The sequence below is a fragment of the Pempheris klunzingeri genome, chromosome 3 (genome assembly GCF_042242105.1).
Source record: "Pempheris klunzingeri isolate RE-2024b chromosome 3, fPemKlu1.hap1, whole genome shotgun sequence".
Classification (NCBI taxonomy): Eukaryota; Metazoa; Chordata; class Actinopteri; order Acropomatiformes; family Pempheridae; genus Pempheris; species Pempheris klunzingeri.
Window position 1 is genome coordinate 22,362,016 of NC_092014.1, and position 144,179 is coordinate 22,506,194.

At 42.5% G+C, this 144,179-nt stretch overlaps 5 protein-coding genes across 5 annotated transcripts; 3 read left to right on the forward strand and 2 right to left on the reverse strand.

The window, feature by feature from the left end:
- Positions 1–13,136: 13,136 nt before the first annotated feature.
- Positions 13,137–34,576, reverse strand: ccdc85al (coiled-coil domain containing 85A, like). Its single transcript, XM_070827866.1, has 4 exons — positions 33,903–34,576; positions 31,801–32,884; positions 16,500–16,557; positions 13,137–14,207 (listed from the first exon to the last, which is right to left on the reverse strand). Exons 1-4 carry the CDS (start codon positions 34,146–34,148, stop codon positions 14,189–14,191), a joined length of 1,407 nt encoding a protein of 468 aa, XP_070683967.1. The 5' UTR covers positions 34,149–34,576; the 3' UTR covers positions 13,137–14,188.
- Positions 34,577–36,608: 2,032 nt separating this feature from the next.
- sec23b (SEC23 homolog B, coat complex II component) lies at positions 36,609–46,458 on the forward strand. Its single transcript, XM_070856515.1, has 19 exons — positions 36,609–36,754; positions 38,137–38,364; positions 38,767–38,824; positions 38,971–39,057; positions 39,791–40,027; positions 40,252–40,334; positions 40,498–40,642; positions 41,704–41,862; positions 41,989–42,104; positions 42,196–42,319; positions 42,489–42,569; positions 42,681–42,770; positions 43,027–43,133; positions 43,510–43,663; positions 43,876–43,953; positions 44,182–44,343; positions 44,472–44,558; positions 44,712–44,933; positions 45,418–46,458. Exons 2-19 carry the CDS (start codon positions 38,144–38,146, stop codon positions 45,505–45,507), a joined length of 2,301 nt encoding a protein of 766 aa, XP_070712616.1. The 5' UTR covers positions 36,609–36,754; positions 38,137–38,143; the 3' UTR covers positions 45,508–46,458.
- Positions 43,381–57,502, forward strand: LOC139225687 (germ cell-specific gene 1-like protein). Its single transcript, XM_070856517.1, has 6 exons — positions 43,381–43,403; positions 52,693–52,991; positions 54,945–54,992; positions 55,797–55,949; positions 56,483–56,594; positions 57,208–57,502. The coding sequence occupies exons 2-6, from the start codon at positions 52,703–52,705 to the stop codon at positions 57,500–57,502; spliced, it is 897 nt and encodes a 298-aa protein (XP_070712618.1). The 5' UTR covers positions 43,381–43,403; positions 52,693–52,702.
- Positions 57,503–59,517: 2,015 nt separating this feature from the next.
- On the reverse strand, positions 59,518–70,937 carry tmc5 (transmembrane channel like 5). The gene is made up of 21 exons (XM_070827464.1): positions 70,790–70,937; positions 70,139–70,328; positions 69,306–69,535; positions 69,091–69,160; positions 67,308–67,426; positions 67,076–67,178; positions 66,654–66,735; positions 66,267–66,527; positions 65,324–65,466; positions 65,055–65,199; positions 64,549–64,701; positions 63,980–64,146; positions 63,741–63,816; positions 62,940–63,037; positions 62,753–62,848; positions 62,546–62,621; positions 61,879–62,012; positions 61,520–61,693; positions 60,765–60,843; positions 60,574–60,666; positions 59,518–60,480 (listed from the first exon to the last, which is right to left on the reverse strand). Exons 2-21 carry the CDS (start codon positions 70,210–70,212, stop codon positions 59,878–59,880), a joined length of 2,976 nt encoding a protein of 991 aa, XP_070683565.1. The 5' UTR covers positions 70,213–70,328; positions 70,790–70,937; the 3' UTR covers positions 59,518–59,877.
- Positions 70,938–71,860: 923 nt separating this feature from the next.
- Positions 71,861–95,595, forward strand: nomo (nodal modulator). Its single transcript, XM_070856058.1, is given in 47 exon segments — positions 71,861–71,960; positions 73,005–73,269; positions 73,354–73,502; positions 73,619–73,938; positions 74,023–74,168; positions 74,256–74,403; positions 74,638–74,820; positions 75,216–75,361; positions 75,574–75,688; positions 75,848–75,945; positions 76,212–76,395; positions 76,485–76,615; positions 76,859–77,014; positions 77,114–77,192; positions 77,298–77,486; positions 79,348–79,413; positions 79,415–79,579; positions 80,285–80,374; positions 80,463–80,508; positions 80,651–80,751; positions 80,967–81,073; positions 81,183–81,255; positions 82,037–82,189; positions 82,384–82,521; positions 83,380–83,469; positions 83,586–83,691; positions 83,819–83,969; positions 84,138–84,315; positions 84,772–84,913; positions 85,041–85,172; positions 85,808–85,944; positions 86,043–86,130; positions 86,327–86,390; positions 86,488–86,583; positions 86,711–86,932; positions 88,117–88,199; positions 88,460–88,619; positions 89,909–90,035; positions 90,822–90,935; positions 91,101–91,228; positions 91,368–91,509; positions 91,712–91,795; positions 92,323–92,433; positions 92,547–92,648; positions 92,789–92,908; positions 93,114–93,206; positions 93,461–95,595. Coding segments are annotated over 47 exon segments (6,066 nt in total). The 5' UTR covers positions 71,861–71,944; the 3' UTR covers positions 93,593–95,595.
- The last annotated feature ends 48,584 nt before the right edge of the window (positions 95,596–144,179 follow it).

Here is a 144,179-nt window from a genome sequence, read left to right on the forward strand (position 1 = left end):
ATAGAACGGCAATTTGTGTTTTTAAAATACTGAAAGCAAATGTAAAAAAACAACAATTTACACAATGTGTGTGGTGCAAAATAACTTGGGATGTGGTTTTGATGCGGACAGCAGCAAATGAGCACTATAGTCTCTAGTTAATTATAGAGAATGTGATGAAGCAAAGCCTTAGAGAGGACCTGTACCACAGCCACCATTGTTCAGACAGGAAGGAAAGTATGATCTCAGTGTATTTAGGAAGAAAAAGAAGAGTCTACAGATACAGTGGAAGTTGTACAATAGGCCTGATGTGAGCAAGTGTATACACACTGTATATCAGGGTATCAGAGGTTCAAAGGCCAAGTGAGAGGGAAACAGAGAAAGAGACGAGGCAAGCAAAAAGCCTCAGTCAGACAGAGATAACGGACTCTATTGGGGGAGTTTGAGTGTGAGGATGGAGCATCTGCTCCTGCCCACTGGGCCTCCCAGCTAGTGCAAGCAAACACTCACACTCTTTCTCACAAGCACACACACGAACACACTCTCCCACACACATACATACACACACAGAACCAAACTGCTGCTGATTCTAATGAGGCCGAGGCCTGCTGGGCAGCAGGACGGCTGCTCCAGCCTGTCTCTGGCTCTCTGATTCTTGTCCCAAAGCTCCTCACACGTCATCCACTGTTTCACACCACCACACTCGGCAATGTTTTCCCCCCAGCGTTGGCTCCTCAGACTAGCCCCACATTAACAGACTGGACTACAATAGAACTGGTTTGAATAGAATATAAAAGAACACCACGCACTGCTTTCCTTCAACTTCATCAGTTCTGTTCCCATATCAGAGCATCTTGGAGTAAGTGAAATATTGCACTGATATCATGACTGTTTAGAAAAAAGATAATGTTTTATAATTTTGTTTTAGCTAAAGAAGTGAATATAATCAAATATTTAATCAAATAATGAAATAACCTAGTTTAGTCGAGAAGTTGCTGTGGAGCCTTCGATCATATAACTGCAGAAATAAAATTTTGTATTGTTTTGTGAGCCTTCGGCCCTTTTTGTCCATGTGGCAAACAACCTAGTGTTATACAACGTTATCTTAAGCAGCATGGCTCTAGGAATGGCAATGTCAGCCTTTCTGTCAGTCCACCACTTTGGTCCTGAACCACTTTAGATTTTGGACACTTTGGACTGAAATAATTCAAAAACTAATGGATGGATTGCCATGAAACCTCGTGCAGTCACTCATGGTACCTAGAGAATTGGTTAAAGGTGCATACGAAAGTCCTCCAAAAAGTTATGTGTTTATTGTAATTTTGATTCAGCTTTTTAGAAGTGAATCCAAAGTTAAGAATTCATGGTATTTACTCTCTCTTTGACATATAATCCCAATGTGATGCATACTGAGTCCATATTTGAACCGAGTGTAACCACAATGTCGAAGCAGAAAAAACAACCACTGTTTTTCAGGTTGTATGGCGTAACGTTAGGTTTGAAACTACCCCATTGGATCGTGGGACATTTCCAACAGTGCCACCCATGGGAGAAGGCCTTACCAGAAACAGCCAGGCACTAAATGGCAACATAAAAGGAAACACAATAATGACATTTTTTGTATCCAAGTTTATGAAAAGTTGTTTTGCCATTTGAACCATGAACACTGGACATAGTAAGTTGTTAAAAGACACTGCAAGTAACAAACAGACAAAATTTACTGATGAGGCTTTCAGGCGGTCTCAAGCGTCTCGGACCCCCCGAGACCTTCTGTATTTTGCACCCTGCCTGCGAAACATCAACATGTTAGTAATGTTATTGTGAGCATGTTGGCACACTGACATTAGCATTTAGCTCAAAGCACCGCTGTGTCTCAGTATAGCCTCAGAGGGCTGTCGACTCTTATCCTCGTTACACTAATTTTACTAAATTAATTTATTTTATAATATATCAGATTTCTCTAGACTGCAGGATATTTTGCAAGGGTATTTGTTTGCAATTTCAGGCCACACGTTAGCAATGGACTTAGCAGCAACTCACAATGGCTGCAGTATGGGGAAAAACAACCACCAAAGTAATGAATTAAATGAATAAATCCTATGTTATTTTTCTCCCTTAGTTATCCACACTCCTTCTTGCAGGTTCACTGATGTGTTGCAACGTTTGCCTCACAGGGGCCCACCCATTGAATCTCATCCAAACTCCAAATTCAATCAGTTTCTTTGAGCCTTCTTCCTACCCACAACTCATTCATCCCAACTCTCTTTCCTCCTCTGTCTCTCCATCAACACAGGGATAAGCCCAAACAAATCTGCGTAAAGCCTTCGCCGGGCTGATGGTCTCATAGGAGTGATACCTATTCCCCCTCATTTCAAACGACACTAATGGCATATTGACGTGCATGCAGATTAACAGATTACTGTATTTGTGTGTGTGTGCTGGGTGGGGAGTGCACTCTCGTAGCAGTGCATATTTTAATCCAACTTCTGAGCACCCTTTATCATTTCAGATCACTCAGAAGAAACTTATTCTTTCGCCCTCCCACCTCAAACTGGCATACATTAGCATGAGCTGCCACACGTACGAGATAATTCATGAACATTTAGTTAAGACCTTTTGATTCATTGTGAATTGACTCAGCTTTGAGGTGCATCATAGTCCAGTATTAAAAATGCATAAGAATCCCTTTTCAAATGCATCTCTCCTTTGTCAGACAGCAGTCTGCTTTTGCAGGTGGTTGTTGGGGCTCGGCTATTTTTAAAGTGATAATAAAACCACAGAAAAAATGGGGACTTGGAATGTCAGTGTGGTAAAGAACAGGAGGGGACAAAGCCATCAAAAATATCCCCAAGGAGTCGTCTCATCCTTTATTTCAAGCCCTGTAGCTAAACTAATATAGTGAAACGGTCTAAGATGGCCCTTTGTTTCTTACCCTCATCTTCCGGGTGTACGCCTGTGTGTGACTGTGTGCGCTTGCATGTGCATGAGTGCACCCTTATACCTGATCATTGTGAGAAGAGGTGCTAAAATGGTACCCTATTGCTTTAGCATTTTGTCCACAGATTACCTTTCCACGGGAGATTACATTTTGCTAACCCTCATACAATGGTTCCCCGATGGAAACATCAGCCAGGTATGCATTACGTAACCATCAAATGCCGAATTCCTGATATCCAAAGTTAGATCATTTAAACCAATTTAAGCAGATCATTGGTCAATTCTTTCATTCAGTTTTGAGTATTGGGCAAAAAAGGAGAGAGAAAGAGACAGCCACCACCATCAGAGGCTAACCAAAGCATCTGTCGGCTCCTTGATGTGGGTGAAGAGCTGGACACATTTAGCTGCAGCTTGGTGGCCCAGTGTTGTTGTCGTACTGGGTCAAATGATAATTACATTGTGTGTGTGTGTGCGTGTGTGTGTGTGTAGTTGGGTTGACTGGCTTGTTGCTGGGATCATTGCTTTGGTAGAGGCAGTCTTGTATTCATTTGATGTTTGAAAGAGAGTGATTGAAAGTCATAATGTCACACATTTAGAAATTCCCATTTGCTAAACTGATGTGTTTTTGCTATAATATCTGAAAGATCGGCAAGCGATTAAGCAGCAAATCATCAACCAAAGTCATTCTCCTTTCATCAGAGAATACAAATTTGTTTTCTTGCCATTTGTGCATCCTATACATGGTATGCCTCCCAGCAGTGCACTGAATTCAAATCCACTTCCTGCAGTATCTTAAAGTCCAGCTGAGGCTCTCTCTGCCTGCTCTGTCCTAGTTATCGTCTTGAAAAAAAATGTTTCACACCAACAAGCAAGCTGTGGTTTGCATGTGGGTCTCCTCTGGTGCTTCAGTTTCTCTCAGATTCTATAGACAGGTGGAGTGTAGATTTTAAACTGCTCACAAGTATGAATTTGAATGTCTATTTGTGTGAAACGTGCATGTATTCTGCCTTCCTCAGTGGGACTACAAATGATGTGTTCTATGCAATATTAGGTAACTATTATCAGGCAGAACTGTACATATTAGTGTGTATATGTTCTCTAATCTGCTGTCTAAATTAAGCGTTTTAATGAACAGTATGTACCTCACATACTACGTATATATGCAATTCAGAAATTAATTTCTCCTAATAAATAGCGAGACAGCTTTGTTGCTTTAGTACCATCATTTTTCATGTTTATGTATAAAAACACGTTTGATCATTTCATTGTGAAAAATACAAATCTAAATGTGACTTGGCAGCACAGTGGTGCAGATGTTAGTACTGTTGCCTCACAGCAAGAAGGCTCCAGGTTTGAATCTGCTGGCCAGCTGGTCTGCTAGTGTGAACCTGGGGCCTTTCTGTGTGGAGTTTGCATGTTGTCTGTGTGTTTGTGTACAATCCAAAGACATGCAGGTTAGGTTAACTGAGCCTGAGTGGTTGTCTGTCTCTATGTGTCAGACCTGTGATTGACTAGCGACCAGTCCAGCATTTACCCCGCCTCTCGCCCAATGTCAGCTGGGATTGGTTCCAGCCCCCTACTGAGACCCTTAAGGATAAGCTGTATAGCTAATGGATGGATGGATGAATGTGACTGGAGGTGTGGACTACAGATCCATATTATTTAATGTGCTCTGACCAGGTTATTACAATTGGAAGGCAGAAACAACCATGGGACAGTTTTGATCTTTTATACTTGCAGAATCTCTATTATAGGGGCCACGGAATAAATCACTGGGTTCATCACTTTTTCTCTAACGCTGTTATAAAAGTACAAAGCTAATTTGGTACAGGTGGCCCGTTGAAAGATCCACAAAGTCTGATGGTGTGCTGCATGCGTGTTCCATGGCCTCATCGATATCCCTGCTCCTTTAGTGTAAAAATAATGATTATAGCAGCTTTAAGGACCACCGTTTCAACACTTTCAGCTTTTATGCATTGTAATGTATGCTCAATCATTGCTTTCTTTTACTTTTACTTTTACTACAACTCTTTGTCTTGTTGTGAGTAGTAAGTAAGGCAGCAAATAGAAGGTTTGATGTGGAAATGGCTTTCCTGGATGAAAAAATGCTCATTAGTCCAGCATTACTGAAAATGAAAAGGTTACTCTCTTTAACTTGGTCCATGTTGTAACCATTAACAACAAACACAACCGGCAGAAAGAGAAGGAGAAAACCATATTTGCATAGTTACATTAGCTACGACAGAGCTGTCATATCTACAGAGCCACCAGAGACACTTCAAGAATGGGCACAGCAACACAGAACTGAGAACCGAGTGGGTTATACCTCCTTATTCAGTTGAAAAAAAATGAATGAGTAATGATAAACTGACATATAACTTTGAAGACTCAGAGAGTTAACACTTGACTAACTCCAGAACAAACAGGAAGAAAAAACAAAAACAAAGACGCAGGAGAAGAGAGGATGCGGACAAGAGGTCGTGGAAGTCGAAGCAGTTTCACGTGAAAGCTCGCCTTAAGGGTCTGGTCTCTTGTTCTCACCCCTGTCTGGATGAGTCAGTCCTGGATCTCTCTTGGAGTTCAGCTCCTACCTCGGTCTGCCTCCACTGCTGTCACTGCACATCAGCATTGTGTTAATGCTAACATTTCACTTCACCATTCCTGACTCTGTTCACCCACTCCAGAGCCGAAAAAAAAAACATAGAAAGAAACAAGTAATGAAGGGAGAAGGACAACAAGAAGGCAAACACAGAGCCAACAGATAAACACTGATAAGCTAAGCTAATATAAGATGTGTTAGAGAATACATTATTATACATCATTTTGTGCTTAACATGCTAGAAGAAAATCATCAGAGATTCACTCAATCTGTGAGAGTCATTATGTGTGAGAAATTCTCTACCACCAAAAAGCAGGTACAGATTTTGCAGGCATATTGGTATGAATGAAAGGGAAAAAAAAGAAAGAATTAACTTTTAGTCTACACCAAAATCTCAGTGACAGCAGACAGCATGAGTGCATCACAAAAAGTCTCCAGGGAAGTTGGGAGAAAAGAGGCAGTTTTCACATCAATTCCACCGCCGAACTGCACCTTTCAAGCTCTCTTGCAGGGAGGCACCCAGAGAGCAGGCAGTACCAGTCGCTGATTGCATAATTAGCTGCTGCCTTTAGTAAATCAGATGCTAATTACACACAGATTGCGACTGCAAATAGAATGAATGCTCTCTGGCGCCGAGTCTTTGCACATCCATCAATCAAGTCATCTGTCCATCAGTCAGAATGATCGAGTCACCAAAGCCCATAACACGAGTTAATGTGTGCCTCATTGCCTCAGTATGCTTTATTGGTTGGTTAGTTTTATTAAACGCCAGACAAAATATTCCTCCTGCAGCTTCCCACTGTGAAGCACTGCCTCTACACTCTCTTTGTGTGAGACATGTGGAAGGTTCAGGACATTTTTTTTTAAGTCAGCATGAATGTTCTCTTATGCAACTTTACCCAACAACTGGTGGGAGATATTCATTACAGTTGTGTTATGTGCTCTGCAAGCTGGGTGAGCCATACAGAGCACCCCTACTCTATGGTGGAGTGGAATTTTGTATATATATTTCTTATTTTTCTCCTTCTGTCTTTCCATGTTTTTACTTTGTTCTGTGTAATGTCTTGAATGCAGACCATTCAAGACATTGCGTTCAGTCCAGGTATGTTTGTTTGTTCATATTTATGTTTATAGGATATCTGAAACAAATATGAAAGGACACATTTATGTATGAAGCATGACACATTGAAGCAACATACATCTATTTCACTTTTTCTCCAAATTTCATTCGATTTTCACCTAATTTGGCGCATCACAAAAATTATTCATTTCTGTGGTGATACTCAATGCAGTTCAAAAAACATTTTCTAGGTGGTAAAGTAACGTAAACTAGCATTTCTTGTAATAGCATTGTGTAATTGCAACCAAATGAAGTTGACAGGTGAACACATCTAATCATCCAGCAGTCATGTAAAATATGTACCCATACTGTAGATGGTGCTACAGCAACATGATAAATGTAAATGGCCATAAGCGGTCATGACAGACATTATACTTGTTTGACCTTGTGCAGAATTCACCCTTGTACAAAGTGCTAATATTACCAGATACTGTAGGTTATATTTATCCCTCAGCAAATGTGACTGTCATCAGTAAATGCAGCACGAATGTTTGTTACCTTGAGGATTTTGGTGCATTCGAAGACCTAAATTCACATAAAAATTTTTAAGCATTTCTATTGATAAATAAATAAATTATAATTCATCAAATATAAATAAAGAAATATGGCTATTTACACCCAGGTGTATGTCAGAAAGACTGCCTTTTACTGCCCTTTATATTGTTGTTTGTCTTATTATTTTAACCCAAACCATGATCTTTTCCTAAATCTAAGCAAGTTTTGGTGTTGGTGCCTAAACCTAACCAAACTGTGACTGAAAACTGATAATAATAAAACTGACATATATAAGTGTATAGTTGCTGTTACTGTTGGTCTCACACAGATTTCAAGCCTCATTCGCCTGTGTGAAAGTCCTGTAACCACACCATTCAACCAACACACCCACATTAAATTGAATGGGAATTCATTGTTCTTTATACTGGTGTAAATAGTCTCATAGCTGCCGTATGGCTAATTATACTCAGGTGCAAATAGACTATCAGTTTAAATTATTTCGTTCCTAGTTTGATAAATTTGCTGCATTTTTTCATCTTCTTTGATATCATTACCTTCAGTATGGATTCAAATAATTAGCTGACTTTCTAAGCCAATTTTCTGACTGTCTCACCATGTAAACACTATTGCAGCGCTGGTCACATTATCATAAAGCGCCACTAGTGAAATGTGTGTTTTAATGGCAGCAGCACTGAACACGACAGATTATGATAAATTAGTGTCCCTTTTCAGCAGGACCCATATACAGTAAGTGTCCCCACAATGAAGTGCACACAGTTTGTTTAATACGTCCTCCATTCCAGCCAAGATATGGGAAGGGTGGTAATGAGAGATCTGTTATCTCTGTTGGCCATTAGCCTAAGTGTGTGAAGTCATTAGAGGACGTAATTAACTCCCATTGTACTAGAGATGGGTCATTATCAAACGAGTCTAAGACACATGTAGCATAGAAGTTTCCCTGCTTATGATGGTGACCTACATGGCGTGAGAAGTGCTTTGTTGCAGGACTGTGACAATGTTTACAGCGTTTAAAGCATTTGGCTGTGATCACAAAGGAGTTTTCTTCTTATGATCAAAATGCAGATGAAGCACATTGCCTCCTCACTTCAGACGCAGGCGCAGTATTTGTACAGAGAAAAATGTTCTTTGGGCACGGAAAACATGGAAAAATTAAATGCCTGTCCACATCTGATGCATGCTCCATTCAAATCAGTCTAGCTCGAGGATGATCTGCATTTCTTTCTGCCTCCAGAGAACCAACAAGTCAGAATGCAGAGAGAAGATCATGAGTGATGGGTGATACTTTTTTCTCTTCCTGTCCCGGTACTATCCTGTCTGACGGGGTTTACATTTCACACCAGGATGCTCACTGAGATGCCATCCATTTACATAAATAAACAAGGCTCAGTCACATGAGGGAAATTTGAGACTTTGCTGTGTTACAGTAAATTATTGGGGGTAATGTATTTGTTTGTTTCCATTGTATCTAGTTGATAAATCATTGATAGCACCATTGAAATCCTCCTGCTGCGAGAATGTAATGAAACCCTGAACATCCTGGCAGATGAGCTGAGGCGGAGTATTTGTACAACAAGCCACTCCTTGTCAAGCAGCTCCCTGAATTCACATCAGACAGGAGAGATAGTCAGAAGGCAAGTCAGTCAGCTGTCACAAACTGCATTTCCCAAGGTGCCTCATTTGATTTATGCTCAAATTATCACATTCGTCAGTCATAGAATAAAACAAAGAACTGGCAAAATCTGTTTGTGATAGCATTTTTTTTTTTACTTTCGTTGGAGTTATGACAGGTGTTCTATGATGACGATGTGTGATAGGGGTATTAAATTTACTTTGAGACTTTGGGATTATGAATCTGACCTACAGTAAACCCAGTCTCAGGTTTGCTTGGGTTCAGGAATACAGGTGGACAAAGTCAGGGTTACTTTCCAATAACTTTATCATCAAGTTTAGTTCAACTTAGGCCGTATTGTCATGGTTTTGGCCATCAGTCCTTTGCTCATCAATTGCTGAGACCTCTGTGATGCATCACTACAGGCAACACCTTTGACAGCGTCACATTGATTTCACATTGTCATTTGATACATTGTACATACTGTTTGTCAAGTAAAATATTGATTATAGACGCTTTGATCAATGTCTGTTTTGTTACACGTGCACTATTTTGAATAGCAAAACATTGCTGTCCTCATATCCTGCTTCTCAAACAAAATATACTATTTTAGTTGAAAAGGTAGTTCTTTCATTTTATCAAGTATGGTGACGAAAAGAGGCAGCAGACAATGCAGACCAGTGATGAACTGTATTTTCTCTGAGGGTAAAGATGCCCAGAAAGACATTGAGTCCAAAGAGATCCCCTCAAAACTGGAATGGAGTTGCAAGGCCCTGAGGTTTTCTCTCTGGAAAAGAACACCGGGTTCTTAGAAAGCTTTTGTGAGAGTGCTAAGCCTGAGGCGTGGAGGTGAGAAGATGGAGAATATAAGGGAGTTGTTTGTAAGGATCCAACATAAGGCTTCTGAAATGGAGCCAAAAATACTTAGGACTGCTTCAGCGACTGAAAGTGAAGCATACAGCAAAATTAACAGGCTACTTTCCAGCAAGATCGCTAGAAGTCTGGGTGAATGGAACAAGCTCCATGGCCAGCCAAACAGACGAGGGTGATGGCATGGTCATTGGCTGAATATTGAGTACTGGGTAAGGAATGACACCATCAGCGCTGGGAATGTGCAAGCTGAGAGAGGATGATAAGATAATTTGCCTGTTTACTCTCTCTGCTGCAGTATTTCTGCCTGGTGACGTGTACTGAGCTGATGTGGAGGACTGGGGAAGACTGTCGCAATGCAAAGCACAACCTGTCGTCTAGAGAACAGAGACAAACAGGACATGAGGGATTCATCAGGTATAAGCAGAGGCCTGATTAAAGGTGTGGTTTGAAGAGTGGCCCTGCTCCCAAAACTAAGTTAACTAGTTAACTCCACAAGTTGTCTGCTTTTGCAACTTTGACCAACTGTGCTTGCCGTAGTTACGTTCACACACTTTTCAATTAGGGGTTATGGCTGCCATTTCAGGTGCGCTCACTTGTGGCTTTTCCTCCAGATGAAATGTATTTGATAATCTGGCTAAACTGTTGGCCTGTTAACAAGATATCTGAGCGCCCCGGCTGCTCATTTGTTGCCCACTCAGACTTCATTGTTCTGATGTTGCTGTGTTAGCCAGATCTCAGTAATTACTCTTGTGGGCACAATATTAGCAGGACTGATAAGGATGATGGACAAATCTACAAATAATACAGCGTATTTGATTTTCATACAAACACCACTGTTGACTCGAAGACGCCTCTTTGGGGTTTTCCTCTACAAACCCTTTATGTTTTCATGAGTTCTCAAGGCTTCTCTGCTTAGATTATACAACTACTTGAGTCCATTGCATCAATGTTTTATTTGTTTGATTCTGGCCTTGAACTTAAGATTTGTCCTTTGCGGTGTGTATTTTTTTTGGAGTGAGCCTTTAATGTTAGAAACTGTGTTTATTTCCATTTTCCCAGCACATTATCTCGGTCAGTAATCTATGAAGCAATGATATACTTGTTTCACGATAAATTGAGAAAAGGGCATTTTTGCTCATAAATCCTTGGCTCCACATGCTTGTTGACTGCTCCCATAAAAGTCCTCATCTTCCAAAGATGGACAGTAAATTCCACCAGACCTAACAGCCCCCAGGCCACCGTATCTGACTTCAGCTGCATGCATTTACATGTGGAATGTGTGTGCTGCAGCAGTTCATCTTGTGTTGGTCATCTGGGTATATTACATGTCTGCTCTCTGTGTCGATAGATTATTGTGACCATGCAGCCTGAGTATGGTTATCTCCAGCTCTGGTTCTTACTGGTGTCTTGTTGCTCTAACAGCTGACAGATTTGGTGTGGTGTTTATAGATTTACCCTTGCATCGGCTGGGTATGCAGATGGGGAGGATTGACCTGCTGCGACCTTGGAAGAGTGCCCTGGCGGAGGACAACGGCGACCTCGGGATGGGCAGGACATGCTGCAATGCAGCAGAGCAGATCAGTGGCGCTGCATGCTCTCACCCACACACACACACACACATACACATACACACACACACACATAAGCTGTAGCTCCCCAAACACACTTTTCACACACACACACACACACACACACACACACACACACACACACACACACATTTACTATACATAAATGCCATTAAACAGCAAAATGCACACAGATGCACACAAATCAATATAAACACACACACACACACTCTCTTTCTCTTCCTGGATAAGCAGGCAGGGGTGTGTCTTGATCAACCAACCACTGTTTGGGTGGCTGAAATGCACACATCATCTACATGACTCTGCATATTGAACAGCACATACTGTAAACACACACATGCTCACACACATTTACTTCTACACCCCTTCATAAAGTCACACATGCACACAGAGGGAGAATGTCTATAGAAGTACACACACACACACACACATAGAGATTTGGAAGGAACTGGACAATCTGGATTTAAAGCTTCCTGACACAGCCACGAGATTAAAAGAAAACACACAGAGACATTTTCATTGCACTACATTTCTAACAACTATATGCACACATTTATGCACACTAAGAATAAAGAACTCTGTGTTCTCCTTTTTCTCTGCATTTCGGGGGGGGGGGGGGTGCAACAATACAGCTTCATTAATTCACAGTGACTTTGCAGCTTTATAGATAAGGCGATCACTCGTTTCCATCAACCACTACATCCTCCAGACACCCCAGCAGGGCATCCCATAGGAGGACAATATGTAACAGCAGTGCCAACACATCCGATTTAAATACCAGCACAGCACAGACCCTCATTAAAGAGATTTTCTGGGGCAAATAAGTAAACCCTAATCACTCTGAGAACTCAGATCAAACCAGATCAGCTTCAGTTTGCTTTCACTTGTACTGTGAGTGTACGGTAATACTTCAACCCACTGACGGACCGAATACACATTGATATTTGTGATGACCTTGCACTGACTTTCATTCATTTTCTGGGGGCATAATCTTAACCAAAAGGACTAGATGCCTTACCTCTAATATTAAAGGACAGGTATGACAAGTATACACTGTCCTGCTGCTGTAAAATCTCATAAGGGAAATAATTCCCTTGAATGCACTATTTACTGAGTAGCGCTTGCTAAAAACTACAGAACCCAGTTGTTTCAGGGAATTATTAAGTCTTTTTATTTTCAAAAATGAAGCTACATATTTGTGATCTGTTTTTACAGATTTTGATATTCAGAAGGAACAAAAAGGTTCGGGGACACAGATGGGGTAGAGGTTGGAACATATGGGTCATGGGATTTGTTGATAGTAACAAATATACAGAACATCATCAGCTTTGTCCTTTAAGGCCATCACACACACGCACACACACACACACACAATGATGTCGGAAATCCTTGGTCGTGTAGCAGATGTTATAGCACAACTGGATTGAGCCTGTTGGTCAGGACGTGAGGGACAGAGATGGGTGCAGAGGAAAGGAAGGGGAACTGTTTCAGTTCCAGTGACTTCACAGGAAATTCTTCCCCGTTTGACCCTATTGTCTCCAATCTGACAGGATGAGACGCAGCAACATGTGATGCTGTCATGTGTGCAGTCAGGATGTGTTTTTGCTAGTGCTTGGTTACCTTACTTCATCAAAATCTCTGGATTTTTTTTCATCATAATGAACAAAACTGGTTATTCTTTACCACATGTATTCAAAAACCTTCCTTGTCACTGCTGCCGAATGTGACCTATTGATTTCTTCCTAACCACACAATCAGCTCCACAATGTGTCCTCTGTGACCTTTGACCACAGGGTCAATCGTCAACACACACTCACCTCTGAGCCATTTCATCACACTGAAATAAAAGCCAAACAAGTGATGCACTTTACATAAAGAAGTCTGTTTATTATTTGATATATATCATATGCATCTTCATATAATAGTTCTAATACCAGTAAGTCAAAAATAATAATCATATTATATTTATATATATAGATATATAGAAAACTAATCCAATAATCTACTTTTTACTTGGACTTTACTTCCTTGTAAAAAACAACATGGAGAAACGTATAATCTTATCCCCAGCTTCAATATAGGCGCTTTAAGGGAGCAAAGAAGATAATACAAAAAAGAAAAATTACACCTGAACATTGTATCTTATAGAACTAGAACATCTGTCAGCAGCTAGTAATGTTGACCATGTTGGTTTAAGACACAGGAAGAGGTTGTTTTTTTTTTTCTTTGCTAGAACATCTTTGACAAATAGGTTTCTGTTTTTGTTTCTAAATGGCTGAAAAAAGTTGAAGACGATGGCAATCGATGTGATCGCCTCCATGTGAGACCGAGAGACAGAACATTAGATTACACCAGTCTCGTTACACATTTTGAAGATGACGGATATCTGACGATGAAGAAGAGGAGGGAGAGAGTGGAAGAACAGAGAGGGAAAGAAAGAGGGTAGATTGTGGGAAAGCGGTTAAGGTTTGGAACAGCAGGGCGTATAAAGTTATATTCATGTGCTTCTCCACCAGTGATCTGCATTTGTAAACAGAGGGTAGCAGCACAAACAGTGCAGAGTCCTCTCCGCTCAACTTCTCTCACCGATCCCCAGCGTCCCTCCCTTCCTCTGGGCACTCTCAGGGAGGTAGCCGTGTCACAGTTGGCAGGGAGAGATATCCACTCTAATCCATTTAGCCGTGGCAGTCTTCATAAGTTTTACCAACCGTACTAATAGCATTGGCCCGAGACTCCCCCCTGTCCCTCAAACTCTGGATATGTGGAAATGAAAACATGGAGGCAGGCTGTTTCAGGGCTTTGGACACGGAGGAGGAGGACGCCATGGACGACAGACCATCCGGCGCTGTGGAGGGTGCCGTCCAGGGACCATCACGTATATCAAGACCAGAGACGCAGGAGGGCTGCACCATTGGGACCCCCCCGCCCCATCCTCCGTTTGAGGAGCGTAGCTGGTCAAGTTGAGGTCAAGAGGAGGCATCGAAGCTGCACAGGCATAGAAAGAGAAGAAGAAGAGGAAGAGATCTCATTTTATTTCATTTCAGGTCTCATTTTCAGAAGTCACTTTTTATTTAAATTTTAGTCATTTTTTTTATTTTTATCACTAAATGACAACTAATGTCAGCTAACATTTTCCAGCACAGTTACCCTTGTGTGGGTGAGAATAAAGGTTGTTCCACATATTTTCTATGATGTCTAAGCCATTTTCTGCCAGTTTCCCACAAGAAAATGGAAAGATTTCTTGTAGATCTACTTAGTTACATATGTAAGAAAATGTGATGCCCCTTTCTAATAAGGCTAAGAATGACTAAAGCCTTGATGGTCAACACATTTTTTACTAATTCTTTATAGATAGTAGTAGTAATAGTATTTTATGAGACTTTTAATGTGCAATAACTATATCAAACGAGCTCATTATTGACTATGAACCTGTTGAACCTGACATGAATCCAGTCTCTCTGCTCGGTTAGGCTGAATGAAGTCAGGATTACTCGTCTGTTACGATAGGAAGTCTAGGCTGCAATTATTTTAGCTGAATAATTGCTTGCAAAGTAAGACACCACTACCACTCTGCATGGCAATGCATTTCTCAGAATGCATTACTTAATTTCAGGGTGATGAATAAAACTCAACCTTAATTCTCACAGCACACAGCACACATTCTGGCTGGTAGTAGCAAAAAGAACAGGTGTTGCTAATAACATAACAACGATGGCTCCCTGCTGTTCAAGTGTCCCAGTGAGTTATGACAGTGTGACAGTTACCCACATGTACAAATCCAGGACTCTGAAACTGAAGCCGCTCACTGGAATTCATTGTTAACTTTATTATTTACACCTGTGCTTTTCCTACTATGACATGGCAAAATGTCTGCTGTGAAAAATCCTGTGTTCTTTGGTAGTACAGGTCACCCGACTCACATCCCAACATAAATACTGAATTTAACCTTGAAGGCCATTTTTTTTAGGGCTCTTACAATAATTCATCAATTTTGCAGCTGTAAATAAGATGTTCTTGGTCCAGATGAATTAGCCACAGGGATCTTTCACAACCTGGCAGCACTAAAGACATTCTTGGCTGAACTTTAAAGCAAAAGATTGATTAGCCCTTAAAAAAGCCATTACTTACAACTAGTTATGTCTTATCATAGATAGATAGATAGATAGATAGATAGATAGATAGATAGATAGATAGATAGATAGATAGATAGATAGATAGATAGATAGATAGATAGATAGATAGATAGATAGATAGATAGATGTGGAAGCAGATTTGAGTTTGAATAAGATGTTCATCACTGCAGGTTTTTGTGTTGTGGCTTATCGGTGACAGATCCCTTTGTTCCGCCTGCGCCTGTCTCCACCACAGAACAGGGCTATGGGACCTTGCTACCGCCTGCATTGTTAGCACATCTTTGTTGCTTGTCTCTGAGCTTGCAAATCATCTACTGACATAAAGTACACTTTCTGCTGCTCCTCACCTGAGTCACTGATATTTTTGTTTGAGGTTAAGTGGGAGTGGGCTGAAAAGCAGAGGCATGGATGGAATGATGAGGTGAAAAGACCAATGCAAAAGAAAAGGAGGAAGACGCGGTAACCCACAGATGATGTAGAAAACGTCATCATATGACCATGAGAATGACTGTATGTGGTGGTGTGTGTGAGATAGGCTGGGGTGGGCGCGACTATCCTCTTGGGGGAGGTATGTCTTGTCTTGCAGTCATTAAATATTAACACAGCCATCTCGCCCTCCCACTGGGGCCTGATTGAAGATGTAGGATACACACGGGGACAGGATAGGGTCACCTCTAACTTTGTAGTCCCACTGTAAACCCACTGTGATTACACCTGGGCCAGACCAAGCATGCAAACACATTACTCATCTGGAGCCGGTACACTGGACTGACCCTGCAATGACACAGGATCACAACAGAACTCCCAGATATTGTGTCAATCACATAATGATTGGCAATGTGGCAATGATCACAGTGCGAAGATATTCAAATATTTCGTAAGCTCCATACTGAGAGATGTCATTCTTTTATATAAATCACAAATGCCCTCCATCCCAGCTGTTATATGTAATTAGGCTTCCAGACTCCAGCTAAATGAAGCACGCTGTATGGTAAAATAGAATAATGGGAGCTAATTAGTGGATTATGGGCCCTCGTGGAAAGAACACACAATGAACGTCGCTGGATCTTCTCCTTCTTTCAAAGACTCTAATTAACATAAGAGAGATTTGTGAAAAAGGAGCGAGGTGGAGAGGGCTTCTTACCTGTCCCATAGCTTGACATTTCTACAGTTGTTGGTGCAGCAGCCGGCTGATATCAAAGCTGTGACAAAGAGACAGAGGAAGAGAGAAGGGGGGGGCAGAGGAGGAGGTGAGTTTCAAACGTGTTGTTTTGACAAGAGAAGAGTGCCTCATTAATCTAATGATTTTGAGCTGACATCTGTCTGTTTTGACTGCCAAAACAAGGAGAAATGACTCATCAATAAAACATGGTGACGGACCAGTTTTGGAAATGTAAAAAGTGGAATTTGGAATTTGTTATTGAACATATCCCAGTTACCACTCGCACAAAAACTGACTGAACCATACATGAAGGCATACTTTGACATTCTGCAAAAATACAGTTATTTGCTTATTTGTCAAGAGTTTTATGAGAAGATTGATACCACTCTCATGTATGTACGTTAAATGTAGAGTTACAGCCAAGAGGCGATTACTTCTGTGCAGTTTGTCTGGCACCCAATATCACAGATTGTTTGAGTCACTGCTAGCAGCTGTTCATAAAGAATTAAACCACAATTTATCGTTTCTGACATTTTTCTCTGTGGACAGACAAAAACGTAAGAGACATAATGTTTTATTTACTAAGCTTTGGAGATGCTGGTTGATTTTTTTAACTTAGGACAAAGCCGGATTAGCCGTTTCCCCTTGTCTTCAGTGTTTATGCTAAGCTAGGGTAACTGCCTCCAGACTCTAGCTCCATACATCACGCACAGTTATGAGAGAATTATTAAAATCATCAAATTCTTGCAAATTCTCATCTTTTCATCTTCTTCTTCTATAAACTAAAAGCATGACATGACAAAAGATGAGCTTTTAGAATTCCCTGAAAGACAAAGTACACTCAAAAGGAGCATCAGGTCCATGGCCACCACTTTATACTATGTTATATAGAGCAGCATTTGCAACTTTTTCACATTCCCCCATCGTTTGTTTCAATCTTTGCTGCAATGGTGCAAATGACAGCTAGCAGAACGGCAACAACCTTCACAGGGAGGCTAAATGTGAATCATGTACACACACACACACACACACCTACAGGCTGACTGATATATCTAGACCTTAATCTCAGAGTGTATCAAATCTAAGACGAGAAGATAATGTGGAACAACAGCCGGAGACAAAATTGGGCAGACAGTGAAAGGATTGATCTTATTTTCAGAGTGACAAATTAAACAGTCGCTAAAAGTTGTGTCATGCTCTGTCACACTGACAAGTGTAAGACACAACACTATCGCACTCAGCGCTATTATCCTTAAGCACAAGCCAAGCTCTTGACTCTATCTCGACACCCTTGACCGATGACCGCTGCACTGCTTTATTCCTGCTTGGTAAGAAAAGTGTTGCTGTCAGACAAAGTGGTGTTCATCTGAAGCTGTTTTAAAGCACAAGACGGTATTTGCTCATACTCTCTGGCTCTGTGAGCACATCTGGTCAGAAGTTGGTTCAGTTAAGAAGTGGAATAATGCCTTTGCCTTGAGCGGTCCGAGCTTAGAAAAAAATGTTATCCCTCTTCACCTCCTTTGCCCTTCAAAACAATTCTTTTATCCTTGCTCGCCCGCTTGATATCTCTCTCTTCCCCTCTCTCTCTCCACCAAAGGTTTCCTCCCCATGAGCCCATAATCATGTTTTCAGCACATTTCCTCTCCTTGGCGCGCTAACATCTCTCATTAAAGATTCATAACGCTCTCGTGACCGCAAAAGATCTGCAAAAGATTCCAGTAGCCACCTCCACCAAGTTCCCGGCCCCTTCCCTCCACTCTGTTTATCTCCGTGGGGGGAGGAGTGTGTGAGGCAAGACGGCACAGATATAAAAAAGTCCTTTAAAGAGTTGGGGGATGCAGCGGTGGGCTGGGGGGGGGGGTATTTTCATTTGGAGGTTAGGGTGTGTGGAATTGAATTGCTTTCACGGCACAAGCAGAGCTCATACACCAGTTGCAGAGAGGTAAATACATGATCACATCCCACTTCCTCCTAACACACAAACACACATAAAAAAAAAAAAGACTCAGACAGTGCGCAGGAAGCGGAGCTGGGCTGTTTAGATGTCGTATTTGAAAGCTCCTCTAAACATGCTCTAATGGATCAATATAAAGTTATGGTGGTTTTGGAATGACTTCCGGTAGTTCCTGGTTGTGGTTTTGGATTAATGCTAGAAATAAAACTAGCACTTATGAATTCTAACAATGAACGAGACAGTCCTCACAAATCAGCTTCAAATTTATGCTGGTCACATTTATACAAAACTAATATTGGGCCAAGTACCTGCCGTTGGCTACAATGTGTTCCAGATGTGTTCAAGACTAATTTCGATGACAAATATATTTGCTTTATTCACAAAATACTTGATACTTTAACATTTATAGGCTTTCTTCAACTTCTCTAATGTTGCCTTCACTATCAACAACTTGTGCAGCATGAGAGAAAAGTTTTTTATGGTCTCCATGTTGTATTCCAATAGCGTTGATGTACATTGTTGAGTCAATGAATGCCAGCATAGCTATGAATCTAGCTTTACATGCTAACACATATGGAAAACTCGTGATAGACTGCACTGGCTGTGCAACCTATTAGCCTGCTATGTAATCTAAAAGACCACACAGACTGAGGTTGTTTTATGTATTTCTTTTACAAATATTACAATGGACACATTTCTGCAGGTTGAGCTTTCCTGCGTTTTTTTGATTCTGTAGTTTTTCACATTTTTTAGCGTGACGTTCTCTTACAGCGTTAGTAGACACACTAACAAAGCTCGCAAAAGAAGTAGCCTACTGATGCTAATGGCTTTATTGGTCTTTAGCTGTCACACGACTTTCACCTTGGAGGTTGCAGTGTTCTGTGTTAAGATCCTCCCAATAGAAACACACACGAGTCTACAGGATGTGTAGCTGACTGATTTTCAAAGCAGGACTTAACATGCTGATAGACTGATATAGATATATAACAGTCTAGCAGTCACATCCCAGCAGATTTTGAATGTGTTTTCGGATTGATGCCAGAGTGCTGAAACATGAATTTAGGTTGGTTACTTTAGTGCAAAATGAATATTATGCAGACTATGTGATTGGTTCCAGATGTGTTCCAGGTTATTCCTCATAATAAACACATGCCGGCAAGGCCTTGCCATCACCCTGCTGTACGAAGGTTGGCGCCCCTCTGTTCCAGAGCTCATTACCTTGTCTGGGACGTCCAGATCAGTTTCAGACATGCTTGATATTTTTGTCTCATTGCATTACTTTTAATGTCAGGCAGTCTGGCAGCTCTGCAGATGCAACTGTCATGCTTGCAGTTAGGTTACACTACAGTCAGGAATCAGAGCACAAAGACACCTAGGACTGCACAGTTAAGACATAAGTAAAGAAGGAGCTGCATGAAAGATTTGAAGCATCAGCCTGTGGAAACAATACAATTTCTTGTTTAACGTATAAAGCTAACTCAGTTCTGGGTCTTAGGATTCAAACCTCACATGGTCAAGCACAAGAACAATTAGCTTAAATGGATTTGCTGACTCAAGGTCAGCAGTCACAATTACACATGCAGGTCACAAGATTACAATTTGCCGTCTTGTGATGGAGCAGTCCTGTTAACACACAGCGGACATGTGCCAAAAATCCAGACAATCCCTTTACAGTGAACTTAATCAATGCCTAATGAAACTTGCTCTTTCTGAATTGCAGCCAACACCCGTGACCTCTGCAAGGAGAATTATAAAGTGAGAAAACATACAGCACACTTGGGCGGTGTTTGGTGATTTAGTTATGGGCAGAGCGTTAAAACCCAAATTGGATTTAACGGGATGTGAGAGATGTGTAGAGGGAAGAGGGTTCTGTGTGGGTCAGAGCAAGAGCATATAGATAATGTGATTACTCCAGAATAATGTGGGGCCTAAGCTCCCTTAAATTCCACCTCTGTTCACAAGAGCTCAAGTGAAAAGCTCTAAATTTCCCCACAAAGAGATCTGTGAGATTGGCTGGGGAGATGCTGCTCCCACACTGAATAAATCACTGTTCCGGATGGGGAACCCCTCTCCCTCTGCTGCCAGGCACCAATAATTAACTCCATATAACTCATAATCTTACAGTTCATGTAAGAAATTTGAGGCCACTTGGGTTTCAAGTCTTGGGTTTCATGAAAACTGGCGAAATAAGTTTAAAAAAACGAATCTGGGATGCAGGCTATCTGTATAATTTGTCAAAACTAGCATTCAAGTTATTATTGACATCTGAATCAAGCCAGTAAACCCATGAACCTGCACTCCTCAGGGCTCCTCATCCCTCGGCCCTCTTTGATCTGTCACGCCCCCTCCCTCTCCTTCTCTCAACTTACAGGATCAATGCAAGGTAATTTCACATGGCCATTCCCTCAGATCTCCTAAAAATCTGCCACATAAATTATTCAGGCTGGCTGGGCAGGAAAGCCTGTGGAGATGCATGGTAGATCAGTGACCTTCCGTTTAGCTAGCAGTCAGTCGGGCGATCAGAGAGACAGTCAGTCAGTCAGCGAGGCTGCCTGGCAGGAGAGCTGCTCGTCCTGACGTCCCTCAGGCAGCTGCGGTCGTCGCTGTTATGTGCAACTCTGGAGCAGGAGGGGAAGTTCTGAATGCATAATACAGAGGCTGTGTGTGGCCTTAGCACGAAGACCAAGAGGAAACAAAATGCAGGATATTTATGCAGTCAAGTCAGTGGGTAAAAGTGCCTCTCAGAAAGAACCAGTCTTGTGAGGCCAGACTTCAACTCGAGGTCTGGGGAATTTCATCTCTTTCTGCTGCACCACATTGCTGATTGGCTGCACTGGTTGTCAGCCATGGATGCATTAGCTGTCAGACTCTGGTGGCTTGTCTTTCTCGTTCAAATCAATACAATTACACTAAGGGTAGGGATTTCCAAAGTTCTCTTTCCAACTTCAGCTTTTTAACATTTCCTCCAGACCTTACATGTAATATAATATACTTTATATGCTATGTTTAAAGACATTACACTGTTGTGAGATTGGGCAGCTGGGTCAAGAAATCTAAGGTTGATGACAAGTGTATTAAAGGAATCATCCCACATTTTGGGAAATACACTCACTTGCTTTCTTGCCAAGAATTAGATGAGAGGGTCATTGCCACTTTCATGTCTTTGTGTCACGTATGGAGCTGGAGCTGGGAGGCTTAACTTAGCTTAGCATAAAGACTTACAGCAAGAGGAAACAGCTAGACTGGCTCCTGCATTCACCAATCTGTCCATTAGAGCCTCTAAATCTCATTAATAAACACACTGTGTCCCGTTTGCTTATTCGATACACAAACAGAAATGTAAAAAGTGTACAATTTGTGGTTGTACGGAGGAGTCTTTATGCCAAGCCAAGCTAACTGAGAGTGTTATGTTCAAGTTCTGTATCCCCCATATGCACAACAATTACAGTGAAGCAGTCAATGGCAATGAAAATCTTGAGTCTCGGCTCCCTCCAACAATGCTAGCAATCATGCTAGTAAAGTAGATAAAATATGGGAATAAAATATAATGTAGGTCTATATAACATAAAATAGAATGTAACAGAATATAATACTGTGGTAATATAGTGCTGCAGTAGCAGGTGTACACTGTAGGTAACAGTAGAGATAAAAGTAGTGCTAAACATAATATATGTGGAGATATAAACACAGGTAAAGTGTATGAGTGCAGTAGTAAAGTGTCCTAGTGATGAGCTCTAGAGTTCCACAGTCTTATGGCCTGTGGGATGCCCCTGAGTCTAGTGGTGCAGGACCAGATGCTGCAGCACCGTCTGCCGGGGGGGCAGCAGGCAGAACACTTAGTGACTGGGGGTCTTTGATCAGTCTAACTCTTGGCAAGAATGTGAATAAACATACAGGGTTCACAAAAAGTTAGGGATATTCGACTTTCAGGTGAAATTTATGGAAAATGTAAAAAGTTAATGCTACAGTGATATTATATCATGAAAGTAGGACATTTAAGTATCAGCATGCAATGGTAGTTTCTTCATCTTAAACAATTTATTGAAAGAAAATCTAACAACAGTGGGGGGTAAACGAGGGTAAACGTAAAATTCAGTCTCTGTATCTCTGTTGCAACCTCCTGATGACACTCTGTGACCCTCTAAGCTCAGTGGACACTTCTGTCTGAGGACCTGTTTGAAGCCTCCAGTGTTGAGGTGCTGCTGATGGTGTCGTCTTGGTCTCATGATGTCAGAATGTGAACAGCATGATGAGGAGGACTGTTTAAATACCAATTCTAACTGAAGCAGGAAATGTATTGGTGGTGGTTCATCCTGAAATTTCACCTGAAAGCTGAATATCCCTAACTTTTGGTGAGTAGTGTAGTTTCTAAAATGTCAAATTAAGAAACAGCTGGACTCTGAGGCTGGATTGTAACAACATTACAATGCAGGAATATTTACTTTTTGCCCATTTACACGTGTGTGTTTTCAGACTTGCTTCTTCTCTATCACTCTTCTTTTTTTTGTATGTATTTTAGCTAATATAGTTCCGTCTTCACAGAAATACTTCCTAGCGTCGCTTGAATGACATTTTAATTATTTAAGCTCCCATTTGTTTCCACATTCGTCTATGCACAGTATAAGAATACAGGGGCAAAAGCAAAAGCTGTCGTGCTGCTACAATTAATGGTAAGTGTCTTCTCGCTACTGTGTAAGAACTGTAATGAAGTGAGTGATGGCAGCAGGTAGGAACAGCAAATAACTTGAAGTCGTGCTTTCTGCAGTTTGGCTCATTGCGAGGTTGAAGTAGACTGTGGAGAGAGGAGAGCATGAAACTCACTGAAGTAGAGCTGGATAATTGGTGCCCTGTAGGCTGATCAAGCCTACAAGGGCTGTGTGTGGTTTTGTGTGTGAGCGTGTGTGTAGTTATTTTGCTTTTGTGATCTCAGGGAAAATGGGGAGACATACTCACGAAACCACGCGCAAAGTCACGCATGGAGTATAGACATCACATCATGAATTTTACCAGGAATTTGCACATTCAGCTTGTTGGATGGGTGTTAGAATTACCTTTTTTCTTTTTAATTAACCACCTCTGTAAGGTTCATATATTAACAAACGAGTTCACCAGAGCTTTCAAAAAGCAGAACACCTGAGAAGTGAGATTTTTAGTGCTGTCACGACATCAGCCCCTAACTCTCCTTTTGTCGCTTTTGTTATTCTAGTCCAAGCCCCACATTATCCGTTCACACTCAGCTGCATTGGTGTGGTATGTATTCTGCTATGACTCTCAAAAGTAAATGAAATATTTAAGCAGACATTTGCAAGATAAACTGCTGTTGTTCTATTTTAACATGTCATCGCCCATCACTGCTCCTCAGTGCTGCTGAATAATATAACAGGCCGGGCATACAGTAGCATGTAGAAGACTGTGGTGTGTGTGTGTGTGTGTGTGTGTGTGTGTGGCTCAGATGGGTGGGGATGAGATGCAATGATGGTAATTTGACCAGCTGTGAACGATGTTAGATTTTTGTTAGATTCTTTGCTGCTTCATGTAGCGCCAAGGATCTGCATTTAATGACTTGTCTTCTCTACTCCCACAAGCCTTTGGACCTCGGTGACCCATGTCCTGAGGCTGAAACTTGCTTACACTCTCTCAGACTGTTTGGCCTCTCCTCTCCCTAATGACAACCACTCACCCTTCTGTAGTTGTGTCATGTTAGGAAGCCTTTTGTATTTAGATAGAAATAATGCAATGTATTCCATCACAGCAATGCAGTCAAATACAGGATTTAGGTAACATTTCGTCACATGCTGCCATGAGCCGTCAGGGTTAAATGCAGGTGCTGACAAGAATTTACATTCTTCCGCTCTTAAAAGGCACGTTTCACGCAGCTCTTCTCACATAAAAAAGTGAAAGCGATATTTTTAGCACTTTAGTGTATGAGATATAAATCACACGATGAAAAGTAGAATATTAAGTATATCAATATAGAGTTGTATTTAGAAACCATGCAAAAGAACCTCAAAATTTATCACTGACTGTAAAAAAGTAACGTACCAGCACAAAAAATGACAATCTACTGCAGTTCAAAGCAACCCAAGAATTCCCTCAATTACTTGTTTTACCTGCAGCTAAAGCTCTCACAAAGCCAGATGAAAGAGGTAATTAAATGTACCTTTTGCTGTAACAGTGCAGGAAATGAGCCAGTCAGTCTGGAGCAGTGGGGGGTAATGAAATTGATTTCAATTCTCAGAGAGGAAACCTCACAGACCGAAAGACGTCCCTGAAAGAGAACTAGTAAGAGATAATGATATAAATATAATGACTGCGGTGCCAATCATTTCACGTTGGTAGGATGAGCCCATCCATCCCCGGTAATGGGAGCTGCACACGTGCCTTGCTGTCATCCTCATCAGGAAAAACATTACATCAAATGCACATAATGCACAATATGGGCAGGAGATAAATGTATGCCCCAGGAAATGGATAACTACATCCTGAGTGTTGTGTAAGGGAGGGATAATAATGTTGTCAGCAGCAGCAGTTTTGACATGTTATGTTCCCGATATGTTATCTCACTTTCTATCCCTGTTTTAACAGATGGCAAGGCTGTAAAAAAAAACACATCACAGCGATGGCAGCGGCGAAGAGGCTCATCACTGCTGCTTGATCAGTGATACAAACGCACAACAGGCAACCACCACGGACGAGCTAACCGACCATTACAGCAAGACTGTGCAACTTTCTGAAGAAGAAAAACACAGATTAAAAGTTGAAGTCATACGCATGAAACGCACCATTGCTTCATTCAATGTTCATTCCATCTCACCTGGTCTGGTATGCCCACTAAACTGTGGTGGCAAACTCTAATCCCTTTCCAGCCATGGAATATGTAACATTTCTCTCTTACACTACTGTCTCATCCATCTGAGACAGTAAAGACTTTGTAGTTTAGGCATATGTGTCTGTAACATAAATAATAGTTAAGCTTTATTCAGACTTGACAGGACAATGATTGTCCTGTGTGGTATTTGGTACCTGGTACGCCCCAGGAGCACAATCACATGTTTTATTAAACTGATCTTTGCGTGAAAGAAAGAAATTTGAGGACACATTTATTGCACTTATCTTATGCAGAACATGCATTCCTGGACATTACTGGGTCAATTCAATCATGACTGTTTTCAGCCTGTGCTACTTTTTCACTGTGTTTTAGTATTTCACTAGCATCCCCAAATCGTCTCATGTGGCCACAGTGGCTGCTGTTGAGCAAAGGTTACCTAGCCTTGGTCTGAGTACAAAAGCATAGAGGTAACCTGAAGAAGCTCATTTTAATTCCTCTGTTACTGTCAGAAAGTAAGACACCTGGAAGCTGCCAAACATAAAGCTCTACGACAGCTTGCACAGTGTGCATGATGCACCCGGCTACCTCTGTCCAGCTCCGCTCACCTCCTTCACTCCCACCTGATCGCCTGATACTCTCAGACTGCCAGCTCTGAGCATGACACACAGCTACAGCCGAAGTAAATGTAACACAGCTAAATGTGGTTACTGCTGGTGACTTTGGGACTGACAGAGGCTCCCTCAGGCCCAGAGCTGCCCTTATACATGGCAGCCACTCAACTTCCAGTTAATTACCTGGCCTAGCAAGCTAATTTCCTCACAGCTCAGTGGGCTGTTCCCCATTGGCGCAGTGTAAGAGGACAAAGACTGTACTCCATTCCACTGGGTTTGCGTGTCTACCGGATGACTGGGGTTACTGTGGAACATTTGTCACATACCTCTGGGGTTTGGACTGGAGCGACGCTAGTGCACACCAAGCAGGCTCCTTCATAACTCACACAGCTACTTAGGAGCTGCTGATGGGGAGGAATGTTCATCCTACAACAGCTAAGAGCTCAAATAATAACATTTGCATGCATCAAAGTGCCAAAATGCTGCACATGTTCACGCTCGTAATATTGCAAGAGTTCATATTGGTTATCTCTGCAGTACATAATAACCTTCCTTGCCTCTATAATTTACAATTTAGTTTGCCAAAAATAATGATTGTTCTCTTGTCGGCGACATTTCACACTCCGTTTCCCATTGACATTACTGTTAAAAGGAGTATTTGGCAGGAAATATGTGTACAGGACCAAAGTATCCCACAGCAGAGAGGCGGTATGTGGCCCTTTGCTCCATCAGGAAGAAGCAAGCTTTAAAGACACGGAGCTGACGCCGGCTTGATTAAAAATGACAATGATATGCACCAGAGGTAGATAAACAAAACGCCTAATCATGCACTCCTCGGTTAATGGCTGCTCTGATGGCCTATAGGCAAGGGTGTTTGGGATAATTGGTCTCAGGTGTGATTACAAATTCAAATGCCATGATAGCATTTAAAAGTAACATTTTCCCCTTCGCGGGGTAGTGATGAAGACATCCACCTTGAGAATCGCACGTCTCCAATGGCCTTAGGTCTTAACAATCTCTGGAGCTTTAACCTGATCTCATTCTTTTACTGTTTCAGATGATAAAACACACACAACATGAAAAGTGCGGTCCTTATTTGAAGAAAATGACTAAATAGAATCTTTTGCGATTGAAACACAGGATTATGTGCTAGAACAAGTCACTCTACACAACTTCATGCCACTTTAGCAAGTCGAACTGGTGATGAAAGGTAACGTGGGGATAGTTGCAGCACAGATGAGGCTATCTGGTAATAATACTAATCCATTTGAGTTACAGCAGCCTAATGTTCCCCCAAATCCTTTCATGCAGAGCAGCTGTGACAAACATTTGAGTTTCTTCATGCCGCTTTGGCAGTGGGACTTCACAATTTGTCAAGGGGTTTCTTTCCATCCATCGCCTTGGCAGATGAGCGAGGAAGGAGAGGAGAGAGTGGAGTCAGAGGATCAGGAGGAGATGCGTTGCAGAGAGGAGGACAGAAAGAGAGAGAGAAGGAGGGGAAGAAAACAGCCAGTAATCCACTCAAATACTTCCTCAACCCTCTTTCCTCGGCTCAGCCTGGCAAACTGCACATCCTCCAGCCTCCTCCAGAGAGAGGGCTTTGTAATCAGAGTTTCCTCTCCGTCCGACAGCTGGTTGTTCACACTGGCAGCCAATTAGGATGGAGGGAAAGAGAAAGACAGAGAGAGGGAGGGAGAGCCTGGCTTTCTCGGAGACAGAGGAGAGGAAGAACATTATCTGCGGCCAGAGCTTCAGTGATGATTTCCTGTTGCACTGACAGGCAGCAGCACTTCTAAACAACAGCCAGAGGAGCTGGACAGTCTGAACTGATGCTACAATTATAAAGATTAATAGAATCAATGAGACGGTGGTATGATCTTTGCTAATTCGATCAGATATTTCGTGCTCAAGAATGCGGCCAGTGTTTGTCACTTCTCATTAAATCGAAAGACACCAAGTGGAGTGAGACATGAATATGCAGTTCTTAGTGTTACTATATCAGACTACCAGGCTGACATTAGCAGTTCTGGTCATTAGCAGTTTACTCTTTCCTCAGCCAAACGTACTTTTTGCCTGTTTTGTCTGCCAAACTCGTCGCTTTATCCTCAGTCTTTTAGCATCACATCATGTATGTATCAGTTGCATGAGACAGACTTTTCAACCACCTCACACAGTTAACAGTTATTATCTAGTAAGCTACAGCTGATCAAACCTGCAAGTGACATTTCAGCAAAATCAATGGTCCCATGTTAGAAATGAGGAGCCTGCCTTTCTCACACTGTTGTATGGAATCAAGTGGCCGTTGTTTAAAGAAATAACTAAGAATTTTGGATGGTAAAGCTGCTGCAGTTATCGCTGTAAATGGTTTATGCGCCACAAAAGCTTTGCACATAGCAACAGTAACTAAGTAAGGGTGGGGCTTTGTGAATGGTCATTTGCAGACTGTGTTATACACTCTGTGTGTGTGTGTGTGTGTGTGTCTGTGGGTACATGCGTGGGTGCGTGGGGCATTCACGGGCATCACAAGGGCAGAGGTTCTCCCACACTCTGTAACGTCTTTTTTTCCCATGCGCCCTTTTTTTCTCCTCCTGATCATCTGAGCAGCTTAGGCTAATATGCAGAACTTGTGATTGCTAAAGCAGAAAACATGATTAAGTGTCTCCTCTTTTTGAAAAAGACCCTCTGCAGTGCAGAGATCCTACAGGCTTAGCGAGCAGTCACCCCTCCAGTCTGGGTCAGGAGACTACAGTGTTCATGGCTGATTATCTTTCACTAAGAGGGAATCTATCACATGGAAAGACTGTTTGTCTGGGTCACTACTGAACGGAAGGTTTCCATGTTTATTTGCATGACCCAATAACAGGCCCTTTACAGGCCTGTTATCTTATATGTGCGAGAAAATATATACAGTTATCCAGGAACTTCAGGAGTTTCCAAATTGACGTACAGTTTTTGTATCTCTAATGTATGCACTTAGTATTCCCTCAATTCTTTAAATGCCTGTTTAGTTAAAGCACTTAGTTGCTTTCTTGATCATATGTTGTTGAGATGGAAGGGAAAGCATATGCAGGCTTCTTCTCACAGAAAACTCAACATCATCATTTTACAAAGAGTGCTTCTAGTCATTTGGGGTCATGCATTTCCCCCTTCTCTAAACATAACAGAATATGTGTGATAAGCTTCCCAAAAGATGCAAAAGCAGATTGCGTTAAAAGGCTGAAGAGGTCAGAGTGTTGTTTTGCTTTCATTTTGGATTTTGTCAGGAATTTAAATGGCCTGAGCTTCAGTGCTGCCGAGTAGCACGTGAACACGAGATACTCATTTGTCTGAATAAAAACCTACAGTGCTACAGTGACCCTGGACGGGACACTGTGGCACATCCACCCAAATCACACACGCACACTCACACGCAAGTACATAAAAAATGAAATAATACTGTGCTAAGGGCTTAGAGGATAATCCAAGTGAGTGGAGTGTACTACATCGTCACAGGAATTAAATTCCCTCTTCGTCCAAAAAAGGACATGGCAGTAAGGACGGGTCAGTGGACGACACACACACGGCCACAGAGCTGCTCTCTTTACTTCTCCTAGTTCACAGATCTGTTCATTCCCCTTCTTCATCACAGACAGTGCGGTGTTTGTGCATTCTAATCTCTGAGGAAACTTTTGAAACAAGTAATTCAGTATCTGCACCTCAGCTAACCTCCAGCTGACTGTTGATTGCGTGTCTTGATCTAACCGTAAATATCATGTTGTGACACTTGAAGTTAGTGTCCTTGTCGGGTTGGTGTAGGCATGGCAGCCCTGTGGGGACACGTTCATGATAGAGATAAACAGCCGTTCTGACAGACAACTTGCCATGATATACCAACAAGACTCTATAGCAACACGCACACGCTCAGATGTCCCTCATGCTCAGGCTTAATGAAGTCTTTATGAACCTGGCTAAAGGCTCTTTGGTGCATGCATTTCACTCTGAGCTAAGTTCACAACAGTTATGCCACAGTTGGCAAACCACCAGACTCGAGGGCCAGTCAGTGCCCTGTGCACTCACAACATTTTCTAATTAAGGATTTGCGAGGCATTAATGTGGCGTGGCCTTTTGCAGACATCATATGGGTTTCAGGTTACATCCAGATTGAAATCTCTTCTAGAGCTACAGAGTGCACAGCGAGCTAAAATAGAAACAGAATGATGATCCAAATCAAAATTGTGTGTCTTTATAATAATCCGGCACAATCCGTAGAGATTGCAAACTGGCAAAAGAGAGCATGTCGACTAGCAGGCGGTCATCTCTGAGGCTACGGTGGCTATATAGTAATTCTTAAAGGGGTACTTTGGGTCAGCTTTCATAAGGTTAGGGGGACTCGCAAAAAACAGTTTACAAAAAGAACATTTACAATCAAAGCAGCAGAGGTTGAGACATCCTGATTTTCAGTGTAGGTCAAGACCCAGAAAATGCATTTCCCATAATGCAACCCAGTACGTTCTGTTTGTTAAAACACCATCCCTGTCTGGTGTTTTCCAAACTCCATATCTCCACTTTGTACCAGAGGCTTTTCAGCCTCCGAACCCAAGCTGACATAACCCTGATGACATCACAATTACATCATCGGGGTTTTTTGTTTTTTTTTCCCTCAGACTTGATAAATCTGCTGCAGGGCCACAGATGACATTTTACAACTGTTTTCACAGGCTGAGTCGTGCTCCCCATGACCACTAAACTGATCTTCATGTGTAAAATCGGCCCCTTTAAGGTCACAGCACACTCTGTAACCGCTTATTTGTGTGTTGACTTTGAAATGATCTGATCACAACAAAACATCAATCCAAAAAGAAAAATCAATGAGCAGAAATTACTCAGCATTTGGTAACAACGGCACATAACACGTAACTACTGACAACACTTCATGAGAAGTAATTGAAATCCTTCCTGTAAGTGTTGGATTTACTCCATACTGTTTAGACTGGCTGTGTCTCCCTTGTAATTTCAGCCTCATATTGCAAAGTCAGGCAGATATTTCACCTTGAGGAATTTGTCCTTTAGCTTCTGCCAGCTCTGTGCGACTCAGCACTTTTTTTCCCCAGACTCCAGAAATCATTATCAGCCACTGTGGGGTATTTAAAAGCAGCCAAGTTGGTACTTTGATATCCCTCCTTCTCTCTGACATCCTCGACTCCCACTGATCTCACCGAGATGGGCATCACTGCAGCAAAGATTTGGGGGGTAATTCGTCGTCTGAGAGGTGCATGTGTGTGTGTGTGTGTGTGTGTGTGCGCCTTTCTGCGTGCCAACAGCGACGCTGCACCACGCACTGAAATCCGAGCGTGGTTCGCTTGAGCTGAATCTGTCCAACTTAGATACAGACCATGTAAAATAAATATTTCTGAACGCTTTATTTTCTCCCTCATCCACTGAGCCAACCCACATTCCTCTTGAGACGCCAAAAAAATCAATAACGCTGTAAATTTTGCAACAGTCAGAATGGGGAAGAGTTTCTCTATTTTCTCAATCAAATGAATGCACTCCAGACACATGTAGCACAGCACATCTCCTCTTTGAACCGACCCTACTGTGTACTTCTTGTACAGAGAGAACACAGCAAAGTAGCAAAACTTTGAGATACTTTTGTGTTAACTTTTGTTAAGTGTTTGTGTGTGTGTGTGTGTGTGTGTGTGTGTGTGTGTGTGTGTGTGTGTGGTGTGAGTATATGTGAATTTGTGTGTCAAAGATGTTGTACACGGGTAAGTTCATAGATAATTTCAGTAAGTTTTGGTGGGGGCAAAAAGATCATAACACAGTATGGTCACATGCACATACACAGAAACATTGCCACGTACGTACACACACACACACACACACACACACACACACACACACACCTACCATTAACACCATTGTAGATGCTCCGATGATGTGGCGACAGCTCGTCTCCGGCTGGCCTCCTCTGCCCCTCTCTCACAGGGCTGCCAAACTTCACATGGTCAGGACTCATACTGTACTGGTGCCTATGAGTTTCTGGGCTGCCCCCCAGGACCTTTTCATGGTGCTCAGTGGTCCCTAAATGTGCCACCCGGGGCTCGGGGCTCCCACAGCCAGTACTGCTAATGCTGCTCCTGTGGTGCCTCTGATAGAGCTCCCCGCTGCCTCCCTGACCCAGGAAGTGCTGCCTCTGGCCCAGAAGGAGATCGGAGCTGTGGTGCTTGGGGTGCTGCTCCGGACTACGGCGGCCCACGTTCCTCCCGTATTTTTCCGGACTGAGGCCCCGCATGACTCGACTGTGATCAGGCACGGATATGGAGCCGCAGCGGGGCCGGCAGAGCTGGGGCAGGGTGTATGGGTACTCCAGGCTTGTACTCCGGTGGCGCCCAGCAGGGTGCTCAGGGCTGGACACCTCCTTGTCTCCTGCACTTATGCCTCCTATTCCACTGATGCTGCTGCACCTGGGTTTGTGCACAAGCTCTGGGCTCCTTTTTTCCCCACCACTACCAACTCCACCCACCCCTGGAGCCAAGTGCTTTTGGTGAGGGTGATCGGAGCTGTCAGCGCTGCCTGCGCTGGAGGTGCTGCTCCCGTCCCCCACATCCCTCATCAGGAGCCCGTGCCCAGGCACCAGCAGCAAACTATTCTGGCTGTCTATGGAGTTGCGGCAACCTCCCATCCCTACACTCATTCCCCCTCCACTTCCTCCGACGCCACCTCCCCCACCTACCACCCCCTTCTCCTCGTCCAGCAGCAGGCAGAGCTCCTTCAGCTCCAGGTTCTCCCGGATTACCTCCTCCTGTCGAAGCTCCAGCTCCTTGAGTTTCTGGAGGTAGAGGGTCACCTCTTTGCGCATGATGCTGGCACTGTAACGTCCCAAGCGCTGCCACTCCCTGGATACACGCTTGCCTTTCTGGCGGTCGTCATCCAGGAAGCAGCACAAGTCCCGCAGCTCACGGTTGTCCTCCTGCAGCTTCTGATTAATGTCCTGAGAGGAAGAGGAGGAAAAAGAGTTAGGAGATAAACTGAGGCTTGAGCACATAACGTAAATGAATGCTCTGCGGGGAATGGAGAATCCACCCACAGAAATAAGTCCGGGTTAACACAGGAAATCAGAAGGCCACGAACATTTTACACCAAGCAACATTTACTTAAACAACCCTTCTACACCTTCCCTAAAGCTCTTCCTCTCCTCCCATATCCTTCCTCTCCCTCTCTTACCCTCCAGCTCTTTCCTGTGTAATTAGGCAGCTTGGATGGGTGGAGAGGTGACGAGGTCTCAGAGAAAGCCAAATGATCCCCATGTGCTGCGTCTGAGGCTACCTCAGGCTGGGTCTCAGCTTTAAAGGTAAACACTGTGGACATTGTGCCACATTCCTCTTATTAGCAGTGCAGAAAGTGAAGGCGGTAAAGGTTACTTGCATATACTTTCAAAGCAAAGGCCATGTTGGTCTAAAGGCAACTTGCACTGCTGCAGATTTATGTGCAGGAATTTTCTAGGAATGTGAGATGTGTGTGTAGCTAAGACAGAGAGAGAGAGAGATCTGGATGTCAGATTTGAGCCCTGGCGTTTGAACAGAGCAGTAGATTTACAGACATGCCCTCCTCTTTAGTATCAGGAGAAGGAATTCCTACCTCATTGGCCTGTGCTGTAAGGATACAATTTGTCTCTGATTTTGGTCACAACTATGCCTTGATGATTAAAGTCTTCTTGGTCTTTTAAACCCCAGATTTTTCCCACTTCTCCACCAAAAGTTAGGCTAAATGAGAAACTATAAGCCCGCCTTAGGTTAAACATGCCCATGAGCAAGCCTTTGCGCACACAGGGTCTACATTCACCCACACCAGATTGTCATACAGGCCTACGCAAAGGCACAATGAACTTCACTGATGCCATCTCCCCTCACACCGTGTCTCTGAACAGCAGAACACCCCTCCTGCTATGCGCGCTCTCAGGTGCGCTCCAAACCTATGATCTCATCCTTCACAGATGCGCGCCCCCTCACCTTCAGCCCCCTGATCTCGTTCAAGTGCAGCTGAAGGCTGCGATTGACCTCTCGGATGAGATTCCCGTGGTCCAGAATCACGCTCATCTTGTCGGCCTCGGACCGCCTCAGCCGCCGCACCAGGTCCTCCTTGGTCCACTTGAGCAGCTCCTCGTCGGTCAGACCGGAGATGTCCTCCGCCGGACTTTCGGTCTTCGCTATCGACAGCTGGAGCTGGGGCTGGGGCGGCGGAGTGGCTTTCTCCATTGGCACAGCTCCTCCGGCACCGACAAAGGGCAGAAAATAGTCAAAGGCTCGTTGTCAACCTCTGCTCGCATCCGCTCCCCGGTCGACTTCAGGTGGAAAACGGTTACCGGCGGAAAGTCAGTCGCATAGTTTGGCCTTTTTTCTGTTGCTCCCGACTCTTCCACTCTCTGCTAGAGCAACAGCTGACGATGCCGGCTCAGCGCGATCCAGTGGAGAAGATGCTCTGCTGCCTTATCACTGCAACATCCCCACAGCCACCGTGCGCTACTGCAGGCAGCCCGCTCGCTCTGTGAGTTACCGCGTCCGTTTAGCATCCAGATTCGGTCCCAAACGTGGTCAAAAGTGGGCAAAGCTTCGGCGGACATACGGTGCGCGCATCTGCCGCCTGTAGGTTCAGCACATTGCGAGAGAGAGGAGAGAGTCCGCCGGACAAGGCACAAACACACCTCTCTCTCTCTCTCTCTCTCTCTCTCTCTCTCTCTCTCTCTCTCTGTCTCTCCAGGGGTTTTATGCTTCACCAAAAATACAGCTTGGTTACAGCGCCGCTTAATGTTCAGAGAGGCTCCAAACAAGCTGTGTGAGAGTTCAAAACGCAGGGATGCAACGTTGAAATGTCTTGACGCGGACAGCCGGTGCTGGGAGACATATTCAGATACTTTACTTTGATAAAAGTGACACTACTACAGTGTAAACATGCTCTGTTACAAGGAAAAGTCCTGCGTTCACAACCTTGCTTGTGTAAAAGTACAAAATATACTTCAATTACCAATAGTGAAAGTATTATGCAGAATAGTCCATTTCAGAGTAATATGCATTAAATTGCTCATAATGTATTAATTGATTTGTATTTTGTATTGATAATGTAAATAAATGTAATGTTAATCAAATACATGCAGTGGATTTTTAAAAAAGTGCATTATTTGGCTCCAAAATATGTCTTTGTGGAGGGGAAGGTCAATACTAAATGAAAAATACTAGAGTAGAATAAAGTACAAGTACCCAGAAATTGAACTTACAACACTACATAGTACACAGTACTTCAGTAAATGTGCTTAGTTCCACCACACTAAGGGCAGCAGAAATCATAGGCTGTCAGATACATACAGGTGCATGAGAGACATCCAGAATATTTCAATCAACTTTTCTAGCATATAAATGTGAGAAAATACTTATTGTCATTCACTGTAACCTATATTTCAGCTGAGCTAATATCAGCTAATATCCCATCTATTTCAAAGGGCATCACAATGTAGCATTTCAAGTTTGTAACTCACAAATATATTTCCACAGCAAATGTCCCAATATGTGAGTCCAGCCTTGAACATCAGCATGCGCAGCCTCACTTGGACTCCGGCACCATGGACAGCTTCTAATGCAGCAACAGGGCCGAAAACTATATGCAACATATGGGAGCCAGGCCACCATTACTATTAGTTATTCCAAAAGGGATGCTATTAGGCTACTGTGTGCAAAAAGGTTTGAATGAGGAAGTCAAAATACTGTCTATTTACTGTTAGAGGATTTCACTGCAAATCACAGTGTCTCCTATCATGTTGTATAAGATGGTTATAAGGGTGTAGAGATGGAGGGATGGATGAATCACAAGTTTTATATGTAAAGTCAGACAGTGCAGAGTTAGGTGCAGTGAAGCTTCATTATTAGTTATGAATAATTATTATTCATTATTCGATTATCATTATATAATTATTAAGCCAGCTTCACTGGCCCAAATATGTGTACACATGTAAGGACACATGTATAGACTTGGACTCATGGTTTTAACTTGCTCTCAGTCTCACATACAGATCCAAGTGCAATTCACAGGACAATAGAAGTAGACACACACAGTTAAAAACAAGGACAACAAAGCTCCACAAAAAGGTGTCACCAAGTGTATATACAGATATATCAGAAAACATCAATGACCAAAAACACATATTGTCTTTATACAAGTCAAGTGTTTGTGTAAATTATAAACAATAAATTGCATATTATTATCATTATGGAGATTAATTACATTTAAACAAATTATAGAGTTACGTATATTGCCACACAGCCATACAAGAGGCATAGACTACAGGAAGTTTATTTCACTTTACTGCAATTATTTATAATTCACAAAAAAGATAAAGATAAAGATAAAACTTTTTATTGATCCCTCAGTGGGGAAAGTTCACTGTTACTGCAGCTCAAAGGACAGACATGAAGCACACAGTTACAGAAATAGAAAATTAAATAAACATAATATATACACACCTTATATACACAAAAGAAATATTATATACACAAGTAATACAATAATTACAGACCTTTATTCAGTAGGCCGAAACTATAAACTCAATTTCCCATGGTTACCCTGTTCCTGTGCTTACGCAGGGTACGTCCAAGCAACGTCACGGAAAGAGGAGCCAATAGGAGACGCCTGAATGTGGAGTAACACGTCATTCTAGTGAAGTGAAGAAGCTGGCTGATAGGGAGTGATCCCCTCGCCGTCGTCTTTCTGTCCTCCACATCCGTCTGCTTCTTCCTCCAAATGCTGTAATTTGTTTTGAACACAACCGTCTCTTTAGCTCTTGTCTACACCCAAGGCCAACCTCATATAAAAGGTAAGCACTGGACTTAATTTTGCTCGAAAGTAGGCCGCCGGTTTCTGCTTTCATTCAGGAGGGGACAGGAAGTGGGTTAATGCTATATTCCGTTAGCTAACATGAACCCAACCAGCTATACAACGTAGCGTTAGCCCCTAGTGACAGTGACATTTAGCAGCAACTATTAACTATTAAATTCATTCGCTTTCAACAGCCGGTTTAGACACGTTAGTTACCGCAAAATCCCCTTGAATGTTTTCTGAGTAGCGTTAGAAATGCTGGTCACGACAGATACCAACATCCTCCAGTGGGACTCACTACTGCTGATACGTGGCCTGTCTCCTGTGTTACAGTCACTGTATACATCGCTCAACATAATCACTTTTAATGATTAAAGGGTATTTCAAGGTTTCAATTGCTTTCCCACTAGGGGCTACAGGGAACATCTCCCCAGCGCCAAATGCCCCCAACATAACCCCCACACTGCCATCGATAGATATGGCCAGGCAAAGGTCACAACTCTTAAAGAAACGCATTGGATGCAGAGCAACTTACACTTACTTTTATTATAGATTAGTCTCATCAAGGGGATGTGCTCAGATAAACAGTCTGAAATCGAAATATGTTCAGAAACAGAAAATAAATGCAAATTTTATTGTTTTAGTATTTGTTTTGAGGATCAGTCCTTTGTCTCACGTGACAGCAAATTCAATATTTTGGGTCTTTGGACTGCTGGTCAGATAAAATAGGTAATTTGACTCTGGAACAGTTGTGATGGTATTTTACTATTTTCTGACATTTTATAGACTGAACAGTGAATTCCTCAGTTAGTTGATGAAATAATTGGTAGATAAATTGATAATGAAAACACTCGGTAGCTGCAGCCCTGCCTAGCACACAGTTGTATGGCCCACTGAATCCTGAATCATATTATAACCGTACTCTGAAATCTTATCCCAGCTGTCAACACAAGCTTGCAGCTTTTGTTTTTGTTGTCTCTTTAAATGCTGCTGTGTTACTTGGGGAATATAAAGTTCCTCTGATGGCAGTGAGAAAGAGGGAAAGTATACTGCAGCAATAACAGGATCCTTGGTGGGCCTTTAGTAAAAGAGTCATTGATGTTGATGTTCCACTGACACGCCAACAAAGGTGGAGCCTAAAAATACCACTGGGATTCCTCAGCACTTTACTCTGCTTCTTCAAAACACGTTTGTCAGGTTTCCTTGACACATTAGTGCGTCATGCTCTGGAGATCTATGCCTTATTTTAGAATGGGAGAGAAAGGGACACTTGTATAAAGAGCAGGTCACAGCAGCTAGTGAGAAATAGGAGCGACTTTGGATTACCTGTCTCACTGGGACTACAGCCTCACTCACCACTGGGCTCTTTCTCTGCTGAAGTTCGGCGATGTCGACCTACCAGGAGTTCATCCAACAGAATGAGGACAGGGACGGGGTGAGGTTCAGCTGGAACCTCTGGCCCTCCAGCCGCCTGGAGGCCACCAGGCTAGTGGTCCCAGTCTCCTGCCTCTTCACGCCACTCAAGGAGAGACCTGACCTGCCACCGGTCCAGTACGAACCAGTCCTGTGCAGCCGAGCCAACTGCAAGGCAGTGCTTAACCCACTATGGTGAGTGAAATGGAAAAACAATTCCCCTGTTTACAGATGTGTGCTTCAGATTTTATTATATTCAGTACTCTGCTTTTATTTGGATCCATCGGGTGTTATTTAGCCTTCTTTCTTACATTAGAATTGTGTTTAATCTGTGCAACTGTGTAGTGCCACTATGTGCTTGACACATCTCCATTGTCATATTCTTTATGTAAAAGAAAATGGGGATGAAAGGGAGTTACAGGGATTTGAATCTGGTGCTGTGCCTGAATATTGTTTTTAACACATCAGCATTTGGAAATGCTATATATAACTACTAGGTGTGGTACAAGAGCTGCAAATACACCTTGTGTATCAGTCACAGTTACTCTCCTGCCAACTGGAGGCAAACCCTAAATTGTTTTGATCCCTCTTTTACAGTCAAGTTGACTTCAGAGCAAAAATATGGGCGTGCAACTTCTGCTTCCAGAGAAACCCGGTAAGTGCCGATGCTACCAGCATAAGTTGGCCTGATTTTAAAGGTTGCCATGACATGTATAAGTGTGCATAACTGAATGTGGACTAGTTACATTCCTTTATTAGTCTGACTGATCTGGTTCTCTTTTTCTGTCTGTGTCTCTCCAGTTCCCTCCCTCTTATGCAGGCATATCAGAAGTGAACCAACCAGCTGAACTCATGCCACAGTTTTCTACCATTGAGTACATAGTACAGGTAAATACTACACACATCTGTGCACTCTGACCTCAACCCCACGCACAGACACTTGATGTACTGAAAATGTGCTGTGCAAAGGTGAACATTGATGGTTTCCTGTAATGGCCTCCATAGATGGAAAGTTGTTATTTTTATTTTTCAGTTCAGGGTCGAATCAACATGTTCAGGGTCACTCTGCGGCTCAGACACATCAAAACACTGTAGTACTCCTGGAAAGGGATCGTTCTCCGCAGTTCAAAGCACAAGTTTATGTTAAAAGGTTCAATAGGATGTTAGGATTGATACTGTAGTACCATGCAATTAATTGTAAGGTATGGTATGTTAGTTAGAGATTTGTCATAACCATGTAGTGTTCTTATATTTTAAGTTATACAGTAGGCTATAATTTATATTTGTATAGAAATTATACAGAAACATCCATTGCTTTGCAACCCATAAGGGCCTGACTACCATTAAAGCTAACAAGTGTACCATCACTAATAATGCACATGGTTTTCAAAAGTAATATGAGCTGCCGATTAGATCATCAGTGTCTCTGCTTCAACAATGTTCAACAAATAGTAACTAAATTGAAAAATTAAATATGAATTGTGCCACTTTTCTATGCGTTTGTTCCCTAATTTCTGTATTTAACAGATAAGAATAATATAAAAGTAAGCAATGCCCGCTCCTCAGTGTATGCGATAGCGTTTGTGGAAGCAAAACTCATGAGTTCACCACCCCTTTGCAGCGTGGACCCCCAACCCCTCTGATCTTCCTGTACGTGGTGGACACATGTTTGGAAGAAGAGGACCTCCAGGCCCTCAAGGAGTCCTTGCAGATGTCCCTCAGCCTGCTGCCGCCCAACGCCCTGGTGGGCCTCATTACATTCGGACGCATGGTTCAGGTTCACGAGCTCAGCTGCGAGGGGATCGCCAAGAGCTACGTGTTCAGGGGCACCAAGGACCTCTCCTCCAAGCAGATCCAGGTGGGTGGAGGAAAAGGCACAGGCAAACTGAGGAATGAGACAGATTAAGAGATGAATGTGTAAATGTAGGAAAATAAATCACAAAGCCCGTAGCTCCAAAATTTTTCTTCCTAGTTCCTTGTTAACTTCAGATTGTCTCATTGAACTGTACTCTCCCAGGAAGTAAGATATTAAAACTCTGTCCAACTTAATAATGTTTGCTTTTCTTTTTGTGTGTGTTTCAGGAGATGCTGGGTTTAACAAAGCCAGCAGCGCCAGGACAACAAGGTCGCCCACCAGCCCCCCAGGACGCTGCAGCCTCTTGCAGGTTTGGAGGAGCATTAACACTTGCCACTTGTCTTTGCCAGTTAAATAAGTCTCTTATTTTTCTGTGTCTGTCTTATGTTTCAGAAAGTTGAAAAATACACAATCTTTGTGATTCTGTGGCATTTTGTTTTTCTTGTTTAATGTGTGCCTTTGCTCATATTCAGGTTCCTTCAGCCCGTGCACAGAGTCGACATGAATCTGACTGACTTGCTTGGTGAGCTTCAGAGGGACCCGTGGCCTGTCCCTCAGGGCAAACGGCCCCTCCGCTCCACTGGCGTTGCACTGTCTGTTGCTGTCGGCCTGCTGGAGGTACAGTACACACATGCAGAAACACCAAACCGTACGTGGGTACAAAATATTATTGCCAAAGGCACCCACACAGACATGTGTGCGTTACAGTAAACTGAACTTTAGCCTCTTCAAGATGAGTTTGCCTCATGTAAATGTTCAGAAACGTACATACCGCTTGATAACGGTCTTCTGCCAGAACAGTGCTTGTGCTTTGTCAGTTCAAAGGCTGGCACCTTGTTTGCCTTCTGTCTTCTCCCCTCACCATTATTATCCTCGCTTCTCCTACTGCTTATCTGCGTGGTTATGTAACTAATGCAGCCAATCATTCCCCCGCTGTACTCTCCTTCAGCGGATGGGAGAGGAAGCCTGATTAGAATAAATTTGGCTCTTTCAGGGACCTGATTCTCTGATTTGTCAAGAGGTATTTGACTTGATGAATGAGTCCTTTACATATAAAGTGGTTAGCATCAACTACTAGCTGGCTTATTTATGAAATTGTGCTCCGTGAAGAACTTCATAAATGAATCACCATTTCACGTAGAAGTCGTTATCAAATGGTCACATTACGGTAAAAGCTCCCTCCTGTGACTGTGTGGCCTACTGCCAAAGGTCTCAGTATCTCAGACATTCCCAGATTCTTGGACTATGGACTTTGTTCTATGTGTTGGCTGTGACGTTTGCCCTCAGCTGGAACTGATTACCTAACAGGCTTCATTCATACTTGTTATATTATTTATGTACTTTCAGTGAACATGGATTCCTGCTTTAACCATATAATGTGAAAAAACAGCATTGGTGGCCCAAGTGATTGTAATTTTCCACAACACCCTTCTTTGAAATAGCAAATTTGAGATCTAGGTCACTCATCCATTAGTGCTCACTATCGACTTTCACCGCCCAAAAACGTGCAGCACTTGTGCTGATACAGAGGTATCAGTATGAGTGCTTACTGTATATTTCAATTGGCAAAAATCAGTCTGTCAAATAGTTTTTAAAAAGTTTGTGATGTTAAATCATAGCTTTAGCAGAGGTACTGTACAAAGATTCTTGGTTATCTGAAACTCTCACTCTATCCTCAGGGTACATTCCCCAACACAGGGGCGCGTGTGATGCTGTTCATCGGAGGGCCCCCCACCCAGGGCCCTGGCATGGTGGTGGGAGACGAGCTGAAAACCCCCATCCGCTCCTGGCATGACATCCAGAAAGACAATGCCCGCCATTTGAAGAAAGCCACCAAGGTGAGCTAATGCATGAACTCTCTTCATATCTTCGCATTTACAATGGAACATTTTCACTGTCTGAGGAAAAGCAAATTTGACTTTATTGTTATAAAATGTCTTTGTCGTGTCTTTTGTGTCACACAGTACTATGAAGCCTTGGCCAACCGCTCAGCAGTGAACGGCCACTGTATCGACATCTACGCCTGTGCTCTAGACCAGACTGGACTGCTGGAGATGAAGTGCTTATCTAATCTCACCGGGTAAGGGTGTGGCGCGTGTGTTTCTTTACCCTTACATGCCCCTTTTAGGCAAAACACTGGTACTAAATGATTTTTTCTCATGTATTAACAGGGGGCACATTGTGATGGGAGACTCCTTCAATACCTCCTTGTTCAAGCAGACCTTCCAGAGAGTCTTCAGCAAAGACTACAACGGAGACTTCCGCATGGCCTTCGGAGGCGTCCTGGAGGTCAAGGTAAAGAATGAATGAATGTCATTGTTTGCTTTGCTTTTGCTCATCAGGTATCATTAACTTAAGTTCTGTGACTTTTCCTCTTTGAGTGCAGAGCACATTTCTGCTTTCTAGTCCGACATCAGTGACCGTACAAGTTGAATTCATGTTGAGTGTCCTCCTCTCTGTACAGACATCAAGGGAACTGAAGGTTTGCGGGGCCATCGGACCGTGTGTTTCTCTCAACTCCAAGGGTTCCTATGTTTCAGAGAATGTGAGTCCCTGCCCCAGATTCAGATTCCTTCCGTCCTTCACAATTGAATTGTAATCTGACATCTGTTACTGTTACTGGCACGCATCACAATGTGCTCTCTGTTGTGTGTAGGAGATGGGTGTCGGTGGCACCAGCCAGTGGAAAGTGTGCAGCCTCAATCCTTCCACCACTTTGGCCATGTATTTTGAAGTGGTGAATCAGGTAAAAACACTCACTCAAACCTTAGCTTTTTGGCTCTGACTGAGTCACTGATGGATCACTGTAGGCTGATGAAAGTCCAGTCCTAGTGACAAAACAACTGAATAAATGTGATGACTGCTTTGTTTACTAAAACTCTTTAAACAATGGCTTTTTGTGGGGGGGTTTCCTCCGTGTGTTAGGCTCATGCAATGAGAGAAGTGATTGACAACCGTGGTCTCACCATCTTGTCTATGTGTGTGTGTTTGTGTGTGTCTAGCACAATGCTCCAGTCCCCCAGGGTGGCCGAGGGGTGGTCCAGTTTGTAACCCAGTATCAACACTCCAACACACAGAGGAGGATACGGGTTTCTACCATCGCCAGGAAGTAAGAGTCTGGATTTATTGTTGGTGTGGACACTGATTAGTGACTGTACCTAAAACTGAACATCATTCCATGTCAGCATGGATTATTATTATTCTGAACACCCTAGGTTATTGTGCAAGTAAAGAGAAGAAATACTGTCTTTATGCACTCAGAAGTGTAAATTGGTGATAATAATGAGCCTGACACTTGACACTGAAGAAAGTGACAGCCAGAATCAATATTGGCCTCGCAAGAAAAGGATGTTTACATTCTTGCAATTTGTGGCGACGCCTTCAGAGACTGGTGCTCTCATTTGCATCATTTACACCAAGCCCACGCTCACCTGCGCCTCTCTGCTTCTCCTCCGTCCCTTCCTTTCTGCCCCCCCCCGCCAAAGCTGGGCAGATGCACAGACCCAAATTCAGCACATCGAGTCGTCGTTCGACCAGGAAGCGGCCGCAGTGCTCATGGCTCGCTTGGGAGTCTTCAGAGCGGAGTCGGAGGAGGGCCCAGACGTCCTGCGCTGGCTTGACAGGCAGCTCATCCGCCTGGTGAGTGACGCACACACTCAGCAGCTACACCCTACCAGCGCTTTGTGAAGAGAACAATGCATAGGTGGCATTGTTAGGATTGTGAGATAGAGAAGGAAGGGAAACGTCATTCTGTGATTGTTGACGTATTGTGCTTCTGTGTACCAGGTCATGTAAGGTTTGTTCCACGATACGGACAATGTTTGAATATTGTTTTTTCTCTCGGGTTTTAGTGTCAGAAGTTCGGCCAGTTCAACAAAGATGATCCTACATCCTTCAAACTGTCAGAGTCTCTGTCCCTGTACCCACAGGTAAACCTGCCTCCTAGTCAGAATGTGAATGTGTAAAGACATGACTTTTAATTTGATTTTCCAATCTTTAATTAATATTAAACTAATTCTAACATTGGCTCTTCTATTAGTTGATTTGCATTCGGACTGTATGCTTTTCTGAAAGCTTTGGCAGTTTTTTTAAAATTACACTTTCGACACTGATTATCACTTTTAATAACTTATTCTCCCTCTCTCCTCAATCCATAGTTTATGTTCCACCTGCGGCGGTCGCCCTTCCTGCAGGTGTTCAACAACAGCCCAGATGAGTCGTCCTATTACAGGCACCACTTTGTCAGGCAGGACCTGACCCAGTCCCTGATCATGGTCCAGCCCATCCTCTACTCATACTCCTTCTATGGACCACCAGAGGTCAGCCTCACACCCTCCACACCACTGCTATCTTTGTCAGGGGGCCTCTAGCCTCACCCAGAGGCTTCAGAGTGTCTCCATAAGTAATGTTTGGTTTTTTCTAAACTGGATGAATTTGTTCTCCGCAGCCCGTTCTCCTGGACAGCAGCAGTATCCTGCCAGATCGAATCCTGTTGATGGACACTTTCTTCCAGCTGGTTATCTACCATGGAGAGGTGAGGCACTGAAGGGGACTGCATCTATTCATTAGATTTGATTAATCCCCATTACATAAAATCTACATTCGCCATTCATCTCCAATTCCTTTCTAAAGGATTACGACTCATTTGGCATTTCTTAATGCTCTCCTGTTCCTCTTTTATTTCCAGACCATAGCTCAGTGGCGAAAGGCAGGCTACCAGGAAATGGCAGAGTACGAGAACTTCAAGCAGCTGCTGCAGGCTCCGCTCGACGACGCCCAGGAGATCCTACAGACGCGCTTCCCCATGCCGCGCTACATCGACACCGAGCACGGAGGCTCGCAGGCTCGCTTCCTGCTCTCCAAGGTCAACCCATCCCAGACCCACAATAACCTCTACGCCTGGGGACAGGTACTGTACCATAAGCTCTGTTTTTCAGCTTTTTAGATTTGAAAAAGATTCTATTAGCTAAGGCGATGCACAACCTCCGACAGATATTTTTAGAACCACATATAAGTATAGAATGAAAGGTTCAGAAGTGTCTCATTTCCTCCTTTAAAATCCCAGGATTGTCTGAGTCCAGGGTGAAAAACAATCTGTGCTGACAAAAAGGTTTAAAGTCAAACTGTCAGCAAACACAGGTCTTGGATTAGCTAACCTCTGCTTTAAAGTGTGGTAAATTGAAAGCCAAAAATAGCATTAATCTGTTCCCAAGTCAAGGAAGAGCTGAAGCGTAACCTTTGTGAAATTCTCAGAATGAGTAAAAGGACAAAAAGTTCTTCTTGCCAATGAACGTGTTCGCTTAAATGAAGCGAGTCATGGGATCAGAGTTACGTCACGAAAAGACTCGTCTGTCAAGCGAGTGCATGAACTCAACCACTCTTTTTCTTTGCAGGAGACGGGAGCCCCGATCCTCACTGATGACGTCAGCCTGCAGGTGTTCATGGACCACTTGAAGAAACTGGCCGTCTCCAGCTCCGCGTAGACGTCTGCATTCCAGCACAAAGAGAGGAGGAGTGATCCGACGTGCCCGCTCTGCGATAGGGATCCATTAACATTTCCCCAGTTTTTGTAAAGGAGCCAAACCCAGAGAGTCTGTCTGTGCTTGCTTGATTTTTACTGTGCCCTTTCCGGAGTCATGTGTGACATTGTAAAAGAAACAGACAAATGGGGAGAGGGGGGGGGGGTGGCACATTCCTAATAAGAAAACAAGTGACATTTGTACCCATTTTCATGAACTTGTTATTTATGAGAAGTGGCTCCAGAACCAGACTGTCCTCATGTAAGCAATATCAAATTTCTCTCTTTCTCTTTTCTATTTGACATTACACTCACACACATGCCGAATGATTAGACTGATCGTTTATCATTTTTGTTTTCTTTTTGTTTGTTTGTCCTAAAACGTGTATCTACTGCATCACACTGCTGTTTAATAGGACGCTTATATGTGTTTGCTTTGTCTATAGCTAAAGATGACATGCCTAGAATTTTCTCATTAATAAATTATAAAGGTACCTGTAATACTGGTTTAGAAATGCTCCCAGGCCTTCACACCGATGGCTTGTTAATCACAGTTTACTTGACAATGACTTCTAAAGATAAAATCCTACGTGGATTATGCTGAAAGTGTTTTCCAAGAAAATTCCCTCTGAATAATGAGGATTAATGTTCTGAGGAATAGAAGTCAATCACATCAACTCAACTGAGGCTGGCTCTGTTTTCAGTGACGAACATTTAGATTTATTTTTAACTTTATAGGGCACACTCTATAGTTTAGTCCTCTCATCCCATCTCGTTCACCATCTGGTATTTTGCACCCGATGACTACCCAAGTGTCTTTGTAATCAAACTTTAATATGCTGTAAGACTGTATAAAAGGGACAGTTTGAGTTAGATCCTGTCAGGATTCTTAATTCTACCCATATAAAGTCCTGTCGGCAGGAAACTGACTCTGTGTTGTCTTTACTTGCGCCACCATTTACGTCCCGGTCACAAGCCGTTTTCAGACCACCGGACTCGTGTCTCACGCTCCGGGTTCTCACACGGAAACCAGAGAGGTTGCCGGAGATGCTCAATTCATACACCAAGCATCTGTTTGGGGCTGCGCAGCAGAGGGAAAAGTCTCACTCTTACTGTCTAGCACTGCAGATTTGAACCAGAGTGTTTTGAACAGAGTGTTGCTACGAGCGTAGGTGACGTATCCTCTGTCCAGATTGGAAGCGACACTCTCCCTAAACAATTGTCTTTTTCTCATTCATTTGCTTCTTGCATATAAAGCCCGCACAGCATGCAATCCCAATCAAAAAACACTCACACGCCATCTACTGTCTGTACTACTGTAAGCTGATTTCAGAGCACCCAGACAGTATGATTTCGAGGATCAGTGAATGGCAGATTATGAAGACTAATCCTTAGGGGCTATCTGTTTAGAGGCAAATTCTACTCTTAGCAGCTTTATGCGGAAGTTGCCTCTGAAATACAAATGAAGTGTGTGTCTATCAAGAGCTTAGGCCTTACAATGTTGCACTCTGAAGCCACATATGCTCCAAAGGTATTCAAGGCCAAATGAGAGATGCGATGCAACGGCTCTTAATCTCTTTTGACATGGATACTCCTGCACAATACCAAAAGCTCCTTTTAGGTCAAGGCATTTTTCAGTTTAGAGCGGTGCAGCTGTGTGTGGTCTGATACTGTCCATGGATGGGAAATGATCTCATGGCAGGAGAATAATCATGTCTTCATGTTAATCTGCCTCTATATGTTTGGGCGTCTTTACACATGCAAGGGCTGGAGCTGTGCATGTTCAGAGGAACAAAAGATCATTAAAATTTCTCGCAGCCTACTATTTATTTATTTTTTTTTTTGTGAGAGTGATCATTCATGATGCTCATGTCCATGTGATTCCCAGGCTTAGGCAAAGCTGTTAGGAAATGTGTCGTCTTATTATCTCCTATCAAATCCTAACGGATCAGTTGTACTCCAGCAGCCAGAGAAATACATTCTGGCTTCCGTCCTGGATGACTTATGTAAGATTTCTGTATAGAATATGCCGTACCATGTTTATATAACTATGATTGACACAATACTGTAATCAGATGATGCATACCATCAAAAGTGTTGTTCTGCTCCTCAGAGATTTAGATTATAGGAGCTAAATGTGAGTTCTGAATGCGTATTAAAATGTGTGTCTGAATACGTAAAATACATAATATAAAATGTTTTAATCCCAGGAAAGTTCACAATCACAGTGTCAGCTGATGCTCATCCTCATATAAAATTAAACTCAGAAAAGACCCTCTATAATCTTAGTAATCTTTATATTGCAGATTTCATAGAATTGAATGTAGAGTAAAAAATTAACATGGAGAGAAAAGATGAGTAGAAATGTATAAATATATATATATATATATATATATATATATATATATATATAAATATATATACACTGTTGCCCATAAAGTTGGAATAATTGTTCAATACCCCCAATTTTGTTAAAGCCTGAATACACAGTTTGCAAAGGTTAATTGTGGTTTAAGTTTCACTGTGATATGTTTGGAAGAGTTTGATCAATAAAGTTGAGAAGATATACACTTTATTTATCAAGAATAAATCACATTGTCACAATCATTATATATATATATATATATATATATATATATATATATATATATATATATATATATATATATATATATATATATATATATATATATATATATGTTCCACAAAACAGGCAAAAGTAAGTTTAAAGAAAAAAACCTGCTGAGTTCCTAAAGTTCACAGAGCACACCCTCAGATCTCTGCGCAGGAACAAATTACTGCATCACAGTAGACTTTGGTCCTGGACGAAGGAACATGTGAAACACAGTGATCTGTCAGGGGCACAAACTGTGAAGAACACAGCGTGCAAAGTCAATTATTTAAAGCTATGTAACCTTTTCTGAACAGCAGCCACTGCAGCCACCGTATCTGACACCCACTGTGCTGTGTGCTGACAGCGTATGGCAAGAACATGGTGAGACATTAGAGAAGGAGCTAAAAAAGTTGAGCTGTTGAGGGACAACCTCATGATTAGATTCAGTATACCATGCTGGATCCAGCTGTCAGTGACACAGCAATAAAGAAATCTAAAGTTTGCGGATCGTAGCAGACATGAGCCGCCATAAGCTGCCGGTCAAACCAAATCAATCAGGCTGTAGAAGCAAAACTGCTGCATGTATGAAATTGAACTTTTTGTGCTTGCGTTTGTGTTTAAATGCATGTGAATTAGCATTTCCATCTGTAATCTTAGGATTGTGTTACATCTACTCATGGTCGCACTTTAAACCTGCAATAATAATTGTTTTGGCCACTTGGAGGCAGGAAGGAATCAAGGTGATGATACGTCAGTGTTTTCTATGCTGACAGGTTCAAACTTATCCACGTACAGTTGCTTATTTGCTCATCCAGCAAGCTATGGGACAACTTTAGCATTCACTTCGAGTCGTGGCCTGATGAATGTAAGGCTCGCATTTTGTTTGACCAGAGCAGAGTTTGTTCAACGTGCTGCTTGACCAAAATCAGAGGGTGTTTATAGTTGTTCTGAACAGCACACTGTAAAACCTGCTGTCACACAGAGGTTGGAGACGTGACATGGTGTAAGTATAGGGACATATGACAGTCTCTCCTGGAAGGCAGGAGTGACAGAAAAAGTTGTGATAACAATGAAAAAAAGAGAACCTGACGGTTGAAGCTTCTGCACAGCTGGCCAGTCGCAGCGTGAAATGGGTAAGACAGCCCCACCCTAATCTGATGGTGGGGGAAGACCACCCACCTAACAAGTTGTTCTGAAGAAGCAAAACGTCCTTTCAAAGTCAAACACTCACACTATACGCTCTGTTTTGGTTTCCACCAGTTCCCAAGGGACATATCTGTCTTTCTTCACCAACTAGTCACTGACTTTATCTGCTGGCCGTTTGTTGCTGGGCCTGTAGCAAATGTGGCTTTTTAGAGCTTTATCATTGAACACAGCTGCCCAAATAAGCTGAGAGAAGCTGTAAACTCTGCAGAGCTATGGGAGTTATTATAGACTGTATAAAAGAAGTGGATGTAGCCACTGTGACGTCCCCCAGTGGTTTGTGGACTGCTGTTTTGAAGCCTTGTGTTTGGCATTTTAGTCGTCGCCATTCGTCGTGACATTCATTCCGCAAAGACCCCTGCGTCTGATTGGTCAGTTTTAGGCATGACCTCTGATTGGTTAGTCACAAGGTAGTCCTCCACTAAAACATACCCTGCTTTAACGACTATTTTACGCTATATGGGACCATAATTTACAGAATGAACATCATGCTGTACTGAAGAAAACTTGAAACTAGCGACTGAGACCATAAAGTCATTAGGGAAAGTGTTTGCTGTAATGTGGTAATAAATTAAGAGGGAAATGGGTTCATTTCCTCAATACAATCAGGCTTCATTTTGCACTCGAAATGAAATTGTGACCAGATTATTTTGTATTGTTTGAATTATTCCAGAGTATAAGAGGATCTAAAGACGACAGTATTCTAAGAATTGGTCAGAACAGCTGTCATAAGTGGCCTTTACACTTAAACCCTTTCGCACTGACACAGTCTGAAATTCCCATTAAAACGATCCTCGTGTAGTGCGAGCTGTGCAGCTACATAGTGGCTCTTCTGAGATGTGTTAAAATGAACTATTCTCCTGCTACAAGCTTTGGTGGATGTGTGAACATTCATTCCCCCACTCTGCAGCGCAGGACTTACAATGTGTCAACTTGAGAGCAGGGATTAACTTGTTGTTATTGCCACAAACTCAGGAGACAGCCTATCACCATCCTCATGGACGTCATAAGCAGTGTTTACCAGACTGCGGCCAAGTATTCTGACTTCCAATATGCTGCTGATATCCAATAAGACTCTTGTCAGCTGTTGGCAACAACCACTGTGTGATTTAAGGACACGGAATACTTTCTGAAGCTTTGAGATGCGTAGAGGCGTTCGCTCACAACCTTTTCACAGCAGTTAATTAAATAACGAATTATTTTTGTGCCTATAAGCCTGTGTGATAATATTAGTGGTATCTGATGTGGGGGGTTTAATCCTGTGTAACTGCAAAAGCCTAAGTGCCCCTCACCTCTAGATCACCTCTACATACAAGACCATGCCAAGATGGCACTTACCTACAGTATCACCGGCAGCTTGTTGAACACCACTTGCTATTAGGAGCACTTTGGCAGAGAGCCTTGACCTGATTTGTCAGTTTGCAGAGTCATGTTGTCGTTAGCTCAGCCTCTGGGGCTGAACACGAAGGGATGCTGCTGAGGTAGCACAGGCGTCAGGGTTAGGGTTCGGCCCATGTGGCCTCCTTCGCTCCGGGGTTGTAATAACTGTTTGCACTGAGGCTCAAACATTTTGGTATTTTTAGCTCACTCTCACACAGAGGAATCACAGGAAGCACCAGCTTCTGAAATGCCAGCGTTTGTGTTGCGTTCAGATTAGAAGAGTCACTGCAGACTCTCAGTCTTGTGGAGTTCTCTGTACGTCCAGCTGGGTGCAGAGCTCAGCAGACCACTGTCAGAGTGGTCAGGGGGGGGGGGGCAGCAGCTCTTCATCCTCTCCGTGATCTCACTGGAAGCATGAGAGCACAGATCGGCTTCTCTGAAACCAGAAACAACTCTCAGAAGTGAAGGCAAGGACTAATGGAAAAACTCCAACTGCTGTGGAGAATTTAGCAAAGAATGATTGTAAAGTTCATTGTGATTATTTTTCATGAAATGTGATTTTATTAGGTACATCTTCAAAGGGGCGGTGATTTACTCCAGTAATCAAGCCCCCAATGTTAAAGGCCCCATATTCTGTTCATTTCCAAGTTCATGTTTGTATCAGGATTCCTCCTAGAACAGGTTTACATGGTTTAATGTTGGCATATCGTTACTTATTTAAATTGTCTTGTTTAAGTGTATATGCTTTTGCCGTTTGTGGGAGACGCTGGATTGTTTTCCCCAAAAAGGAGGCATGGTGATGAGAGCCTACTCTGGATGATGTATTGCCAAAGCAATACTCCTCCAGCCCTTCAGGTCACATGATCAACAGATTCCCCTTATGACATCATAAGGGGTGCCAAATCTAAATGGAGTGTTTCACACATTTATTAAAAGATGTTGCAGAGTTTAGCAGTCTTTTACTAAGTGCATTTTACATAATATGGAACCTTAGATTGAGCACACCACCAAGTTAGCATTGCACTCTGTAACATTACACATATTATTGTAGAGTGTAATAGCATTTACTTTTTCAAAGGGTCTAAATGGGATACAGCAGAACCTTCTTCCTTGTCAAAACTTGTTCAAAAAGCTCGCTTGTGACAACAGTTTTATAAAAATGTCTGCGGCTCTGGAAGAAGCTTCCGAAGTTTAAGAAAACAACCCCAGTGATGTCATCAGGGTTACCGGGGCCTGTGCCTCAGACTTCAGTTCTTTTAACGGAAATCCAACAAACTGGAGGTGCGTGGATTAAAAGACACTTAGGAGGCAGAGGGGGTCTATGATTAAAGCTGCTACTCAGTGGCATTATGGGAAATGTAGTATCCAGCTACACCATGATTTGTATAGGGACTATAGGTTAGAATTTGTTAACCTCTGCTGCTTCCTTTCCTTTCCCCCTTGAACTCCCTTGAGTTCCACCAACTTTAAGAAAACGTACTACACTTTTTGGAGTAGCCCTTTAATTCAATCGTCCCTATTAAGCACTTTGCGTTAATACTGAAATCATTCTGTAAAACTCTTGCAGTATGTAATTGATTTTTATTTTTGATTTAGGTTTTAACTGTAGTCTGTCATCCCATATAGCAGGCTGATAATCGCAGGGCGGGGAGGGGAGGCATGGTATTGATAGGGAGGGGGGGAGGGGGGGGAGGGCATCATGAGAAAATCCCACACTTGATGCAAGCTCGCGTCAAATCCTCTGACCACGTGACATCCTATAGGCTGGACGAGGGGGGGGGGGGAGGAAAGTGCTGGAGATGTGACACTTCGGCACTCAGAGCTCAGTGTGTCTGTGTCCCCGGGGGTGTCTGGTACCCGCAGGGCGCCTTATGGGACCTCACCAGGTGCGTTTGGACATTAGTTCGTGCATCTTGCTCCGCTCCGCACCCATGAACTTTCCGCTGCTCCCCTCTCACGGACAATGAAGACCACTCGCAGATGCAGGACCCTCCTGTCGGTCAGCCTGAACTTCTTCGCGCTGTTCTTCTCAATAACCGCGTTCATAACCACTTATTGGTGCGTGGGGACGCAGAGGGTGCCCAAGCCGAAGTGCAGCAAGCTGCGCACGCACCAGTGTATAGACTACGGAGTGAACGAGACGGACCCGAACAAGGTGGTGTACAGCTGGGAGACCGGGGACGACCGCTTCCTCTTCAGGCAGTTCCACACCGGCATCTGGTTCTCCTGCGAGGAGAACATCCACGATGAAAGTAAGAGGAGAAGGTGTGTGTGTGTGTGTGTGTGTGTGTGTGTGTGTGTGTGAGAGAGAGAGTTAGACACACTTTGATGCTCAAGGAGCCTTTTAGCTTCTTAGAATAATGCCTGAAGTGCAAAGATTTATGGTGCTTTAACTTTGAAGTGACTGCTGTTGGAGGGACTCTTGTGTCTGCTGAAGTGGAGAAGCCAGTGAGACAGTTATGATGAGGAAGAGATGATAATAATCTATAATCCTTACATACTCTTTTATTGATAAAGACCTCATTTATATCAACATCTGCTTGAATAGATATAAATCAGCCTGGGGCTATTCTTTTCACCATGTACTCCATGTACTATCTATCTATCTATCTATCTATCTATCTATCTATCGTTAGTTTTGATTGTTAAAAAAATAGATCATCATCATCATCACCATCAGCACAATGTACTAAAACAGTCAGCATACACACCCAGTGACTCGCTGTTCACAGTTTCAAACTCAATACACGATAAACACATGCTCCCCTCCAAACATCTGCCATTTTAACCCCCTCATTTGTCATAAAGCAGCACTCAGTTTAAATGGAGATTAGTCGCTCCATTTGAGTTATTCCCTGTCATGACAGTTTCAGGATAATCACCTTCCTTTAATATCTACATCCTCCACTTATCAAACCGCAGGGATCGTGTAAAATTGCTGGATGTGGTTTTATCTGGCATGGAATGGAGTGGGCACTTGGGAGCTTAAAGTTCAAAGACGGTAAAAGATGGAGAGAAGGAGGGGGTGGGGGGGTGGGGGGGCACTCGTACTTCAGATTCAGTCTTCAGGGTTTGAATTGGGTGGATGTGCAGCATTTGATAGGGGCAGAATGTGATTGCTTCACAGCTTAAGCCTAAATGAGAGGAACCAGCGTGCACATGCTTTATTTCACTGCTCGGGGCGTTTGATCACATTGTCATTTCAAATAACAAGCGGCTCAAGGGGACAAGATGAGTAGCAAAGGTAACGTGTGTCAGAGTTCAGGTCAAAGGTGTGATCGGGCCAGATTACCCAGCATCCATCTCCAACCTCAGTAAAAGAAACCCTGACATCAGCCCTTAACTGTGATGACAACGGTGTTAATAATGCATATTTTTATAATGCTCGAGACCAGAAATGACCCACACATTGAGATTATTCAAGAGGGAATTGCTAGCACATGTCCGTCTCATCAAGTGGCTGTACGATGGGGGGGGGGGGCTGAGACAGCTTGAGTTAATAAGGATTATGTAACGGGGGCCTTGATGAGTTTTTCCTCAAAACAGCTGCTGCCGCCCTCCTTCTACCTGATTAAAGCGTTGCACTTGCAACAAATCCAGCGACACACTCGGCTCGACACATGACAGAGGGAGAAGCGTCACATCTGCGGGAATGTGTCAAGGGTCGTCTTCTTTTTTTTTACGTCCCTCGTCACGTCCCACAGCGCGCCACGAGTGCCACCACAGGGCGCCTTTCCTTTCAGAGCAGCATCTGTACTCTTTTTTTCTCTTCTGTTTAGGCAATTCTGTGCGGAGGGCCTGTAATTCAACAGGACAAGAAGCAGATGTTGAGCGGAAAAAAAGCTGCATTTCTGATACACCTGCCTCTTATTTAACAATCTGTTCATTCATTTCTGAGCTCGTGAACTTTGGTGTTGCTGTGTGGTCTCTGAGCAGGAGGTCATACCCTGTCTGAGCTGCTCCAGCGAAACACACCTGGATAGAAATTGGGATTTAAACACAGATTAGGACGTGGGCAGAGGGCTGTATCTATACAGCACTAAGAGCATTTATTCAGTTTTGCCACTTAATCCTTTACCTTACCCTTCTGACCTTGCCTCTCTCCCGACATGTGTGGTGCATTCAACATAAAGTAGCGGCTAAAGATTACCCACGATGGCCTGCCGCCCTAAGTCATGACATTATGATGCTTTTTTCTGCTGTAGGTGAGAGATGCCGAAGCTTCATTGACTTGGCCCCTGCATCAGAGAAAGGTGAGCGTCATGAACATGATCAAAAGCTCCTCACCAATCCCACCAGGGACACTCAGGAGACACTTTATGTCTGTTTAGTGGAGTTTAAATGATCAAAATGCTGCTTGAAAGAGGTTTGAAATAGGACGTTTTCCCCTCGCAAAGAGAGGATCTATTGTTAAATATTCTCAGGAAACATGAAATGAGTGATGATGCTGTTTTTGCAAAGCACTTTCTAAATGTAATTCTGTCAACACCATTGCGCTTGAGGCCTGGTTTGAAGTATAGATTAGAGACACTGTGGTAGTAAATCAGCTTTATTGTATCATGACTGATCTTCCACAGGAGCATACCTCTATAACTTTATCAAATCTCCTTGACAATCTTTAACATGATTATTTAGACAGATGCAGCCACGCGTAATAATTTTTAGGGTTTCCAGCTGTGGTGACACTGTCGTTCGAGAAGCGCTCGCTTCCTGTCACCCCTTGAAGTGACTGAATAGCAAGAAAGGCTGCAATGGAGATGAAATTAGACTTGGCTTGATTCAGTGGAAAGCTGAATAATATTTGGAGTAGACTGAAATTCAGCATCCTACCAGATGGACTTGTTTTGAGCTGGTTTGAGGAACCACTGAGAATCTAAACCGTCTAAACTGCCCACTTGTCATATTAAAAGAATGAATCACAGTTCAGTGCCATTTTCACCCCATTCAATATCAGTAAACTGTGGTACATTTAAAAGGACTTAAAAGAAATATGCTCTGTACTTTATTGTGATATACAGTAAGTCCCGTCACACTGTGGTTTTGGGCCTGTTTTGCAGGCATGCTGTGGCTGTCGCTGGTGTCTGAGATGTTGTACATCGTTCTGCTGGTGGTGGGCTTCAGCCTCATGTGTTTAGAGCTGGTCCACTCCAGCAACGTCATCGACGGACTCAAGCTCAACGCCTTCGCCGCCGTCTTCACCGTGCTCTCAGGTAGCCCCCATTTTTTTATTCGTTATCCTCTGAAAGCCTGTGAGGGTTTTATTTTTATTGTCTGGGAGGCTCTTTTGTCGAGTGTTAAAGATTCTAGTTTCCGCATCTTGATAAAAAGCTCCGGCACAACACATTACACCCCATCTGATGGTAAGCTGGGCATGATAACACAGCAAAGCTCGCTTTTAGAATTCATTTAAAAGATGAAGCGAACACTTGAGGAAAAAGAGGCGCTCTCGCTGAAAACTGCGTTCTGTCACAAATCAGGGACTTTTTCCTTTGTTTTGTTTTTTTATTTCTGTAATTATCAGAAATAAATACAAATCACCGTTTCAAATCTTTGGAAGAGGAGTGTAAAAATACCAGAATGAGTCGTGACAAGAGGAAAGCACGTTCTAATGGAATTAAACAGGATATTAGTTTTTTGATCTTGTGTAGGAAAAGCTCAGGACATTTTAAAATCGCATTATTTCAGTGTGTTCACATATATGTATATATGCTGCCGGCTAACCAACCACACATATTGTTTTCAGGTCTTCTTGGCATGGTGGCTCATGTGATGTACACGCAGGTCTTCCAGGTCACTGTCAGCCTCGGCCCCCCTGACTGGAGACCCTACAACTGGGACTACGGCTGGTCCTTCTGGTACGCCTCCACAGTCACACGGCATGAGCTCAAAGATCACGTTTTTGTTCACCAATTGAAGCCCCGCTGTATAAATAAGTCAGCTCGCCCTTTAGGAGACAAGATGAGGGACTCCATTCTGCAAGCAGCAGCCCCAAATAGTCGGTTGTATCTCTGCTCTCACCTCTCCCCAGCATCACTGTCTCTAATGAAAAAAGCCCAAAGCTCTCATGTTACTGCAGGATTAGGCTTTGGTGTCCAAAGCCCCGCTACAGGCGTGATTGGAATTGCATAAGGGGATAATATTTCACTCCTTTACAATATGCACAGTATGCTGAAAATTCGTTTTAGACACTAAACAATTCTTGACCTTTTGTGGGCATTAACCAACCTGCGTGAAAAGTACATGACGCAGTGATTTGAATGTCTGATCTTGGCACGCTCGAGAGCAGCAGAAGGGCTTAAAGTGATTGACACTAATCTCAGCAAACAAAAATATTAAAGAAAAAATGTCAAAATCCAATTTAGATTGTGTCTGTACACGTTAGCTCACAGCTTTTCATCAACGGGGTTAGACCGACACGACGCATGCCCATTTACAAAGTGAGTTTGTCTTTGCTCTGTTTTCCGTCAGCATGGCCTGGGCGTCCTTCACGTGCTGCATGGGCGCGTCGGTCACCACCCTCAACTCCTACACGAAGACCGTCATCGAGTTCAGGCACAAACGCAAGACGTTCGAGCAAAGCATCCGCGAGGAGCATGCGCAGGAGGCCTTCGGACTCTTCCGGGAACGCTCCGTGCACTCCATTTCAAAATCTGTGGAGGTTTACTCCAGCCAGACCCCGAAGAACTGCAGGAAAACTCCCATACCTGCTGACTCCCTGGACCTGGGTGACATTGCAGCATCTTTGGGGGAGGAGCAGTGCTGAGTGGCATTTGTCTCAGTGAGTCTGGATTTCAGACTTCATCATTAGCTCCATCTCAAACATTTTAACTGCCTTAATTGTGGATGTGTTGTTGGCATTGGTAGTCAAGGAGCTTCAAGTCACATAGGAGCTTTAAAGAAGACATATTATACTCAATATTTTCAGGTTCATACTTGTATTTTGGGATCCTACTAGAATATGTTTACATGCTGTTTTTTCTCATACTGTGCATACTGCGTATTGCTGTTTTCACCCTGTATTTGAGAGCTCAGCTTTAGCTCCTGTCTCTTTAAAGCCCCCCCCAAAAGCTCACTCTGCTCTGATTGGTCAGCTCCCACAAGCCTGATAGGCTCTGCCCTGTCTCCGAAGGGGAGCCACATTAACAGCACAACATGCTAAGGCTAAATTAAGCTGGCCAACCTGTCAAATAAACAGCAAAACAGCTTAAAACGCGGCAAAACTTACAGCTTCAAGTCTGAAGTCGGGTCAGCATCAATCCATCCATGAGCCAGGGCCATTTACAACCCTCATTATGAAAACATTACAGAGTGATATAAGAAATAATAGAAAAAATAATGCACACAAACAAAACCACAGTTGTGTTTTGCAGTTGCTGTGAGCACATTTCCATCACAAGTTCATCCAAAACAAATGGAATCTGCTTTCATACACATTTACTGAGAGATGTAGCAGGAGACGAGGAGGGAAGATGGTCTTTTCTCACAGTTTCAAGTCTTTAGACACACCGGGGATACATATTTATGTCGAAAAGACATTAAAAAGTGCATTTTGCATAATCTGTCCCTTTTAAACCAACAGAAAGTGGACATGAAGAAATTTCATAGTGTTTTCTCTGTCTGTGTAACTCACTACGATGCACATTTAAAAGAAACTGTTAAGTATACCCATATAAATGGAGTCAGGGTCTGTCAGATGCTAATAGCCTTATTTAACATCTTTCAGTCAATCATTAAATCAATGCAAAGACAGGGTGACAGTTAAACTGTGTTCTTTTATTTTTAATTCATTGTGAAATAAAGCCACATGTACTTCCTGCAAATAACGTGCCTACAATACATAAATTGTAAATAAGTCGTGGAATGTGAATGTGCAGTATTTTTGTATATAGAATGGTTACGGAAAATTGTTGTTCTTCTTCACAATCAGTTACTTTTGTCATATCACGAAGCCCAAATCAGCATTTGTAACAACAGTGGGGAAAACTGCAGAGGCACTTATGATACAGACCTTTGTAGCATCAAAGTTCACATGGACGCTCGTAAGGGCACGATGGGAAGGATCAGTGACATCACAGGATCGTATCACACATCTGCAGTTCACTATGTAACTTTCGTTTGATGTTTCTGCTTTGATCGGAAGGCAATAAATACTCAATGCTGTGGAAATGTCTCTCTGTTTCAGATGAGTCTGCTGGATATTAAAGAGTGGGTTTTGGTTACTTTATTTCCACCATGGATGGTGTGGAGGCATGTTGATATACTAGGTTGTTTGTTCGTGATTTGTACCTGCAGCCTGAGAGAAGTACTGCTGGCAAGACTGAGGGCTGGAAAAATTCCCCCAACATAGTCACGTCTATATTTTTGCTGAATTGATCCTCATTTCGAAGATGAAACAAAAAGAACGCAAGATTTTTTTTCATGGACCATAGCAAAAATAAATGATTGTTAATAGCAAAGTATTTTCTATATGTCTTATGAAATGTGATCTTTAATGTGACTGAACAGCTGCTGGCCAAGATATTGAGAAGACAAGAAGTGATTGTGTGATAAACCCTAAATTCAAAGCCTAACCTGCAGCATTGTATACACAATCCCTACAGAGGGCAGTGTTGTCTTAACAGTCCATGTTAGCAAAATTACATCTTCATCTATTAATAGTGTTGACTCTATTTTTGCTGGATTTTATTTTTGACTTTTTTTTTTTTTATTTGCATGTGATATTCATCCACATTTCACAGAGAATATATACAGTAATAATTTATGTTTATGCTACACAAATTACATCAGAAATGGCACAAGATCAGGCCTGTTGTTTATTTGTTATAGTGCTTATTTATCTTACGACGCTTATATACTCTCATAGAAACATACTATTAAAATATATTTGTAAAAAATGTGCGTAAAGAGGTAGACCTGCACTCTGTCCTACCCTGCTACAGTAGCTCTACTCCACTATAGCTTTGCTCTTTTGCATGTACAGCAGCACTGAATATATTGCAATTCTGGAGAAATCACCCTATTTCTGGCCTTCTGCTCCTTCATTTATGGGTGATAACACAAAATAATAACCAGACACGTGTGATTTAGACAGAAAATCCATCCTGTTGATACAGGTAAGATAAAGGCAGACTCCTTTGTTCAGTAACCATCATCGTACTCATTCTGGGCCTGCTGCCGGGCCAACATGGCCTGTATGAGAGCGCTGGAGCCTGTGTGAGCTGGGTGCTGTGGAGGAGCAGGGACCCGCTGACCCCTGTCCTCTTCCTCTGCTCTCTGTCTAGCTTGCGTAACTTGCATCATAACACTCGACACAGAGGACGGCAGGTCATCTGTGTCACCCGCCCAGTACTCTTCTGCTCTTTGTCTGGCTTGCATCGCCTGTGTGATGGCACTGTGCGTGCTGGCAGGGTTTTCAGAAAAACCTTCCGCACTGTAGTGTTCACCCCTGTTTGAGACCTCAGCCCTCTGCCTGGCTTGCATGGCCTGCGTGAGGGCGCTGGATGATGGTGGGTCTTCCTCATGCAGCTGGTGGAAATCTTCATCCTGGACGTCGGCTCTCTGACGGGCCAGCATGGCCTGAATCAGGGCGCTGGAGGAGGACATGTCAGAAGGAATGGGCACTCCACCGGCGCTGCGCCTCTCCTCCTCCTCAAGCCGCTGGCGAGCCATTAAAGCCTGAACCATGGCGTTTGAGTTGGAATGACCGCCCGAGGAGTGGTCATCTGAACGCCGTTTGGTGTGCTGAAGGACAAGGAGAAAATAATGCAGTGAAGCTTATAACGAACCTTAGGGTGAAAGATGATTAGCTAGTGTGAAAGACTTCACACAGCAGACCTTTTTGGGATTCCTATGTTTGGATTTGTTATTAGGTTGAGATTTTTGGAGGTTCTGGAGCTTGTCCAACAAGAAGGACTTGTCCTTCCCTTCCTGGTGAAGGAAAAAGAAAGAGAAAAAAAAGTCAAAGCAAATAAAGACAAAAACAGACAAAAGGACATTTTTAAGTATAGTTTTTAAAACACACTCACATTAACAATCTGTTGTCTCAGTTGACTGATGAGCCGCTTGCGGCCCTGAGTGACTTGCCAGAAGATGTATATAATGATTCTGAGTAGGAAAACATGATAATACACATGAGATAATATGACAGCCGGCATTTGCACAATGGCACAATGATGCATTGTATGGAAATACATCTGCACGCTGTATGAATACATTGTTCCGGTCTCTGTGTTGTAATAGTCAAATAAATATCAATAAAAGCACTGCAACACTGTGAATGTGTGGCGCACCATGAGGTCAGAATCTTAATTTGTCCAGTACTAAAGTTTATGACCAAACACCTGCACAACTAACAGCATTTCCATCAGCCTCAGCTGTGCTTTGTGCTTAATGAACATGATGTCTGCTAAACATCCACATTATTATCATTGTGAGCATGTTAGCATGCTAACATCGGCATAAAGCACTGATTCACAGAGCTGATGCAATGTTTATAGACTATTTCAATTGTGACAGTGTGACTATGATCGAAAGCTCCAGAACAGCCACTAAATGGACCTTGAGGTGAGATTTAATTTGTTAATTGCTGTTGCCAGTTCAAAAGGTAATCTTTCAATCTCGACTTCTAAACCAACATAAGAGTTGTCCTTTAAGTTCTTAAAACGAAAAAACGAAATTTGAACTCCATGTGCAGATGAAGATCATGTGATGTGACCGAAAGCGACAGAACAGCTCCTGAATGGACCCAGATATGGTACATATCACCTGCACCTGCACTTACATGATGATGAGTGTGATGAGAAAGTAGAAGATTTCACTTCTGATGACGTTTTCGTAGATCCAGACGGCCCACTGAGAACCATGGATCTTCTTCAGATCATCTATCCAGATTCCAACCACGCTGAAGGTGTTGTTGAGCCCCCGAAAAGGCCCACAGTGCTCTGAGGGAGTCAGACTACAGAGCGGGACACAGTGAACAAAACAAGACCCAGGCTTTATTTGGGGGGGATTTGAGGTAAAGTATGCAACGTGTGTCAAACTGGTACTCTTAGTATAATTTTGTCTGGAGGGTAATTATCCTGTAAAATGATTTTCTTTGATTCCAGGCTGTTAAAGTGACATAAAAGTTTATAATGGCACCTCCAAGCAGTGTATGCAACCATGGACAGGGCTCCCACAAAGAAAGGGAAGAAGAGGAGGGCGATGAAGATGGTTTGCATCTGAGCCGCTCTGCCTGACCGCCGCGGAGGCTGGCAGTTCTGGGTCAGGCTGACCTGAGGGAAAACACGCACATGAACAAAGACAATGAGCACAATTTTCACTCATTATTCTTTCAATACCTCACATATTACTATTAAAGTTTAGAAAACCCGTGGGCTCATTTTCACTCCATCTTAGAAAACACGAAGGTCTCATCAGAGCTTGGAATAGCATTGCCTCAAAGGTTATTCAGCGTGTTCATGAAACATTCAACTTCTCCTGGGTTCAGTTACTAATCGTGTTGAATTCATTTACTCTTCTGGGATTGATTGGCCTTGTCTAGTTCAATGCAACTAAAAGGGTTAGTCCATAAATCCAAAACCCTGTCTGTCTTTTCCATAACACAAAATAAAGCACACGGTCGACTTGATGAAAGGGTTTCAATCAATTATTGAACCAGGTGCACAAATAGAGTAACATGAGCCTAAATAGTACATAGAGCAGCTCAGGCAGCGATAGCATTGTATGTGCCTATGGCAGTGTGTCATGATGGCGGTTCAGTTTACAATCCCAGAAGCCTCTAAAACCCCAATGGACCTGCGTTTACCTTCTTTAAGTAGAACAAGATGAAAAATTTGAGGATCTGGATGGCAGGCAGCAGAGGAGAGAAGTAGATTCCGATCCTGTGGAGAGAAAATAGAGGATCAGCAAACTTTTAAAGGTAAATCAGCACTGAGACCAGGAGAGAAAACACAAGTGTAGGTCCACTGAGATGTTTGATCCTGTGCTAAGTGTTGGCTATGCTGTTCTTTACCAGGCCAGAGTCTGTGCGTAGATGAGCTCCAGGACATTTCTGGCTACGTCAAACTCCGGGACCCCCAGACGTGGTAGTAATCTCGTCCCGATCACGCTATTAAAGAGAGATGATAAAATATCGATGTTAACTGTCCTCATTTCTGCGATTGGGAAGAACACAAACAAACTGAAAGTGTGTGACTCACTTGCAGAGAAACTCTCCGAAGAAGGATCCCAACATGAGAAAAAGGAAATCAACAATGACAAGACGGTAGAGAGCCTGTCCCACCATGGACTCCCAACACTGTGGAGAACACACTGAATTAATGAATGACTGCCTATAAATGATTTCTTAGTCTTTTTTATAATCCTACGCAGACTTTTGGATCCTCTGCTGCCACTTTTTCAAACACAAACTGTCACAAAAATGTACATACTGTCTCAGCTGTACGTGTTTTTTATCTCCTCCTGTCTGCTGTGACATTGTAAACTTCCCCGTCATGGGACTAATAAAGGAATATCTTATCTTCCCTTATCATATAGAAGACAATTGGCAGCACAGCCTATTTGTAACTATCCACCAAAACTGTTGAATCCCTTAGCTGAGGCAGAGCTCTCTAAACATTTTAATCATTTAATCATTTCATTTTAAACATTTAATTAAAAATTATTTATCATTTATTTGACTGTCACTCTTCCTTAGTTTTATTCCTCATCTTTTCCATATTTCATTGTTCTTATGCCTTCCTTTGTTTTATTAGTCTTTTGTTTGTTATTCATTTTATTGCTTGGCTTTATTATGCAATATCTGCACTTGATTTAACTCCCCTGTTTTTATAAATTCTCTTGTTTCTGCGTTTATTGTAAAGCACTTTGAGCTACACACCTTACATGAAAGGTGCTATACAAATAAAGCTTATCAGTATTATTAATAATCTATCTTTAATCTGCAGATTAAATAAATCTTGGTGGGTTTCAAGATGATAAATAATCCTTGTCAAACATACCGAAAACTTTGTAGCCACCACATTCATCCAGTAATAGCACAAGACAGCCAGAATGGACATCTTGAGTAACACATTTCTGTACGTGGTAAAAAAAGAAAAAAGATTTCAAGCATTATTGATGCACAACGGAAATCTTTTCATTCTAACTCTTGGCAAGAAAGCACACAAGAACTGCTCTTTTAAAAAACTCGATCTTAGGCCTCATACTTCACACACTATATGCATCCCTGCTATCTAACCTGACTACCAGAGCGTAGATCTGTTTGCGTTGGCTGGAGTAGTGCTCAAACTTGTTGAAGAGGGAGTAGAAGAGCGGCACAACCAGGTTCATCAGAGACACCAGAAAGGGGACCAGGAGAGTCTCTGCCTCCTGCAGCAGAGACCAGTTGGCAGCATCTGTCATCCGCTATAAAGATAACAGACGGAGGTCAGACCGAGATAGTGTTAGATGACGAATACTGTGTGCAGTGGAATGAATCAAACCCTGCACTGCCGGAAAATGACTCAACGCATTACTCTAAGTGAGATGCAGGTTTATGAGCAATGCTGATAAGGAATTTTAAAGACCAAATAATTTAGTGTTAGTGTTGTAATACGCGGTGTCTCTACACATGCATACATGAGGATGAGGATGCACCTTTGCAAGCAAGGAGATTTTTCTGTTTATACTGGTTTAAATGGGACAGCAAGAGGTACAGTTTCCAGATGGAGAATTAACCTTTTTTTCTGTTCTCTCTCGTCCGTGGCCAACAAAAACAATTATCCCAATTAAACAATAAGACTAATTAGTCAATCGCAACTTGTCTACCTGCTGTTCATATTGGCAGAGATAATAGATGCTAGCTCCACAGCCAACAGCCAAGCCAGTGGAGAGGAGCCAGGAACCCAGATAAACCCCAAAGTGCTTCAGCTTTTCAGAGAGGGTTAGCAGCTCCCGCTGGGCCTTCTCTGACAAAGACTCCTAAAGAGATGGCAGGAGGACAAACACACGGCAATTAAAAATAATGAGACGTGTGATGTGCCTTTAAACAGGAATTAACCTCTGAAAGCTAATTGTCTGACATTGGGTGAAAGCATATTGTGAAAATATCATCTGCAGCTAGAGCTGATTGCACACTGTAACTACAAAGCTTAGAGGAGCAAGTTGAGAAATATAAATTAGTGGGCATGTATTGTCTATATGAAACACAGGCGAAACGCATATGTACTGTCTGAATTAAACATGAACATAAACGATCCTATGATAAAACATTTCTTTCTTTCCTGGATCGGTGTCTATTGGCCAAAATGGTTGTGTAACACAGTAACAGTCACCTTGAGTTGGACACGTAGGTTGTTCTTGCGCTGTCTCACCGCTCTCTCGTTGGTAATACTGAAGTCCCAGCTGCACAGAAGCTGCCATGCACTGTTTGAAGCTGGGTCTGCTAGTACATAGTTTTTCTGGAATGAGCTGGCCATGCTGCGTGAACATAGTAACAGATTGCAGAAATAGATCATGTGCACTTAAGATTAGAAGAGGAAATTCAAGAGAAAACCCCCAATATAGCAATGCACATAGTTATTATTAAGACCAATGGACTGACCTGAAGATGAGTGCAATTCCACACAGAACCATGTAGACTGCAATGGTGAAGAAATAGGCCAACTGCATGTTGTAGTCCACCAGACCCGCCAGGGTCTCATTGCTGTAGCCACCATAGTACATGACAGTGTAGTTAAAGTAACCCTGGAGAACCCAGAACACATTCATTACGCCTTAGGAAGCATTCAGTCATGCTGCCAAAGTCCATTTATTGCAGAGGGAGGAGTTAAAGGTTAATTTAATTAATTAATTAATTAATTAAATATTAAATAACATAAATAGACGTGTGGAGCATCATGACTGTATATCTACTCTATATATTAATCAAACCTACATTAATTTGATTTGGTGGCCACTTGGGATCATCTCAACAAGCTCTAAACAGATCATATCACCTCAGAAAGTTATTATGGTTAGCAGCCGTTTGCTTATTTACACATCCAGCTGATTTGGTATTTCAATTCTGGCCACCTAACAAATGTAAGCCCAATGTTTGCTCTTCTTTTAACACTGTTTTGTCTCTGCCGACTCCTGAGGGGAATATCTGGCTCTTCAGCTACTAAATGCTCCACTATATCGACCGGCTTGTTGCTAAGCTTGTCTGCCTGTCATTTGGTGCTGGGAAAGTAGTGAACAGTGGGTTTACAGTAGGTTTATCTGAGCTGTTTTTGTTGCCTGCTGCATCTGCAAACAACACTCAGAACAATGGTGAGAGTGAACCAGTTGCAGGAAACCAAAACAATGAGCTGAAAGATGCTAAAAGCTGCAGGGAACTGCAGAGTTGGGTGATAATTCTTTGCAGGGTCATCGCCACAAGCGACTCTTTCACATTATAAGTCAATTCCATTCAAATTATTGGAAAAAAATGAATATATGAGGGATTGTTTGGATGATAGTGACTTTACAAGAAGGTTAAAGGTGGCGTGATAAGAGCCAGCACTTACAGCGCCAGTCAGTATCTCCAGCCCTCTGAAGCTCACGTTCAGAGGTATGTTGGGTGTGGGGTCGTAAACAAGCAGCGGGATGGTGATGAAGCCAAAGTTGACCAGGAAGGAGAACATGTTGAACATGAGCAGCCACTTGAGGAACAGGAAATAGGAGAGAACGCTGGTGCCAAACCTGCCGCCTATCTCTTTCATGATGCCTTGCCACAGCTCCAGGGCCTGCCTGGCTGACCTCATGCCATAGCCGCACCTGCGGAAAGACTGAGAGAACGGCGTGTGACACGTACAGCGTACAAACAGAGGTTATTATTCAGAGGGCCACTCTCAATATCAGCTGGTTAGGTGTTGTGTTGCAGCATATTATTTTATGATTGATGAAACACTTACCAGTGACACGTTCTCAGAGCAATCTGCAAAATACGTGAGCTTGCGAGACTGCTTAGCAGACTTGAATGTCAGAACTTGGCTCCTGTGGGGGTCATTTAAAACATAATTTGGTGTGATAATGACATTAGCACCTTACAAATCTGATTAATTAGATGATCTGCCACAATGACACAAAAATGCAGTCAGCAGAGAAGCCTTTGGACTTTCGTTTTAATAGTATCTTGTGTAAAGTACACTGAAACAAGAGAGCAGTGTGTTTGTGCGTGTTCGTGTGTGTGTGTTTTCTCACATATATGCAACTTAACATACCACCTTACAGAATCCTTATTTTATGACACCCAGCACAGTTTAATGGTTAACTCGGTCCCTAGAATGACACCGACACTGAACCTTATCACCTTCACCTCTCTGCCCAGACCCACCTGATGTGTTTCTTCTCTTCACAGCTCATTGGAAGGCCCCGAATGGCCCGGATTCGGTCCCGTGTTGACAAGGCAACGAATTCCTTGACCAGGTTCTGCTCCTCTGTCACACACAAGATGGCAAGACAAGCCCTCCCTGTTATCTTTACACAGGCTACCACCCGGAATGCAGATCAGGTGTCACACCGCGCACATCCACAGGAATAATCCGACACCCGTCACAGGCGCTTACCGTTCTCCATCTCGTTCCTGATGGCATCTTCTGTGAAAGCTCGATGGGCAGCATCAGCGTTGGGAAACATGCTCATCCTCCTCATTGTTATTCCCCTCCATCTCATCGTCATGTTACCTGCATGAACAAACAAGGAGAGAAGAATGGTGACTGTCATGGATTTTCCTATGAGCTTGTTCTTTAAGGGCAAATTCATGTAGCAGGTGGGAAATGCAGGAGCAGGGTGAGCAAGGTTGGCATTTTTAAATGTAACACCCGCAGCTGCTCACACATTTAAACATTTACTCTCATCACAGCTCGATAGAGATTTGCCTTCTTCTCATTATATGATCCTGATCACCTGCAGCACTTATAGAGAGAATAATTGGGGCCGATCTGCCCTCCATCCAGGACTTGTACCTGTCCAGGGTCAGGAGGAGGGCAGGTAACATCTCTGCAGACCCCTCACACCCAGCACATAAACTCTTCAAACTCCTCCCGTCTGGTAGGTGCTACAGATCACTGTACACCAAAACCACCAGACACAGAGACAGTTTCTTCCCCCAGGCCGTCACCCTGATGAACTCGCACTAGCCTCAGAGTCTCAGGATCCACTGTGCAATAGTTCCACACCCCTGCACATTTGCAACATTTTTGCACTACTTTTTTGCACTGCAATTCTGCACTACACCTACCTCTATTGTACATAGCATTGTTAAAGAGTTCTATATTGTTTATATTGTCCTCTTTTCCTATTGTTTTAGTTTATTTCTATTTTTCTCCTCACTGTACATAGAGAGTCAAGTGTCATCGAGTCAAATTCCTTGTTTGCCTGTTCAAACTTGGCCAATAAAGTTGATTCTGATTCTGATTCTGATGGTATAATGATGTTCTGCAGGCACAATGTTAACCATGTTCACGTCAACCATTTAGCTTGTTAGCTTAGCACATGTAAAGCTGTGGCAATGTCTGTACTTTTACAGGCATTTTGTCAAGGATTGGATAAATTAAAAGCTTTGATCTAATATTGACGTGGTCATCCTGAGCAATACAAGCTTGTTTGGACCTAATTTCATTATAATCAATCCAATAATTGTTGAGAAATTTCATTCAGAACCAGAATTGTGAACCTCACGTGGCGGTAGAGGAAAACGCAGAGGATCACCAAAGTTGCTGAGATTCATCCTCTGGGGACCATGAATGTTTGTACCAAATTTCACTGCAATCCATTGGGATATTTCAGTCGACTGACAGACTAACTGACTGATATTTCCACCCCTAAAGCCGTGCTGCTTGTGTGGCTGAACATGAAAAGCTGTCTTTTTAACATAAGCTGAAAGCTAAAATGTGGTCAGTGATTGTACAGGGATTTAGTTATACAACAGCACAGTGCAGCTACAAACGCATGATATCAACAAATGTCCACTCTGATTCCTTTTTCCCTTTCAGAGACACACGTACACAACCTTTAGATTATGTCCTAGATGAAGATAACATTTTCCAAACAGTCTCCGTCCCCTTGTTCTATTTTCTTAGTCAGCTTCCTTGTCTTCCCCACCATTTGCTGTTGTGTGCAGCCTCCATTAATAATTACCCAGTTGGATTCTGCTAAGTTGATTGAAAGTGTCAACGGGTCGACATGAATGTCACATTTATTTTGAATCATTGTCCCGTACTGCACTTAAAACACTGTGTGTATGTGTGAGGTTGTGTGTGTGTTTAGCAATACCATGGCAACAGTGTGAAAGCTTACTGTGAAACTTTTATCTATGACATAAGATTAGTTTAACCATTACCTGACATGGAAGAAGGAAGCTGAATAGAAGGTGATCGTTCATACTGAGAGTTGGGGGGGATCTGGAACGTGCTGTGATCTGAATAAAAAAAAGCAAAGGATAAGATAAAGACAGAGGTATTAACAGAAGTGTCGCTTAGCAACACATGGAGGCATAAACAGCACGGTGGTCAGCAACCTGATGATGCAGTACGGACGTGGTCACGCAGTGCTGGTGTACTCACTGAGGTCATGTTGCCGTGAAGGACTCCCAGGGCGCGCTGAGATGAGGCCCATGGGGATGCTCTCTCTCCCCCTCCAGCTCTCCTCCCGCCAGCCCCCCCATGGCACCCTCCCTAAGGCATTGTCAGCGTTGGTCTGACCGGTCGATGAGTAATGTGGATCTGCCCACCCACCTTGCCGGGCCGGGTCCTCCCTGGCATAGGGGTTAGTGTGGTGGGTTTTGCTGGAAGCCCTAAAGACCACAAGGAACAAAGAACGTGCAACACGATTGTCATTGAGGGCTTGTGTTTATGATCCCTGAAAGTGCTCGGATTATCAGGTCAAGCAAGGAACTGGAGTTTCAAGTCACTCCCTACAATTACAATCATAGATAGTAATTAAAGAAGCGTCATAGACATAACTGACAACTGATGTTTTTTTTTCTTGTGGGTAATTTAAAGGCTATAAAAATCCCACAAGGAAGTGCAGAAGTACATTTCAGACACCAGTGGACTAATATATGTGCCTGTTATATATTTTTTTAGAAACTTTCAGTCTTTAGACCTTAATATTCTTACCCAAAAGCTGGAAAATAGATTAAATCACTCTTACAGCCTGGAATATAGGCAGGATACATATCATATCCACAGAGCTGCCTGTTCCTTGAGGACATCCGCTTCATTCTCTCATAGCACAGCACACTCCCTCAGTAGTACAAACAACACACAGCACTCACTCAAACACGCTCCTCGACGAATTCAAACCAGGGAGGTTAGTTTTTTTCTAGAAGATAAATGATTCACTCATGCACATCTGAAGACAAAACCACATTTTATGTTATTATATTACCACAAACCTTCTATCAATTTCCAGAGTCTCGCTGTCATGGTAGGCATGGTTGAAGAATCCTCCGCTGCTGTAACTTGTCATGAGATCCTTCAAATCGACCCTTTCGCCTCTTCTTTGAAAACAACAACGATCCTTCAACTCGCCCTGAAAGCAGTTGCTCTTTTATGATGTTTACGTAGTCCAGTTCCAGTAACCCACTGTGGGAAAGATGAGAGAATGTGCCTTCATTACATGTTGTATTTGGACTTCAGCTGCCAGATAAGTCAGCTTTAATATCACTTAAAGAAGCAGCATCGCATGTTAGAGGCAAAGTGCCTTTCTGTGCTCAGAGTGACAGCTTCATTGTCGGGGGTAAACATGTGTAATTTAATCTCTTGGTCCCATCCTCTTCTGAACATCATTAATTCATAGTGTAGCTCTGGTTTCCACACATGTAGTAGCCTAACTCCATGGCTCTCACACAGAGTCACTGACAGACAGCAAAGAAGGGAAATCTGAATAAGAATTCATTGAAAACTACAATCTGACAATTCAGCAGTGGAAGTCGGAGAGAAAACCCTCATAAATTGGCACAGCAAGTAGTCATAGATCTAGAACACTGTAGATAACAACAAATCTTACTAAACTGTATCCTGCCCTTTGCTCAGTCTAGACTCACCTTGTAAATGTGTCGGTGATGGTGGCAAAAAGTACCAAAGGATGTCCTGACAAAATGCCGTAAATGCGGACAAATGACTTCTGGTCTGTCTAGCAGTCCATGCCTGAGGAGTAACCTTGGAATCAGCCTGAGAACTGGCAGCAGTGAGATAAAAAGCCGGACTGTGGTCACCAGGAAGTGTGTGCTGAACTAACTCATAAAGGTAAAAGTCCACTGCTTCTTAATAGGCTTCGCAAATCCCATGCACACATAATTAAGACTAAAACTTAAGGCGGGAGGACTGGGTACCTACTGTAGGAATGAATAGATAGATAGATAGATAGATAGACAGACAGACAGACAGATAGATAGATTCTTCAATTGTCTATAATCATCTTAGTTTTGCAGGATATTTAATGTGTTACTGCTCTTTATCCTGAGCTCTTGTTGCACAATGTCTTCTTTGGCCCTGGAGAAAAGAGTCTGACCAAACAACCCTGATGATGTCATCGGGGTTATCTCAACATGACACTACAAATTTATATGTGACAGCATGTGTTAGAAACTGAGGCAGGGAGTCTGCTGGGCGTTTAGCAGGCAGGGATGGTCCAGCAAAAGGTGGTGTTGAGTTGCATTGTGGGAAATGTAGGATGCAGTGTTTTTTGGAGTCTGACCCATTCAGCCACCCAAACTCAAACTGGAATGCATCGCTTCTGACTGTCTGTAGCAACTCCCTCACCATCGTTTAAGAGCAATACTAAACCACCGAGTATCCTTTAGTCAGTTAAGACAAACTATTACTCTGATATCTTCTCTCCTTTAAAGAAAAATAATAAAAATTGAGCACAACTTTATAACTGGGGGATTGAAAAAATGAATACAAATTCTAATAGTATAGATATGTATATATATAATATGTAATAACTTTATCGTGTATTTTAAAACCCGTGAAATAAGACAGAATCAATCATTGTGTGTGTGTGTGTGTGCGCGCGCGCGCGCGTGCGCGCGCTCTTGGATCTGTATCCACATTCAGGAAGTTGTCTGTGGGAGAATCTGCGGTCCTGACAGCGGAGGGTCAACTCCACTCCCTGTCGACGAGGACTGTCTAACTCTCAGCTAGTGGTCACACTACACAGTAAATAGCCCTTTCTCATCCCATGAGAAAAGCAAACGATGGAGGTGGACTCAGGTAAAGTCAGCGCGATACTATCTTTAAAACTTAACGCTCCTTCGGCATTAGCTCAGCGGCTAGTGATGCTAGCCTCAAAGTTGTGTGAAATAGCCGCTAACGACAGGCTAATAACTCCGAGCTGCTAGTTAGTGGTTTGGGAAGAATGGGAGCAACAACTAACAGCGTTTAGGTTGTTGTCTGTCCCTCTCTGAGTCTCTGTACCGTGTCGAAACTCCGCTGTTGGCATTTTTATTCGCTGACTCTGCTTCTTAGTTCGCCATTGTCTGCTGCTGGTTAAACACAACCAGAATTGGAGACTAGAAAATAGTTTTGGCCACAGTAGAAATCCATAACTTAACTTTTTTTGACCAGAGTGAGCTACATCGCACCGCTTGGATGTGGCAACATTGGTGGCTAGAAAATGAGTAATTCATTAAAAACACTCCTTTCCCCCAGGCTGGCTGAAAAAATTAAAAGTCACTCAAAGCTCAAAAAAAAGTCTGATTCCCGTCCGAGATTCACATGGCTTAATGCTGTGTTTAATTTGAGAATCTCTGTTGTTTTAAAAGTTGTGAAATGTCTCACAATAATTTAATCCGGCTCAGGGATTTGATCTAACTGTCCCGCATTCAATACACTGAACAGCACAGACAGACCAATATCCAGGCCCACTGAAGATAATAGGATGTGGATTAATTCTCAGATTGGTAGAGAAAAATAAATAAAATCATCAAACTACCTCTTTAATAACTCTTCTATGTTATGTCAGACAAAGATGAAACTACCTGTTGATATTTACAAAGGATGGGGGATCATTTTAAGACATTATCAATAGGCACATCCTGATTTTTACTAAATTCAGTAAAAGTGTGATGATTGTTCAACCACAGTATTAAAAACATCATATAAATATTGGGTTTGAATAGCCCTCACATTTGTTTTGCAGTGATTATTACAATAACTAACTAATACAATAGCTAAGTATTGGAAATGAAAAGTATCAAACATGTCTTTTACAGTGTAAAATATAATCATATGTCTTCATCTCTACCCCTTTTCAAGTCTTCTACACTGATCGTAGTGGAAGAGTCACCAGTAACCCTCTGCTGGACCAGCTACCCAGCTACCAGTCTCTGCTGTACCGCAGGAAGTCGTCGACTGGCGGCAGCAAGCGAAGAAACAGCTCCAGAGCGCGCCTCAGCTCCTCCGGTAGTGGGAAATGGGCCGTGAGCACGGTCGGCAGACATGAGGAGAAACAGAAGAGTCAGACGGAGCAGAGACCCATCCGGGAACTAGCCAAGCCCATGGCGGAGAAACGCAGAGACAAGTAGGAGATGCGTTGTTGTAGTAAAGTGTTCGATATATTTTCGACCGTTGGTTATGTTTACAAGGCCTGACTGTTGTTTGCTAGCACACTGCGCATAGAGGAGGCTCAAGAGCTCAGCAGTTGGAGTCAGCTGAGGCAAAACACCCACAGGCACCTGAAGAGGCTGAAGGATGAAGCCCAAGAGTGGCTGAGCTCCCTGCAGCTCTGGAGGGGAGACATCCACCTGATAGAGGGTGAGGGATTAAAACTGTATTCCCAGCATCAGAGGTATGCAGGATGGACAACATGAGTGAATATACTAATAGTCGGGTTGTAAATTTGACCTTCTCATCCCCTTCACATTGAACAGGGATGTTCGGCACAGGGATCCTGTCTTACTTCTCCTTCCTGCGCTTCCTGGTCATGCTCAACTTGATCATCTTTGTGCTAATGTTCAGCTTCGTCATGCTTCCTATCATCATTGCCCCCCATGCTTCAGGGAACATCACCTACAACCAGAATGGCGGTGAGAGGACGCTCGTTTGTTTCAACCCACTGTGAACGAAATATTCTCGAGCTTATACTTTGCTCTGTTTTACCACAGGAAGCTCGTGCAGCGTGTATCTGAGCAGCGCCCGTCAAGGTCTGGTCATCTTTCATGAGCACATTACAGACCTGCTGTCTGGTGGTGTAAGTGCTTGAGCTTCACATTCAGGGAAAAAAAAAAAAGGTTGCATTTGGTTCCCCCGCTCACCTTTTGTGCTCAATCTGCAGGGCTTTCTGGAACAAACCTATCTCTTTTACGGCCACTACAAGGTGGACAAGATACACTTTCCAAATGTCACTTACAACCTGCCGCTGGCCTACCTGCTGGTCACTGTAGCCTACCTGTTCCTCAGTCTCATTTGGATTGTTAAAAGGTACTGAAAAATCAGGAGGAGTCCAGTTTATTTAAAAGACCGGGGTTGCGGAGGTGCTGTTGACTTTGGGTATGTTCTCTGCCACAGGTCTGCCGCAGGTTTCAAACGTAACCTGGTTCAGGATGAGGATCGCTTTCAGAGTTTTTGCAACAAGATTTTTGCCGGGTGGGACTTCTGCATCACCAACGAGAACGCCTCGAGGCTGAAGAGAAGCAGTTTGCTCTATGAGCTCAGGGTTAGTCGAGCGTTTCTGTTGAACAAGACGTTCTATAGGACAGAATACGGCAAGAGCAACTAGCTGAGATGAGGCCATCAGGGGCTGTGTTTACATGCTCAGGTTTGGGATTTTTTGGTGGATATGTGGAACTTCAGCAGTATGGTATAGGAAAGTATGAAGCAATACTGCGATCTGTCCATTCAGTGTTTTCCTGCCTCATTCTCACATTTCCTTCTGTTCTCCTATCCCCAGACGGATTTAGAGGAGGAGAGGATCAAGCAGAAAATAGCAGATCGCACCCGCAAAGAGAAGTGTCGCATTTACCTCATCCGCCTCGTCCTCAACCTTTTCGTCATTGGAGTTCTGGCCGGTTGCTTCTACAGCATTTATGTAGCCACCATCTTCTCCCAGCAAGCACAGATGAATAATATAAAGGTAATGAGATGTTGGTGATGTCCTTTGACATCCACTTCTGTTTTATTATTATCTTTCTTTCCAAGCAGCTCAAACTATCCTGATGTTTTTGGTAATTATGGTCCCATTTAGAGTGAAATAGACGATAAAGCAGGGCGTGCTGTAGGGTGGGGCTACCTTGTGACTTACCTATTAGTGGCTGTGGAAAAAATAAATGTCATGCATCACTTTTTGGCTCCAAAATCTAGATTTTGCGATTTTGCAAATGCTAAACTCAAGGCTTCAGAACTTCAGTCCACTTTGGTTAAATATTCTATAGTATCATCATATTGAGCTTCTGACTCTCTAACATCCTCTATTGACGTCAAATGTCATTGATGAAACGGCTGTCGGTGACACTTTTTCCTCGTTTGCAGGAGAATTTCATTGTGGATCTCATCTATGAGTATCTGCCCTCAATCGTTATCACCTTGGCCAACTTCATGACCCCCCTCCTCTTCTCCATCATCATCAACTTCGAGGATTACTCGCCTGCCTTCGAGATCCGCTTCACTCTCATGAGGTACACTGGACTCCCATTCATTGGAAGTAGCTGCTTAGTCCAACACATTGCTTGGCGTTTTGTTTAAAGCCGCGTGGACGTGTTTTTATTGTGAAACACTTAATAACTGTATTGCCAGTGACATTAAATGGCTGGATTGCTGTCTTGATTACATGTCCTTAATACGTTTCTTTTCTTCTCTCCCTTTTCCTTCCTCCTGTCTTTCTCTGCAGGTGCGTCTTCATGAGGTTGACCAGTATTGGAGTTTTGCTTTTCTCTCTCTGGTCTCAGATCACCAAATGTAAAGGGGGGCCCTGCATCTGTGGCTATAACCATTTGCTTTACTCTGTAAGTCTCTCCAACACAGTGATTCCTTGATGCATGAAACTCACTTTTATCTCTGTCAGCATGCTTATTTGTATGCCGAATGACTTCCTGAAAGCGTCTAAGGGACTATAGAGCTATTAAGATTTAATTGTCTAAGTCTGCCTCTTTGTTGTTGTGCAGTGTTGGGAGACCCGTGTGGGTCAGGAGATGTACAAACTGACCATCTTCGACTTTATCATCATTGTTGCAGTCACCATCTTTGTGGAGTTTCCCAGAAAGTAAGTCACCATCTTACCAAAGTAAAAAACATTGTCATCTCAATGGAATCTTGCATTTCAAGAGATATAGACATTTTATGCCCATAAAAGTATTGTGTCTTTCTGTGGGTTTTTTTCGCCTTTGCTGAAGTATGATATGTATTTTATTCTGTATTATCCAAGGCTGTTTTCTTGCCTTTATTCTGTTGGTGCTTATAGGTGGAAATCTTCCTCATCCTTTGGTATGTAGTCGTGTGTAACAGTGCCCCTGTGTTTTTGCTCCTCAGGCTGATAGTGAAGTACTGTGACTGTGGCCTGGCTAAGTGGTGGGGTCAGCAGGAGTTTGCTATTCCTCAGAATGTGCTGGAGATCGTCTACGGTCAGACCATCTGTTGGATCGGCACGTTCTACAGCCCGATGCTGCCTGCCATCTGCACTATTAAATACTTCTTCATCTTCTATATCAAAAAGGTGTCTTTTTTTTTCCCTTCCATTTTTTTAACATTAATCAGAGTCAAAAGTTTCTGATGTTCTATTTCCTTTATGTTCTTCGTTCTTAGGTCTCACTGATCAACAACTGCCGTCCAGCCACGCGTCCTTTCCGAGCGTCCAGCTCCAACTTTTTCTTCCTGGGTGTGCTGCTGATCGGCCTGGCTTTGGCCTGTCTGCCTGTCTCTGTTAGTGTAGCACAGTGAGTAATGCACTGTTGATCCAGTTCAGTAGATAACATCATGCCTGCTTCTGTCTAGCTTTAATAGAACATTGAGTGGAAGTATTGACATTGGAGGTCAATATTTGTCTGGTGAATTTTATTGTTAAACGTAAATGGAGAGAGGTTATGAGTCATTTCTGTCCTCTGCCCCCCCCCCCCATCGTCTCCACTTCCATGTGTCTCTTGGCATACATACTCATTCACACATCTTTTGTTGCACAGAATAAACAGTTCCCAGGCCTGTGGACCATTTGTTAATTACAACACCTCCTGGGAGGTGCTGCCAACTTCAGTATACCAGCTACCCGATGGAGTCCAAAAACTCCTCTTCGCTATCTCATCAGAGGCCTTCGCTGTGTCCTTCTTTGTTTTTACATGGTACGTGTTTCCATCAGGTAGTCCAGCTTCAGCGATCGTAACGTTGATAACAAGTGGTCTTTTCTGTCTTATTTTAAACACTGTCATCGTCCCCTGCAGTCTGGCCATGTTTTATGTGATTGCGCTAGCTGGAGCTCACAAGAGGGTTATCAACCAGCTAAGGGAGCAGCTAGCCATGGTAGGTGTGAATGTTATCCATTTCAAGCCTATTTCACCTTTTCTCTGTTATGTCTATTCTAATAATCTTACGTTGACCACGCTCGATCGTCATGTTGTTTCCCAGGAGGGCCGTGACAAGCGTTTCCTGATCCAGAAGCTGTGCCAGGCCCAGAGGCAGTCGGCGGTCAGATCCCCAGCGTCCAAATCGCAGCCCCGCAGCAGCAGGAGCAGCCCCAGCTACCACACCAGCTTCTCCAACAACTTCAACGAAGGCGTGTTCCTGGCACACCCGCACCCCGACTCCTCCACACACGTGTGATATCACAGATACGAGACGGGACCGACGGACTGGAGCAGAAAACGTGTCTGCATTAATATCATAAAGTCTTTTTTTTATGGTGAAAACACTACAGTTTGGGAGCTTCTGTGGACCTACCTGCTCACCTTAAATGTATTCTTTTGTCAACAGTTTATTATAAAAGTATGAAGCCACAATGTTCAAGTATTTTCAGACCGAAACAAGCATTGCTGGCCAGATGTTTCTGTGGTGTGTTTCCTACTGTATGTACTGTCATCTTTTCCTTCTGAGAAGGATCTGAATTACTATAACCACTGGAGTTTCTAAAACCTCTCTGAATGTTATGCACTTTAAATGTATTAACACTAGCCTTTTCTCTCTTTTATAGCATTTGTGTTTACAGAACAGGACGTTCATTGTGCATCTGGTGTGGTTTTACATCTACCATTTGTCGTTATTAATCACTGTGAGGTTGTATAATAATGCAAAAAAACTGATACATGTCTCAATACTAAACAGCAGCCATGTTTTTTTTATTGTGTGAGTTTTTTAAGATTTTTACGTTTCCTAATACACACATTCTTCATCATAAACCAAGCAAAAAGACAGGAAAACCAAATAAAATATACAATGACAATACATGTATTATTAGTATTGCTATTATATATTCTGTACATCTACATATTGGTAATACATTTCTTTTTTTGAGCAGCAGTGTAGGAGGGTGTGTGGATTTCTAGTGTTTTTCACTGCATGTATATGTTGAAATACACATGGATGGATTAAAATTTCATTTCACTGTTCTATATCAACCCAAATCTTCTGAATTTTGCAACTGTAGCCAAAAGCGTGGATCAATGAATCAGGAAATCCACATTTAAGACTGGTCCCCTGCTGTCTTCAACGATTTCTTTCATATTCAGAAACTTTATCTTTTGTATAGTAGATTCGGTACATTATTTCATATCAGATTATGCTCGTTTCCCTTGACCATAATATCTCATGTTTAATTCTTGCATTTCCTTCTTAAATTGACTAGTGTTCTCCTTAAATCTTGTTTTCAAAACTACTGTATATGACCTCTGCAGGATTCTCTGAAGTTCACCTCATTTTTTCCAGTCTAATAAATTTGTTTGCGCTCATTCAAAGTCTCTATTCCTCCATGTAAGCCATCTTAATGATCGAGGATTGATCCTCAAAGTTTAATGTTTGGATTCAATTTAAACTCACTCAAAATACTCTCAGGTTAAGAGATTGTGAAAATAGACGTGAATTTTCAACATGAATCTGCTGTTCTTCTGTTGTGTTTCTAACTACTGCATATGGTGTAGGTAAAAAATTAACTTGTAACCTTTGAATCTCTCTCTGTTAGCGGTTCTATCACTGGAGTGAAGAGGAGTGAGTACAGTGAACAACTCTGTCTAGTCCCCTCCTCAACATAAACTCCCCAGACTAAGTAGCACTCTTAACTGTAGTATATTTATACAATAATCCCATTGAAATTTCATCAAAACCCTAAAAGCCAATTAGAAATGTAAATCATTTTTTGTACGAAAGATACCATTTGCATGGTGGGTAAATTAGGACTATAAATAATGTTTTAGTCGGATTTTGGGAAGAAATGCTATTTTACTTAAAATCATGACGCCTTTTCATAACTGTATTCAATGTCAATGTGTGTTTATATGGAAAATACATATAGACATTTATTAAATAGTCCTCCCTGTTTTTTATTTTTTTTATTTTTTACTTTATTTTCTTTTCTTTTATTTTCTCCACCTTTACTGATCTCAATAGCTGTGTGAAATTACACCTCCGGTCCAGCAGGGGCGCTGGTCCCGCCGCTCCGCTCCCTTTGCTCCGTGGTTGACAGCAGCGGCTCAGCTGGTGCGGAACCGGAGGCAGCGTGCTGGTGCTCGGCTCAACGAGAGATCAGACGGTCAGCAAAAAAAATGTTGAGAATTACGATCCGGGCAGACATGGGAGCCCTTTGGGTGTTACTCTGTATCACCTACTCTCAGTTCATGAGCGTGTCCTCTGAGGACATCGTGGTGGCGTGCGGAGGATTCGTGAAATCTGACGTTGAAATCAACTACTCTCTGATCGAGGTGAGAGTGCAAACGGCCCGGCTAGCTAACAGCTAACGGCTAGCTAACAGCTCCGCTCTAACGTAGTGAGCTAAAGGTTAGGCGGAGACTTTTGCTTCAATGACAGTTTGAATGAAATGTCCACAGCAGCAGTCTAGTTTTACTCAAATTAAGCCCTGTGCTGCTAACAGAGCCAAATTAGAGCAATACGTGTTGTTTGCAGGTTTAAATCTAGTTATTTGAGCTATCTGCTAACGTCTAACCGCTGCTAGTTTTGGTGTTTTCAGTACGCAGCCAAGGTAGAAAACCCGTTTGTTATTTATATTACATTAACACATGTTAAGGGGCTGTTTTTGTGTGCATTTGTGCTGCTGTGTCTCAAACTTAAAGCCTGTCTGTTGAGGAGGAAGCCGTTAAGTGCTGGCCATCAGTCCTAATCCCTGCTCATTCACAGCCTCCATGGGATTAGCCATTGGGCTAATTAGTGGATTTAATTACAGTACCTATAACCAAAGTTAGGATGCACCTTTTCAGTCAAACGTACTGTTGACTGGACCTGTCAGTCACAGTGTGTCTGGGCTGATTGTTGATGACAGTTAATACAAACTCCTCAGACAATCATTCATTGATTCAACTTAATGTTCAGGTCAACAGAGACTGAACCTCTGCTATTCCAGTTCAGGTGTAGTAGTTGAAACCTAACTATGGGCCTTCCTTCATGCACAGATTAAACTGTACACCAAGCAAGGCTCCTTGAAATATCAAACAGACTGTGCTCCAATCAATGGTTACTTCATGATCCCTCTCTATGATAAGGTAAGAGAATCGCTCCTATGAGTACTTTTAACTTCAGTTTTATTCCCAGATGATGGATGTGATCTATACGTTTGTCTCTTTTACACAGGGAGACTTTGTTTTGAAGATTGAGCCTCCTCTTGGATGGAGCTTTGGTAAGATTGTATGACAGCTGCATCCCCACGGGGAAATGTAAAGATGGTCTCAGGGGTTGTTTTAGCGTTAACTATATGCTTCTGTGTCCTGTGGCCTCTGTTTTTTTTTTATTCTCTTTTCTTGGGCTTTAACTCTCACCAGAGCCGACCAGCGTCGACCTCCATGTGGATGGAGTGAGTGACATCTGTACAAAAGAAGAAGACATCAACTTTGTGTTCACCGGCTTTTCAGTCTCAGGAACGGTGAGAACTGTTGAGGACTTCCTGCCTCATTAATAGAAACATTTTGCCTTGAAGATCCTAAAAGCTTACGTTTCCATTTTTTCCATTTATCAAATAATTTTTCAGGTGCTCCAGTTCTTATCTTGCATTATCTGTAAGCTTGTTCTTTGAAAAATATCAGTGTAGGAGTTAATGTCATGTTGTGTATTCTTCTTCTTCTTCTTCTTATTATTCAGGTCCTGAGTAAAGGCCATCTCCTGGGTCCGGCTGGAGTGGAAGTCGCTCTCAGCCGAGCGGGAACAGATGAGAAACTCCGGAGTGTCGTCACACAGCCTGGAGGAAAGTAAGTGGCTCACACCTTTCTGTGTGCTGCAGTGTTACGCAGGTGTTTCTACAGTAAGCATGCGTCTTAAAATGTTTACCATTCGCCTTTTCTGGTCTTCCTGACACAGGTACACCTTTTTAAAAGTGCTCCCCGGAAGTTATGACATCACAGCTTCCCATCCCTCATGGAGCCTGGAGCAGGTTGGTACCTTCGTGTCAGTTTTCATTAGGCTGCATCAGCAGCACAGACTATAGAGAAACATGAATGCAGCATATGTGACATGGCTTTTGATTCAGGTGTTCTTTTTTCTGCCTGCTTTGTCATTTACTGGAGCTGGAAAGTCCAACTTTGATCATTGGGAGCTGTGGAGAGATACGCTAGCAGACTTCAAACTTTATTCATTCATTCACTTCACCAGGTCACATGACAAGGAGACCCAAACATATTGTGGGAAATATGTATTAACTCTTCATTGTAAGAGAGAGACCCGCGAACAATATGCACATAACCAGACACTGAAATAAAGTAAAAAATGTAGAGAATGGACAGAATATAAATGAAAATGTACAGAATATTAATGGAGCACTCCACAATAATGATTCTAAAAAGATGGATTAAGGCATTTGGAGCAGAGTTGGGACAAATCATCAGGTTTGTAACTAATGATCTCAAGCATAGACATATTAGACCTGTGCTTGACACCATTTTCTTTCCCATACTCTGGTATTAACACACTATCTCACTTCTCCATCTGAGTAGCGTCATTAGCATGGTGAAGAATGCGCGATCTCAGAGGTCTTTTTTAATTCAGTATCGCTTGAGTGTAGAAAATTATTCACCACCTTGCTGAGCCGACGAGGTTCCCTGGCAGGTTAGCAGGTTCATAACTAATGAACCTGAGGTAATCACACTGCTCCTGACAGGGCCATTAGTCCGACCCTCTATGTAGCTTACGTGGTGACCTTTGCCGCCTTCCTATAGAGCGCTACCTCCGTACTCGTCTCCAACGCCAATGCCCCGGCCGCCGACCATCTGGTAGTTGGAGGCTATGACGTCTCGGGGGAGGTCCGCAGTGATGGAGAGCCCATGAAAGAGGTCACCTTCCTGCTGTACTCGGCCACAGTCAAGAGAGAGGTAAGCCATTATTTTACACCTCCAGAAGCAACGAGGAGGCAAACTGGATCATGATTTCATAGGGCATGACTGCAGTTTATTATCCTGTAGCCTTCACTTTATCAGTGCTCCTGCAGTATTCCTCGAGAATTCTGTATGGGTTATAACCACAAAGCGAAGTTAACATCGCGCCACATTTCTTTGGGTGTTTTCAGGACGTCGGCGGCTGCAACACGTCGCCAGTGGAGGGGGCGGATTCTGGGGACAGCTCCCTGGTTTACCTGTGCAGCTCTCTATCCAGGGAAGATGGGACCTTCGTGTTCCCATCACTGGCCAGCGGCGAGTACACGGTGGTAAGCTCTCTGCCATGACCAAAAGCACGCCGCCCCCATGTCAAATCTCATTCAGAGTTGCAGGCTTCACTCTTTGGCAGCGCTCGCGGTTACCATGAGGACAGCAAGTGCAGTTTAATTCCACAGCAAACACTCATCGAGCAGCAACAAGAAAGCGACAGTGTTTATGGATGAGTCAAACAAACTGTAGTTGTTTTAGTGTTTAAGTCAGTCAGTAATCACCGTTTTTCCATGCAAGCCTCGTTTCCTGTGGATCCCTCGTGCTTCGACAGGCAGTTTGTTTGCTTTTGCGATTATTTCTTGAGTTTTCACAAATACATCCACAGATGGGTGTACAACAGTTCACTCGAACATTTATTTATTTATTTATTTGTGGGATTATTTATAGGCTTGTTTAACAGGAGCAGTACACATTAATAAACACTGCTGTAAATTTGCCAGAGTTCGCCAATAGGCACAGCTATTTTTCATCTGTAGTCCCTGGACAAATGCCACAAAGTCACCTTAAAAAATGCACGTAAGATTAAACTTGCAATGTCGTACCACATCAGCATGTTGACGGACTATATTACCTCGTGCTGTAACTAAAGCTGCAGTGACCCAGTCCGTGGTTAGGAAGACGATCTGAGTCCAGCATTGGCCTGGCAGACAATATCAGCACCACTAGAAATGACTATACAGAGATGATTCCAGCATGTAAATACTTTAAGTGGGTATTTAGAGAAAGATGCTCAGCATTAATAATAATAATGAAATCAAAATAGGGTTTGATTTCATGACATACATTTAACCCACACACTACATTGCCAATAATTTTATAATTAATCTAATTCTGGTTTTGTGAAATCCTTCTTTCAGGTGCCTTTCTACAGGGGGGAGAGGATCACGTTTGATGTTGCTCCCTCTAGGATGAATTTTAAGGTGGAACACAACAGTTTGAAACTAGAGGTAAAGAGTCAAGTTGTGTCTCGGTTTTTTTGATAGTAATTGTAATATTTGTCAGTATCTTGCAAATATGAATAAACTGCCACATTTTGATTTGCATTCTGTTGCTTTGCACGCAGCCCATCTTCCGTGTCATGGGCTTCTCCGTGACAGGCCGAGTCCTCAACAGTATTGGTGGGGAGGGCGTCCCTGATGCCGCGGTGTCCCTCAACAACCACATCAAAGGTATCCATACTAGAGGAGCCCACGCTTTAGTTGAAGTGTCTTGAAAAGCAAAAACAAAAACACCCAAACAGTAGAAATGTATACACATTTTCACACGGTAGCTTTCTGTGCCGTTCTGTCCCCACAGTCATCAGCAAGGAGGATGGTTCTTTCCGGTTGGAGAACATGACAGCTGGCACCTACACCATCCGCGTCAGCAAGGAGCTCATGTTCTTTGAGCCAATCACAGTGAAGATCGCCCCCAACACACCCCAACTTCCTGACATCATCACAGCAGGGTGCGTCCGGCCTGTCCACACACTTTCGAGATATCAAACATTCAGACATTATGCACGTTCTGTCATGAATTACACAAATTCAGCCTGAGGGCTCTCTCAGCACCTGTTTTGTCATGTGGTCACATAGCTAACTAGCTTGATGGAATGTGTGATGTTGGTCCCACACAGGTTCAGTGTGTGCGGCCAGATCTCCATCAGCCGCCTGCCCGAGGGCATGAAGCAGCAGGGCCGCTACAAAGTTGTTCTGACACACCAGGACCAAGACAAGACCTCCAGCAGGACCATCGATTCCGATCCCCAGGGGGCCTTCTGCTTTCAGGCCAAACCTGGAGACTACAGTGTCCAGGTAACACTGTAGCAGCATCTATGTTTTTTTAATACTATTTTGACTTAATTTGAATTCACAAACTGTATAATTGATTCAGAATTGTAGTGCCCAGTCTAAACCAAAGAAAGTAAGCAATGATTGATCCAACATTCAAATTAATTTGACAGGATGACCAAAATGTTACTAATCCACAGTTTCACTAATTAAATTGACAAGCAGATTATCTTCTACTCTCCAATATTTGTCTATTTACACCAGAACTTATAAGATAGTCGCACCGATAGTAGGTACAGAAAGCAAATCTTTCCTTCTTGAGTATTCAGAAGTGGTCCTGCATAAGTCAATACTGTTATACTGTGCGTGTGAGAGATGAGATGTGTTGCCAGCAATGTAATTGATTTCAGGGCTCGTGCAGTACTGTGATAAAGTTTGGCTTTCTACAAGAGGACTTTGGTTGTTTTTCCACATGCTCAGGTGTCTCTCCCTGAGGCGGAGGTGAAAGCAGGCCTGGCTCTGCAGCCCCAGGCCCTGGAGGTCTCCCTCGTGGACCGGCCCCTCACAGACCTACTTTTCACCCAATTCATGGCTTCTGTCTCTGGAAAAGTCTACTGTTTAGGTACGGGCCAGTTTGTTTCTAGAATGCAGGCTGTGTTTGACTGGAACGCGGCTTCAACGCCATGTGATCGTTACATCGTGTGCATCTTGCACATAAACTGACCTTGTGTCCTCTGGGTGACCTCTAGCGTCCTGTGATGACCTCTCGGTGACCCTGCAACCAGTGAGTCGGCAGGGAGAGAGGAGGACGGTGGCTCTGTCTGGCAGCAACGACATCCTCAGCTTCTCCTTTGACAGTGTTTTACCTGGGAAATACAAAGGTCAGGACCAACACCTTACATTCTTAATAATAGTTCTAATTGTGATAGTTCATGTGGGGTCCATTAGAGGTGTTACAAATTAGAAATCAACTTTTAAGAGGAGCATAAATGCAAAGTCAGCACACACAATTCGACTGGAAGCCCTCAAGCCATTTTAGATAAACCCATTCCTCCATCCTAAGCACATCTCTGTTCAGAAATCACACTAATTATTCTTCAGCGGTTGTGGGGAAATCAATCGGTAATTACCAGCTTTCGATCATAATTGGTATTTAGCGGCAGCTTTCAGAAAGCACACATTATTCAGCCAGTGTGTGTGCAGCCTCTGGTGCTGCATCCGTCTCGCTCGCTGTTCAATACGCACAATCTGCTTTGTGTGTCTGAAAGCTATCTGCACACACAGCATCTTTGGAGGCGTGTTTGCTCGGCTTGCAGTGCTGCCAGTCCGGAGTAGTGCAAGAAGTTCACTTTCTTAAGCACGCGTTTAAAGATGAGACAATTCTGAGACGCTCTGTGGGGAAAGCCTCGGCCTTCCTCCTCGGGTAGTGCGACAGATTTAATGCAGTCAACGTTCTCATCCCTGTTTTTCTTTAGCCTGTTTGTTAATTATTATTTGCTCTCTCCCATCTTCACAGTGAGTATTTCTCACGAAGAGTGGTGCTGGAAGCATAAGTCCATGGAAGTGGAGGTTCTGGACTCCGACGTCTTGGGAGTGGAGTTCAGACAGATTGGCTACATCCTGCGATGCTCCCTGTCCCACGCCATTACGTTGGTCAGTAATCTGTAACCTGCTGTGAATTGGAGCAGATGGTGGTGCGTCACCGCACAAATATTACTCTTATTCAAACTGAATGTGTTTTTTCTGCGCAGGAGTTCTTCCAAGATGGCAGCAAACCTGAGAACGTCGGCGTGTACAACCTCTCCAAGGGAGTCAACCGCTTCTGCCTTTCCAAACCCGGTAAGGTCCTTTTTCCTGACCTCTCATTAGCTAAACATAGTATGAATTAGCATATCTGGAGAAGAAAAATCAGTGTACCAACTGTTCCCTTGTGCATAGTTAGAGTACAGTGTTATGAGCCCAAAGGTCTGTGTCAGACTTAGCTAAATATAAAACTGGAGCAAAGTGATTAATCAAGCAAAAACGCCTTGTCCAGGTGTTTACAAAGTCACCCCTCGCTCCTGCCACCAGTTTGAACAGGACTTCTACACCTACGATACGTAAGTAATGAGACGCGATGTCCATTTATTTCTGGGTTAAAAGCGTGCTCTCCATCTATACAGTGCAGCCAAGTGACTGTTAACCTGTGTCCAACAGCTCGGCCCCCAGCATCCTGACCCTCACCGCAGTGCGGCATCACATGACCGGGCTCATCACCACCGACAAGATCCTGGACGTCACAGTTACTATCAAGTAATGAAGACTACACGCGATCTCGCTCATTTTCTGAGCCCCTGCGCGTGTTAATATTAGCTGCACTGTAGGCTTCTGTGAATGTCCAGCTTCAAACATTTCCCTCCTCCCTCCCCACCCCGGTCAGATCGTCTATCGAGAGCGAGCCGGCGCTGGTGTTGGGTCCCCTGCGCAGCCTGGAGGAGCAGAGGCTGGAGCAGCAGCTGCAGGAGATTCAGCTGCGCCGTCAGGAACGAGAGCGGCGTGCTGCCGAAGAGGACGGAGGCGCCAGGGATGACAGCCCTCCTGTCCAAGAGAAGGCCGACGAACTGACGGGCCCCTTCCACTATGAGTTCTCCTACTGGGCCAGGTCAGTTGCTGTGCGTGTTCACCGCGTGAGCAGACAGTGGTTCTCTTGCACTCATGCTCAATGCTGTGAGACGCAGCATTCATACAAAGCCATGAAGCTTTGGAAAATGATGGTGTCTTCATAATTCAATCAAACACAGTAGGTTTGAGAGCAAAAGTTTCCTCGCTTCAGTGGAAAAAATGGATTTGAGAGCAACTATTGATACTGCAATAAAAATGTTTTATTACAAGTAAAATACATTTGTAATTAAAAGTGTGTTAATGCACAGTTCTGCAAGTTTTAATGAATCAAAAAGTAAGTAAGTTCTCTCATGACTGTTCTGTTTGATTCCATGATGAAGACAAAAAAAACTAACACCCTTTGATAATGCTTGATTTTACCCGTCATGTTTTCAGGGTTTAAAGAAGGCTTGAATTCGAATATACTCCTGCACCAAATCTGGTGTTTCATCATTCCCATCATTCAGTCACTCATGTAAACGATAATAAGCATTTAACAATCAAAGTATACAATCAAGGTTAATATGAACAGCTTGTAAGATTACCAGAGATTGCTGGGGGAACAAAAGAATTCTGTACTTTATTTTTTCACAATTGCATTTGTGGTAACAATGTAGAAGTGCTGGTAAAGGCTTTGATTGTCTGGAAATTTTAGGTTTGGGTAACTTGAAAATGCTTGAAAAGTGCTTACAGTTTACTCTTAAAAAGTCGTACGAACCCCGAGCGGAACCACAGCAATCTCTCAGATGTTGTAACAATCCTACAGGGACACGTTATGCCGTCAGTTTCAATCGTGTCAACTTTTATTTCTGGGTTCCATCAGGTTTGCATTGTGGATGACTCTGAATACCAACCACTCACAGTGCTCAGGAGCCTGGGGCGCATTTGCTCGTGGTAGCAACGTCTCTGTTAGCAGTCATATGTCCACAGGCTTTGAGCTTTTGGCTTTTTATTGAAGAGCTTGATATTTTCCTGCACAGAATCTCATCTTTTCAGTACTGACGAGTATAAGTTCTTGCTGTGAGTCACCTAAAAGGGATTTTAAATCCACAAGACTGGAAGCCCAGTCCTGCTCCTGTGCAACTTTATGATGGGTGGATAATAATAACCAAGTCTAAGAGTAATGCTCAGTCTTGAACCCGTGTGATGGTGCAGTGAGTTGATATATTTTGTATGACTGTGCAGGGCCGGGGAGAAGATAACAGTGACGCCGTCATCCAAGGAACTGCTGTTCTACCCTCCTGAGGTGGAGGCCACTATCACTGGAGGTAACTTCTTCACACACCCTGTAATGTATCTGTCAGACCCCCCGTGTCTATCCTCATTATAGCTTCACCCATAAGCCTTTAATTCCTTATAAAAAGTGTATGCCCAATGCTTTTATTATAGCCCCACCCTCCAACTGCAACTCATCGGTTGCGTCGAGAAAAATAAGATTCTCCAACTTCTCTAACGTGCGACACCAACAAGCTCCCCGAGACTCTAATTTCTCTAAACTCTCAACTCTTTAACGACACTCCCCCGGCAGAGACGTGTCCCGGGCGGCTGGTGGACATCGCTGGGCGCGCAGGGCTCTTCCTGGAGGGCAAGGTGTCACCAGAGCTGCAGGGTGTTGAGATCTCCATCACTGAAAGGGGAGCTGCTGCGCCGCTCATCACTGTGGCCACTAATGAGATGGGAGCATACAGGTATGAGAGCTTCACCCAGCATTCCTACGGGTCTTCAAGAAAGGCTTCTCTCCTCACGTCATGCCGAAAAGAATGTCGAGATTGGGAATCAAAATTTTAGGCAGAAGTTGATGTGCTTTTAACAGGTCGTTGATATACCAAAGAGCCGGTCTAAGCGTGTGCAAAGTGTAAGTGTACTAAACCGCAGTGATGTGTGGGTCCTGGTTAAAATTCTGGCAGTAATATAATTTGCCTTTCAAGCCCAGAGAGTTAAAAGAAAAAATCACTTTCAGTGCTGGTCATCCAAACAGACAATTAAATCACAGTCTGTGCCTGAGAGACCAACTAGTTTGTGTCTGTCTTAAAAGGACTTCTGAGTAAACACTGTTAAAACCGCCCCAGGGCTTTGAGCTTTTAGTTCACGAAGGCCTGCGTCTGTGCTGCCAGCGGCATGAAAACCATATTGTAATTTTTGACTCGCCCCGTTTTTTTTTTTAAAGCTTACTGATGCTGCAGATGAGCAGCTTTTAGTCACGCTGGCAGTCATAACTCACATGTGGACATAGTAAAATCAAAGGCATGGCACAGTTTTAGATTTTAGATCAGAGAGCGACTTACATTTTCTGCGGATATCACAATCCCTGATGTTCATATGCAAATAAATATCCATAAATCCACGTCTAAGTTGCCAGAGAATCATCACATTTTTCAAGTTTCATTCAGTATCAGAGTAAAGCCGTGCTGTTGTGCCTGGTCTGTAGCTGTCTGTACATCCATGTGTGTCTGCCAGAATAATGTAATAATGGGAGTGATACCAGTTTTTTCATGTTGCCCACATCACAGTTTGTATAGGTGCAGTTTTAGTTGTCAGAAGGGATCTTCAGTGTTGTTTCTGCCTCCCTGGAGGAGCCCCTGAGGGTCTCTCCAGGGTCCTCACCAGCAGTTGTCTCAGGCCCTGAACAGCAATAAAATAAATAAATAAATAAATAAAACATAGTTCTTCACAGGAAGCACAGAAAAACATTAGAGTCATTTTTAGTTAAAATGCCAGTGTCAAAAGTAAAGAAATCGGTTTTGCAACATTGTCCAATTAAAATGGAGTTGTGCCCTTTTTGATTAGTATGTTCTCTTGTTTGACTTGGAAGTTTAATTATTCAATAGTTATTTCTGATGTAAGTTGTATGAAATTTTGTTTTATCATCCGTCATTACACGTATGTTTTGTGTGTGGGTTAGTATTTTATTCACATGACACAAGACGTAGTATGAAAGAAACAGTCCCGAGCACCTTTTTATTCCTCTTTTCTGCAGCGTGGGTCCGCTCCACAGCGACCGGCAGTACGACATCAGCGCCGTTAAAGAAGGTTTCGTGCTGAGTCCCGTGGAGGGAACCCAGGGAGATTTCAAGGCCTTCGCTCTGGCTGGTGTCACCTTCAAGGTACACGTGACCGCCTTCAGTTGCATACGATCACATCCCAGAAATCAGCAGCCACTTTTACATCTTCTGTCATTATTATTTAATATCATTAAGATGGCACTGCATAGAATTATAGCTCTTTGTTCACATTTTCCACTGATTCTCCGGTTTAAAGTGAATATGAAGAGACATTATGAAGAGATGTTGTTAGTTCTACTGCGTGTTTTCACAGAATAGAATAAAAAGAATAGATCACTGATGATAGATGAATCAATTTTCCCTTTTGTTGTGTGCCTCCAGTGCGTCGCCTCTGTACTGCCTTTGTTAAAAGGTTCTGCAGTCATCTACAGTGACCGTGAGATCCTGGCACAAACGATCAGTGTTAGTTGCCATTTTAGACTGTGAGAGGAATTGCTTTTAAAATCTTTTGTACGGGGAGCATCAACGCAGTTTTGTGTCCTTATTTTTCCTTCTTTTGTAAATCGTCTCTGAAATGGAACATTAGAGACACTAAACTCACCCGTCGGCCTGATTTTTAGCCACAATATCACAATTTGAGCCATGACTGAGTGATTCCTCTCTGTGAGTTTGGCCACGGGTTCCCGCATTCAGAGAATTTGCCTTGGTATACTGGTGCAACAGTAAACATTAGAAATAGAAACGGACAATATAAAGAAGCGCTGCAAGTCAAAAAGTATGAAAGGAAAATGGAAAATTGACAATAAAATATGAAAGAATATCAGTGTTTTAATGTCAGTCACGAGATCTCTTACCTGAAGTGTCTCTCCTCTCTCCTCTGTGCTGTAGATCAAATCCGAGGACGGTCATCCCCTGTCAGGAGTCCTCCTGTCCCTGAGTGGAGGACAGTTTCGCTCCAACCTGCTGACCCAGGACACTGGCCTGCTCACTTTTAATAACCTGGTAGGGATCTAGCAATGTGTTCATTTGCTTTCTTGGTTGTCTGTCTGTCTGTGGTCGATTTCAGTCCACCACCATGTAATGCTGATCGTAGGGATGCTTTGACTTTGTTTTTGGTATGGTTTTCTGCTTTCTCATTTGATATAACCAGTGCTTTTCTCTCCTCAGAGTCCTGGTCAGTACTACTTCAAGCCCATGATGAAGGAGTTCCGCTTCGAGCCGGCGTCTCAGATGATCACAGTGGAGGAGGGTCAGAATCTCAGCATTGATATAACCGGCATTAAGACTGCTTACAGGTAATGGAATGCCCCCTGGACAGTAAGGCTCCGCGTAGCTTAGCATACGTACACCTACATCTCCATCATGTAACTCAGATTCACTTTTACCTTTTGATGCTCTGTGTCGAGTGTCATGGTGTCGTGCTGTTGTCCTCAGCTGCTACGGGGCGGTGCAGTCTCTAAGTGGGGATGCGGAGAGGGACGTGGCGGTGGAGGCGGTGGGGCAGGGAGATTGTAGCCTCTACAGCGAGGACACCGTCACCGACGAGGAGGGTCGCTTCAGACTCAGGGGTCTCCTGGTGAGTACACAGGGAACTAAAACCAACCTCCTCTGCAGGTCACCGTCCTGGCTGAGATCACTAGGAAAAGTGCTGACTCGATCTTATAGAACACATTGTGTTGGCTGCACCTATATGATTGACTCCTACTGCATCTTCTCCTTTATCATCTTCTTGCACAGCAATGTGTATGCGACCTAATGAATGCAATGTTTCCTTGCAGCCTAGCTGCAAATATCTCATTCAGCTGCGAGCTGAAGGCAACGACCACATAGAGAGGGCCTTACCGCAGCACAGAGCTATAGAGGTAAGAAGCACACTTACTGAAGCCTGCCTTTGGTCTACAGGGCAGCCTGGTATGGGGTATGATCACAAGCTCCAGAGCAGCTACTAAATGGGTCAAGAACGAACTAAAATGCCATTCTTGATCTTCCCGACCAAATAGTAACACATTTAAAGGTTCCTTTATGCACAGCTCTGAAAAGTAGATAGGAGAGTATGGAAAACTTGTGTAATTGAATTGTTGGAATAACTGTGGGAACCCCGTGATTACGACTAATCAGCAGCTTTATCACACGGGTCCTTTCTATACGCAGAACAAAAGCAGCGATAATCCCATTGGGAGTTTAAACCTCTCGCTTCATAATTTTGGCTCGTCTGAAAAGTGCAGGCCCCCTAATCTCCCTGGCAAGACTGGAAATGCCTTAATTCCACTTAATTCTCTGTTATCACTCCATGTGACTTGTACAAAGCCTTATCCACTGTTCGCATTTGTCGTTTTCTTTAAGATAACCTAGGTTGTATATGCGCGTTAAGCCCTGTGTTCCCTCTCAGGTCGGCAGTAGTGACATCGACGGCGTCAACATCATCGCCTTTAGGCAAATCAATCAGTTTGACCTCAGCGGAAACGTCCACACGTCCCCCGAACATCTCCCGACACTATCGGTAAGACTCTTCTTCCGCCTCTTCCGTCCCTCCACTTCGATCCTTTTTATTGAACTTGCGAACATTTCTGCAGCGCCCCGCGTTACTTTTTTTTCTCCCCTGTCTTTGTCCAGGTGAAGCTTTACAAGAGTGACAATCTCGACAACCCGATCCACAGTGTCTCTCTAGGGCAGTCCCTCTTCTTCCACTTCCCGCCCCTGGAGAGAGATGGAGAGGTATCCGCATGTAACTGTGCTTTTAGGTTTAAAAGGATCTCGTTAAGCTACTTCTTACTACTAGTTTTTACTTCCCAAAATGTATAGAAAATAATTTTAACGTAAAGTGGCCCCCCCCTCTCTCTCTCTCTCCTCTCCAGAGCTATGTGCTGATGCTCTACTCCACGCTGTCCCGCTCCCAATATGACTTCACTCTGCCTCAGGTCTCCTTCACCTCCACCGGATACCACAAGCACATCACCCTCACCTTCAACCCCACCGTAAGACACATGCTTCTTTTACCCACGGCTCAACATACAGAATAATTTGTGTCTGTGTGTAAATAATTGATTTTTTTCACCCTCCAGAATGGCAGGATTCCTGACAGATAGTGAAGCAGATTGTGGCAGGTTTTCTTGTCAGTGTTGACTGGACTGTTTCTGTTGGATTTGTCTCATATCAGGGTGTGTGTGTGCTTTCCCACAGCGTAAAGTGCCTGACCAGGATGTTGCCCAGGGCTCCTATATAGCTCTGCCCCTCACTCTGCTGCTCCTGTTAGCAGCATACAACCATGAGAAGGTACCTCACTGCCTCCATCTGCTCATGTCCTAAAGGCTTTTCTTCTACAACAGCTGCATTTCTGAATCTATGTAGTTGGAATAAACCTCACTGGAATATGGCCTTAACATGGCAAAGTGTAAAATTTGAATGCGCTGCGTCTTGTCTTCACGTTTAATGATTAATTCTTATTTATTTCAGGGATTTTCTTAATATAAGAAACTGTTCAACCAAAAAGCATTCCGTTTAATACCTTTTGCACACCTGTTTTGCAGGTAATCCCCCTCCTGCTGCAGGTTGTGAATCGCATCCAGGGAGTGAGGAGCATGGCCCAAACCAGCGGAGACAGCGCCGCTCTGGACGAAGCCAAACGCCAGGCCAAGAGACAGAAGGCCAGGCGCACATGAGGGCACAACCACGGCTCGCCTCGGACCACATCTTTGTACGCTAGAATAGCACACTGGCGCCCACGGTTACGCCCTCAGAGAGCCAGCTAGCTGCGTTAGCTCACTGAGTAGATAAACATCCTCCCGTTCGGAGTGGTCGTGGCGAATCATGGGTGCCAGTGAACTATTTAGCTCACCAAGATGTGATTTGGCCTCAAGTGAAGCTCAACACGAACCACTCAACTCTGCATTACCCACCACCTCATCAGCCAATCAGATTCCCTGGACTGATAACTGACATTTTACAGGTTATTTTCTTCTGTTTTTTTTTTATTTTTTTTTTTATTCTTTTTCTTCCAGAACACTCATCGTCTAAGGTGACTGGTAATATTTGTGATAGAATATGAGCCATTTTTTATACCTTTGTAATTTATCTAGGTCAACTAAATCTTCTGTGTGTGTTTTTAAAAGCACTTGAATGCTGTGATATCAGTGATATCAGGCACATGGGTGATCATGTGTGTCACCTACCAGCATTGGAGTCAATTCAGACAGGTTAGAATGTGGCTGGAATATGAAGATCTATTCAGAACAACTAACTTAATGTTATTTAAAATGTATAGTTTAAATTGGCTTCTATGGGATTAAATGAGGGTCAGCAAGATTTTGATCAGATGACTGTCAGACTGTGGGCAAAACAGTCTGAAGGAGAAATTAAAGTTTGTCAATATATAGAGAAGATCTGTCGTAAAAAAAAAAGGAGAACATCCAAAGGATATTTGTGCTCAATTTTTTTTTTTTTCAGTGATGTTGCACAAAGGCTCTGAGAAAAAAAGAGCTGCTTTATCAGAGCAGCGCTCAAATCTACACACACACACACACACACACACACACACACACACGAAGCTGTGTTCTCTGCTTTGAATTTGATCTTTCACAAAAGTGCTCTTTTTTTTTGTTTGAGTGTTTGTGTAACCCAATCAAGTTTTATTTAGACACTACAAATCTTTTGGTAACATCCGCAACATTTTTAACAGCTCTACAAAGAGCCATGAATCTTCTTAGCCCTCGTTTGAACCCTTAGATTTAATGTTAGCCTGAATCCGCCACAGACTGACTCCTACAATGCCGTCACACGCGTTCTGTAACTGCTAACTATGAATGAGGGACAGCCAAAGACGCTGAAGATGAGCTAATAAATGTTTTATACCATTGCCAGCCATATCGTAACACTTAAATATACAACACCCACAAGTTACTGTAATGCACTCCACACCTCTGATGGCGTTTTATAAGCTGTTAAGTGCAATGCAAGATTGACTTTTCGTCTGTTTCTCTGTTAGCTCAGGAAAATGGTCGACAGGATGCTGGAAACTTGGGTTTGAGTATTGTGTGAGGGGATTTCCTTTTTGTTTTTGGCAGGGGTGGACTAGGGTGGGAGGGAGAGAGCTATAGGGGATAACTAATAGTTGATTAATTTATTAATGTATGTCTAATCAGATGTGAATGATTACCTAGTTTGTATGCTGAGATATGTCTTTCAGACGTGTGGTTGTTTTTCGAACAATATTCTGTCAGATGAAGTGTGTGGCAAGTTATTTCCAAGAGCAACATTAAATTTAAGACACAAGTGAAAATAAAGGAGAATATCTACAAAGGGTCTATCAGGACCCTGAGGTAAATTTCAAAAAGATAAGGCAGAATTGTAATTTCATAAGCTCAGTGTCTCACCACAGAGCTGTGCAATGCACTGATGACTTCAGACCCCAATTATTTTTCTGTATTTAATTCATCTGCTCTCAGTTGTGTCTGACTTTCGCTGAGAGATGATAAGGCTACCGACTATTTAGTGAGTTGAAAGATATTTCTATTAGTCCATTTTCAGGGGGAGTTGATTAGTTTGATTAGGGTGGGAGAGGGAGGATGAGGGAGGTGGGGTGTCACATTCATTTGGTCAGAATCAGATGATTTTTTTTGTTTTGTTTTTTGAGATAATGAATAAAGTTTGAGCTTGAGGAAAGTAATTTGACTGTTTTGTGGTTTTGCCTTTAGGGGGCAGTGTAACTTTATGCATAAATATTTTCATAAAGATAGCAAGGATTATATATCTCATCCTGTGAGTGTTGAGGTGCAGAATTCATACACTATATTGGGTTTAGTTAAATCAATAACTACCAGACTCCTCTCATCATTCCTCCTCTTCCTCCATGCTCCGTGTTGTATAAAATATTTCAGGCTTCAGTACAGTGCAGCCAGGACAAGCTGAATTTTTTTTTTTTGCTCAGGAATCTTAAAATGCTCTAATAGAACAACTGACTACAAAGGGCCACTTTACAGAGTTTCAGCCTAAATCTCACTGTGCTAATGTGGAAAGGAAGTGTGTGAGTGTGAACGCTTAATTCCCTCTGCTCTCTGACCGAGCGCTCTGCCTCACTGCCTTTCTTTGCAGTCCACTACATAATGTAAAACGTGTCAGACAGCAGAGATCCTTATGAACTACAGCAGGCCCAACTCCAAGAGAAAACTTCCAAAAATCTTTGTACCACTTAGTAAGGTCAGTAGTGCCCAAAGACAAATGATACATCAGATGAATACTAGAGCTTAAAAACAAAAACAGCCCCTGTGACCAAACCTTAACAGGCAATGGCCTCTTTGCAATCAGAAAGCATTAAGCATAATTATATATACTTAATTAATTATTCTAAAAAATAATTTCCTGACTGGCTTCCATTGTCAGTTAATAATAGAACAGACAAGCCATTCATCAACAGTGTGATCCCAGGAAATTACATCGCAGCTTGGCACAAATCTGGTGTTAGGATGGTAACGTAACAGCCACACTCATGTGTTTGTGCTAGCTGGAATGTAGCTGGGGGCTGTCATGAGGCGGGCGGGATCTCAGAAGGTGGCATTTGCTATAAATACTACTGTAGTAACAGTTCCTGAGAAATTTGCTGGGTGTCTGAAAGTTTTTGCCTTCATTAAAGATTTAACTAGTTTTTTTCACAGCAGACATTTTGACGTGGTGTAGTCACTTCCTTATGGTGAAGTGCACGCTGGCCTTCTAGCATGGTTTACTGGGATTTTGGAAATGCAATGACTCTTGTCATCCCTGTCAAAAAGTCTGCTTAGAAAAGGGTTTATTCTTTACCACAAAACTGAAGGAACTTTAGCTTTCTACTATTTTGTGCTTGTAAGTTTGTGCACATTCAGCTAGTTTGACCTTGTTTGATAGCAATATTTATTTATATTATTTCATATGTTTATTTGATAGGGACAACACGTTAATGAACATCAGTATAGAAACACCAGAGTTAGCAATAATGGTAATTTCCATCTGTAGTCCCTCAGCAGGAAACAAAAATAAATAGAGAGATACACAAGTACATGCAGTACATTTTGCAGCATGTCAGATTAACAGTGATCACAGGTCTGATGTGCCTTCTGCCACTGTTTAAGATGGGTCTTAAAAGTGGTATGTGTGACACTCCCTTATTGAAATTAGTAGGTCATTCCAATATTTGCCTTTACTGACAGCAGTTTCTCCAAACGTGGTGCGCCTATGTGGCACCTCTAGTGATTGCCCCCAGCGCCAAAGCTGCTATCAGCCTTCGGTTTAATAAATTTGTTAAAAAAGGTGGAGCAAGACCATGTAAAGCTTCATTCATAAAACAGGCATACTTGAAATTTTTAAATTTCTTAAAGCTCAATGGATTATATTTTTTCAAAATGTTACAATGATGAAATGAAAGGGTTGTTTTTTTTCTTAAAAACTTTTATGGCTTTCTTGAAAAGTAGTTCTATTGGTTTAAGTATTGTCATACCTGTAAGTGACAAGTAAATAAAATAGTGCTCAATATGTGAAAAAATCACTGAGTGTAAAAACATCCACGCAGCATTAACTGTCAGAAATGGCCTGATTTGCTTTAAATTTTATACATTGAATTTTATGGTGTTTGACACCTTTTTCACTTTTTGTCTTTTAAAGGTGAATGTAGAGTCCAAGGTGACTCCAAGATACTGGAACTCATTACAAGAACACATTAGAATGTTTCACCTCTTCTGGTTGTTTTGCAAACACCATGCAGACCATTTTTAGGTGTTCAATAACAGACATAATTTAGTAAGCCAGTCCTGAACATGGGTCAATGTAGATGTTGAGGAGGCTTCAAGGATTTTTTGCATGTGTAAAAATTACTGCATCATCTGCATACAATATGACAATGTAGTTGAAAGAAGAGAGTGTGTTTTTATACTGGCTCCAAACACAGGGAATATGAGATGCAAATGCCTTAAAGCTGCATAGAAGTGTTTTGCTTGTTAGCTAACATAAAGTCTCAGTGGGGCCACCTCCTTACAGCACAGACACTTAATTTTATGTTAATGTCAAAACAGGGTGGCTAAAGCTGCTGAAGACATGACCCTCTTTCAGAGTGGCGCCTCTCTGGTCCAAATAAGTTAACATTTATGCATCACATCAAACATTATACAGTATCTCTTTGCTAGCCTCTATTCCACAGGCTTTGTCTATTCCTGGGTTTATCTATCCATTTTCTAAGCTGTTGGTTTACTGGATTGTAAAATGTGAACAATAAGAATTTCAACAAAGAACAAAAAAAACATTTTGTTAGTATTCAACACCAAAAACCTCCCATGAGACTTTGAAGGTGTGACAATAGCTAATACTGCATGTTGTCATTGTTTGGCCCACTGCTGGTGACCACTCTTGTGAGAGCAGTGAAATGTGCCAATGTGAAAGCAGTAGTAGCACAAATAGTAGCACAAGAAGATATGCTGTATCCTCTGATCAGTGTGTACACAAAAAGGATAAATGTGTGTTTTACTAAGTGTATCGTGCCAAATTCAGGAGTGGAAGCAGTGGTGAAAGGATGAAGGGAATGCAATCAAAAATGTCACTGAATGTAGCTCATGTACACATGGTATTCAAGGCTGACATATTACATGCCATATACAAAAATAATAATGAATAATTAATAATGAAATCTCATTTGAAATCACATATTTAGGTTAGTAATATTTCTTGTTAAAATAACTTCCCTTAAGATTCTTAATGAGGGAACCATGAGAAGACTTTTTAAATGCCTTTCAAGTCTTTAAATCTAGAAATCTTTTATCTTTTATGATACTCGGTCCTTCATTATTCTCATATTTGTCTTTTCTTTCCAGTTTGAGCTGGTCCTTTTTTTTTTTTGCCAATCATTCTTTCTCATCTCTCCAAGTGATTGTCAGTGTTTTCTAGTATCCTCCTCCCCCAGTGCAGACACATTTTAGACAGCGCTGTCCCGAGTAGCTTACGTGGATCTTACACTGGAAGGGCTACATCATATTCTCTGTCCACTCCTTTGACTTTGAGTGCTGTTGTCTGAGAGCTTGTCGCTCAATGCACAGCCCTTTGACAGCAGCTGAGACACTGGACTGAGCTCATCTGCTGGCATTTTTTCCTTGATAAGATGCGCCCAATTAGTGTGAGCTACTGAGCTCAGTGTCTGTCTGGAGCAACCTGAGGAATGAAAGCAGCATCTACACACACCACGGTCAGCGGTGCGATCGGATAACCTCGTAGCTCAAGTTCACAACACACGGCGGTCTCATTTTTCTCAACTTACTTCTTGAGAAAACTCTTTGGGTATTTTTCCTGTTGCAGACATTTTTTCCCCTGCAGCGATCATTATGAAACAGTTTACTGAAATTCCAGTATGATTTCTTGCAAACAGCTGTTTCACGACATATATCAGTCATTGTCATTACCAACACTTCAAAGCAAATCTTACACAGCCTCTAAGTAGCTCCAACATTGTATTTCGGGGACCCTGGAGGGCTAATAAGAAGTCCCCGTCAATGTGTGGATTAGTGGAAGCTTTTTAAACCAGCTAATGTGCAGTATTTGTTGTCTCATGAGAATACAATAAAACAGCTAAATCCTTATCACACATAAATTAAGGTTTGTTGTCATTCTGCGAGTGAATTTAAGTTTCTTAAAAGTAAATGTTTGGGAGGCCTTACCCTGAATCCATACAGCATTATGACTGGTCCTGAGTCTGCTGCATTTGTGCATCACCTAACATAACCCCTCTCTATTCATGTCACCCCGCACTCCAGTGGCTTGCTGCCCAGGCTGAGTCACCTACCAGTCATAATGCATTGGCCAGGACACAAGTCATTGTAGAGCAGGGGAGGGAGGAGGCGGAGAGGGGCTCAGCACACCGTCTGTGGCACATTAATACCAGACGTTTGATGAGAAGGCCAGAGAGGGGGAGAGGAATTGAATATTCATGGGGGATGCTGACAAGATGGGCAGCGGTGAGGATGATGTGTAACAGTATCTACTGGCTGCTTTTTGTGGGAGCTGAAGTCTGTGTGTGTGGAGACATGACCCAGGCGGACTCTAAGTGCCACTTTCTATCAGAGCAGGAGGTGTGTCATGTCACCCTTTTATGAAACCCGACGCCTACTTACTGTATGCCAGATACATAGATGATAGCTGAGGTGCCTGCATCCACATTAATGTAATCACAGAGATCAATAGTGCACGGACTGCATTAAAAGTCTCACATCATTCATTCATACTACGCCTCCGAATAAAAATATTACTGTACTCTTAGGGCTTAGTCACACCAGCCTTTACAACAGCAACATTTCAAAATCAATTACAATTATATTGCCAAGATCATTGCGTTCACTCACAGAGGCAAGGCAAGAAATTGTGCAATGCTTCGAGCCGGCGCATAGGATTCAACGTTGATCAATTGCAAATGGTCTTGAAAGAGCTGACCTTTAATGGCATGGACCACCACAGAGCCCAAAAGGAAGAAAGGTGTCATATTAACTGCGTTGCTCATTCAGGTTTTATATAACCCTGCTGCGCCAAAGGAGTGGATGGTACCAATATATTCCATTCAGTTAACTGTGCAAACCATAAACATATATATAAAGATAGACGACACGTCATCGCTTCCTCCCACTGTACAAAAATGAAGCCAAAATATTCCAGATAAGGGTGCTGCAATCTTGTGCTGGTGACATCATTTGGAGCAAGTATCTGATCAGGTCTAGTCTGTCCGAATACACCAGCCCGACTCGGACAGTCACGGTGTTAGCTGTCAATCATGCTGTGTCACCTACTTTTTCCAGCATCAGGTCACTAATTTAAACCAAGCTGATTAAAGAACACTTTCATCAGCATGATAACAACTCCCTAATCCCATCTGCTAAAACGGAGGGGGCGAGGCTTTATGACCTGTACTGCAGCCAGAGGGTGATCGAGATGTTTTAGCTTCACTTTTGAGGAGCTGTTATGTCATCAATCTGCATAGACAGTCACAGTCAGGTGCAAACTTAAAGCTGCACTCAAAAATATATTAACGGATTACTATTGCTAATGGATCCACAGACAGCTATCACTACTATCTCTACAGTCCTTCTCAGCTGTATGATGGAGCTTTATACTGTATCTTGCAGCTTTTTGCTTTGATTGTCTGGTCCGTAACTTTAATGTTTTGATTCACTCTAACAGCTCTCATCAGCGACATTTCCAGCAGCAGCCGCGGCAGGCAGCTGTTTTCAGCTAAAAAGATCTACAACGCCACTGTGTGCAACCTGCCCAGCAAATAACAGCAGACATACTTCTTGGTGAAAACATTCAGCGGCTAGAGTGACAGATAGTTCCCACAGGGGTGGGTGGAGACCAAAAACAGAGCTAAAAACAGAGTGTGTTTTGATGGTCAGAGAAACAACTTCGAATGAATGCTATTGTTGCTCTGTGCCTGCAGGATGTTAGCAACCAGACCCCAATGAGTTACCATGTTACCAAGCTACCATCCTTTTTCGTGAGGACACATGTAAAATTAATAAAAAATTCAATAATCAGTTTGCTTCACACTTTCCTGGTTGGACATCTTGATCAGGTTTTAACACTTATTTCGAACATCTTTGATTATATGTATGTAAATAGGGCAAATCTGAATATATAAGATTCAGCACTCTATGATCTTTCTTGAGATGTGTGGATGAAATACATCTGCTTCCCTGTTTGAGCCTCTTTCCCAACAGTTCACAGTGGAAGGAGAACCATGTACAAACTCTTCTTCTAATCCTCTGCCTGTCCATAAATCTCTCCTTGAACACTGCCACTGGCCGTCCTCATGCTGTCCGTTCCCCTTCCCTCCGTCCTGCGCAGAGTCACTGAGGTGAACCCTCCTCCCTTCAGCCCTTTCTGACCCTTTTTAGGTCTCACTGTGCCTCTCCTGCAATACTCAAATGCCTTGCGGATCAAATGAGCATTGAGGCCTGCTCGCCAGCAAGGTCTCCATGGCTGCCGCCCCATTGGCCATAAGAGATTTTTGTTGGCAGGCACGGTGATAAAAGCACAGACATTATGGTAATAAAAAGGCTGACAGGCTCTGGGAAGGACCGATTCTCTCTCTTTTTCTCTCTCTGTCTCTCTCTTACTCCATCCATCTCATTTTGCCTCCTATCTCCTCTCCCTTCCCTCATCGCTCTCCTCAGCTCTTGGTTCCGATACACTGGTGCCGTAGTCTATACTGTCATCTGTACGGTCAACGGAGCCTGACGAAAGGGGAGGAGGAGTGAGACAGAGGGGGCAGAGAGAGAAAGAGGGATGTCTGGTGTGTGTATACGAGGGAGAAGTTGATCAGACTGGAGTTGTAGTAAGTCCTTGAGCAAAGTCACGTTGTGGAGGAGGACAAAAGAGGTGGGCATGGCTGCTGACACCCTGGAGGAAGCCTCGACCGAAAGGCTTCCATATACTAAGACCTTCCTCAGTACATCAGTGGGATGAGCTCTGAATGTTAAATATTTAACATCAGCTTGTAGCGCTACCAGAATCGATCAATGCCCAGCCAGTCATTAAAGCTGCTCTTCCAGGCCAGGTGTGGGCCTGATTTAATTCAAGCAGCATAGCGTGAAGAGTGTGGTTTTACATCAAATTTGTGCTTAATTTATGAGTGAAATTGTTCATTATATACAACCATGTTGCAGTTCTTGCATTGGCTCCCCAAAAAAGTCCTGTGAAATGTTTGCTCTGCCTCGGTTAACTATGTTCTAGACAAGCAGCCAAGATGAAAAGCCTATACTAATGAGGTTTTTATTAGTTAGCTTCAAGGCACAGCCACGGCACATGTTAAACAAACAAACAAGACGTCGGTACTGGACTCAAAACCAGTAAATCCTGCATCTGTCAGCACCATCTGATCAAAACAAGCTATAGGATCTATTGCTGCAGCGTCAGGCTTTGGAGGATGTCATCTTTCAAGACGACTGAGGATAATAAAACAAAACCAGAATTAAAGTTTCATCGTCTCTCCGTCTCACCCTTCACGCTTTGCTGAGCAGGGGAGGATACTGATGTTGCTGCCAGATACGACACACATGTTGTGATTAGACGGATATACCTTTTCTGATTAATTGGATTAATTAAGTGGGTGAATAGTCAGCCAAGTGATAGCATAAGAGGGTTTTGTGTGCAAATTTAATTTGATAGGTGTGCGGTGCATACAATTAGGAGAGCTGTGTGGATGTGAATGTGCGGCAGAGAGGCTGTTAGAGTGAGGAAAAAAGTGGTAGATAGGGCGTGTGTGTGTTTTAGTGTGTGAGACAGTGAAATCCTCACTGACCTCCACCGTTGGTTAGCCCGAGGATGAAGAGATAACACAGTGGGAATGGGTAAGCTAGTGTGGGCGGCCTTTGGTGCAAGAGGGAAGACACATGGATGGAACACAGTCAGAATTTAAATACGCTGTGTGCAGCTTTTACCGTCAAAAAAACATTAGCACATTAATTTGGAGACATTAATACATTTAGTGTGAACAATCAAAGCTGAGACGACTGGTAGTATCTTCAAGCCACGATGCTGCATTTTGAATAATGCCCTGCAGGGCTGAAATCTGTATAAACACAGAAATAAGACTGCAAAAACTTCTAGAGTTGCAGCAGAAGAAACTGATGAAAATAACCAAGAAAGAAATAAGAACTTTTACAAAGCTTTAGGATATATAATCATACCAAAACACAATTCAGGGTTTATTGATTTTAAATGTGGGCAGCATGGTGGTTGGTGGTTGGCACTGTTGCCTCCCAGCAAGAAGGTTCCAGGTTCAAGGGTATTCTTAAGGGTTTTTCCGCAGGTGCTCCGGCTTCCTCCCACAGTCCAAAGACATGCAGGTCAGTTGATTGGTGACTGGCCGTAGGTGTGAATGTGAGCAATAATGGTTGTCTCTGTCTATATATCAGCCCTGTGATTGTGAACCCTGCCTGCCGCCCAATTGCAGCTGGGATTGGCTCCAGCCCCCCCGCGACCCTGATAAGCTGTACAGACAATAGATGAGTTAAATGAGAAGATCAGTACCACTGTGGTGTTTGAGCGCTAAATATCAAACTAGCGCTGGCACCAGGGGCCTTGATGTCACCATGACTCCAGAGAGTATTGACCCTGCCATAAACCCACAACTTGTCGATTTTACATTTCAGTTTGTCTACATTTTAAACAAATTAGATACATGCATCGAACAGAGCCGTGCTAGCTTTATCCCCAGGCTTACAGTTTTCTTGCTAGCAATAAGCTAACCGCCTCCTTATTAGCACTTTTTAGGTTGACATGGTGAACTTGGTAGCAAACAATTGCATATTGACACATTCGGCACATAGAGAGCAACAAGTGTTTCTGATTTTTACTCTCTTTTAGCTCAGTTTTTGATCTCCACCACTCCTTGAGGTAAATATTTTGGCCTTTAACTGAATATCGCACTGTTAGTTGCCAGTTAGTTGCTAGTGTTGCAGTTTGATGCCAGACTGGTGGTGCACAGGGAGTTTTTGGAGCTTTTTGTTGAAATTAGCAGCCAAAAATGACGCTATGAGAGCAAAGAGAGTGAACTACAACAGTCAAACCAAGACAGCTGAAACTCACTCTGTTGAGTTTCGGGGAGCTGCAGGTAATAATTGAGTTTAAGGCTGCCAAAAAAACACCACAATCATTGGAGCATTTCCTGCCAAGCTCAGTGGACTCTAATCCTGCGCCACTGAATGTTTACGCAGGATTTCGTTCGAGCCAAACACAAGAGCGGGTGATTTGCCTGATTAGTTCCTCCCCTCTGACTGAAGGTGTGCTAATCAGTGAAATCAAACGCTCAAGTGCTCGCTGCAGACGCATGGCTCTCGCTTGACACACAGTATGTCTAACCACCAAGCTGCCGTCACCTCGCTTTTGATGTTGTTACTCAATGTATATCTGCTCTTCCTTCAGTTTCTCTCTTTCTTTCACATTCCTGTCTCTGAAGCGCTGTCATCATCGCCTCTCTGTGCCTGCTCCTGTCCCCTCCTTCCTCTCTTTCGTCTTGCCATCCCTCATGCCGAGGTGTAGCCTACCTCTTGTCTTCCTATGTGAATAATACATGGCCTCTGAGGCTTTGAATGGGGAGAGAATAAGATCCCTGGTCTGGGCTGTTTTTCTGTCTGCTCACCTCCTGGGACCCTCACGCTCACGGTGTCTGGCCAGCTGCTGAGTGGAATACTGAGTGACCTCCTGCAACGCACACATAGTCACACCCTTATAAGCAGGGCGCCCAGGTATATGCCAACACACATAAGCAGATCTTAATGTATGCTCTGTGTGTGCGTGAGGGTGAGACCGGCATGCAAATAGAATGTATGAACTTGACGATCGGCTGTGTGGTTATGATACAGTTTTATCTTTCTCAGGATAATGGCCAATCATCACTTGTAGTCTTGTCTGGATAATTTATCGTGCGAATCCCGGAACCTTCTTTGCATCGGAAACATCTGCTCGCAACAAAACAACCCATAATGGAACACCGGCTTCTGCATCCTTTCATGAAATGGCAATTACAAATTCACAACTAGCTTCCCTTCCCCAGAAGCCCTTTGAAAACACGACATCATAACAGGGACAAATGAGAGCAAGTCTCCCCCTAATTGATAACCTCATTACCTATGTCTACCAAGCTATTAACACCCCCCCCGCTCTGCAGCGCCCGGGTCACTGGGTCAACACTGGGACTCGCATATGAGAGCAGCCAGCATTAAATTGGTACAAGCTGGCCAGACCTCTGTGTGCTACACTGGCTGTCTGCTGTCAGATGGCTTCGCTGGACGGACACACACTCAACGGGGCAGCGCCTGCCACCAGCTGCTCTTTGATGATACGAGCAGAGAGAGGGACACACATGAATGTTGGACGGAGGGATCTGGCAGTAGAGGTGTCAGGTGTCTGAGATTGTTATCACCAAAGCTGACAATGCCTCTGTACTTCCACTTTGTGAGATGTCTGGATGCGCTTCAGGAGAAGTGTTTGAAGAAAAAGACTCAATAAATCATACAACTTTGTGTCCCAGATGTCTCTGTGGGGAGCCCACTGATGCTGGATAATAACGCCTGACCTGGAGCTTTTGTGTGTTCAGTTTCTGAGCTTCGTCAGTATTTTAGTGTGAGGTTTAAACTTGTTTGTGAAACAGCTTAATGGGCTACGTGTGAGGCTGCCAATAAACAAACCTAATATCAGAGTTGGTCGGTTCACAGTACAGGTGCACACACTGTGACTCTAGAGTAGTATTTCACCTGTCAATCACGTCACATAAACAGCTTACTTATTTACATATGTCAACAATTTTTTTTTAAACGTACTTGTGATGACTCTACATTAACTGATTTATTTTCTTTGTGCAAGCAAAGTAAAACATAGAAACATTGTAAAACACTCAGTTAAAAGATGCCAAATTGCTAAGTAGAGCTGAGAACAACAGAACTGAGTGATGATTATGTGGGTTCACATTGATCACAGTTCACATTACACATTGTCATTTGATTCATTGTGTGTGTGTGTGTGTGTGTGTGTGTATATATATACATACATATATATATATATATATATACACACACACACACACACACACACATATATATATATATACACATACACATATACATATATACATATATATATATATCTCCCTGTGAATAGGCATTATTGTACAAATGTTAGACTAATGCGCTTAAAATAATGGACACTGACTGAAGATATTATTTTAGATAACTGTATATTTTTCTCGATAGTTTTAGTCTCGATAGATTTAGTTTGACTAACTACACCACCCAAACTATTTTAGCACCAGCTGCCAACCTTACCTACATTAGCCTAGCATGTCTTGCTTTCTTCATAATTCAGTTTCCATGCTAATAGCATTTACTGCATCTGGCTATGCTCTTATTTGATAGGAACTATTACTACCTACACCACACATGTAAGTCATTATGTCACTGACTGGCTTTGCTAGTTTAGCTGCAACTCAATAATGGTGATTATTTTATAACCCTCATAGACCTACAGTATGAACTCTTCTTCAGTGTGCATGAAGGCAACATCTTGTTCTTTTCTACTATTTATTTATTTGTTTGTTTGTTTGCTTGTTTGTTTTGCATTTTTCTACTCAACAAGCATAAATTATGTGCGCACACATCACAAACCACTTCATTAATCATTATTAGAGAAGTCACAAGTCAATTTAGGGAAATTGATCTAAGCCGTGGTACAAAGTCAGACTTAATGAAGCATGACTTTCATCGATAAGTCTTGGTTTTCTAAGCAGACTACTCGCATGATCCGTAAAAGGATAATGAAACATCCATCCATTCCTCCCGTTGCTGAGGCAGTCCACATCTCAAAAAGCTGTCTAAATGCTTAAAATGTTTATTTAACTCGATTTACATCTCTTTGCTGTTAGAACCAGTTTAGCAGGAGATTTCTGTCCACACCATGTCAGTGTTGTCAGTGACCACCGAACTATGTTCCTCTCACAATCAACCAACAACACTGCAGAATACCTGAATGCAGCTCTCCCTGTCTGACAGCTGTCCAATCAGACTCAATCACTAATGCTGACAGGTTCCTGGTTCTCCTCAAAGTCCTTAAGATACTAAAACTCATATGGGGATTCATCAAAGCCAGCGCTGTCATTAGTGATGAGCTGTGTCTGAGCTGAGTGTTTCTTCCATCTACACCAAAACTTTTACTCTTCTCTGGATCCAGGTGTTATTTTAACACTTGCGCTGACAGACAGCATTACGACAAAGATCAAATAAATCGTTGTTAAAAGAAAAGCTATCCTGAAAAGCTGTTGACAGGAATAGTGGGGATCTCAGTTTCAGAATGAATGTTAGAAAAAAATAGTTAACATTGATCTTTCTTCAGACATTTCAGCCTCAACAAACTTTAAAGCTGCGCGAATCAACGTTTTTATAACAACTGATCAAATGATTCGTTTCCTGTCAGCTCCACTGAGCATTTTAGTCTGCTTTGGATCATTGATTTGGATTTCTGGCTCACAACTCTGCTCTCATATACCTGCCCAGCAACAAATAGCTCAGACAACATTAACCACTATAGTAGGTGAACATAGAGGAGCACTAAGCAGTTCAACAGCCAGATATTGTTGGTGGTGGAGACTAAAACAGAGATAAAAGGAGACTAAATATAACACTTTCATTCATCAGGTGGCCAGCAAAAAGGCTCCAAATGAATGCTAATGCTAATCCATGTCAGCCTGATGTGTAAATATTATATACTTTCAACTTATTTCTCTACCCTTGCCCCCCCCCCCCCCCCCCCCCCCCAAAAAAAAATGTCTTCGTGCAGCTTTAAAAACAGCTATCTGCAGAGGCTCTGCTAGTGCAAGCCAAATAATCAGACTGAATTTCCATTTTGTTACACTAGCATTACCTAGCTTGCTAGAATGATGGCCCTGTCCTTAATCCTACTAAGCTCTGATTGGCATAATGTTGGGAAACAGCTGTCAGAGGGCATAACACCAGATCCACATCAATCACTGAACAAATTAGAGGTGTGGGCGGTGACTCAGCGGTCTGGAAGCAGGCCATGCTAATGGATCATATGGCATAAAGTTAGCCATTGGTACAGCATAAATATTCATCTGTTAACAAGTTGTCAGCGAGAAACTGGGAAGAACTTGCTATTAGAGCCAATCTTGATCGTCCCTTCGACATGCAGTCAGATTTGGATGTGAATGGCGATGTTGGGTATGTACAAATAAGATCAACAGGATGCTTAGCAAGTGTTTCCTGATGGACGCCCACAGGAAGGTGGACTTGAGTGGCAGCTTGGCAGCCAGTGGCAGAGAGATCCATCATGTCATGACAGGAAGGAGAGGGCTCTGACGTCTTGGCCTGCCCTGAGAGGCCAGCGCCTGTCAGCTTAATGAGGCTCCCACTGACAGGTGATGTGGTCGTCGGATTGTGTGTGTGTGTGTGTGTGTGTGTGTGTGTGTGTTTGTGAACGTACGTGTGTGGGTGTGGATTTTCACAGAAGTTGAACAAGTGCCTCGTTAGCATGACTTGCACAGTTGAAATGTCTGTTATTCTAGCATCCCCAACAGCCTTATGTTCCTCTTTGATTTGTTTCTCAGAAAAATCACAGACGCTTTTGTCTCCATTTATATCTCCCAGACTTGGGAGATAACTGGGGGTTTGTTTTCCTCCGCGGTTCAGAACGGTTCACAAGTGATATTTGTGCAGCCACTGTGTCCCACTGGCATCTAGAAAACTCTCAGCATCCCTAAAGTTGCTCTAACCTGACTAAGTTACTCCAACCTGTGTGAGTGCACCAAAAACTTTGTGCATAAATAACTCTTTCACCTCTCTGTCTCTTACTTCCTTTTCCCCTCCAGTGCGTCTCTCTGCTTCTGAAACTCCCTCACCTCTTCCCCTCAAACCACCCACTCATCTTCCATTCCCCATGTGAGAGTATTAGGTTCACACAGTAGAATATAGATGAATCCTGCATGGACACCTGTATTGATTTCTCCCACACCGCAGACACCGGGGGTAATAAAAGGGTTTTCCTTGCTTCCCCCCAAGTAGCCATGTGTCATATTTCTTCAAGAGGTCTGGAAGTTGAAGACAAATTGAAAGAACTGGACTCGATACCAATGATGCAGTAGACTGTGCTTGTCTGATATGTTCACTGTAATCAGTATAAGGTTTCTGGCTTGTACTGTAAACAACAAAAGGGGAACAGATGATGAAAACATTTTTTAATTTGTTGTCTATGTTCTCTAAACCCCGACCTCTTAGCAGCTGTTGCTACACCTGTAAATCTTTGGGCCTACTTTCCACATGGCAGTGTGCAATGATACCGGCGATGATTTACCTCCTATAATTCTAAGTGAGTGATGAAATAGTGGCTTCAGACAAAGACAGACAAAAGCAGGCTTGTCATTTTGGGGTGGCAACTGTCACCAGCTGAAATGGCAACTGTTAATAGCAGATTTTATCTGCTGTAGCCTGCTAGCTAATTTTGCTATTGATATCAATATCAAATTTTTCTTGAAAATTACTTTTGTAAAAGTTTCCACCTGACTCGAATTAGAAATGGGTGCTGGCTACATATGTACACGGCTTATTAAAATACTGAGGCTAAAGCTACATGTCCCAGGCAAAAAGTCGGCATCCTCACGTGGAAATAAAAGAGAATTGAAATGAAGGAGAAGAATCGTTGTATTTCAGTGTACAGCCAGTTATTGCTAGTATTTTAATGATGATAATGAAAAATGGAGCGTAAACCCAAACCCACTAAAGTGCATGACAGACCTGCTAACGCATGAAATAGTGACAGCGTCCGGGATAGCCTTCACATCATGGGGAAATACTACAGAGTGGATGTGCTAGTCATAAACTCCTGGCGGCCCTTTGAGACCGGAGATTGGCTGCGTGTAGACTGTTCCGGGCAGCGATTTGGCAAATTTTTCATGGACACATCTGACATACTCAGCTCTGCTGCTCATCCCACAAATGCATGTTCCTTACAAATGTGGCACCATTTAAAAGGGAAATAAACAGGCTTATTTATTTAAGATTTATTGCCAAGAGGCATTGTTACAACAAATAAAAAATCTACCAAACACAAATTTCCTTACTTTTTGTACTATGTTTAGTTAGTTAACGATGTGCTAACTCTTGGCTTTAGATGTAATGCAAAACTACAACTGTAAGTTGTAAGCTAGTTGGTCAACAATTATAGCTTTCCTTACAGCAGATAAACACACAGTTTATTCCATTTTTTTTATAATTTTGCTGTTGTATTTTTATTTTTGTATGTCTGTTGTTCTTATCAGATCTTCTACTGGATAATTGCTGCTGGAGAGAGGTGTATCAGAGGCGACCTTATCTGAATTCACAGCATCTGTTCTTCAGCTAGAAGCTGGCAAGAAAGTGACGGTACCTAAAGGTAAGTTATTGTTGTCTCATGTTCACAAGCAATTTATCGCCCCACAAAATACACTCAAAAGACAAGTACACAGAAAAGAACACACATTTCCTGAAAAGCTCTGGGACAATATATTTTGTGAATGGCTTCCTGTAAATACAGTTATATGACTGTTGTTAAGCAGCCAGCTGGGAAGCTTATGTCACTTTCATACTGATCGGAGGGTGATTCAAGTCGTACACTGTAGACTGATGGACTGCCCGAAGCGATGGCGGCCATTTGGGAGCAGTGAGGGGCTGATTTCTCTTCTTTTAATCTGGTCACACTGGGCTGGGTGTGTCCTCATTTGGTTGCTCGGAGCTCTAATGGCTCCAACACTCTGGAGGGCTTAATTACTATCCAAGCAGCGCTCAGAGATATGCTTGGAACGTTAAAGCCACTTGCCTTTTAATTACTGCCATTTCTTCCCCTCTAAAGAAGATCTCCTTTGTCTCCATGCGTAAGTGGTAGTGGCAGAGTAGAAAAGATCCACTCCAACAAAGAAAAAACAAACAATGTTACAAAAAAGATTCGCGGGGTAGATTTTAATTTAGATTATTTCCAAGATTTCGCGTAAGAGTCTATTACATCAAGAGACATCACTTGGACTTGTCCTTTCATACAGTGTCAAATGGCATTTGTGCTTAAATATGTTGTGTCTTTATTGATTTCTTCATGAAGCTCAGTCCAGATAGAATATTGAGCTATTTCAGCTTGAGCCGGCACAGACTGCCCTCCCTCTGACTTTCTGTCTCTCTGCACCCAGAGGGGCGCCTGGTTTCCACGGCACTGAAGGAAAAGACTCTTATCACGGGAACATGACGAGCAGGTGCCCAGCGTTTGCGAGTGATTGGTGTCAGTGCCTGAGGGCTTGAACTCCTGGCCTTTTCCGTCGTGACTCTGCATCAAACGTGCAGGCGAGGGCTGGTCGGCCCTGACGAGACATCTCAGGTTACCACTGAGATTAAATGGGTGAGATAAACATTAAAGTGTAGTAGGTTCGGTTAGGTAAAGGATACCAAAGGAAAAGAGGTGAAAACCGTCGCCACCATCCTCTGCTTATTTTCACCTGACCACAATGCATTTCAAGGGTACATGAAACTCGTCCTGTGCATTTAAAAATAGCATAAACTGTCCATGTAACCTCATTTGAGCGCTCCTCTGGGGGCTTTGAAATCACGAAATGATTTATCAGAGTTGACACATCAATTTCTTTGCGCTCACAAATTCTGCTGCATATGCTTGCTGCATATGCTTTTGGTCATGAGATTATTTTCTTATGAGCGCTGTCACAGATCTACATTTTGACAACTTCTTTCTTTCCCACAGTAAAATGCTGTCACTTTTAATCAAACTAGCACATTTATCAGTTTAGCGCTTTGAATAAAAATTCAGCCCTATCTATTACTGTACATAATTTTCATCTGTACATTAATATTCAGTGGTGAATCAATCATTCAGTCCCCCCTCTTTTTTTCCTGGTAACTATAACACTATTCAGACTGCCACTAAATCAAATATTCTATTTTAATTATGTGGCAGCTGCACACTCTCAAGATAGAGGACTGACACATATGTGACAAGCTTACTAAAAATCTAAGGATTTTCACACTTTCATATCTTAAAATACAGTAGATGCATTTCAGGTATGTGAGTCCTCACCTCTTTTATCACTCTGTCTACTTCCTTTTATCTGTCTTTTGCTGCGTTTCCCAGTCAGTGGTCTCTCGAGTCCATATAAAAGAAGTTTGGAAGACTGCAGGATGGTAGTCAGGGTCTATTTCCTCCATGGCTTTCGGTCAGCTAACTACTCTCATTGGAAAGCAGATTGGGCCACCTTTCACCGCCACCGATTTTACAAATCCTCTCCATAATGTCAGGACTGCCGTTCCAGGAATGTGGGATTTAGCTGGGAGGTTCTGCTGGCATTTTCTCAAAAGGTCACCTGAGCCATTCACTGTTAAGTTATATGACTTTTAGAGTATGCTTTTTCACCGATATGTTCGATAGTATTGGCACCATATACAGTAGGTGGCCTAAGTCCTAAAGTATCATACTTATTGATTATAGAGGAGGAGGTTGCGGTGGAATCTGTACAGTATGTGTGGCATTTTAGAGTTGCTGAGCTTGAAGTGGATACACTGATAGAAAATATGGTTTGAATAGAAGGAAAACCAGTCAGACACTAATGTATTATCGTCTGTGCGTTCCAGGAGTTAATTTGTGATGATTAAATTCACCTTCCTGGTACATTTGCGTTGCTCTGCTAGTAAACAAATTCCTGCATTTCCAGGAATTCTTTTGGGAAAACACCCCAAACACCTGCAGAATTTAAATTAGACCAATCTCTATTATACCAGTGACCAGTCTCTAATATATATGTGACAGCAGTAACAGGAACTTAATATTGGATATTCTGTGGATAGTCATTGTACAGCACAAACAAGTAAGTCAGATTACTGTAATTATTGGAGGAGGAAGATAAATTTATAATCCCTTTTTTCAATAAGTAATTAGTTTTTTTTTTATGCAGCCCCAGTATATGCATGTATGGTTCTTAGATTGAAACATTTTATACAGTAGAAATGTTCCTGAACCCAGTTATTCTTTTACGATGAACATATAATTGGCTGCTTTGACTAAAAACCTCACACAGCAGTCATATTAGAAGATTCTACAAAACTTTGGATGGCGCACAATGACAAAATTTATTTTCTTTTTATCTCCAGTGCCAATGTTTTTTTTAATTCTTGTGCTTTCCAGTGTTTGTGCTCTGCAGCTACTGTATGCTTAAAGTTAGGAGGGGAAATGGTATGAGTCTGGGCAACTAATCAGAACCATAATGATTATAAGAAAATGTATTTTTGTTATACATAAGGATAAGCCCCTTGAAATGTATTATCTCACTTTTGAGGGGTCATGAGGGTATTGATAAAAAAGCAAATTTTAATTGCAAGTAAAGGGCACACTACCTCCTACACTGGCACTGGACTTATTAGGCTGTTTATTACCGATTGTTGCAAAGCACAGAAGTCCTCCAGCAGCTGCAGTAGCTGGTGGAAGCGAGGATGGAAGTAAGGTGATGCTGTTATAGAGTGACAAAGCAACCACAGGGGTGGATGGATGGCTCAACAAAAGGCTGGTCGTTCAAACAGGAGATTGCTGTTCATTACCTTTTTCCAACCGACAGTCAACATCGTTTTTTGTTGGAGAACCTTAGCTAAGTGTTTTTGTAACAATGACGACAAAGACCTGACATTAGCAAAGTTATCTTTTTTTTTTTAGTGCCTAATCCTAACCAAACCTTAACCACACATTCCCAATCACATTACAAAGCCAAATATTTTGGGGAGACTTATTTAGCCTTCTGCTTTTCTTTTTCCTCACTGCAAGGCTCATCAGCAAACTGCACCATGTATTCTCCATCTGCTTCCCCATGTGATCACATGAGACCATGTGAGGTGGTGCATTGCTCCCTCTGGCACGATAATCTTAATAATATCTTGTAATGTGTGATGCGCTATTATTTTCAAATCTTGTATCTCGTGCATGTTTGAGATTAAAGAGAAGAACATGTGGGAAGATTCTCCTTATGTGAGTGACGCAACCCGATTTCTACACCAGTCGTGACATTAAAACTCCTGTAGTGTCCAGCTTAAAACAGATTTATTTTCCAACAAGGTTTTGTAACCATTTTGGATGGAACAGACAAATGATGTTGTCCTGCTGATAGTGCCTTCAGATCAGAAACGCTTCTGTGTACAGGACATAGGACATAGACGTATGGCGTGTGGAGGACTTTTTTACATACAATGCATTCTCTTGGGTTTTTCTTTGTTACCGGATTTTAAAAAATGGTAAATATATCAAGCTAGCATCATAATATTTTTATGGTGGAGAGAGCAATAGCTGTAGCGTAGTAGTCTTTGGCTGATTACTGAAGGCAGTCTCTTTTGTGATCAAGATGTTTTGTTGCAGACCATATACAGTCTCCTCTGCACACACAGCACAGTGTGTATCCTGGAGAGTAACTCTGCAGTGTTGCACAAATAACAATTTTCAAGCAGAACAGAGCTTGGAGAGTGAGAACACTGTGAGCATATTCGCATTCAACAATGAATTCTCAATGAATGAGAACTGTCCACCAAACAGATCTGGTGAGATGTCCACCAAAGCATCTTCTGGAAGAAAAATCCTGCATTTTTTTCCATTCAGATTAGACTAGAAAACCAGAGGTGTCTGTGCTGCATCATTGGCTGTAGCAAAAAGTCAAAGTGTTATTTCAATTTGATATCATATCTGGCACCATCTTTGGGTAATGACACTGTCTGGGTCTCACTGTTTTCCTAAATACCAGGTCTTTTGCCCTTCCACAAACTTTTAGTAATTGGCAGACCAAACAAAGAGCTCAGAGTGTGTCCACAGAGATGTTTTGGTTATTGTCCTTATGTGTTTGTGTATGTGTGTGTGTGTGTGTGTGTGTGTGTGTGACACGACATTCTTTCTTTTCACGATGCACATGTGCGCGTTTCTCTTATTTTTTTTTTTTTTAGCTGGATGTGAATATGTGGGATTGGACGCACACGTGTAAGTGCGTGTGCACATGAATGGATGCGCTAAGAAGTAATTGGTTTGGTCCGCAGAATCACCAGTGGAACAGCAGAGGACAGGAGGAGAGGAGAGAGAAGGAAGAGAGAGGATGCTTTGCTTCAGCTCATTAACCAACGCCTGTTAGCTTGGAAATAAATTGGGTGAGATTCCACCACTGGAGAGGCTGATTAGTTCATTTTTCTCCTCCCCTCAACTGATCCGTCGTAGGTGTAGTGAGGCAAGGCTGCTTCTCTCTCCCTCTCTCCCTCCCTCTCTCTCTCTCTCTCTCACTCTGTCTCACTTACACACATGCCATGTGAGCCCAAGCACGCATACGCTCAAATCAGCGGCCCGTGGGTCCTGAAGCAGATGTGATTGAGACAGGTGTCAGATGACTTGCAGCATGCCTCAGCTCAAAGGTCACCTAGACCTACAGTATCTCTGTCTGGCTGGGCTCACAGCCAGTGGTCGCAGCTCCATCTGGGACTGATAGCTGACAGAAATCTTCGAGAAGGCAGGCAGAGTGACGGGGATAGCTTCGAGCCGAGGGAAGAAAAGCAACACAAAAACTTTCCCTCGCGATGCCGGTGGCTCTGCGAAGATGCCGAGTGCTTTGGCGGTTTTAATCCACTGTTCAGTCCTCACATATGATTCTCGTCTAACCCTCCCTGTTATTACAGGAGCAGTGTAAATGTCTCTTCTGCAATGTCGCAGGCAGCATAGTGGAATAGAGCATAAAAGCTGAAATTTGGATCATATCATATAATTTCAAATACCTTGGCATTATTTGTATGCTGTTCCAAACACCGGCTGAACACTTAACCAGGCTGAAAGTGCCATAGTTATCCTGGATGAAAGCACCTCAATTTGGCAAGAAGTGCATGCAGAATGGAGAATGATTTTTCCCAAAATAAGTATTTGCTGCAGTAATTGACTGGAATATGTGTTTAGCTGAGAAATTACCCCACAGCAGAGGAATAGCACTTTGCTGTCGGTGTCATTGTCGATTCCCTCAGTACACACAACACATGCATGTTCACTCCCTCACAGCCACTTACACACAGCTCATCAGAAGCAATGCATTAATAGACATCAATAGACACACTGCAGGGATGAATGCACCAGTGAGCACAAACGCGTGATCAGGTCCACATTAAAATGTTAATTTTGTGTACAGACACATATGGCAGAGTTCGAAACTACGCACACACACACACACACACACTCCTGTTAGTGGTCAACACAGAATGGCCTGTCATCTTTTTCCCCCCACTACTCCTCCCTCCTTAATAACATCATTAATCAGGAGTGTCGGCGCTGAGATATAGGTCGATAAACAATTTGGTGCAACATGCCTAATGGAAACCGGAGCCATTTAATATATTCACCTGCTTATAAATCCTACAGATCAGACCCCGCTCTCTGGAACCCGCCCACCAAAAGTATTACTTCTCTAACATATAAAGAGAAGGAGAAACATATAAAGGCTGTCTTGTACCAGACAGACTCATGGTGTACTCTACAGGGCTGTATCACTCTGTACGTATGACTTTAACACCTGTTACACGCCAGAAAGTCTTCGACGCAGTCTTTTCCGAGGCTGATTGATGTTTTTGATTCCAATACCAATACAACTGATTGGAAACAAATGACTAGTCTCTGTCTGAGTGTTAATAAAAATGTCAGGAAGAATCTATTTTATGTGTCAAACAGATATTACTGTGACACATGAGCTCAATATTGAGATCAATATCGACCAATAGGCTTCATTAATGTGGTAATAAAATTATTACACAAATTTTAAACAATCTGATGCGTAATTCTTCCAGATACAATCAAATAATATACATTTTTTTTCAGTATTCATATAATCAAATATAGTCAAAACGTTATGCATGTTATACAAATGGCAGCACCTTTATATCAGAAATCTAACTTGACATTAATGGCAGTGGGTGCAGAGGAAGCATTTGAATGTCCAACAGTCCCTCAGATGTTACACAAAGTGTAGCGATATACTCAACTTGGGTTTATTGAATCAACCACAGGTACAAGGCTGTAAACACTTCAAAACAGTATTGCGTTCCCAAAGACTTTGTGCTTAATTTGATGTTTATCATTACTGAATGTTGGATTGACCAGCGGTTGCTTTAAATTCCACTCGTGGAGGCACGAGACAGAGGTAAAATGCAACACACCAACGTGGCCTTTTATTGTTTCGCATCCAGACACCATGAGACACATCAACAACCAACAAAAAAAAAAACATCTAGCTGCATTATATACCCTCCCTGCTGCTGGTAATTAGGCAGGCAAAACCACTTAGCTGGAACTACAACCAGATGCCACCTTAAATATTTCTATAACATAATGTAAAAATAGAATATAAAGAATGAACAATAAATATTTACATAAAGACACATCCCTACCATAAAGCAATAACACACACACAAGCCTTTTTGCTTCTACCCGCCCCCCCCCCCATTGTAATGGTTTGCTCCTGGAGCTCTTAAACAGGGGCTTGGACACACCTGAGCCTTTTGCCTCCGCCCCCTGCTAAAGAGACAACCAGGAAGAGGTGAGTACTCATTATCTGACTGCCAGTTTGAGCTAGCTTGCCATTAATCAAGCATCACAGAACTGCCATGAATCACATAAGGAAATGGAAGCACTGGTCTCCGTGTTACACTGAACACAAATCCTGAAGTTAATTAGTTTTCTAAAATATCTGAACTTGGAAAGACTGATTTTAGTTGCTGCTCTTACTGTCCCAGAACATGCTTTTAAATATTCCAATTCTTTTGCGTATTTTTATGATTTATCATTTTATTTCATGCACTGTTTCGCATTGTTGTCTCGTTATATCCTCATCTGTACTACTGCTCTTCAGTTAGCGTGTTATATTTTTTACATGAACACAGGCCTCCCTTGGAGAGCACTTGCGCATGCTTACACATGCTCAAAGAGATTACTCGAGAAAGGTGCCTGTAGTGTGAAGCCCCTGTGTCAGATAAAAGGTCTCACATGACTACTCATAATTCTATTTAAGCGTTTGTTTTTATGAAATATATTTACGTGACCTGTCAGAATTAACCATAATGATTAACCGTATCTAAAATGGCAATCTGACATGTGGGAATGACCATTTATGATATCTGCCAATGCCACCATTAGCCAGTGCTCTTTAGTCATAATTATGACACAGATATCATAAAGCCATTTTATCATTTCACATCGCAGATATCTACAGCTTATTAAAGACTAGCCCAAACATCAATCAAACACATCTCTAAGAATATTTGGACTAGTAAGAATTAAGCTGTTTTTACAACTTTTAACTTGTATGAGGCCCTCGATAATCATAACATCTGCAGCTTACGTGAATTTAAATCTGACGGATCATAATCAAGACGATATTTAAAAATACATTTGTAGACATCTTAAGCTGTTACAGTTAAAACTTGAACAATGATGTCCTGAATTTGAGTGTTAATGAATACAGTGTAATGTATTCGTTCATTCAGGTATTCGTTTGTTAAAACGAATGCAGAGACGGAATAAAGTTGAGGAACTTTGCTCAACTATTTCAGCAGCATCTGTGATTGGTGATTAATTTCAGACACAGACAGCAGCCCTTATGGGAGTAAAATCACACTTTTTATTTGCCCACATCACACCCTCGGAAATGGATGTACAAAGTTGTGCACATAAACGACCATGGGTTTAGAGAGGCCAAACTGGAGTCTATGTCTATTGTAAATGGACACACACACACACACACACACACACACACACACACACACACACAAAGCAGAGCATCCAACTTTGTGGGTTACTGAACGACAAACTCATGCCAGACTGGTGGGGGAAGAGTGTTAACTGGATTAGTCATGCATAGACAGTTTTTGTGTGTGTGTGTGTGTGTGTGTGTGTGTGTGTGTGTGTGTGTGTGTGTGTGTGTGTGTGTGTGTGTGTGTGTGTGTGTGTGTGTGTGTGTGTACCCATGACTGCTTGCTGCCTGAAGCATCACTTGCTGTCACTAGATCGCCGCAGCCTGCTGAGCTGCAAGGCTGCCACATACTGTACCCTCACGTTTGATAAAAGCTGTAAAATATTTCCCTCCTCAGAGGCTCGATGATGGTCACTGTTATCTCGCTGGCATCTCATTGCCTCGCTCTGTGCCTGTGTACCAACGTTTCTTATGACGAAGGTACAGAGAAATACATGCATGCACACATTTACACTTGAGCAAGAAGGCTCTGTGTTCCTGACTGAGCCGATCTTAAGCTGGCCGCCTCTCTCTTGTCTTTCTGTGTCAGCCCCCCTGAGTGACACGCAGGCTGAGTGGACATGGCACCGTCATCTGACTGGGACCAAATGAGCCATGAGTAATGACAGGGGACACCCAGCCCATTGGCTAATTGTCCTGAATAATGAGCCTGCTTCTTCTCTCTGATTGGTGCTGGAGGTGGGAGGTTGGCAGTTGGCAGATCCATCCGCTGTATACAGCGCAGTGTCCCTAAAATGGATTTGTCAGATGACTGCTGTGGTGGCAGAAGTCAGACCTCCATTTTCCATCCACCCACTGCAGCATACACTCTATGTGGAGAATAAACCCTCGTAGCTTACTGCTCGGCTACTCCGCAGTAAAAGAATATCCCTCAAAGGCAGCTTTTGTTTCAGGTTTGGCTTCAGTGGACTTACATTCTAAGGCGTTGCCATTTTACAGAGCCGAGACAATTTGATTCCAAGCCTCTCTGGGCTGTTCTCAGTGATAGTTTATTCCCACTGCCCACAGAAGGAATTGTATGTACCTGTGCCTGAACCACCTGTTCATTTTCAGACCAAATTTTGAGGAAAAATAGCAGCCATTTGTAGCTAAAACACTATTTTTCAAATGTTTTGCATCCCAATAATGCACTAAAGTACAAAAACAACCTGGTGAAAAAAATGGTGTCACCTGTGCTGCAGAAATAGGGGAGGCACTGAGGTTGCTTTGTGTTACACAGGGTTTGATTGTAGGTTTATTGCTAACTGGACTGTAATCCCATTTTGAGTGTGGCTGGCTGCTACTGGTTTCCTGCTGGTACTCTTGATTGGGCTGTCAGAATGCAGCCAGACGCTGTGTGACAGGCAGAACACAGACCTGATTGCACTGCGAACCAGCGCTGACAAATGCCAAGGGAGGTGTGTTGGAGAGAAAGAAACGTGTGGTTGAGGACAGGGCTTCATGATTTCGAAGATCTTGCTCTGGGTTCATTTCATATGTTTTGATCTGGGATAATGATCTGAGACTGAGATGGTGCTATTGTGGGATACATTAGGGAACAAAGCAATAAACAGAAATATTGAAACGAAAGCTTGAGCTCAAGTCCGCAGGAGCAAAGAAAGAAACAAAGACAACATTACTCTGACTTACTGACTGAGGAGGTAGAAAATAGGATGTTGGATTTTTTACAGTTGCACGTGTTGAAACTGACTTGAAATCATTTTAAAGAATATTAAAAAACAAAATATAATGAACAACCTACCTTTATTCTAGCTGTAAAGCTAATACTTAATAATTAAAGTTGCACCAATGTTTTTAGATTAACTGTGGATCACATGACTTATGTATAATGTGATTGGGGGTGTCTTTTAGTGACCAAACCACCACAAGAATGATCAACCAACTGCGCAGTTCCCTTCAGCTCTACGGACCCTTTTAGCGTCTTTCAGCTCATTGTTTTGGATTTGAAGCCTATTATAATGTATTGGTGGACATAAATAACTAGTGTAAGTTTCTACCAATCCAATTGCCAGGAACATTGATATTGGACATTATTGGACAAATCTGCAAAACCGCTGATTATGTTCAATTACAACCTAGTTCTAACATTCAATGCCAATGTTTTTAAAAATCCTGCTAAAATATCTGCACATGGCAACTACAGTATGATTAGGGTTAAGTAAATGTAGTCATTATGGCAAATAAAATATAGTTGAGTTGCGTGTGTGCTTCAAAAAAACAAACATTGCTGCGGTTCTGCAGCAGGTCATGAACCCTGGCCTCCTCACCCTTAGACTGCACCTTGCGAAATAAAGGTCACACTACTTCCTGCAGTGGTACTAAATGTAGCTGAGGGATACAAGTTGAGAAGTGCATAATACTCAGATTGTAATTCTGAAAGCTGCTGTTTTTTTTTTGTTTTTTTACAGTGTACCTATTTGAACTGATTTATTTGAAGGAGCAAATTACAAATATATAGAGGCGATGACCTTTCACTATAAATGCTATAAAACTTGACATGATATCTAAGTGCCTTTATTGTTTATTATTGTTCCCTTCCATTTGTGCCAAGCTCAAGCTCAGTCCCTCACAGCAGATTTACATGACAGATTTTGGTCCATAGATGCAGAACTGGAGACGGCTGTCCCTGTTATACTTTTCCTGGTGGGTAATGATTTGCACTTTTCATGGTAACGCAAAGCGTCAGTGTCATATATGCTTGGCACAGTGTGTTACCATAAATACGAATTCTCTCAATTACCAAAATATCAAGTCATGTCATGTGACAAATGTATCAGTGAAGCGTTGTCATACTAGATGTCTTTTATGTCATTCAGCTGTTTTTGGCCTCTGTCTTTTCCTGGCTGTCATCCCCCCCCCCCCCTCACCCTGCACCCCCCCTCCCCTATTTTTTTCTCGCCCCCTCTGAGCTGAGGCTTGCTGGGACTTCACACGGCCCACTCACAGTCTGCTCATCACGTCCGCTACACACACACACACACACACACACACACACACACACACACACACACACACACACACACACACACACACACAAACAAACATTCATGCACACATGTATTCATGCACTTCGCCATTCCGTGGCACTTTGCAGCACAGCAGGTTGCTTTCGCCTGTCTGTCAGTGCCTCCCCCAAAACATACCCAGAGCAGCAGTAGTATTACTCTATCAGCAGCCGGGCTGAATTTGGCGAGCTCTTCTCTCGCCCCCCATACTGAGCCGACCCACTGGAGTGTGACCACACCAGGTGGGAGACAGCCACATAGTGCCAGCTCTGAAGGGAAGTGGTTTGACTCATTCGTAAATCTACATTTAAGGATGTTTGTCTTAAAATATCCAAAGATTGTTATAGAGAATGTAAGGTGAACTGGACTGATTTCTCTGCATTTTCTGTTTTGGTTTGTGTGATATTTCCTTTCTTATTCTAAACACAAGGAAAGTATGCAGGTCCATGTATGTAAATAGGAGTGACTGTGTTAGCTTTGTGGTCTTGTGTTTTGCAGTTTCTGCTGCTGGGTTTTGAAAGTATTTTTGTCACATTCCAGGCATTCACTGGGTTTCTTTAACGTCCCAAAAGGATAAAAAAAAAAAAAACTATCAAAGGGATAATCCAGCAATTTAGTATTTCCATACATTTGGGGGTCTCACAAGAGATGGATCAAAAAACATAACGGTCAAAATCGAAGAAGCAGAAGAAGTCTTTGTCCACAGTATGGGTCAGTGTTAATAAACGCTGGAGACTTTGCATAATGCAACTCAAAACCTTCTTCAAGAGACACCTCTAAATTCATGATACAACAGATTTTTTTATAAGTCTTATGACGAGCATACTGAACTCCATGTGTAAAACTGGCGGAATGCCCCTTTACCGCTCTTCTGAAGCTCGCTTGAGCTGTGCAATCCATCACGGTGACCACCAAGTCTGCATTCATTTTTGTCAAACTACACTACTGCATATCATTATGTGGTGTAGACGTTTCAAATCAAACTGCAGAACCACGCGATGGTCATGTAACTGAAAAAAATTAATGCAGTCTCGTTCACTGTGATAAATTACAAAACTCAAGCAGGTTACAAGTGCTAATTAATTTTCATGCTGTAAGGACATTAATGGAAACCAATGGCCGCCTGGAATTGAAGCAAAGAAATTCATCCAAAAATTTGCATTCGAAAATCATCAGCGAAAATATTAACTATACGGCGGCTGTGGCTCAGAGGAGGAGCGGGTGTATTGTATGAATGATGTATGAATGGGTGAATGTGACTGTAGTGTAAAAACACTTTTAGTGGTCAAAATGCGCCCTACAAGTATAAACCATTTATCATTTCCATGACTTGCACTATAAAGAACTGCTTTACAACGAACGTGTTAGCAAACTTTTTTAAACATCCAGCTGACATGGAGCAACATTATTTTGGATTTAGATTGGTGTCCAGAAACAAGACTCCAGTGGGATGATGACGTTGCTTGGTGTCTGCTGGATGCTTTATAAGATATTACTGCTTTAATGGCAGAAGAAATGGAAACCTGTTGGCCTATTGCAATGTATTAGTGGGCACAAATCACTAGTGTAAGTTTCTACCAATCCAATCGCCAGGAACATTGATATTTGACAAATCTGCAAAGCCACTGATTATGTTCAATTACAACACAGTTCTAACATTCAATGCCAATGTTTTCAAAATTCTTGCTAAAATATGTGCACATGGCAACAACAGCATGATTAGGGTAAATATTGGTTGGTAGTTTGATTGGTTCCCTATGAGCCAAGCTTTTACTATGCAGTTCTGTCTGCCTGATCAATTTACGGCACAAAGGAAGTGCATCTACCATTGTACACCAAACTCCCACTCAGTTGGCATTCTTTCTACTTGATCAGTAAGTTTAGATAGATGGATGGTGTACTTTATTATTGATACATAAGAAAATCCACTGGTCGGCCAATGAGAGGCTGCTGTCTTGTAATGGTGTGAGAACCTGTGCAGGCTGTTACTCTGCCTTCCACTCGGTGCACGTTAAGTTCTGACCCATGGTGACTCTAATTAGCAACAAGTGGGTAAAGCCAATTGATTAATTAATTCTCAGTGATGAAGTGAGAGTGGGAGAGACCACCCCTCAAGTGAAGGGCCCACAATGCTTTGCCATCAGCGTGTATCTCTGGGTTTCCCCCGTCTCTGCGTCTGGGTCACCTCCATGCCCAGCTCTACTTGTCTGGATAATTAGCTGCCCAGCCCTCGCTGCCAGACTGTGCGCCCCGTGGATTTATGATGGTGATGGCTCCACTGGTCTCGAGGGGGGACGGTGTGTGTTTGTGTGTTCGTATGTGCCAATGAGGCCAAGGGAGACATGGCTGTCCTACTAATGAGAGGACGCAGGGTTATTTACGGCAGGCTGGACCAGTGTCATGGATATGGAGATAAGGCAATACCTGGGTAATAAATCATTAGGAATATGTGTGAGTTTGGAGGTGTGTGTGTGTGTGTGTGTAGTCCAAACACTGGAATCATTTGAGACGGGTGTGCTTTTCAGTGGGCCGCTTTCTCTCACTTTTACCGCAAGGACAAGAGAGGCTTCTTCTTGATGATTCACTATCGCTACTTATTCAGACACTTATACGGAGTCAAAAACATATCCGTCACAGGCCTTTCTTTACATTATGCATTGCAGTTTTTATTTGCTTTGCTTTGTGAACAAAACTGAAAAGCTCTCTCCTCTCCTCCGAGGTAGTGACTCATCTTTTCTTTATTTTTAGTGCATTATAGCGCAAAACTGGCTGCCATTGGCTGCAGATCAGTGGTAGACAGGTGCTGTGATGAATACAGCTTGTTTTTTAAAGTGTGGTGCATTTATGTAAACATTACACCGCTTGCAGCAGAGCAGTTATTAACGTGGTTCTTCTTCTTTTGTTCTTCTTACAATGGGAACCAGGAAGGGAAAGTATGGTCGGCATGTAATGCCAGCGAGAGTGGCTGAGTGTAAACCAGTGGCACTTTCAGACCACTTTACTCTGATCTATGGTTATGAAATGTACTCTGATGGTTTGAAAGCATTCCCCAAGCAACAGTTTAATCGACCATTCAGAAAAGTCCTGCTGTGTACGAGGAGCACTTACATTGTAGAAATTAAAAGTTCTCTGTTAGAGAACTCCTTGGATGTCTCTGTCCAGACGAGCTTGACCTGTCTGACCCGTTCACGGTCCGTTTAAACACCCATCTCATCCAGCACAGAGAAGATTAAAAATCGCCTTCTATGTACAATTTCTGTCTGTTGCTGTGTGGAGATTTATCTCTCAAAAAAAAAAAAAAAAAAAAAAACATTTTAAAATGACGCTCTGACAATGTCTGCAGCCAACCATTTGACCTTTTGGATCGGCGTCTTTGGCTAAAGTGGAGTGCATGTCTGGCTGTGGATTGGCTGCGCTTCTAGTGACCTTGTTAACCAGAGAGCCGACCTGCGTCCTCACCTCACTCTTTTTCCTGCTTCAAGCCAAATTTGTCCTCCAGCAGAAACGCAGGCCTTTGACCCTGTGTGCTTTTGTAATTTATATTTTTTTCAGTCAGACTGTTATGCCATGGTGTTTTTGTTTCATGCTAGATTTTTTTTTTCTCTGTCACAGTCCGACGCCCACAAGGAAAAATCACCTTGTCAGAGCTAACATAATACAGTAGGTATTTTACTCTCCATTTGTTCCTGCCTTACTGGCCACCTACATCTCTTTTGTATTTGACAGTCCATACTGTCAGACCTCATAAACTGTATTATACAACACTTGTTTTGATTACATCACTAAAAGGGGCTGAGCACTCTCTAAATAGCCCCCATTCATGTTCTTCGACATGCTTTTACAGCATGTATATTCAAAAGTTCATTGTTTACAACAGATACAATAATATTATTAAAACATCTGGAAAGTGGTTACAAATGATCACTTTCGAAAAGAGGGCTGTAGCGACCAAAACGGAGGTTAAGGTGGGTGTGGTACATTGTTTTTATTGCTATGAAATCTAGAATTAGTTTTTTCTGAGAAAGAAATGTACTTTTAAAAGTAATGTACTTCTGTTTTAAGCTGTATTAAGTAGAAACCTCAGCACAAGGCGGAGGAGGGCTGCACATTTTTCAAACGTGATGGATTTTATGGGGTCTCCCTTCGGATTCCCCCTCAGATCAAACCCTGCTTTTAATTCACAAATGAAATAACAATGATACATACGCAGAACACTTTAAAGGGAAACTCCACCCATTTTACGCATGAACACCAGATCACTTGTCTCAAAGAGTAAAAGTCAGCCTGTGAAAACAGTTTAAGTATAAAGTCCTCTGCGGCTCTGAAGGGAACTTTCCATAGAATAAAAACCTTCTGCGTTATTGACAGTTTACAGTTTACAAAAAAATCTGTAATCTTTGACAAAAGCCTGTTACGAACTGGGGTTGTGAAGTTTAAAAGAGGTGGTCATTTAACAGACAAGGTACGTCCAATGACAGATGATACTCAGATGATGCCGTGATTCTGGAGCCTTTTTTTTGACCCACACTAGAGACTAAAAATCAGAATATACATAATATTTACTGTTCTTTTCCCAAACGCAACACTAAATTGGTGGAATACCCCTTTAATTGTAACTTGATGAGCATCTCATAGAGTAGCGAAGTACTGCAAATAGAAGAATCAAAGAATTAGACAACTAACTTTGACTGCTGACTGTAGTCCTACTGTAAATGTAAGCAGGTACTGTTTACCACTGTGTTCACACACAGGTAACTTGAAACGCTTGTCATCGTAGCCACAAACGTTTGTGCTATAGTATCATTCTAAGTGTGCACCTCCAAGTTGCTTCAGGCACCAATCACATCAAAACAAACATGAAGAGAGCTGCTCACCTTCAGTGAAAACCCAAGCCCGTTTAGCATGTAACCCCTTAGGTCAGAATCAGGTTATTCCCTCATTGCGATCTGTCAGATTTCTTCAAAGCTCTTCAAGTCAACGGGGGTGAGAATAGTAAACACACGTGATGAGAGGGTGTTGGCCGATGGCAAGGCAGTCGCTTGAGGTTTCAGCTTAAAACAGGCGTCACGCTGCTCTCCATTCTTCCTCATACAACAGAGACTTGAATTTAGAGAAGGAAAAGTTTACGGCCGATACACAAAGCTGAACATCAATATGAATGTGACACTGTCGAAGAGCTTAATTTCCGCTCCGCTTAATATTCCCGTCTGGCATCTGTTAGCTCCATTTTATGTAGATAGCTTTTTGGATGGCTCAGTGGGAAAATGCAATGTCAATGAATTACATCACATTATCTTAGCCACCTAGCTTTGTCATTCAGTTGATGGGGCTGTCGCTTGTATATGCCTGGACAACTCTGGCTGTTTGCCATCATGTCCTGTTGATGTAGCCAACTTTATCCCCTTTGCCAGTGAGCTGTAACTAATATGAAAACACATCTGACATCTGGCTTACTCAATCTGCTGGTTTTAAATAGATGTTGGCTCTGTAAAGCATTCATTCGCTCTTTTCTTTAAGGGGGGTAGACATCTGCCTGCACGGTGTCTGGGGGAAAAAGCAAGAGAAGCTCCTCTAATGGTGATATTTGCACTGAAAGTGTAGTGGGTACATAAAGACAAGCAGCCATTTGTGACCTTCTCATATTACTGTTACAAGTTCTGTGGAGTATTTTGTTTTGTCACAATGAAGCGGGGAATTAATAGAAACCAGGGAAAAGGGTGTAAAAAATAATGGCGAGGTGTTATTGTGTTATTGTTGGCACTGGGAACTCCTCCTGGCTGGTCACCTTCTGAGCCTTTACATGACCTTTCTGATTGAACTCTTCACCGTCAACTGAAAATGAAAAATCTGGAGACGCCATGTGTATCAGAGCAGGACAGGCTTTAAACCAGTGGACAGCTTGCAACCCCTTTAAAAGAAGCCAAATCTACTTGTGGCCACTCGTCACAGGTCATGGCCTCATTGTTGAAACGATTTATGTTTTATGTTTGTGATTGTTTTTTTCCTTTACAGATTTTTTCATTTAAAGGTTTTTAAGTCTTGAGGAGATAAAAGTTTGCAGTATTTCACAAGACAAGGTGGAAAAATCTCCATCGATAATCCCTCTAATCACACTGTTATCACACTTAATCTTTGGACCGCTGTGAGGCCCCCACCCTCAGGCTGGGAACCTCTACACTCTCCCCAGGCCAACAGAGGGGGTTAGCAGTGAGAGGGACTATAGTACATGGGAAGGGGACAATTCCCATTGGGAAGAGGGGAAATGCAATGAAAGGTAAGTGAAAACCAGAGGATTTAAATTCTAACGATCAAATCACTCCTCATGTGGTACGTGACTACTGCAGCACCTCACCTACACATCAAGGTTAACAACTTTATCTTTACCGCTTGGTGCAGTGGGACAACCCCCCCCCCCCCCATTATGGTAAAACCCTAATACTTTGCTGCTTTACAACTTTCTGGTGACATGAAACTTCACTGTCCGTATGGCAGCTGCAAAGTCTCACTTTTTACCTTCAGCTCCCTTTGCAACTTCGTACATTTTCTGCAGTTCAATCTGTGAAGTTCAGTCCACAAGCAGTGGAGCTGCTGAATAAAATAGGATATCTTGGAGGCAAGGTGAAGGTTTGATGCATGTGCACTGTGCTGTAAAGGATTCCTTGCTCTTAGTGTCTAATTACTCCTCCTATTTGTACATCCGCTGTCTGCCTCTTACACCCTCCTTGTCTTCTTTCTCTGACCTCAGGAAAAACAATGAGAAAATTGCGCAGTATACCTTTGTTCCACTTTGCCTTCTTTTGGCCATAAAGAGCTAATTCATCAAAAACCTCACATTTACCTTTTCCTCAGGCTACCTGACATTAGGAGAACCTTTTGTTTTTGTTTTCCCAGTTATTCACACCACACCTAAACTCTGTATGAAACTCCGTGCTATTACTCAAAACCCTGTTTAATTATTAGGGTTTTTTGGCTTAGGGAAATGAAGTATGTACTTGGTATTTGCCTTACTGTTAATAAGGCAAAACCTGAATACAATGAGCTGCTTCAACAAGCAACAATATGAGCACATTGTGGTGTTAATGTTAAAATAAAAATCACGGCACTGCCCTACTTATCTAATCAACATATGGAGGTTAAACGTGGGCACTTTTCGCTCCATATTGGTGTCGTGTATCTATAACCCATCACAGATGAATAATTCATTAACTGTTAACTGAAGCAGTTGATAATTAGTGCACAGTCATTGTACATCCCAGGCCTCAGGTTACTCCTCTGAAGAGATCCTGCAGTGCCAGCTAAGGACAAAAGCAACGGTCTGTGGCTACATTTTACAAATTCATGCTTCAGTCTACAGAAGCAGCTGTGGTGCATTCAAGGATGCATTTCTTCCAGATTGTGAAATGGCAAAGTGCAGTACGCCTTCAATAACGTATGAATTCCAAAAAATAACACGTTTCGGTTTTCGTGATTTATATAAACCACATACTGTAACTCAGAACCTTTTGATTATAAGGAATTGGTTTGACTCTCATTTCTACATTTATCCTCTACCAGAACGTAGGCTGGGCAGTAGTAATTATACATATTAATGCATTGCAAAAGAGCCTGGACCAGGTGAACTGTGTGTTCATGTTTACATTTACCAAATATTAATGAAAAGCCTTACCTCAAGCACTAACAGGTACCGTGTACTTCTGCCAATATCGCCCATCAGGCCCAATTAAATTACCACATTCTTAAATCAAGGTTGGTTTGTTCTCCCCTCACAGGATGGGACGCCAAGTTGTGCAGCTACACTTGGGTTCAAAGTATGTAGTAGGCACACTGTTCTAATTAATAGTGAAAAGGACAGAAAGCTGCTCTAAATGTATTTTCATTTATCATGTATTCACGTATCCTATTTTTCCTTTTAAAGTTATTAATGTGACATGCGTTTGCTTTCTCAATTCTGCTGCAGTGTTTCTCTTTAAGTTTCAGTTTATAGTGGATGTAATAGGAAGCTATTTTGTCTGGTTTCAGCCTTTGCTGTTGTCCAAAACACAAAGATATTTGATAATCCACCTCCATAGATTTAAACCTGTGCAGGGCTCCGTTCACTGCAGCACATACAATATCCTCAGTCTTTGTTGCCATGGTTGTATAACATCCTCAAATGCCTCCACTGCCCCTCCGTCTGTCTTGCTGCCAATCGCAGCTTGCTCTTGCCATCTTTGCAAAATTCACTCTCATATGTGCCTGCTAAATTGGATGGAATAGCCAGCTGTTGGTTAGCTTAGCTTAGCATAAAGATTGAACACAGAGGGAAACAGCTTGTTTGGCTCCTCCTGAAGTAAATTGCCAGGTCATTGCCAGTCAAAATACAAAATATGGTTATATGAAAACTGTATATTTGAAATCTATTTATAAATATATCGTAAATTATATTACAAATATTAAGACACATTAAGACGCAAAAACAAATGCCTGTGTGTGTGTGTATGTATATGTGTATATATATATATATATATATATATATGTGTGTGTGTGTGTGTATATATATATATATATATATATATTCAAACAGGTCCTCAGACAGAAGTGTCCACTGAGCTTAGAGGGTCACAGAGTGTCATCAGCAGGTTGCAACAGAGATACAGAGACTGGAAGAGTCACAGAAAGGAGAGGAGTGGACGTCCTTTGGCCACATCCCAATTTTACGTTTACCCTCGTTTACCCTCCACTGTTGTTAGATTTTCTTTCAATAAATTGTTTAAGATGAATAAAATTACCATTGCATGCTGATACTTAAATGTCCTACTTTCATGATATAATATCACTGTAGCATTAACTTTTTACATTTTCCATAAATTTCACCTGAAAGTCGAATATCCCTAACTTTTTGTGAACCCTGTGTGTATGTATATATATATATATATATATATATATATATATATCTCATTAATAGTGACTTTTCAAACAGATCTAAGCCAAGAATTCAGCAAATCTTCACTCACATTAGACCAATGACTACACATGGGTGGGAAAGTAACAGTACTATAACAATAATCTAATTATAGTAGTCTAATAGTGAGCTAATAGGCCAGCAGCTGGATCTGTAAATGCATTGTCAACATAAAGGTGTTAATTATGAATACAAATATGACTAAATTATCAACGCTATTTTAATATTTCATGATATTATTACATGATATAGTAGCATGAGATTAACGCTGCATGTGTTTTCGTTTTGGGGCTTTGCTGCTTGAAGTGCGGTCAAGTAAGCAGCATTACGAAAGTCAGAACAAACTTTTAAAACAGGCCTTGTAGATCTAATGTGAAAGAAGATTCTGCAAGTGGATTGCTTTATTCTCAACAGCACACTCCACCACATGCCGCTGCCGCTGTTCACTTTTTAGAATATTCTGCTAACACGTCAAACGGGAATGAAAACATTAAATAGACTCTTTCTAGAATGTACTTTTTTTTTAACGGATTAAAAGATGAAGATGAATGAATAAAACATAAGTATTATTACTTAATGCATGGTACGATTATGCTGGCATAACATCAGCACCAACAATGGGGATAACACAGTATTAGGCAGGGTTTAAATATATATACATATATCCCAGGCAATGGCTGCCATTTGACAGAAATAAAAGAAAAGACGAAGGAAGCGCGAAAAAGAGGAGGGGTAGGTGGAGGGGAGGAAGAATGGATGGGGGTGGAGAGAAAGAAGACAGTGTAGTGATCTTTCATCATAATCCTGTTACTGTTGAATAATTTAAGTATCTCCTTGCAGACATTAATTTCCTATCATCTACTTTGCCTCTAATTCACTGGGAGAATTAATGAGGATTGACATGGCCACTCTTTCTTGTGCCGTGAAAGCCAACATGGAGCTGTTGATAAGCGGTACGTGGTGGTGGAACAATGGGCGGCTGGTTATAGCCTAATCGTTTATTTTACATTTCATCCGAGCTTTCATTAGCTTTCAAGAAAATAGGGCATGGAAATGTATGAAATAACATTAATTATCTACACTAATAATGATTATCAAAATGATCAAAGAACTGCACATATTTCCATTTAAAAAAAAAAAGTCAATTTACTTTAAAGTGAATTAAGCACATACCATCATCTTTCGTGTGCATTATCTTTATAAGGTCACCTCCATGCAGCGTAGTAGACATGTCGAGGACAAAGCCATGCAACTGATAGGCCATCTGTTTCAAAGATTGATAGCTCACTTCTGCTATCAATGATACGCCCATGTGCCTCTTAGCATTCTGTAGATCTTCATTGTTTTTCTTCAAGGACATCAGGGGTATAAACGCCATATAAAAATGACATTTCTGAATAATAGAAAGAGAGATGCAGGAGACAGAGTGGGAGAAAACTACAAAAAAAGAATACACCACTGTCAACAATGTTACCACAATGGGTTTGAAATACAGTGCTGTAACATTGCGCGGCTCTTAGAGCTTGTCATTTTGGGCTGGAAGGAGAAGGAACATGGCTGGAGAAGAGTGGGGGGGTGCGGCTTCAAAGATCTGTCATGTTCCAGGCCGACTTTAACGGCTGAGCGAGAGAACGGAGCTGCAGTGACATTTGTGTCACGGAAACGAAGAGGAATTTCATAAAAGATAAGAAAAGAAGGATGTCAATGTCTACATGGTGAATGGTGACGGGGGGATTACCTTAATTTTCCATTTTACATGTTTTTGTGAATGGACAAGCACTCATGTTCTTATCTGTCTTTTCTGTAAGGTATTTTCTAATAGCAGACATCTTTTTACTGTCAGTGTAACTTGAGGCTGTTTCTGGCACTTCTATCCTCTCCTGTTTTTAGTTGGGGACATTTCCTACTCTTTTGAAGTAATTCAAATCCTTCAGAGTGGAAAAAAAAAATATCTGCGCAAGATATGAAGTCAACAATACTCTTGGCACTTGTGATAGCAATTTAATTGAAATGTCAGTGGAGAGACAGGAAATCCACAGAATCTGTGTTTTTGTCTCTCCGCTGTCCTCATCTCTCTTTCTCCTCTCTTCACTACTGTGTCTTCCTCCCGCTCCCTCTGCTCTGAGTTACAACTTCATCTTTCAGCCGTAGCCGAGGACAGGGGGTCCATGCATCAGGTGACGCACGCAATGCCGCACTCTTCTGACCCATCACCCCAACAATGGAGGCTGACCCTGAGTTGCTCCTCCAATTAATCACCTAACCTTCCCTTCACGCCACCAGCCGCCCTCCCTCCCCCCTTCTCCCTTCCAGCCCACTCACCCCGGCCCCCGCCACCACCCCCTCCCATTCCAGTTGACTCAAGGCGGCCGAAAACCTCTGCTGCCTCCCCCTGCCTACGAGGATCGAAGACAGTCGTCCACCATTCCGCATGGCTGCCAGTATAAATCTGACGGAAGTAATTACCCATCATCCTCTGGGGGCCGTGAGCACGCTTCCCGCCCCCTCTTCAACTTCAACGTAGTTCAACCTTATTATACTCAGCTGGGAGGAGAATTGCGGTGCATGAGCGGAAAGAGAGTCGTATTTAGAGTTAATTGCCTCTGGCAGGTGAGGACATCAGTTCCACCGTGTGCCCAGGCAGATGGCTCACTGGAGGCAGGTTCAATCAACTAATTGTAAAGTTTTGATAGGGCTTCAGGGAGGCGCTGACCTAGAGCTAAGGTCGGGGGACGTGAGGCAGACTAAAGGTCTGCGCAGGGCGGAATTTATTTTGCATGCTTCCACATTTTCTGCATGTGCTAAATCACCCTTTTAGACATTACTGCACCTCTAAACATCACCAAAAGTGTGTGCTCAGACATTTTTGGAATTCACAGCACACACAATACTGCGCGCAGGTATGCATAAACACATGCGCGTTTGAAGCGAGGCCCCCGCTCAAGCACGTCCTTGCAGTTGCCTTGAGCTGTGGCCTTTATTGCTGAGGGAATTAGGGGGAGATGTAAATAAAGTTGTAGACTGAGGTGAAATTATTTTGCTGGCAAAAACAAAAGGAAAGGAAGCCAACGTGGAGAGAGGCCAAGAGAAGAGAGGAGCCAGAGGTGATCAACCAACCCACAACTGTCAGACGCCACACGTGTGACAGTTTATTTATTTTTTTCACAGCTTTTCCACCGACTTTATTTTGAAGGCTAAAAGCACAAAAGCTACCAAAGGTTAGTGTATAAAACTGGCCGGAGCTAGACATTTGGACAAGATATGAAACGAGATGAAGTGGGAGGAAAAGGTGAGGTGAGATGGATGGAGCGTACTTCAGAGAGCAGAGGGAGACTGATGACAGGTCAGGTACGCCCATGGGGCTTGTGTCAGTGAGTAATCTTCACATTTGCGTTGACTCATTTAAATAATATGGATCACTCTGCAGATACAAAGCTGCCACAGGAATATTAAACCTTCAGCTGCCTTTGCACAAAGTTATCTTTAAAAACCAAACTTGGGTTGATGTTCTGGTTGTTTAGTTACCTAAACACGATAGCATGTTAAACCTGATGTGCTGTGGTCTACTCAGTAAGTATTTAATTTCTAAAATCTGTTGTTTTTTAGGAGGAGAATATTGGTGAAATCCATTTTCTACTATTCAAAGTCTCAAATCGTGTTCTAACACGTTTACCTTCGTACGCAGGATGCCCTGGATATTTCACCCAGCAAGCCCTTTAAAAGAGGTACATCGCCGAGATCAAGCTTTTACCTTAAGTTTGACAGTGTTGGAACTGTTGCGTATTAGCTGCACAGAACTGCCTACACATACACTACAAACTGAAGTTATAATCTGTTCACTTATTAGTAATAACTATCTATTAAGTCTAGACAATTTAGAAGAAAAGATGGGGAAATAGAAATCTCTTTACCGGGCATGCTGCTTCCATATTATTCTTTCCACCACATGTAATGACTTTGAAATATAGCCATTAAAACATTTAACCTGATTGAAGTTAAGGCGTTCAGTCTAGACAACTGGACTTTATACTTTTTTTACCCGCAAATCACCAAAACCATGTTTACAGGCACACTATGCTCAACACACCTATAATTCTCCAGTGATTATACTGTATTGGTCAAATCATAAAAACATGGCAGCATGATTATGGCACAAGTTATAATCAAAATGTTAAAAAAAAATACAATTGAGTGGAACCTACTCTAACTAGTAACACATGCTGTTCATCGTATTTCTCATCTTATTTCCCACCTCTGATTTTTTCAGCAAGTCGTGGTGCTAATTAGAGCTGCAGCTTCCGATTATTGTAGAAATCAAGGATTCTACTGATTACTCCATCAGTCAAAGCAATAGTAAATATACAAATAGGAAAATAATAATTAATTGGTTTACTTTTATGAAAAAACATTTTTGTTGCTTAAACTACCGGCAATAATTATTTGTCAAAAAAATAATTCAGGTTTTGATGAAATGCAACAAACATATGAAAAATAAATTAACAAATAAAAAATACATTTAATTTAAAGTACTTTTTTGTACATATAGGTTAAAATAAAAGCATAAAAAAATCACCAACACCTTTAAGTTGTGCAACTTTACTTTCAGAGCTACAGGTTTCTACCAAACTACAGCATAACGTCAGTCTTTGCTGTTTCTGTGGAAGGATTTGTGACATTTGTAGGAGGCAACACGAGGGGACAGGAAGGTTCACGTATACGGTTTCCTTCTGAATGGTTTAATAAAGCCAACATGTAATGGAAGTAATTTATGGGAATACTCCTCCCAAAACATCCTTTTACATACTGTTTACATACATGCACCTGTTTTCCACCATGACCTTCTTGGACGCAGAATGTTCTCCGAGATACACCATGACCTTCTGCACAATATGATTTCAGTGCTGCTCCTTGTCCTCTTGATCACTGGTGCTGGAGTCTGCTGATGATCCCAGTTATGTTTTTGAGGAGTGATACTGCGCCCTTGGCAGCATTACTGGGTTGTCTTGTCTGCGTTGGATGCTTTGTTTTCATTTAAGCTGGACCTCCTCACATTCTTTATTCCAGCAACTGCTGTGTTTTGGACCTTGAATGCTTCATCAGCAAGCAATAACTTTAGTCATTTTAAGCCTGGAACCCAGAGCAGCAGTGATCAGGACCGTGTCTGGAGATTCAGGTTGAAACACAGATAGTCCCTGCCACATGAGCCTGGTGTGACTGGTGTGGTGCCGTCTCACAAGCTGAACTCTGTATGGACTTCCTAAGGCTTTTTACTTGCTCTGAAAGTGCAGAGAGGATAACATATTGTTGGCCACTCCGAAAGGCCATAGCTCCTTCAAATGGCTCAAGGGCCTGGCTCCAACGCTCAGGCTGGAGATGAAGGTAGTGGGTCTGAGAATGCAGCAGTCACTGGCTATCTTTGTTCCAGCTGCCTGGACAGCCTGTGATAAGTGGTGTTTCAGAGAGTACTTGCTTCTTGCACCAGCATGTGTTTGGGTGTGCCCATGTGCTGCTGTTCATCCTTTAGCTTGATGTATGCCAACTCACTCTTCGTGAGAAAACAAGGCATCTTGTTGGATGATGCATCTTGCTGCAACCACAAATCAAATGCATTCTTTTTTTTCCAAAATCTTCACCTATGTCGTGGACCAACGGCTTTGATTTTCTCTGGAATGGTGGATTTAGCAATCACACCCTCAAGCCATATTTGTAATATTTGCAGACATGTGTCTCACTTCATTGTTGTCAGACTGTGGGACTCCATTTCCCAATCCTTCCTTTGAAAATGACACGTCATCTCCCAGATATGCCTCTGTAGCAACACTTGTCCAAATGTCAGGTGCGGGTGCAGTGCTGTCAGTCTCCTTAAGAGTGTTCTTCATCTTGCCTTTGATTTCTTCATACTTTTTCTCCATCATTTTCTTGAAGGAAGCATGTACCTGGGGCTGACAGTGGAAATCATCTTCTGAAAGCTTTCATCCCACACCATGGACAATGGGTGCACGTCTCTGATAATCATGTTGAAAATGCTGTTACTGGAAAAGAGGTGGGATAATAATTGTTACTGACATCTATTACTTGGCCTAAATATCATGCTGTAAGTTCATAAGACTGGCTGATGTCTATTTATTCACTGTGTTGAAGGTTTGCTCTTCTTCCGCTGACTCTATTCACTGCAATCAACCTAACCTGAGTATATCTGCTGTATTGGATTTCTAGTTACACTGCCTGATATTTTGCTTTCTGGGCCTATTCATCACTGAGAGAGGAGTAGGTGTGTGTGTGTGTAAGAGAGATCATAATAGTAACATGAATGAATTCGTGCTTTCACAAATTGACTGTAACATTTTACATTCTATGGTTATTTTCTTGAGAAAAACTTGGCTAATTTTGGGGCATCATAGATGAAAAAAATTGCTTCCTCACAATTTTGAACATCCTGAATGGTTGAAATAGTGAGATCAAAGTATGGCTGGTTTCTATGGAGTCTGGCGGCTTTGAAGAGAGCATTTAGATTGGAAATGGCTGTCTGACAGCACAGTAAAGCAGTGTAAATTCTTTAAATATAGCGTAAACTTAAACTGATAAATTATTTTAGGTAGGCCTTTTCTTTGATTGCTAAAATATGCCCCCATCCACAGCAGTACATTGCTTTGCATCTGTGCTGGTCTCCTGGCTGCTTCTCCAAGCTACCAACCACTATCTACTGTAGGCAATACACTAACTATGGATGAGTATATCCATAATCAGGCTTCATTCCTTAACACGTTTGCTAACCTTAATGTTACTGTGGGTCTGCCCTGTGGACTGGATACGTAGACTGGGTGCTTGAAGAAGTTGGAGAGGCTTCGACGTTGTGCTATTGTTGAGGCTAATTCGGTTTTACAGGAGACAGCTTTTGTTTCGTTTCAGTTTGACATGATCCAAAACTTTGGACACTTTTCTTTGGACTGTCTCTTCTGTTCACTCCTTGCTACTTTCTCTCTCAGTGGACATCAATCGTGCATCAATCAGTAGTTACCAGTGTGTGACAGGCACATCCGAAAACACACTGAAATGTATCTCAAAATTCTGAAGAGAAAAAGAGAACTAAACTATATCAATCAATGCACGTGCGTCAGCTGATCCACGAATGCAAAATCAACAGGTCACACGTCAATGAGACTGTCTTATTGCAACTAATGTGAATGCACAAAGGAATATATATATATAAATATAAATATTTTAGGTATTTGTGCAAAATTAAAAACTTGCATTCATAAATATGTGTGCAGTTGTAAAAATCATCGCACATCCATTCAAATGTCAAAACACAAGTCAACACCAATGAGTATTAATAGTTGTGAGACAAATCTCTCTCCATAGCAACCAGCTAACATGAACACAATGTCGGGCTGAGTAGATGAAGTGAAACGAAATGGCAGCTCAGTCTGATTATCAGGTTACTTTTCATTAGTATGATGTTCAAATCACTTACTGTATTACCAGACATGAAAATCATTAAATCAATTCAACATTTGTTTTCTATCATGTTTCATTACTTCAAACAACATTACTCAGGTTAGCAGCACCTCGGTGCAATTACAAACCACTGCTCTGCTGCACAAAATGAGAAAACCCATATGGTCTTTTGAGCATGAAGCTGACCAGTGCAATTGAAGGCAGGAGGTCATGGATGGGTTCACGTTCAAGTGGATGCTGTTTTGAAGTAACAATAAACAGTAAGAGTGTTTTGGATACACAGTTTTTAATTGGGTTTCTTGGGGTTACTGCAAGCGTGAAGAAACACATTAACTTTGCTGACGTTGGGATAAACTTTTTGCTAATGTTGTCTCAGTTCTGAATTCGCAGTTTTTTATTAGAATGTAATCAAAGAACTCATAAAAACACGAGGACGACACGGGCACAGGGTGAAAACCTTTTGTTTACGGTGATGTCGATCAGGCATCGGATTTGGACCATGGAATGCCTTTAAGCAGCTGGCAGCTCTGCCTTCACCCTGACAGGATATCCTTCATAAAGCGCGATAGTCTCTCATTCCTCACTGAGACACTCTACGTCAGCTTTCTCCCTTCTCGCAGATTACACATTCGATCCACTTTGGATCTCTCTATTCGTCATGTGTGAACTGTTGTGCTGTTGGCGGCACCGTGTTGTTGTGGTGCAGTTGATAAACGCCAACGGGGACGGCAGCTAAAAACTCACCTTGGCGACATCGCATGAGCTGAAGACAGCCACACATGAATGAAACCCCACCTTGACTTTGATGGGTCACTACAGGAGCAAAACAGCAAGGAGCTGATATGGCTCAGCCCGAGAAACACCAAGTGAGAGTTTGAGGGATGAGTTGAGGTGGCATTATACTCATCAGGCATAATGACAGCTCTGGTGGATTGGATTTGTCTCCTTTTTTTTCCCAGCCATAACTCATTCTGCCTGTGCAGCCGTTGAGCCGCAGTAGACGTAGAAAACAGTGTCATTTGAGTGGGTTATTGAATTGTTTTTGTTCTCTTATTTTAGTGCAAATGAATTCAGTTCATATTTGAGTGCAGCGCTTTTAGCTCAAGCTGCACAATGAATGTGTCAAATGAAGTGTGTTACACAAGCTCCTCTGCCTTGGGAGAACTGTGCTGCTTTTGCTGAGCAATCCTGTGTGTGTGTGTGTGTGTGTGTGTGTGTGTGCGTGTGTGTGTGCTTCCACATATGTACTGTATGTGCGCAGACACTGATGTGCATTAGTGGCCAAGCAATAGGGATCCAAACTGCTTTCACAGAGGTGAGAGTATTGAAAGTTGGGTTGCCACAGCAACCGTGATGGCAACTATAAATCACATTAATGGTGCCTCTCATTGTGCCTCCATCTTGATCACATTCAGGTGCTGAAAAAATGACCGGGCCGTGCCCTGAGTGCAGCCTGAGCTGTCAGAGAAAAAGAAATCATGACTGCAAGTCGCAGCGACAGTTTGGTAGTTCCATGTGTGTTTTCTGTCACCACCATAATATCTCTGTTTACATGCCGCCAATGACTGCAGTTGTATGAATAGAAAAGTTACTCTTATGTCAAGATTCCTTTTGATTATCCCCCTGGTAATTATTAGTCGTATTCCATATTATCAGTACTATAGTTGCTGTTTGCTTGTGCACCTATTGGCCACATGGGGAGAGAAGAACAAGCTGTAAGCACAACACTGGCAAAGACCTATTTACAGCAGACATGGAGCACCATTACATTTAATCTGGATGTTTATCTTCTTACCTGCTGTGGCTGGAAAAAAGGCAGATGAGAGTGGTGAGAGTCAACCGAAACAAGCTGAAAGACACTAAAATGAACTACAGAGTCGGGGTGACAGTTGTGTGTGAGTGCATCACTACCAACAACAATCCTTTCACATAGTCATTTCTTCCAGTGTTAACATAAGAATGTTGATTAGTGCAGCGTTAATAGCCAGTGTACACAAATATAAACTCACTTTCCTATCAAGTAAAATGAGCCTGAGCACAAATCCATACCCCCCGCTGTCATTTACTCACTGGCTCGAGGCAAAATGAAATTGTCTATTTGAACTCGGACAGAAAGCCAAGAAAGCATTTGTTCACCTCCACCTCATCCCTCATGACCCTACATGGCTGTCTTCACAGAGACGGCGGCAAAGCTTCGGGGATACACATCTGCACACACACAACAACCTGCATCAGGCTGCAGTTCACTGTAAAATATCTGCCACGGAATCTGTAAATTGTTACTTCAGCTAGAAATCCTTTAAAGGCAATGTGCTGTTAATCTTTAATATGATCAGTAAACATGGTGTATGTACTGTATTTTATCTATATCATATTCTTGCTGCAGTAATAACTAAATTCCCCCGCAGGGATCAATAGGGTTCATGTCATCTTCCTCCTTTAGCGACAAGACAGCAGTAAAAATGTCCTCCAGAACCAATGATGATGAACCCAACTGCAATCTGAACGAATCAACAACAAATACACAACCCTATTTTTACCTGGAATATGTTGCAGTGTAATTTCAATCAAACCAAAGTGAGATTCCTCATTTTGACAGTTCCCCAGTTGTTTGAAATGTAATCTGCTGTGTCTGAGATATTATCCACACACATACCGCAGCCTAATTGGGATAGAAAGTATTATTTTAAAAGAACACCACAAAGCAGTGGCGAGAGGTACTATTAAAACCCACAGTCCTTCCCTAAACAAAAGTCATATCCTTGTAGTACACTGAGCTGTAATCCAGGTCTAACAGGTCACTGATCCAGCTTTTGTCATTATCAGTAACATATCCATTATTCGCAGGGCATTCATTTACAGTGGGATGTTAGCACACTTCCTAGTACATGCTCACACTTGTGTAAAAACACACATACATATACACACCAACGCGCACACACAGAGTTATGTACCATGACCCCCCTCTGACACGAAGGGGACGGCCACACTGAGGCGTGACCGGGGTTGGAGGGCATGAATCAAGATCACCATAAACAGAATTAAAAAGAATAAATACTTAGCTATCATAGAGGCAGAGTGATTTATTCCACACATTCACAGTGCTGGCTGAACAGCGGCCCCCGAGAAATCAATATGTAATTATAGACATCCTACCCTGGGCCGTTCCTCTCCCAGCATCCACCTCCCACCACCGGCCCCGCACAAACACCACCACCACCACCCTCAAAACAAATGTCAGAACAGCACTGGGGCCGGAACAAGAAATAAAAAGCCTTCTCCCCGGTGAGTTCAGCCTTGTGTTTTAGTGTGTTTACCAGAGGAGGCTGGTCCTCCTCCGTTTCTGAGAGGCAAGAGGGAGATCAAAATGTTAAAAAGAGTAATCAGTTAGAATAAAACTCTCAGTATGATTTATCTATCTATCATTAAAAACCCGATTAAAATACTTCAGCAGTGTTATCTACAGGCCAGGGAAGAGGGGGAAATGTCAGTGTGTGAAATGGTGGCTAGGGGCAGAGGAGGAAACCAGCTAACATGGAATACATCAATTCAGTGTACCTCATTTTTTCATGCTTATTTGTTATAGACCAAAAAGTGTAAAATGATGCTCCAGTGGTGGATGTCCTCCCGAACTAATCAACAACCAGAGTACAATGCAGACATCGCGTTGGTCCAATTCTCTACCTCTCTATTGTACATAAGTGTGATGAATTAGGCGAAAGATTCATTAGCAGTAGCAGGTCAGGAAAGAAAATCTAGAATTCATTTTCATGGATTCAGTTCGTCTTTTACCAAAGTGTTATTTAAAAATACATTTTATTTCTTCCTTTTCAATGGCGTACAAAATTGCTGTTTTCAGATTTTCATAACCTCAACCATGATCTTTCTCTAAACCTAACCACGCTTATTTTTTTTTTGGTGCCTAAACTGAACCAAACTATGACTGAAAACTGATAATAATAAAAGAAAACTGAAATATTTTTGATCAAGCAGTAGCTAGCTACTCGCATTAACCAACCCACCAGCCAGTTGTTGCAGCAGCCCTGAAGTACTGCTAAGCTAATGGCAAGAATGGATTTGAAGTGGGAGCCCAGCAGCGGCGGTGTGCTGCCAGGAAACATGTAGACGGCTGCGCTTTGCTGGCACAGCCTCACTGCCTTAACTGTCCAGGCCAGACCCACAGCTGGACCACAGTGGCAGCTCGACGTGCCGCTGCTGCTCTCCGCTGCCTCACCTGTTGTTGGCCTGACAGGCTTCTAGTTACACATCAGACACACATAAGGTTGATTCCTGTGCAGAGCCCCCGGTGATTGTTGTAAGAAATCTTGTCAGCCGCTGTTTTAATGCTTTAATTTGTCGATGAACCTGAGAAAGTACAGCTAAGTGACAACTAGTGTAACATAACGACGCAATGGGTTTTCCTCTCGTCCTAGGCTTTTTTTTTTATGTACTTTTTTAAGAGGCTTCTAATATAAAAACTAAAGACAAGAAATACTGCACAGGAATAAAAATAGTCATGGTAGGTCTACATAATGAAAATTAGACATAAGGTACTTTGTCACACTATGTAAAACACTATGTAGTCCAAATAATTGGACATTCATTTAGCATAAAGAGTGTAAATGAGGCTAATGAGCTAGTATAGGTCTGTCCAAAGGCAAAGAAATTTCATCATTCTTAATTTTACTGTTTCTGGTCATAATGCTCCTTTTCTGCCAGAGACAAATGGTCTTCCAGCTCTGTGAGAGAACAAAAGAATGTTTTACTCAAGTAAACTCAAGTTGCCTTTGAGTGATTGATGAGCTTACCTTTAAGTGTTTGAAGGACATTTAATTGGATCACTCAGTGGATTACATGCACAAGTTACATTGCAAGCATTTCTCCTGAGCATCTAGGGATACAAAGGTCTAGATCACACTCCATGTTTCGGTCCATCAGTGAGCAACATTATCTCAGGTGATCGCAGAGGTTGTAGAGACGGGCCTCGGTGGGCACTGCAGGCCCTGACACATTGATGAACAGCTGTACAGGCCTGAACTCTGCTCATGGCTCTGTGCTCACTCCCAGCTAAATCAATGAGGTAACCAGTCAATGCTTTCCCACATTCCAGCTATTGCCAAGCCCTTATCTGGCCCCAGCAGTTTAACACTGACCCCCACACAGGTAGCAGGAGACACACTAATCCATCTCTCCTAGCCCAGACAGACTCATCTCATCTCATCTCATCCCAGCTATCTCCCCCCTCTCTATCTCTCCCAGCCTCACCCATTCAGTTACTCAAACACATTTTTCTTTCTTCCCTTCAGTTTCTCGCTTCATGTCTCATGCAGTTTCATTTTCCCTGCATCTATGTACTCATCCGTTTCCCTGCTGCTGTATTTCTCTGTGTCCTGATCCTTCTCTTAACCCCCCCCCCCCCAAACCTCCTCCTGTCTTCGACGCCTAGTCTGAAGCCCTCTCCCCATCCTCCCTGCTCTCGCTGTGGGTGCCTCCCGGTCTGACCACGGAAGACGGAG

Excerpts from the sequence above, each read along its gene's own strand:
- ccdc85al (XM_070827866.1), bottom strand. The coding sequence starts at position 34,148 with ATGGAGAAAGCCACTCCGCCGCCCCAGCCCCAGCTCCAGCTGTCGATA. Across the intron at positions 32,885-33,902 it reads ACGAGATCAGGGGGCTGAAG|GACATTAATCAGAAGCTGCA; the intron begins GTGAGGGGGCGC and ends TCTTCCTCTCAG. Across the intron at positions 16,558-31,800 it reads CATCTACAATGGTGTTAATG|CTTTGATATCAGCCGGCTGC; the intron begins GTAGGTGTGTGT and ends TCTTTGTCACAG.
- LOC139225687 (XM_070856517.1), top strand. The coding sequence starts at position 52,703 with ATGAAGACCACTCGCAGATGCAGGACCCTCCTGTCGGTCAGCCTGAAC. Across the intron at positions 52,992-54,944 it reads GGAGAACATCCACGATGAAA|GTGAGAGATGCCGAAGCTTC; the intron begins GTAAGAGGAGAA and ends TTTCTGCTGTAG. Across the intron at positions 55,950-56,482 it reads CGTCTTCACCGTGCTCTCAG|GTCTTCTTGGCATGGTGGCT; the intron begins GTAGCCCCCATT and ends TATTGTTTTCAG.
- sec23b (XM_070856515.1), top strand. The coding sequence starts at position 38,144 with ATGTCGACCTACCAGGAGTTCATCCAACAGAATGAGGACAGGGACGGG. Across the intron at positions 38,825-38,970 it reads TCTGCTTCCAGAGAAACCCG|TTCCCTCCCTCTTATGCAGG; the intron begins GTAAGTGCCGAT and ends GTGTCTCTCCAG. Across the intron at positions 39,058-39,790 it reads CCATTGAGTACATAGTACAG|CGTGGACCCCCAACCCCTCT; the intron begins GTAAATACTACA and ends ACCCCTTTGCAG.
- tmc5 (XM_070827464.1), bottom strand. The coding sequence starts at position 70,212 with ATGACAAGTTACAGCAGCGGAGGATTCTTCAACCATGCCTACCATGAC. Across the intron at positions 69,536-70,138 it reads ACTCTGGAAATTGATAGAAG|GGCTTCCAGCAAAACCCACC; the intron begins GTTTGTGGTAAT and ends TGTGGTCTTTAG. Across the intron at positions 60,481-60,573 it reads AACATAGGAATCCCAAAAAG|CACACCAAACGGCGTTCAGA; the intron begins GTCTGCTGTGTG and ends CTTGTCCTTCAG.